Source organism: Coniosporium apollinis (assembly GCF_000281105.1).
Source record: "Coniosporium apollinis CBS 100218 chromosome Unknown supercont1.59, whole genome shotgun sequence".
Lineage (NCBI taxonomy): Eukaryota > Fungi > Ascomycota > Dothideomycetes > Coniosporium > Coniosporium apollinis.
In genome coordinates this window covers 1-123,698 of record NW_006913321.1, presented here as the reverse complement: position 1 = coordinate 123,698, position 123,698 = coordinate 1, and the positions used below count along the sequence as shown (strand labels likewise).

Here is a 123,698-nt window from a genome sequence, read left to right as displayed (position 1 = left end):
GGTTTCCTAGGAAAGATTTCCCAGGAAAGCTCGGTTTCTAGGAAATAACGTTCCTCAAAAAACAGCACGTAATATAATATAGGTGATTCTACTAAAAGGAATTATATTAGGGGAATTATTAGAGGATATAAATAATTCCGCTAAGAGGGTTAGTATTAATAGGATTATAGTATAAGGATATAAGCTAAAGGCTTAAGTATATAGGTAGTACTATCCTTATTTATTAGGATAGTATACTTAACTTAGATAAGAATCTAGTATTCTTTATAACTTAATCTAATCTTACCACGTGATATTAATTCTCACCTTATTAACTATATCTTAGCACTATTCCTAATCTCCTTAATTAGGACTCTAACTATTATAGTAACCTTTATTATCTCGTGATAGTATCTTATTACACTACTATAAAGCTTATAGCTTCTATTTATTATAAGAATAAGAATTTAATATAGTTAATATTTATCTTTAGCTACTTTAATAGTTAGAGTTTAACTAGTTAAAGAACATATAGAAACTTAGTCTAAATAAAATTATAAACCTTTTATAGTCTTATCTTTCCCTTATTATCTTAAATATACTTACTTCTTACTTTTTAAGATTCTAAATAAGCGCTTACTAGTTCTATCTATAAAGTCTATTACTTTTAATAGTATTAACTCTTTAATAATACTCTATAGTAGAAAATACCTTAATCTCTTTATTTAGTATCTTTCTTCTTCTCTAGTCTTAGAAAGCTAAATATAGCTTATTTTTTTTAGTAGTTAGGCTTTTTTACATAAAGGTACTTATAGGTCTTAGTTCTATATTAGTTTAGCTAATAATCTACTTACTCTTTTATATTACTTAACTACTTCTTTATTAATAATACTATCTAATTTTACTATATATTAGATATATTTACTAAACTTAATTTCTTTTATTAGCTCTAATTATTCTACTCTTTTTTTATAAGCTACTACCTTCTATTAAGCTACTTACACTTACGTGTATAATATTATATTAGAAGTAATAAGATTAAGTAGCTTCTATAACTTTAGTAGAGACTTCTTATACTTTATTAACTCTTTATATTTATTTTATATTCTTTAAATAATATACTAGAAGCTTTTATATCATTTTCTTTTAAATACTACTTTATTCTATTAACTTTACAAAGATTTATTAGTTTTAAGTATATAGAGATAGTACTAGTTCTAGTTAGACCTAATCTAAATTAAGGGGTATTATATATATAAGATTATTTATATAGTAATAAAATAATAAGCGCAAAAATAATACTATAATAATATATTTAAAAGCCTTTCTATTATTCTTCCATATCGTTAAAAGAATTAAGTGTGTTTATTCCTTCTTTAAACTAGCTTTATATATATATAATTATATACTCCTCTCTATATATAAAGATATCTATAAGTAGTAGACTAGATAAGCCTATATTTCTATATAGTAGCTTAATAGCTTCACTAGTTCTAGTAATACCTAAAAAGAAGTAATTAGTACTATCTAATAAAAATACTTTATAAGTAGTTTCTAGATTCTTTACTTTTTTTACTACTATATAATATAGACCTATATCTTCTATCTCTATACCTACTCTAAAATATAAGCTACTATTAAGGTTAGACTCTATCTTCTATACTAAAGAGATATTTTTACTAAGTAAAATAATAGATATATTATAATTTAGACTTAGTATTCCTTAGTATTTAGATCTTTAGTTATTCTAGGGTTACATAACTTAGTTATATAATCTACTTATAGAGTTTTCTTCGTATTTTCCTTTCTACACCTTCTAATCTTATATAACGTCTTATATATTACTCTAATAAATTAAGTTCTAGTATTAAGCCTTTCTATATTATAATATTATATTGTATCTACTAATTATCTCTTATTACAGCCTCGCTATAGTCTACTATATATCTCTCCACCTCCTCTAATACACCTATATCTATAGGTAGTACTTCTAATTCGCTATAGGCGCCCGCGAATATTAGTATACCTACTAATCTTACTATAGAAGTTCTAAAGAAACTTAACCTCTAGTATAAATTTATTACTAACCTCTTAAACTAGTTTAATAATATATATAACTATAGTATAACCTTTAAAGAATAACTTAAAGACCTTATATAATAGCGTAATATAAGACCTAAATAGTATAATACTACTATTATTATATATACTAAAGCGACTAAGCGAATTACTTAGCTTACCTTCTAAACAATATATCTAAATACTATCTTAACTAAGAAATTAGAAAAGCTTTCTAACCTAGAACTATTCTCTAGTTCTAACTATACTACCCTCTACTCTTTTATTATAAATATCTATATAAAGCTTAATATTAATACTAACTAATACCCTATTTAAGCTACTTAGACCTTATACCTATATAGTTGCCTAAAGAGTAATATATAAGTACTCTTTCTCCTATATATTCTCGCTAATAGTACGCTTAAGTTTAGCTTTATTAAGAAAATAATTAAATACCTTAAGCTATTCTTTAGTAACCTAAACCTTAAGGCGACTATATAAGCTAAAATTACTAAGCTCTACTAAAAGAACTATAACTTTATCTTCTTTACTACTAAATTCTCACGCTATATTTATAATACTAGGTATAATAATAATAGAAAGAACTTAGCGCTCTTTACTAGCCTATCTAATAAGATTTAGAGCGCTTTAGTAAGCTAAGATATTAAGGAAATAAGTTACTTTAAGTACTTTTACTTATACTAGCATATTAATAGGCGCCTACATGCTACTACTAGTGTAGCTACTAGCTTATTATTCTTCTAAAAGCGCACTTTCCTAACTATACTCCTAGCTATAGGTACTTCCTATATAATAACTACTATAACTACCTTCTTACCTACCGCCTATTCTAAACTAACTACACTATAGTCCGCTTCTATAGCCTATAGCTATAGTAACTCTATAGATCTTATAGTTAGTTATATTTAATAGGGCCTAATTACACCTAAAATTAAATAGTAGTATTTTAATAATAATAAGTATCTATACTATAGCGGCGATTATATAGTCTATAACTACCTAAAAAAGCCTTAAACTATTATACACGTAATTAACTTTAGCTCTACTTCTAGTATCTTAGATTCTATTACCTATCCGGCGACTCTACTTATTTAGAAAATAAGTAGTCCCTACTAAAAGTCGCTTATAGGAATCTATACTTAGAATAGTTAAGATTTTCTTTTCTATAATCTCCTAGTTACTGCGGTAAGACTTTAATAAAAATAAATATTTTATAATTGACTATATTTTAGCTATTAGTTTATATAAATATAAGTCTACTACTCTTATTAATACTAGAGCTTTTAGTACTACTTTTATTAACTAATTTTATATATAAAACCTTAGCTTTTATTTTCTTTCCCTTAGTTCCCCTATTACCCTTAAAGTTATTAATAGGCGTTCTATTACTACTAGTGATATTACCTACTTTATTTAAGTTAAGTTTCTAGTAGAGTTATTTAAATAGATCTTTACCCTCTTTATTACCTACTTTAGTTATTTTCTAGTTATTCTTAGCTACTCTTAGCTTCTAGCCTACCACACTATACTTAATACTAACTAATAACTATTAGTACTTCCTAATAGGAACACTATTCTATATATCTATCTAGACTCTATTATAGTACTATAGAAAAGAGCTAAAGAGCTACTTAATTTTAATTTACTTCTATAAAAGACTCTAGATATTTATGTGATTAGCGTGGCACCTTTCGTCTATCTAGTAAATACTAAGAAGATAGGCTACTAGCTCTTTATAATTATGATAAAAAATATTAAAAAGGCTCTTACCTTTAAGAAAATTATAGATCTAGCTACTATCTTACTCTCTAAGTACTATAAATTCCTAGATATTTTCTTTAAATACCTTTTAGACTAGTTACCTCTACACTATACCTATAACTACTATGTTTAGCTATAGCTAGAAATAGAACCGCCTATTAGGCCCCTATATAGAATATTCTAGAAGAAGCTACTTATTCTAAAAAAGTACCTAGAAGACTATCTTATAAAGGGCTTTATCCACTCTAGTAGTAGCTCTATAGCCTCTCTAGTCCTCTTTATTTAAAAGTTTAAAGGGGGCTTTTATTTCTATATAGACTATTAGGGCCTTAATGTAATTATAATTAAGAATAAGTACTCTATTCTACTTATCTAAGAAACTCTTACTTATCTCTTATCTACTAAGTACTTTACTAAGCTTAATATTATTGCGGCTTTTAATAAACTCTATATTACTAAGAGTAATAAATAGCTTATAGTATTTTAAATCTACTATAGCCTCTATATATTAGGAAAAATTTAGGCGCTTGTGAAATTTATATTAGTCTAAGATATCTATAGCGCTTAGAGCGCGCTTAAAGCGCTTAGAGTACTTATAGGGATACTCTAAGTGCGCTCTAAGTACTTAGAGGATGCTTGTAGTAGATTTAGGTTTACTTTAAGTACTTAGAATCTACTTTAAGTGCTTACAATAAGCTTTAACCTACTATAAGTATCCCCTAAGCACTTAGAACTAGCCCTAAGCGGGTAGTAACTAATAAGTAATATTATAAGCTTACGTGTTACGTAACTAGTAACTATCTATTATGCGTATTACTTTTATATAATAAGCTCTATATAATATAATAACTAACTACCTATTATTATATTACTCTAGTATCTAATTATAGTTAGAGTTACTTGCTTATATATTTACGTATAGTATAAGTATTCTCTCGCTTCTAATATAGTATTAATACTTAGTATATAATAATTAATATCTTAACTATTTCTTAGTACTAAGTATAAGCTTCTTAATTACCACCTAGTGTTCCTTTATAGCTAAAACGTGGTTTAGTGCAACTTATATAATATATAGTAATATAGCAATGGGTTTAGTAATAGGAGTAGTAGAGGTAGTAGATAGAGGTATAGTACTAGAAGTAATAGAAATGGGTTACTAGATTAAAGGGGGTGATAGAGGAGCTTTATTATTAATTATTAGTAGTATTAGTGGAATTATTATTCGCGTAAGGCGTGGTGATAGGGCTATATTATAGTAGAGATAGCGTAGGTAAGCGGATAAAGTTAACTCTAGGTGTTATGTGTCTATAGATATTAAGAGTAGGGTTTCTTTCTACTAGTGCGTAATATACTAGTATACTAGATATATATAGTATTAATAGCCTTTAAGAGAATCGGGCTATTAGGACTTTATAACTTATTATTAGCTTTATATACCTAATACTCTTTAATTTATAGATTGTAGTATCTCCTTTATAAGTAAGGTAATTAGTAAGCTTAGACTCTTTAATACTACTAGTATTATCGCCTAAGGCAGCGCTAATAGTATAATTTATACTACTAGCTTTAAGGTTAAACTTTAACGCGATATTTCCGAATATTATTTAGTCTTTATAGTTAAAGGTTTTACTATTTATTATAATAGTAGTGATGCTATACTTTATATTACTATAGTACTTAATATAGAAGTAGAGGTAGTTATCCTTTCTTAGTAATAAGACTAGTAGTATCTATATTCCCTTTACCTATAACCCTTTAAATATATCTTTAAGAGTGTAGTTAAGAGCTAGCTAGAACCGCTCTATATTTAGACTATACTAGAGAATTATAAAGTTTTAGGGGCCTATTAATAAGATTCTAACACTATACTTTCTAAACTAGTCTAGTAATATATTAAAGGTTACTTTAGAATTTAGATCTTTATCTTTCTAGGGGTTAAGAGTCCTCTTATTTGGCTTAGTGAGAATTATAACCCCCTAGTTAGAAATCTACGCACTAGTCTAAAATACTTTACCTTAGAGGTTCTATAAGGCCTAGGTGTCTATAAAGGGAGAATATAGTATCTTACTTATATATATTAAAGTAGGCGCGCTTAGAATACAGCTATAGACTATAATTATATTCTTATTAACTATAACGCTAAACTTAGCCTATAAGAGTTAGTATTAAAGTAGATAAAGCTTAAGGGCTAGATAGAATATACTAGCTATTATAGATGCGCTCCCTTTATACTAATTAGACTTAGGCTATTAGTGGTAATAGAGATTATATTTTACTTTAGGTTGCGGGCCGCGAATCTAAGTATCTAAGTGGTTTAATTAGGGTTTAGTATCCGCTAGGTAGGCTATCTAGATAAGATTATACTAGCCTCCACACTATCTCTATTCTAACTACTTATCTTAAAGTAATAATATATTTATAGTTATACCTAGAAAGAAATAATATTTCTATATCGCTTCGTACGGGTAATATAATATTTAACTATTATATAACTATAGTTTTTTTACGACTATACTAAAGTTATAAAAAGTTAGCTAGCTTCTTTAGGCGCTTAGTAATAGGGATTAGAAAAATATACTTCTATATTTAAGGTTAATAACGCTTGTATATAATAGTAGGCTATAAGATTAGGTGCTAATATAGTCTTAAAGTAACTTAGGGGTCTTACTCTAGAAATATAAACTAGCCTCTTAGTGAAACTACCTCCTAATTTTACTATATAGTGCTATAGGCTGTTTCGGCAAACTATCTAATTATTTTAATTAGTTCTACGAACCTCTAAATAGTTATAATAATGTAATTAATTAAGTTATAGTCGCGTTAGCTTAACGCGACTAACTATATACCCCTTCTTAGTTAATTCTTACTATCTAGGCCACCTCGCTATAGCCTAGACCGTGATATATACTACCGCGAATAAGTATATACCTCTATTCTTAGAGCTTATAAAGTAAAGTAAAAAGAATAAGCGCTATTCCTCCTAATTAATTCTCTACTTAGTTGGCTAGACTATACCCTCTAGCCCGTTTATATAAGGTGCGTTATTATAAAGAGTAATAAGTAATAAAAGTAAATAAAGGAATAATAAAGAAAATAAGTAACTACTAAAGAAACGAGAGAGGGAGTACTACTATTAAGCGGCTTTATATTAGTAGGTAAGGAAGAGAGATATATATTGCCTTATAATAAGGTTTCGATTTTAAATAATAGATAGTGCGTGCTAACTAACTAGCGCGATATATTAGATAGATAAGAAGGCGGGGTAGTTACTTATAGAATTCGCGGTTAGACTTAATAGAAAGAGTCTTTATAAGGGGTTTATATTACCTAGTTAGGCGGTAGAAGAGCTAGGAGTAGTAGTATAATAGTTATTACTATTATAATTACTAAGGAACTTATTATCGCGAATTAGAGAGTCTAGGATAATATAGCTTTCCTTATATAAGAAACTAGCTATTAGAGTAACTAGTAGGAGGTATAGTATTAAGGTGGAGAGTAATAGTAAGGCGCTTATTATTCTAGACTTTTTAATAATTTTAAAGCTAATAAGGTTTACTAGTAAGGCCTCGTGTTTACTAGGAGTAATAGGTAGATTTATAGGGGCGTTAGCCCTTCTCCTACTACTAGCTACTAGTATAGCTACTTATAGGTTAACTTCCTCGCCTACTAACTTATTTTAGCCTTATAGTATTTAGAAGGTAGCCGCTATCTAGATAGGGGCGGGAGTAGTATAGTGTTTAATTTAGGGCTTTTTAACTAGTAGGGGGGCTATATTACTTAAGGTGAATAGTAGTAGTACTAGCTTTATAACTAGCGGGGGCGGCATATTACCTAAGGGTAATTATAGTAGTATAGCCTTAGTAACCTTATACTTTATTATGTTAAGCCTCTAGATCGTTCAAGGTAGGGGAGTAAAGATTTATTTATTCTTATTAAAGGTTTACCTCTAGAGATTAGAGATATCTATTTATAACTCTAATTAGTAGAGGGCTAGTGCGTTTACTATAGCTAGATTAATATCTTAAAGGAACTCCTCTAGGTCCTCACTTTATTACTATAAGTACTTAGTAACCTACTTATTAAGAATATTTATTAGTGGGGAATCTTTTTAAAGAACCTTTATACTATATAGCGTAAAGTTATAGATAATAGTACGGAAGCTTTTATTTAAGATAATAACGCGATCTAGTATATCGGACGTCTTACAGAGGGTTATTATTTAGTAGTTATAGTATTACTTTAATACTTTTAGTGCTATATTGTATCTTATAATATAATCTCTCTTCTCTTATAGTTTATTCTTTACTTCCGCTAGCTCCTATTAGAGCTTACTAGTAGTTATAGTCTCTCCATTTAAGTTATTACTATATCCTTTATTAAAGGCTTATTTAATATCCTCCGCTATTATTTTAGGCTAGATAGTAGGGTTACCTATAGAATCTAGAGTGGTAATAGTTATAGTATTTAACTACCTTATTTTTTTCTTAATAGGGCTACCTAGCTCTATAGTATTAACTTAGGTCTTTTTAATAGGGTCTACACTTATTAGAGAGGCGGTAGTTATCTTTCTAGAGCTTTAGGCTTTTATTTTTATAGCCTTCTTCTCTTCTAGCTATTTCTAAGTATTAGTATCTAGGTCCGGATTGGAGATTACTACTAGTAGAATAGGTACATCTAAGCCTAAGTTAGGGTTAATATTATAGACTATATAGTATTACTTCTTTAGAGTTCTATCTTTCCGATATATAGAGACTTTAATACCTTTTAGTAGGGTGAGTCTATACTAATTAATTAGGTTTATAAGAGAGGGTAGATTAATTAGTCTATAGAGGCCTAGAAAGTACTTAGGACCGTTTCTCTTAAAATTTAGTTAACTAAGCTTAAGTCCGTCCCTAATAGTAGGTTAATAGAGTAGTAGTTACTCCGCGTCCTTCTAATAGAATATTTATTACTACCCTAAAGTAATATAATTACTATACTATTAGAGGTACTCTCTATTATCGCCTATCTCCTTTTTTATATAGGAATCCGCTACGTTCCGGACTAATCTATAGACTTATTCTTTCTTTATAAAAGTGCTAGGAAACTGTGTTCCTATTTCTCTAACTATAACCTTAGCTTTACCTTCTAGAAAGTTCCCTCCTCTAGTAAGTATACTATAAAGTTCCTTAATAAGAACTAGCTCTAGGTAAATATTCTTTATTAGTACACCCTTATTAAAGAGGGACCTATTATAGACCGGCTACTTATAAAATTAGTACTAGTTTAGTACTAAGGAGAAGGCTACCTACTCTTCTCCCTTCTTGCTATTATATACTTCTAGGGGGCTCTAGTAGATATATCCGAGGTTGGATAGTTTAGATATAATAGGTATATCTATAGCGGTTTAGTTACCTACTAAAGGTTAAGCGTTAATAGTAGGGATTTCTAGCCTTATTAGAATCTTATTAGTTGACTCCTTCTAGTTATCGACACTTCAGAACGTAGTAATATTAATATTTATATTAATTAGTAAGAATACTTTAATCGCAACTCGTAGCTTTATAAGTAGAATATATGTATTTAATTATAGCTAATTAGCCTTTATCTAGATCCGGCTTATTATATTCCTTATAAATTCTAGAATAAGTTAGTTATTATTGTACTCCTTCTTAAAGAGATTCTAGACTTAATTCTTATTCTAGATCTAGTTACCTAAGTGGTTATTATTTACCCCTCTTACTATATAGATTGCGGTAATCGTTGCTTTTATTATATTAGTAAGCTATTATTCTATCGCGTGTATTAGAATAAGAGATTTAAAAAGAAATATTACTATTACTCTATCTTAGAAGCTAATACGCTATTTAAGGTTGCTAAGAAGGTACGCGTTAATATTTACTAAATTAAAATAGTATTATTAGTACGCGCGTAGTAATAAGATTATAATAATCTACTTAATACTTAGGTTCAACGTGTTAATTATAGGTGCTAAGGTCTTTAAGCTATAAGGTTTTTAGTTATTATAACTAATAATCTAAATGTAAAGGTCTATACGTGCGTTATATATATAAAGTGAAGCGTGCTACTAACTATAGGATAATCTAAATATAAGTAATCTAATTAATAATAATAGTTTCTATAATATAGTAGCCACTTGTCTTATTATATCTAATAATCTCTACTTCCTAGAACACTAAACTCCTTAAACCGACTTATTTATAATAATCTATTACCTAGGCTCTTCTACTTATAGGTAATAGGTATTTCCACTTATACTAGGGTATTTAGGCCTAGTTATAATATAGTAATAGGCTTAGAAGCTATAACTAGGGTCTTTAAGGTATATTTTATGGTATTACTACCGCCTTCCTTTAGCTTCTTTATCTACTAGATTCGTCCCTTTCTCTTAGCCTCTAAGCCCTCTCTAGAATACTACTTATTATATATATTAACTAGATCTCTAGCGTTAGTAAGATTCTTCTTATTATACTACACGTTATATAAGAGCCTCTACCCCTTCTATTTAATAAGGTATTAGTAGCGTGTGGGCTTTCTAAAGATATATCTTAATAGAACTTATTCGATCTTAAAGCTGTCTCTATTATTATTCTTAGCCTCTATAGTAATAGAGCCTAGTTCTAGGTTCGGTTTCCTTTAGTAGGGATCTTCCCCTTAGGGTACTAGTTCTAATTGCGCTATAGAGATTATAGGATAGATCTTTATTAGTAGGGGAAGGTCTAACTTGTATATAAGAGTGCTAATAGCTCTTTTAATTATAAATAGGCCTATTTATTAGTGTAAGAGCTTCTAGTTTATATAGCTAGGGATCTTATATCTTTTATATAGCTTTAGGTAGGCTTACTAGCTAGACTATAGCTTTAACGGCTTATACTACTAGTTATAGTAGTAATTTATATTCGCATTTATAAACGTAATTGCTTTTAAAGCTACTTAGTAGAATTCCTAGTATAGCGCCTCTCTATCCTCTTATTATAGCTCTATAAGGGCTAGAAGTAAGTCTTAAGTATTAAATCTATATAGAATTTAGTTAAGTGATAGTTCTATAGAGCTGTTTATTATATTATTTAGGGTTCTTTAGATCTAACTTAAGGGTTCCGTCTATTAGGCCTTAGGGTTAGTTGAGAGGAAGTAGTATAAGGCGATTTCTATAGTCTAATTAGTGCGCTCGCTTTACCTATCTATTTAGGGATAGTAGATAGTACTTATTAGTATTTAAATACTAAGTTTATTAAAGACGCCCTTCTAGAAGGCTAATAGGAATCGTGTATCTCTATTTAAGATAAATCTAGAGGGAATACTCTATCTATATTCTTATAGAGCTATAAGCTATATAGCCGCCTATTTAGTTACTAGCTATACTTCCTCCTCTAGAACTAGTAGGATCCGCTTAGAGAACTTGTCTATTATTATAAGAAGAGTATTAAATAGATAACTAGTAGGTAGTAGCTTTATTATAAAGTTGTAAGCGACTATATAGAAGGGTACTAGCAGGCTATTAATAGGGTTAAGCTAGCTATAAGGTTAGTACCTCTAGGTCTAGTTTAGTAGGCACTCTAGGTAGTATTAGATATAAGCCTTAAGCTTTAATATAAGACCTTTAATTATAAAGTTATTTGTAATCTTCTCCTATAACTAATAGTATTCTATATAAAACTTTTAGTTATAGTAGAGGTCGAAGACCTCCTTTTTTAATACTAGTAGAATATAGAGGCGGTTCTTACTATCTAGATTATAGAAGTAGATGAGTCTATTCTTTTAGAAAAACTATAAGCCTTATAGAGGGGTGCTATCTTTTATTTCTAAATTATTAATTATAAAGATAATCTACTTCTAGTACTTATCCGCCTTATAGCCTATCTTAGCTCTAGCCTTAAAGTTATTACTAACTTATACTAAGATTACGTAAAAGGCGAAGGTAGTATTATTAAGAATATCTAACTTATCTTTATTTACTAGGGCCTTCTAGGCTTTACTAAAGAGGCAACTAAGTGCGTCTAGTATAAGGTATATATATTCTAGATAGTACCTTATATCTAGATTAAATTAGCTTAAATACTAGAAGGCCTATATAAGATATAGATTAAGCTTATTAGTAGATATTAAAGTTAAGAACTATATCTACTTTGTGATAGCTGTAATTGCTAAATAGTTAGTAAAGATATAGGTCTTTAGGGAAGCTTAAATAAAGTTCTTTACCTTCTAGATAATAAAGATAATACTACCTATTTTTAGCTTAGTTAGCTAGTATTACTTTTTAGCTAGGGTAAGGTATCTACTTAAGAAGATAATAGGCTTAATTTATATTCTTAAGAAGTTAGTAGCCTTCTTTAGCTAAGTAGTTAAAGTATTATTCTACTTTATTAAGAGCTTTAAGTCTTCTATAATTAGTTCTAGATCTCCCTTAATGTAGTAGATTATAGCGCTAATTCCTAGTTAGAATATATTAATATTAATATAGAGCGGTCTAGACGCGTTATAATATACTAACTATTCTATTTAGAAGAGCTATTCTTATAGTAGCTTATACGCCTATATAAGCTTCTTTATAGGCTTAATCTTAGTTCTTATAGTAAAAGAGTATCTAGCGTTCCCTACCTTAGAAGTATTCTTTAGAAGATTAGTCTTTAGATTTTAAAGCGGCTTAGTAATCTAGGTATAGTATAGAATATATACTCTATTCTATTCTATAACCCTAAAGTAATACTTAAGTGCCTAGGCATCCTTTAGAAATAGTAGCTACTTAATTGCCTTAATTCATTCCTTCCCTATAGAAAGTCTAAAGGTGTTAACCTTTTATTCTAGTAGGTTTATAGTTAGATAGCTAAGGAAGCTTTTCTTTAGGAATAAGCTAACTTATACTTTATCTAGAAGTGAGAATAAGGCGTCTAAATGTTAGATATAATTATCTAGTAACTTTAAAAAATAAACTATATTATTAATATAAGTCTTAACTAATTCCTATAGGGGATGTAGTATATTATCTAAACTCTATTAGATATACTATATAGAGTTATAGTAGCCTATTAGGGCGACCTTAAGAATCTCTTATTCTCTATAGCTATTAATAGTAAATTTCCACTTATCCGGTTTAGCTACTAGCCACTAATAGAAGAAGCTTACTGTATTAATAGTTAAGATATAGGAGTAACCCTTAAGTGCTAAGATTAGGTCGGCCTATAAGGGTACTAGGTAACTATCTTTAATAGAGATAGTGTTAAGGCCTTAGATATTAATAACTACTCTTAATTTTTATTATATAGTACTATCCTTTATTAGGATCAAGCGCTATACTATAAAGACTAGAAAGCCTATTAAGTTTAATTACTTTAACTATTCTATCTTTCCTTAATAGTAGAGCTTATTAAATATCTTATTAACTACTAGTTGGTCCTTTATAGAAAGCGAGTATAGCTTAGTTAGTAGATTAGCCTTCTACTAACCCTCTATAAGGGGGATTCTTATTCTTTAGTTCTTAGGGATATTAATAGTGGCACTCTTATTAATCTAGAGGTTAGAGTATCTAGTTACTACTTCCGAGAGATATCTAATAGCCTTTATATCTCTATAGATTATAACTCTATTATTTAGGGTTATTTTAGAAGTGCTTTCTTTGACTAGTAGGCGATTTAGTAGTAGTATTATATTCTTTAGATTAATAGTCGCTAGGCTATATTTAGATGCTTCTAATACGTAGTATTCTTTAGGCTTACTATTAGTTAGGAAGCCTAGGCGTATATACTTATATACTATAATAGAGTAGTGCCTATTATTTTAAATTATAATATACGTAAATCTATTATTTATAATATAGGTGTAGATACTTCCCTCTATCTAGAGAAAGGTTTACTAATTACTTAATACCTATAGATTAAAGAGATACTCTACTCTAGAGAGTAGGTTAGTAGTATAAGTGACTTAGATATTTACTCGTAATTTTACTAAAATTATTAACCTCTTAGCGCATCTAACTATCGTATTAACCTTAAGCGTCTTAGGTATTACCTATAAATAGGCCTCCGCGCCCTATACTATACTAAATATAATAGCCCTTTTATAGACGTTAATATTTATCTTCTCTTAGTTAATAATATCTATTCTAATTAGTATTTTAGAAGCGAGATTATCTATAATATAATACTCGCGGTTAGTTTTAATATATATATTCTAGCTATCTAGCTTTACTAGAAACTAGATATTAATAATTACGATTTTATAGTAAGGTATAGTATTACCTCTAACTTCTTAGATTCTAGTAGGATTCTCTAGCTTTATAATTAGAGCGGTTAGAGTAATATTTTATAGATATTTTCTATCTATAACTATAAGCAGGTAGTCTATATTAATATAGTAGTCTTTGTCTACTACTTCTAGCGTGAGGCGGCCTTTAATTATTATATATTTATACTATTAGAACTCTTAGCCTAGCTTAGTAGTAAATAGAGGGGCTATTAATTTAATAACTAGTAGTAATAAGTCTACCTAGACTTAGAATACTAGTATCTCTAGTAGCTAAATAGGGGATTAGTAGTTTTACTTCTTATAGACTAGGCGAATATACTAGTGCAGCTTATTCCTAGAGTTGAAGGTGGAACTATAGGTAAGATATTTATAAATAAGAGGTATCTTAAATATTATTAGCACGGGTAGGATTAGAGTCGGCTTTAGTATAACTACTAGAGGTAGTTAGTAGGATTTAATAAAACCTATAAAGGCTCCTTCCAACTTAAACCTATTATTCCTAGTAATTACGTTAGAGAAAGGGTTATTATTATAGTCCTTTATATTCTAGACTAAGGTTTCTTCCTAATTAGAGGGATACTTTATATCCTTAGCTGGGTTTATATCAATATAGTAGGTCTCTATAAACTTCCCCTAGTTTCTACTAGTGTTCTTATTTAAGTTGTTCCTCGGCTTATTTAACTAGTAGTTACCTTATAGCTTATTAGAATAGCTAGAGGATTAGGTCACTTAGCTATCTTACCTTAGCTTATTTCTTAAGGTAATATATAGACGTTCTATCGTTATTATATACCTCTCGCTTGCGCTTAACTACTATTACTATAGGGGGTTAGGTTTTTAGGAGTAATTATATTAATTAGAAGGGTTAGGGTGTTAATTAAAACTCTTACTCTAGCCTTATTTATTATTCTTATACCTATTTAATTTATTCTTAGTTAAGTTCCTTTCCTTATTGTATCGAGACTACTATTAGTAGATATCTTTCTAGGTCTCTTTTTTTTATTTAAGCTAATCGATTAAGTCTTCTATAGTAGTTAATAGTTCGGGCTATTAGAGAGTAAGCCTAAAGACTAGGTCGATATAATTCTAGACTTAGGCTAGTTATCCTTTAGTAGTCTTAATACCTCTATTCTTTAAATTGTAAATTACTAATAGAATGAATTCGGTAATTAGGCGGCTATTCTAGATATCTTAGAGTGTATAGTATTTATTTTCTAAGGCCTTCTAAGCTGCGGTAGAGTATTTCTTGTACTTATTAGTTAAGTATTTAATCTAGTATTTAATCCTATCACCGTTAGTCGGATACTCGCATTATATTAGAGAGAGTTAATTAATATATTATTATTAGGCGGAGCTATATAAGCACTTATAAAGATTTATATAAATTACCTTAACCGAATAGGAGACGCAAGCGTTCTTCACTATATTAATAAAGGGGTAGATGCTTTAGTAGTAGATCTTTCTATTCTTATCAATAATATCTCCTCCTAGAAACTCCTTAGTATCTAGGTCTAGATTAAAGAAGCCGACGTCTTTAGGGAAGAAATATTAATAAGATTAATAGTCTTCTTTCTCTTCTTCCGTATTAGGTGTTGGGTAGAGTTAATAGTATAGTTCTTCCTAAGTGCGTCTTAGCCTTTTAAAAGCCTAGTCTAGAGGAGTTAGGGCTATTAGTAGTTTAGCTAGAGTACTAAGCCCTATCTTAGCCTCTCTTATACATTAATTCCTTTTAAGCCATTCCTAGTTAATAGATTCTTAAGTAGAGTTAATTACTCACTATAAGAGTAGCTATATCGCCTAGGTCTATTAAGATGTAAAAGCTAATAATAGGTCTTCTACTAGTAGGGTATTATAGTCTAGTCCCTCCTCTCTTAGAATAGACTTAGTAGGAGAGGAATAATAAGGCGGGGCTATCGTCTCTTATATTATTAAAGGTATTATATATTAGTGCGTAGGTCGGTTCTATTCTTTAGTCCTCTATAGGGCTTTACGCGAGGCTTAAGCGACGCTTAGAGCGCTATCCTATACTAATTAGTCCTTTAGTAATAACTTTAATAGAGGAAGAGGTTCCCTTATAGCTTAGAAGGCATCCTTATTAATTAATTAATACTCACGCTTGAAATCTTTCCTAGGTGTAGATAGTTCCTCGAAGGCTCTTAATAATAGAGGGGTAGAGAGTAGGGATAAGTCTATTACTACTAGTATAGTAGTATTAAATAGGATAATAGGTTGTAACGTTTCTAATCTATAATCTAGCTAGGAACTTAGGGGCACTAGCGTGGCTAGAATAACTAGGGTTAGAGCTATAGAAGTACTGTTAGTTTTAACTAGATAGTGTCTTTTTAGTATTCCCCTAGAGGTTAGTCTATTATCTTACTCCCAAGCTAAGTAGAAAGGGAAGTCTTTAATAAATTAGGTATCTCTTTAAAACTAATAGAGGGTAAGATTAATAAAGTATTTACTATTAATACTAATTATCTAGTTAATTAGGTAGCTTAGTCCTCTAGCCTATCCTTAGATAGCTTTATCAAATATTAGGGGGAAGGGAAAGTAATTAATAATAAAGCCTTAGAGCTTATTAATCTTCTCTTTTATAATAATAGACTTATAGTTTAGGATCTCTTCTATAAAGGCTCGGATGTAGTATATAGTCCTAATAGTAGCTATAGATAGATCTAGGAGGATCCCTAATAAGGTAGCTAGCTTAAAGGCTTACTAGGAAGATAGGGTTCCGTTAACTTAAGACGACAATAAGGTAATACCTTAAGCGTAAAAGGAGATAGAAGTAAAAGTAGGAATTAAGAAGAGAAGAGACGAAGAGAAAGAAAAAAAGAAAGAGGAGGAGTATAGGTTAGTAGTAAAGCAGGCGAGTTTAGTGGGTTAGTTAGTTAAAAAGGACCTAGCCCCTATCTTAGTTCCTAATTAGTAGATTAAACTATAGTTGCTTTTTAGATAGAGCCTAGTAAATAAAGTTGGGTTAGAAAGGTCTAGAGCTATTAGTTAATTGGAATCGCGGCAGTAGTATAGTAAACTATATAGTAGCTAATAAGTATCGAATTAAATTAAACCCAGGTTAGTGTTTATTAATACAGCCGTAGAGGGCGCTACTAGGTTAGTGCAACTATAGGAGCACTAGTTTAGTAGAGTTAGTATAACGCTTTAGTCGGCTTACTAAATATAGTGCGGAAGTCTTTTTTAGCGCTATATAGTAATAGCTAGTGGAGTCGATTAAATAGTTAAATCCTATAGTATACCTTTCAGCTACTATATATTACAATTAGTTCTTAGAACCTCTAAATAGTCGTGATAATACAATTAATTAAGTCCTAGTTGCGTTATATTAACGCGACCGACTATATACCTATTAAGCTTAGTTAGCTCTTACTATTTAGGCTACCTCACCGTAGCCTAGACCGTAACACTAAGCCCTATAGTAGAAATTCAATAGATATTAATTCTATTTAATATCTAACGTTATTTATATAGAATACTAAATAAGTTCGCCTTTTCTTCTATAGTATAATTATCTATATAGTGCTGTTCCTATTACTATAATTAATAGTTATAATATAGTCTTTAGAACTTTGTATATACAACTAGGGCTTAATAGCAATAACTATAAATTATAGAAACTTAAGGACTTTATTAGTAGGTTTAAGGCGTTATAGCTTTATACTATATAAGGTAGTAATATATCAACTAAATTGTCTATACTATAGTTTATAGCACCCTCTCTTAGTAGAAGAATAATAGTAGAGCTCTAACTAGAAGGGAAGATATAATCCTTCTAGGCTGACTATAAATAGCTTTAAGTAAGAGGAATCACTCTACTATATATTTTAGAGGGGTAGCTTCTAGCTGCAACTATATCTACTTATATACTACGCAGCCGGTCCTTATTACGAAGCTTATATTACTTCTCTTATAGTCTTTTGGAGTTTTATCTAGCTATCCTTCTTTAGTGTGTCGATTATCTTAGCCGTGCTCTATTTCTATAGTATAAAGCACTAGAGCCTACCTAGTATAATGTATTTCTCTTCTTTATATTCTCGGTGACTCTATATTTACACCCAGCCTATATACTAATACAGCTATACATAAATACGAGAATTAAACTTTAATAATATATTAGGTATACTCCTTTAAGCGTCTACTATCCACTCGTTCTCTCTATAGCTATGCAATTACTAAGTTTAGCTAAAGTGAATTACGTTTTATATTATTTCTAAAGTTAGAGAGGCCGTGTAAAACTTATTCACGCTACCCGCTTCTAGCTTATTTAAAGCTAGCTTCTATTTACCTCTATTAGCTTCTATTACTACTAGCTTAGCTATCTTGTTTTCTATCTAATTATGTACCTATAGGTTTGCAATCTAGCTTATTCTAAGGGCTAGTTTACTTTACAACTAGTAAACCCCGCGTTCTTTAAAAACCCCTTTAGCTCCTTAAACCTTTTTCCTTTAGTAACTAGTTTCCTCTTTATTTATATATTTGCTCCTCTAAACTCTAACTTCCGTTTGCTAGCATACTATTATAAGAGATTCTATTACTAACCTTATAGATTAGTACACCCCGGCGTTCCTCTCTTAGGCCCGTCTATAATACTATTAGTATACTATTATTTCTATCCGTTAAGGACTATAACGCCTTCTACTTAACACTAGAAGCTAGCTATTACGCAGCCTGAAATAAGTATAGTAATTAGCGCGTCTAAAGTAATTTCTAGGTAAATTACCTACTACACCTTACTATCTCGTCGGCCGCTCTTATTACTAACTTAAGAAGCAATCTGGATTGAGTATTGCACCGCACCTCTTCTATATATTACTATATATAAACCTTCTTCTTCCTAGTATAATAGCCTTATAAGATCCCGCTTAGCTAGTAGAGTATCCTTATATCGCTAAATTCGAGTATAAAGATATAAACCCTAGCTACAAAGTTCATCTTAAGCCCTGTGATATAGGAAAAGTAATTAGCTCCTACTACTACGCAGATAGCCGTTATTAGGTAAAGCTTATAATCCCTAGGCGTGATCCGTCATGTGAATAGGTACCGAGAGACTATATAGAGATTAGCACGACTTATAAGTACTTGGAACTAATTATTATCGATATTCTAGATTTACACCTAGATGCTTATATACCTATAAGTTACTGGGGACAACTAATTTATAAGGGCTGTAACAGCTCTTATTTCGGCGCTCTAGAACGGAAACTAAGCTTAGAATATAGATATTATCCCTATATAATTCGCGTATATAGTTAGGAATAGCCCACCTCGTCTAGCTCTAGAGTTACTTTAGAGTATAGGTGTTACTAGTATAAATCACATTAATCTTACCTGACTTCTCGATTAATTAAACTTTATAATTACCTAAATTTAAGATATAAGTAAGTAGATTACTGAAGTATATACAGATATCCACGGGATCTATATAATAATCTACTAGGATTTTAAGGGTAAGCCTAACTGGATTGACTTCTATATTGGATTATCTATATAAACCTAGGTACGCGTTCGTTTTTATAAGACAATAATAGCTAATATAAAGGCTAGTACTAATACCTATAACTTTAGTACACACTACTAGGCCGCTATAAAAGCGCGATAATATAAAGCGGTCTAGCTTTATACTTTTACGCAGCTATATTAATATAATAGTTACTACCGCCTAGTAGTAGAGCAGCTCTTTATACTACTATTTAAGAGTTATAGAAGTCGGTTACTAAGAGAAGAACCTTCCGTTCTAGACCCTAAGGACGAGGGCGACAGTAGAGAGAATAAGAACGTTATAATATTAGCCGTTCGAAGTACTATATATTAGATAATAACCTTTTATCTTATTATAGCTGCGCGGGAGGCCCAATCTAGCAGCGGATAGCTAGGCGGTCTTAAACGGCCGTCTTTTAGGGCTGCAAACGGACTTAATATTTCTAGTCCATTTACTAAGGGAGTAACAGGCTCTAGGAGGATGTTATAAGTTAAGACCATTATTCTAGATTGGGTTGAAATATACTACCGTCCACCAACCCACCTAACTAGGACTTTCCCTATAGGATGTACTTTCTAGATAGAGACTATAGATCACCGATTTACGTTTAGTATATACCTTTTACTAGCGCTAGACCAAGCACACCAGGACGAGCGGCCGGCCTTAGGTGCTAAAGTGCACTTAGTTGTTAAGATCTCACTTACCGGACCCTATTCATACGACTTTGCCAGACTTCTAACCATAGGACCTTAGAGCGACTAGGAAGATGCGAAGAAGCTTATAATACGCCTAGAATGGCGAACTCCGGCAGGCAGATGGGTTACCCGTTATCTTCAACGGCACAGCACCAACCTTGCAGATCCCAACGTTCCCGGTTCAGACGTCAACTATGCATGGTCTATGGCCCTCATCAGGCACCTTCAGCAGTCGTCGCCTGATCAGATCCGCCCTCCTTGGTTGACAAAATTCGACTTCGGCAATGCGCGGGTTAAAGAGGCACGCTTCAACAACCTAACGAGGACATTACATTTCATCAATGCTCCCCGTCAACAGCCTCGCCCTAATCCATACCGCGTGGGGTACGATCATTTGGCTCAACAGCTTCGGGCTAAGGGAGCCACCAACATCCCACCAGAGACTGGCCCAACTTCTTGGCCGCCTTGGTCCCAGAGCTTTTTGACGAGTACGAGGCACGGAGGAAGGATCAGAAAGCAATGTGACTATTGCGCCCTTGGGAAGACGAGATCAGTGAAATGAGAGCGACGAGAAGGGTCAAACAGTTGCGGAGACTGTCACAGACGAGGCATGCCTTGCACCTGGACGGAAATGACAGTCTCAGAACTACATATGACTCCTCTTCGAAACGCTCTTCGCCAAATACTATTCAGTACAGATGCTATCGAGATCGAAGAGCCACGTCAAAACATGACCATAATCCTCTAGTAGCTCGACAGACAGCAGCCAAGCTGGTTGTGGAAGGATACACTGGAAGGCTTACGGAGGAGTTCAATGGGTGCAAAAGACATCCAGGCGATTTACAGCCCCACACATCAATGCGCCTATGGTCGGGCTGCTAGTCGAGCAGAATGTTGGTACCCTGGAACGACCGACAGAATCCAGAATTACTTTCCTTTGGTATGAGTTCATTTCGGTTTGCATCAAAAGCAGGTTTTACGGGAATGTTGCGGGAGGGCGGCAGCGGAGGACACAAATTGCATGATACGAGAGCAAAATCAAGGAAAAGGCATGGTGGCTCTTCTTGCTTTCTTACAGCATGTTTCCTATGCGGTTCTCAAAAGCGTTCTGGTTTTACGATTTAGAAAAAAAAGGCAGCAGTTGTGTGTCTCAACGATACATATGCCTTGCTGTTTTGTGAACCACAGGCTCTTCTAAAACGTCGGCTACACATAGAAGATACCACTCCCATCTTGAGAATGACGATAGTGATGACACGGATCGCCCTTCCCGTCTATGAGCATGGGCTGCAGCCAGCTAACGAGTGATAACATTGTATCACCCATCGTACGCTATTCCACTGCTCTACGCGTCTTGAAAGATTGGTTACCCTCAAGTTCAACAGGCGACGTAGATGCCCCGATCTCATGCCTTGTATCTTGAACATACAGCTCTGCCTTCGGTTCATCCTTCTCGACGGTGTAACTGTGGTGGTAGACTCGCTCTGTGCTTCGTCGACGTTTCCGGTGCCGTAATGCAAAGAAGACGGCTGCACACACAAGTGAAACGCCTCCCACACCCCCTAAGACGATGCCTGTGATGGTGCCACCTGATAGGCTGTTTCCGTCGTTGTGACCCAAGTCTGAACTAGGTGTATCGATTGTACTCGTCGTATGCGGTGTACTGGTGATATTGGTGGAGGATACCTGCATCCATAGCCTATAAGCACATTCCCTTAACTGGCTATAGATTGACTGACCTGGCTTGTTGACACAACACGAGCTGCAACACCATCGATGGGATGCGCGTAAGCCTGATCCAGTGAAGTACTCGCCACCCAGCTCACGATAGCCGTGGCCTGGAAGCTGTCGTACGCCGTTACCGAAGTCACTCTGCCAACTTCGAAGTTGCTGTAGCAGGTACCACCATAGCCCGGTCTGTCGGTGTCTACAGTGATCGTCGGGTCGGCAAGTAGAAAGCCACTGCAGATCGCATCGTTAGCATAATGGAGCAAAGGCTGGGAAGACCATGCTTGAGCATTTGCTGTTGTATTGCTATTAAGTGTTCCGGTCCTGAAATCCCCTCACAACTAGAGTCTAGGTCCACTTGCAGAGAAAAGCAAGGAGAGGACTCATGGGAGACTGTAGCAGTATCGTACGATGGGCTGAGGGAAGAGACTTACGAAGGACAGCAGACAATATAGCTCTCCCGTGCCGTCTTCACAGTTACATAGTTTTGAGGACAGATGAGGGGGCTGAGAAGTGGTGCTATTGATGATGAAGCAATAGAGGTGTATGCATTGATAAATTCGCTAGGGTAACATGCCCGAAAAGTGCTACCTGGCACGGGGACAGGCTCATTAAGCCATATCTGGTAACCTGGAGAGGGAAGCTGCGTCAAATGTTGATTCCAACAGGACGCCGGCGGTGTGAAGGTGGTCGTTAGCGCGATGGCAGCTGAGGGGGTTCCTGTTGTCGTAACAACGTTCGAAACGGTGAACGACATTCTCCGATTGGTTTACTGTCTGGTCGCGAAATTTTGAATCTGGTCGGCAGGGACCGTTTCGCACATTATTTAGTGCCGCTTTGAAGGTAGGACGCGTATTTCGAAATCGCTATTCAGCGGACTCTCTATGGGATTCTTGGTAGTAGAGATGACAGCAGTTTTGGTCCCAAACGAACGTCGACCCGGGGTCCTTCTTGTAGGGTTGTAGTGTTGTGTGTGTGCGTAATTGCCGTGCGCTAGTCTGCTGTACATAAGTCTATAATTGGCGTTGTAAGCTGGGTATGCAGGTTACAAGGACTTGCCGCCGGAAGAGGTCCTCTTAATTGGCCGCCTTCTTGGCAGGCGCGTCGCGGCTGGAGTTGGGGGCTGTAAGACGCAGGCTAAGAGCATGACTGGAAGCCGTCCAGCAGGCATAACTAGATCCACCGCTATTAGTGCTCCGTCTGCCGCGCCGTCAGCCACAACGGCACGGGACCGCAGGCACCTTCCGGACCTCTTGCTGCGCTCCCCTTTGATACGTGCGGCTCCTAGCCCGTGGATGACAACAGTGATATTATGGGAACGCTACTACGCTGGTCGCCCTTTGGTCAATAAGCCAGACACAGCTAAGTAGAGTGTATGGAACCAAACATGTCATTGATGGGATTTGGGCCTGGAAGTCTGACGGCCGCGACATGCTTACATGGACAGCACATAGGTGCCACTAGTCCTCCGAGATCTACTCCAACGGCGTACACTAGGTAGTCTCTGCTTCGCTGCTAAGTAGGTAACTCAGAACAACGATGACCATTGGTGAGGAACTTGTTCCCAGCTGAATGATCTGACATACGGAGGAAGCTACCAAAATAAACTAGAATACGCTAAGAGCGCCACGCTGGACGCCTTTATGCGCTAGACCTATCAAGTGATGAGTTTAAGCAGGGGTTTAGTAAGGGCCCAAATCACAATCGCCGCTATCTTAGACTCTACTCCTCGTTTCTATATACAATTTGGGGGCCAAACTATCTGCATCAGCGTTTTGTTTCGCAGCTCGACCAGCTCTGAGCTGTACGCAGCCAAATCTGATGCGTCAGATCTGCCTCTAAGGCGTTAGATCCGGCTCCGAGCTGCACGCCGGCAAATCTGATCCATCAGATTCAGCTCTGAATGCTCGGCTTGCTCGAGCTTCTCGTGCTTATTAGGATACTCTGGATACTCAGAGCTGCCGAGCTGCCGAGCTGCCGAGCTGCCGAGCTGCTGAGCTGCTCGAGCTGCCCAAGATACCCGAGCTGCTAAGCCGCTTAGTAAGCAGAATCTTTGGAGTTCCGTTCTCGCTTGATTTTCACCCCCTAGCTAGCAGAGGTAGAATATCCACGTTTTCAGAAATTAGGCGGTTTAAACTCATTTGTTTTCAAAAGTTTCACGGGCGTATATTACAGCCGGTTCTATACGCGGTGGTGGTTGATATCTGGATAGACGGAGCTAGATGGACTTGAAGCTGGACGGAACTGGATAGACGGAGCTTTGTGCAGTAGCTTGGCAGCTTGGCAGCACGGGCAGCACGGGCAGCTCTGAGGATCTTGAGTATCCTGATAAGCTTGATAAGCCCGAGAAGCTCGAGTAAGCCGAGCACATACAGGGTGTTTATAGTTCGGCGCCCCCACTCAGTCTCTTGTCAATTCAAAAGATTGCATGCCGCACAGGAATTATTCTCTTACTAATATAGAGAAGAAGCTATTACGTGGTTGTTCTCGCATTACGATCCTTTAAATATTATAATATAAATATTTTAAACTTAAGCAGAGTATATAAAGATACAATAGTGATAATCTTAGCCTGTTAATAGTATATTATACGGAACTAATGGTATAGAAAGATAGTAGAGATAAAGGTATTAAAGTTCGCGCGTAAGCTTTTAAAGTTTGCGCGCAATCTTTTGCAATTAATAAGAGAGAGAATAGGAGCGCCGAACCGTAGATACTCTATAGGCCTTCTTGCGAGCGGCTCGCAAGATGGATATAGGCTCGGCATTTCTGAGGTGATAAAGATTTTCGCCGATGTGAGTAGAGGACCGAATCCGTAGCTAGCTTTTCTAATACTAAATATCACAGAGAGACGGCTTAGACATCTTAAAAGCTGTGACTAGACCCCTACCTACCACTTACCAGAATAGGCTAGATAGCGATAATGCCCGCCGTGGCTGTATTAGCGTATTCCAGTTTATTTTGGTAGCTTCCTCCGTACTGCGAGTACCCAACACGTTGTGGAACCAGGCCGAAGCATGGCTCCTGCATGGATCCGAACTTAACAAAGCATAGCTTATGACGATGGGAAGCAAGTGATGCTATGCTACTCAAGTGTCACTGAGGCGAGTTCTGGAGGCTCTGGTCGCCTCGCCGTCTGTTTGGGATGTCTCTTGATTAGGCTAGTATGTCCGATATATATGTCCGCTAACTCATCGAAACGTCGCCAGCGCCTCTCAAGCCGACGTTGGAATGTCAAAACGTAGTCCAGTGACATAATAAACTGATCGGGGCTTTGCTATCAGCCACTTGCAGCTATACATGGCTTCTCAAGTCACAAAGAGCCCTTCTGCACGATTCTATTGAGCAACCATCGTTTGTTCCAAGTGGCGAGGACTTTGACACTGACGAATCCGGCTTAGGACCAGTCTTCGTTGGCTAGTGAAGCTCTTGATTCTCCATGGAAGATACCGCTAAGGAACGGATTACTTGAAATGGCGACTCACGTCTAGCAAAAACTGGCTCTAGCTGTTTCCATCTTCGAGCGAAGAGTGGCATGTTCCGGCGAAATTGTGAAAGGCTTCTTTCACAGGCACCGCAAAGGAAACCTCGACTTACAGTGATTAGGTACGGACGCCTCCAAGCTTTGAGACTCGGTGCGCAGCGTGCCCTTTGGAGTGACGGGTATATGCTCTGTTGCATTGTTCCAGTGTCTCTTCAGACCTATCTTGATGCTAAGACACTGGAAAGCGTCGGTCTCGCCGCGATGAAGATCACATGGTACTATAGATCTCTCCATTGCCTTGACCGTACAGCTTGTAACACCTGCTCGTAGTTAGACGCTGCTGGTGCTGTAGTGCGGTTCGGAAGATTTGCGGCGGATGTGAGGAAGGGCTTGGCGGTGGCTTGCCGTAGATCATCAACACAGTAACAAGCAATCGTCCAGAGGCTCAATCGTGAACAATGCTGATTAGTTAGGAATCTCACCCAGTCCTGGTCGGAAACTAACATCTCAGCAAGTAGACAGAGCCCATATCGGCGGAACTAACACGGACGACGCGTAAGTTAGCAGCCGACAAGCTCTTGGGGCTACGTAGCTCATGCGTGCTTAGCAGACACAGCTCTAGGATTCCCAACCCTCCATCATGGCTCTTCGAGCCGCTCCATTGACTCCAAATGCCCAAGCGACCCAGACCGTACAGACTCCTCACATTAGCACGCCTACCGGAACATGGAGACATCCGCGAATGGATGAGATCAATCAACGACAGCACGCAGCAACTTTCAACGACCAGAATATCCGCATGATACTGTGGAACATCTCAATTCTCGCGGTTACCTTTATCTCGACCGCGTTTCTACCGGAATTATCCAGCTACTAGTACATCCCCAAGCCCTTCTTCGACTCTATCTTACTGACCTACACCCTAGCTTTACTAAACTCTCGCCCTACTCCGACTACATCCTCCTAGCGCTCCGTCTCATCCTACTCTTCAACGCAGTCACCGCCCTATACCCCCTCTTCCGCCGCAAAGATGACTTCTCCGATATACCCCTTACACCCTCGCAGCGCAAACTGCTCGGTCTAGAGCCGAGTAGTACACCCGCGACGCCAGGCTCGCAGTACATCACACCACCACGCTATGCGCGCTCCTCAACACCCAGACGCGGCAGCGGAAGCGGCAGTCGACCGCGTCCAGCATCCGACCCACCTCTTTCCGGGCGCGGAAGTCCTGCAGGGGGAATGAGCAACGGGTCGCCGTTCACGTCGACAGTGAGTCCGCTATTGCAAAAAGCGATGGGAGAGGGGTCGACAAGGAGGTTGAGCTACGGACGGGATTCTCCATTGGGCGCCAGCAGTTTCGGAGCGAGTAGTTTTGGCGCGAGTGGATATGGAGGACCGGAGAGTTTGGGGAATATACCGGGCACGCCGACCCCGATGGGTGGTGGGAAGGGGGCGAGCGTGGGGTTGAACAATAAGTGGCTGTATGAACGGGGCAGGGGAAGTCCGGGGGGAAGGAGCATTTACTCTTGACTGAACCGGGAGGATGGGACAGTCGATGCACTACCTGACACTGCACGCGGCTCTGAATGGAGCCAGGGGCTATCCGGTTTTTTGGAGCCGTGGGCCGCTTTAGGCATGGAGCAGCTTCGAGCGGAAGAAGTTGGCATTGAAGAAAGTGGAGTGACTGCGGCGGCTGTGAGCTATGGCCGGGCCGATAGACATGATACCCATCAAGACTTGTGTAGCATATTTTTAAATATAAGCAGTCTGAGCTATTGCCCTGTTCAACGTGCCTGTGTCCAGCGTCTCAAGGGAGTCGAAGATCGCGGATACTTCCGTCAACCACGCGATGATGCTCCCGCCAAGCTGCAACCTTCACGCAACCTCCGCAGCTATCGCAACAGCTGTGACTTAGTGTCCTGAGCGGCAGCAGTTCGGTCCTCTAAAGCTTGCCCGACCTTTTCTTTGCACAAGCTATCACCATGAACACAGTATGCACCCGCATCCTCAACCGTTATTAAAATACCGCTGACATCATTCCGCAGATCCGCTCTGTCTGGTGAAGCTCTACGCCCCATCCTTGCGCTGAACTCGACTCACACAAGCACCAAACAGGTACGGCTGGGGCGTCCTAATAGTCGCCGGCGGTGGGGCCTACTACTTCGCCAAAAAGTCCATCAACGCGGACCGCGCCGAGCGCGCCGCCGCCGACCGCCAACGCAAAGCCTATCTCCAGCGGCTGGAGAATGATGCGCATATCACCTCCCCAAGATCATCCTCCTCCCGTCCCAAACAGTCCAATACCTCCCAAGCCCCGGCGACAGGCAGTATAGCGGCGACCGCAGCGGATGGCTGGAGAAAGGGCGATGTGGAGGGCAGCGGAGGGGGCAATCCGAGTATTGAGGCGAGCGAGGATCCGGCGCCGACGAGACATGCGCCGTTAAGTGAGGGGCAGAGGACGCAGGAGAAGAGTAAGTATGAGGCGAGCGAGCCGTTTAGGAGTAAGAAGGGGGATCGATTTAGTGGGATTTGAGGGGCGGTATTTCGACAAGCATCTAATATGCGGCGAGGAGGAACATGATTGCGCACGTGTACAAAAGCCAGGGGGGTGTGGTTTACTGGAACAAGTCTGACCGCGAGATGCCCTGCTCGGGTTGGCGGAGGCAATCGGGGCTGTGTCCTCCCTGTAGGGGATTTCGCTCATTTCTCATATTAATGCGTCGAAGCGCGTGTGTTTTCCGATTTCAGGTCTGCTCATACTATCAATCAATCGCGCTGGGTAATCCATTCCATATGTTGCTTCCACAGAACCCCATCAATGCATATCTTCATGAGTCCCAAGAGCAATGCAGAACGCAGCAACGCATCACGAGAGTGTAGCGCTATACCACTCAAACTCTCAGTTCGATGAAGCCTCATCCACGCATCGTCCCGGAAAGGATCTCACTTCCTAATCAAAGGACTCGGGCAAAACGCTAACGGCTTCCTGGATACAGTTCAGCACATGTTGCGAAGCCCCTAACAGACAGCTCACTCGATTTGTACGTACTTGGTAAGATAGCTCCCATCAGCCCTACTCCGCCTGGTCTCCAACAGCGGCGGCACAAATGGCAGCGTAAAGGCGGCAACGCAGTAGCCCATTACCGCATATGCTTTGAGCCTGTACTTGGGGTCTTGAGGGACGCGCTGGGAGTAGCGGCGGATTTGGTGGCTGAGGTGGAGCGTGAGGGTCATGGTGCAAGTGGGCGATGTGTATTGTAAAGCGAGTAGTGAGATGATGGTGCCTTGGTAGAGACAGCTATGTTGTGTTAGTCTTCTGGTGTATACACCCCATGTCGAATGCGTATTTTGGGCGGAGGACTATATATAGGCGGCGCGGTAGAGAAGATTGCTATAGACGAACCTGAAGTGGATTTAAGGCTGAGCTTAAAGCCGGGACAAGCCGTCGAGGTGAGGGCAAGGAAGTGTGTACAGTATCTAGATTCGAAAGCGTTCTGCAACACAAGGGATGCACTGTATGAGTGCGCAGTGAGGTTGTGGGAAGGGTTGGAATTGTCGCTAAAGAACAGTGCAGGTGACCCAGAGGAAGATGAGGGGAAGGAAAGGGAAAGCGCAAGGGGAGAGTTCACGACTAAAGTACCTAGGTCGATGGAAAGCGTAGGTAGGCAATGACTGTTGGGCAGGATCACGGCGGTGGAGCCATACATCAAGCCTGTCACGCCATGCTGGTGTGAGTTTGTGTCTGCCTGAGAAAACTGCCTAATGCAAGTACCGAGTTGAAACGCAGTTGCAGCCTTTGAGCTTTCTCAATCTGATCCGTGTTTACCCGGTTTGGCAATCTGATGCCAGTGCCCATGGTGCCCAGATGGTGTTGAAAGCTCCGGAGGCGGAAAGCGGCGGAGAAAGGCACAACCGCAGGATGCAGGCATGCTTTGTTTACACGGTTCAGGAAAGTAGCTATGCATACAGGCAATGGATATCGGACCTGGTCAGCCTTAGACATGTTTGAGCCACCGTACAGTCCCAGTGCACCTTCAATTCCATACGGCGGGAGGGCGAGAGGTGGTAAATGCCGAGCATCGCGGTACTTAACGTAAATCACCACCGGCTCGGCCGCACCACCAGCTCGGCCACGTTTTTATATGAGCGCCTTAGTAAATTAAAAAATTAATATCTTTATAGCCTCCTAATATAATTACGTAAGATGTTAATAGTAGATAGTATATATCTAGAAGTATAAAGTTAATAGTCTATAATCTAAAAATAGTAACTACTAGTCTTATTATTTAAGATTAAAGAGAGTTCTATAGTAAATACTAGAAAGATTAAAAAATTAATATCTTAATAGCTATTAGCTAATTAGAGGGTCTCTAAGTGTGTATCTAGAGTAAATAGCTTATTAGTACTAGAGTTAAAATCTTATAGCTATAGCCTTACTAATTAAAAAGTTATTAAAGAAACTAAGTACTTACTAAGAAATACTAGAGAAGTCTTTATAGAGTAATTCTAATTTTAGCTTTAACTTTTTAGTTAGATAAGCTATAGCTATAAGATTTTATATACTATAGCACTAGTCTATACTCTTTAGGCTTAAGTAGTAAAAACTATAATAAAGCTTATACTTTTTAAGAAATAAGCTTTTCTTAATTTCTTAGTATTTTACTAGTAAACTTAGAAAAGTTAGTTTAACTCTAATTGGTTAGGCTATTAAAGGCTATTTTTAGTATCTCTCTATCTACTCTTACTCTTCTATATATATAGCTTAATCTGTTAAACTCTTAGGTGATTATAGTAGCTAGTTATTAAGATATTAATTTTTAAAGTTCGTGGTTTTCTTAGGGAAACGCGGCCGAGCTGGTGGTGAAAGACGTTATCGCGGTCTTCCTTCCGCTGAGATGCCCCGCGTCACTCTGCACGCAGACCCTCGAGCTTAGCACAAGTCGAGTGCACCTCAGGCTTCAAAACTCGCTGTTTCCTGGACAGCGAACATGGCCGGGCTGATCGACCAGCTTGACGCCAAGATAGCAGAAATCCTCTCAGGATGGAGCATCTACACCACGCTCATTGCGCTGTTGATCACAGCCTTCCTGGTTGGAGCTATCGTCTACGCAGAGGAGCCTGATGTACATCCAATGCTTTTAGCTAGGGGCTCCTCGGCGTCCATGGTCAGGCAGCCAGGAGAATCCGCCATATATCGGTCTCACGATGCGCCGCATGGTTATCCATTACGGGCTGGTCTTCAGGTATTCTCCGGAGCCCGGAGGGGAGCGTTCGAGCAGCCGCTTACTGGGTAATCAGGTCAAGTACCCGGGGGCACCCCCTTATTCCGGCGGCAAGAACGGCGACCTACGAGACATCTGGAGACGAGTGACAGGGGAACTACCCCTCGAACAAGGTGCAAGCGCTGGGCAGCCGGGCAAGATATTCACCATCTTGGGAAAAGAACAGATTGTCGACAACAAGATCAGCGATGTCACGCAAGAGATCATTGTCATTGGAAGCCACTTCGTGGGCCGTGGCAGCAGGCGTGTTGTGGTTTACCTACCCAACAGCATTGAGCTTCTTTCAACAATCTTCGGTGCGAGCCTCATACCCACAGACCTTCTAATGCCATGCTGATGATGCGATGGTAGCTGGTGCATTCTACGGCTTCACTACGATACTCCTCCCTTACAACCAACCGCATGCAAGAGTCGTGGAGCTGCTGCGGCAGACCAACGCCGATGCTCTGGTTGCACAGGCAGGGTCCTTGCCTCTGGACGAGCTCATAAAGGCAGGCGCGAGTGTAACGGAAGTGATCTGGGTCGCCGAGAGAGCAAGCAGGCATGTGGGCTGGGGCGATGTTCCCGAGAGTATAGGCAGGAAGATCGGCGTCTCTGTATGGCACGAGCTCGTTAAGGAGAACCGCAACTCGGCCGCGGAGCTACCGACAGTCGAATCTGGTCAGAAGCCTGGAAACATCGTCGCCGTCTGGCAAGGTAGGACTGGTGCAGAAAATCAGGTCGTGGAATTCACTCAGGGGGTGAGTACCAGCAACCCCGACCTCACATAAATCTCCTGACGACCAGATTCGCAGAACATGGTAGCAGCAGTAGCGGCGCTCATATACGCTCTACCCTCCACCCAACGCATGAATCCCTCCGACCTCTTCCTTCCCGTCGACTCACTCACACACACCTACACCCTCGCCCTCACACTAGCCGCGCTATTCTGCCGCGCCACCGTAGCCATCAATTCCGTAGCGGGACCCGGCGTCCAGATCTCTCTAGCAGCCCGAACAATTGCCCCAACCATCATCGCCGCATCCGCCGAGACAGCCGCAAAACTCCACAGCGACACCTCCACCTCAGTCGTAGGCAGCATGAAGAAACTCGCGCACGCCCTGCAAACCAAAGCCTTGGATGCCGGTCGGATGCCGGTCGACAGCATCCTCACACGCCTGAACGCGCCCACGAAAGCAAACGTAGGCGCCACGCCTGGCAAGCTGCGGCTGTTGTTTGTGTCGGAGAGGGCTGGTGCCGATACGCCGCCGCTGAGCTCGGAGGCGTTGTCGGATTTGCGGGTGTTTACGGGCGCGAGGGTTATTTATGCGCTTACGGCTGCTAGGGTTTGCGGCGCTGTTGCTCAGACGGATGTCTATGATTATCGGAGGGAGCTGGGGACGAAGCACTGCCATTTTGGAGTGCCGTTAAGTAGTGTGGAGGTCAAGTTGAAGGATACAGGTTCTCATCGGACGACGGATGAGAAGATTGAGGGCTCAGTGAGTAGCATGCTCGAAGCTTTGTCGGGAAATGAACTCTGACTCAATACAGATTGTCGTCTCTGGGCCAGCGGTTGCCGGACAGGAGGCGGAGCTGGGTATTGTTGCGAAATTTAGGGATGACAACACGCTGGCCTATGTATGAGCAGGGCCGCTCAACTGAAATCTGTGGATTGCCTTGACCATGCCTAGCGATGTGCACATTTATGGAGTTTGGCCAATGCGGATCGGCCGGCAAACGAGTTACGATGAATGAATCCAGGGTCCATGACTCTACTTCCCTGTATCATCGATTCTTAAAGATGCTTGTGAATCACCTTGTAGCCTTGCTAGCTCAAATACAACGAGGTAGTCAGTGCCATGTGCCTCCCGGTGGCTTAGTTCTGCGTTGACGCTTTGTAGATAGCGCACCCAGATAGCACACCATAGCAGAAAGTACAGAATCAGCAGCCTTCTCTGAGGTGTAGTGGGAAGTGAAAGCGCTGGCTTAGAGATAGCTAGATTATCACAGACATCTGAGTAACGTCCGCAAGGGGCGCAAGTGGGCTGCTGCGATAGCCATTAGTACATTAAATTCAATGGAAATCACCTATGAACTTGTATAGCTGCGCATGAATGCGAGAATACCAACAGAAGCAGCTCGCGCCTTGCACGCCCATCTCAACCTATAGCATCCTATCCGCCCAAGCCTTGAAGCCTTTCTTCTCCCCTACGTTATCCTCATCTCCCATTTCCACCTCAATACCCACCCCTTCGATCTCCTCATGCCTCTCGTAAACCTCATCCGGCAACACCGCCCTTTCGATGAACGTTTCCCGCGGTGGAAATATCTTCTCCAGTCCCACGTAAAATATCGTCGTGATCGTGAATCCTAGCAACCATCCGAACTGATACGGTCTGACTCCCACCCCCACATCAACACTGGGGTTGACTCCGTTGATGAAGCCAGGCATATTGGGCGCCACTCCGGCAAGGAAGGCGACAATGGCCCGCCAGTTGAAGCCGTGATAGTACTTGTAGATGCCGTTGTAGTTGTAGAGGGCCAGGGTGTCGTACTTGCGGTTATGCACAACCCAGAAGTCGAAAAGCATGATTGCGGCGATCGGGCCTAAGAAGACGGCGTATGCGGCCATGAAGTTAAGGAAGGATCCCGCCGACGCCAGAATCTTCCAGGGGACGAGCGCCCAGGCTATTACTGCGCACAGCAGCTGTCCTCTCCTGATGTTGATGAACTGGGGAAATAGCGCAGTGAGGTCGTTGGCGGCTGACAAACTGTTCGCGGAGATGTTGACACCCAACGCGGCGAGGGCGAAGGAAAAGGCTGCGAAGAAGCGGCAGGCGCGCGAGGACCAATTTGAGATCAAGGCCATGGGATCCCACAGCACTTCGCCGTAGCGGACAGCCCCCGCAGATGTGGCGGCGATGCCGATGAAGGCGATGAAGGTGAAGACGATGGGGAGCATGGGTACGTAGAGGCATTGCCACTTGACGCTTACGCGGGAGTACCGGGAGAAGTCCGCTTGATTGTTTAAACCAGAAGATCAGAACTCAGTGGATTGATGCTTTTCTCATATAGAGGGAGCTCTGCTACTCACCTTGATTGACCGAGAGTGTGGCGTAGTTGCCTATGACAGAGGTCAGCGACGCCAGAAACGCCCAGCTGTAGGCGCTGCCGGAGATGGTGGCTGTTTGGTTCCACATGGAGTTCTCGCTGTCGTTGGTGGAGACGAAGGCCCAGATGAGAATGGCTATCCACGCCGGGGGTACGATCACCGACTTGGCCATGAAGAGCCAGCGCAGGTTGTTGGGATGCATGTAAAGGAAAGGGACCTGGATGAGCCAGAAGACGAAGAAGGAGATCATAGTGTTGGTCGTTATGCCCTGGTCTTTAGGGATGTGATTTGGCAGAGTCAGGAAGGACGGCCAGATCGCGCCTATCATGACCCGTACGGTGTTCGCTCCGTTCATAGTCTGTATCGCGAACCAGAAAATGGCCAGAATGGCACGAGATACAATGGCGATGTATGACCCCCAGAAACCCCAGCTTGCTCGGGCAATGACTGGGAAGGGTGCATGATGAACTACAAGCACATGTATCAGCACAGATAGAGTGAGGCTAATCGAGGCGCGATATACTAACACCGGTAGCCCCATTGAAAGCGATCACGAAGCTGATGATGAAGAACGCCAAAGCAGTGATGCCTATGGCTTCCCGGTACGTAAGGCCGATAGCAATGATACTGCTGGCGAACTGCCAAGTCGCGGCATTGAAGGCATCAGATATCCAATACGCAATAAAGCTGGTGACGCCCCATTTCCGTGCGTTCTTCGGGACGGGGTCTAAGTCTTTGTTTGTCCTGCTCGGCCTGTTAGATAATTTTCCAAGATGAGCACGGCCGCAAGGATGGATTACCATCTTGCATTGCCGTCCGCGAATACGCTCTTTGGCTGCTCCACATAGAGTGTCTGCCTCTCAAAGCCTGGTATCGACTTCATTGCAGCGCGAGTCAGTACAGTATACTATGCCTGAGTCTTGACAGACGGTAGAGGTAATGCAAAAGATTACTCACTGCCACACGCGAGACGTGGAGCACACAGTGCTTAAATAGTCCTTCGACTTTTCGGATATCCAGCTCTGGTTCTGTACCTATCAGTTGGTCTGGTTATGTTGTTTGTATGATAACGATAAGCAAGTGGCTGCAGGGGACCTGCTGTGCTGGTCTTGGAGAGCGGCGGCCCTCGCCTCAGTAGCCGACTTCGCTTTTTGATAGCTATAGCGAGCACCGCACTACTCCTAGAGAGCCCGCTGATGGTTTCCATTAATCATGTACTCGATTGTAGCGGTTTATCGAAACTCGGTGTGGCTCCGATACGTAAGATCACTGGCGAGGTTGTTGCAGACAAGCACCTTGGCCCTTTCTGAGCTATGGGTTGGTTGCAAGGCGATCGTTTCCTAAAGGCATCGAGCCAATGAGCCGCTCCTGCCGGCCATCTCTTAGACAGATGCGAACCGCCCCGAGCCGTTCTGGCCTTGGTGTTCCCGCGTTGATGCTTGGCGCAAGGACATTGTCTTTACCCTGGCTATATCTTGGTATCTCAAGGTCATTGAAGTTTTTCCACAGCGAGTAGATGTTGGGGGTCTGCAACACCTTGAAGAGACTCGTGGAGCTTGATTCTGTTTTCTCTACCTTCTAGTCATTTCTCTTCATCTCTAGAGTACAATCGCGCAACGTTCCCTTAATGTCATGACCTAACTCGGGTTTCATGATCTTGGGAGTCTAGCGAACTTGCCTTTCAAAGCTCTCCAGGCACCATCCGCTGGCGTGCAAGCGATGAACGCAGAGCGACGGGATACATCTAGCTTTTCTCTGCCACTGGGATGATCCATTCTTCTCAGTAGGGCGGTATCCATGGCGGCAGTATGCTGGATGATGTAGCATTTCCCAGGATCATAAGATGAACAAGATAAGTCGGGACCTTTGCCAACCGTATCGTTGTGATCAAGATCCGTTCCACAGGAGCTAGAAATCCACCGCGTCCCTTACTGATGTCAAACACTTCACTCAGTTCTCCGCCACTTTGTTTCCTCTCCTTCTTCGTCCATTACCGCTTCCGGCCCCTCATCCTCCTCATCCCTTCCCCTAACTGTCCCCGCGCCGCCCCCAAGAGTCCCTCCACCAACGAATTGCCCATCCTCGTCAAAGAATTCGTGCATGTTCTCTGATGTTATCCACCCACCCGCGCCAGGCATCGCTGTTTGCGGATCCCCTTCCTCATCTGAACCAGTTGCCGGATCTGGATGTAGGTCTGCGCAGGCGGATACGGCGGCAAAGAGGGCGCGGATAGGCGATGTAGATTCTGTTGCTCTAAGTTCTCGCACCAGCGGAGGCGTGGCTTCAGATGTTGCCGACGCTGTGGGATTTGGGACAGATGTTATGGCAGCTTCTTCGACTGTGGACGTGGTGGTAGGGATGAGCGTGATCTCCACGGTTTCGATGTCTTCTTCCGAGTTGATAGTCTCGGTGTCGTTGAGAGTAAGCTGCATGTATAAGCCCTGCTGGTCTGCAACAGGTGCAGTAGAGACCGGTGCGGAGAGCCGTTGTATAGCGTGGAGTGAGATGTTTGGGTATGGAATGGACACGCCGGATCTTGTGTGGGTAGAGAAGAGAATAAGCCGCCTGTTATAGAGTTAGCCACAGCAGCCAATGTCAGGTTTGGGATGGCAGAACGCACTCAGAGGTTACCCAGACATCGATGTGAGGGACTGTGACCGTCTCCGAGTGGCGGTGCCCATTTGCACCGCCATTGATAGCAGATACAGTGGCTGGATCGGCGCCTGGTTTGCGAAGTACCGCGAATGCGGGCTGTGCGTCAAGCTGAGTTTCCCCAATGAGTAGCTGGGCGTTTGATGTGTAGTGGTGCAGGACGGGCTTCCCGCCGTAGAACTGGCCTGGGGTTTGCGACTGATGCTCCTCGAGGCTGGTGAAGGAGTCAAGGGTGGGTTCCTCGCGGACGATCTCAAGGGCCATCGTGTTGTTCGGTCTGGGTGGATATGCCGGGCTGTTAATTAGGTTTGGCTCAGCGCTGCTGTAATATATTGATGATGCTCATACGAGTAGTTCGCAATCGAAATCATTCAAAACAGATCGGCTTTACTGCGGAGTATGTTTCTGCCTGACAAGACTAACTCCGCTAACTCCGAAGGATAAGCCCTTGGGGTACGAGTATTGTCGCCGCAACTATACGCAGTCTGCGAGGTGATTGAAACCTCAAGCCGTCATCCTCACTGCCAAGCAGCGTGCATCCGTGATTGCATGCCCCGATCTTACAACGCCAGAATTCCCAGAAAATGCCACTCACTTTGTCGGCGCTCATCTCAATCCTAGACCACCAAACGCGCGATCCAGCTCTTCGCCTTCCCTATTCTCCTTACTTGCATCATGCCTAATGCCAGCCATGTCTTCATCCCCCATCATCAAATCCTTAACCTGGGACCCAGCCCCACCACCCTCTGCGCCATCCCGCCTCGTCCTCTCAGGCACAAGCATCCGTTCTCCCTCCTGCACATCCAACCAACCGGGCGCGACCCTCCGCTTCTCCTGCAGATCCCGCTCCCTGATATCGCTCTGCCATTTCTGCACAAGTGTCCGGGCTTCAGACTCCATGCGAGTCAGGTGCTCTTGCAGCTTGCGGCAGGACTCTATGATGTCGTCTGGGTGCGCCGCATGGCCTGATTCGGACACGACATACTGAGGCTTCCGAAGGGTTCGAGATACGGGATCGGTGGTGGAGCTTGTGGAGGGTGCGTCAATGGAAGATGGAGGTAGGGTCGAGGGGAGGGATTTGTAGGTATACGGTAGGGTAGTGGCGGTTGGTAGGGAAAGAAATGGAGAGACGGTGAGGGGGATTTGTTGAAGAAGGTGGTGGGGGTCTGTATAGAGAGGTTAGCATGTTGGAGTTTCTGCTTCGGCGAACTACACGAACGTTCGTCAGGCATTATATTTCATGGACAGAGTCATTGGGGTTGATGCGCAATAAGAGCCCCAGGGGAGAAGATCGAGGGCGGAAGATAAGATAAGATCGAGGAGCTATGAGCTTTGTGAACTCTCGTCCAAGGTCCCAGAAGGATTTCGCTTCTCTGTAATTTCCGAACTAAGAATCACTTTCTTTGGGAATGCTAATATAAAGCGGTCGCGTACTTATCGAAGGAGACGCTAATGCCTCGGATGTTCAACGGCTACAACTACTCCCGGCCTCACATCTTCTCAAGATGATAGTCCGCGTAGCGGCTCACATTGGGGACTGTCTATCTTCTGCCGTGTCTTCGCAGTTCATTCACTTGATATCGTAGTCAATCACTCAAGAACTACTGCTTTCAACTGATTCTCTCGAGTTTTCACCTCTACCTTCAAGATTCGCTAGATACAAGTCCCCAGTTTCATGTAGATTTTCATACAACCATCGATATTGAACGAGTAGCGTCACTTTTCTCACCTTTGACGACGCCGTTATCAAACTAGGGGAGGCAGTAACCACCATCTTAAGCGCGACACGGGGTCATCAGCATCACGTACAGTGGGTAGGGAAAGGTAGGAGTGTAGGGAGTAAACTTACCGACGATGAGATCGGCACCCGTGGTGTAAGTGGAAGCATCTGAGGCGAAGTACAAGAAAGCACCCTTGAGCTCCACCGTCTCACCCTCGCGGCCCATGGGGATCTTGCTCTTCCAGATATCTTTGGTCTCCTGGGGGATGAAGTCGGAGATCTCGGTGGCCATGTAGCCAGGAGAGATAGAGTTGGCGCGGGCGTACTTGACCCACTCAACGGCGAGGGAGCGGCCTGTTGACATGTCAGCTATGGACTCACAACAAGTTCTGGCAACGTCAGTGCCGCTTACAAAGGTGGATCACACCAGCCTTGGCAGCGTTGTACGCAGCCTGTAGCTGAGGGATGTTCACGATGTGGCCTGACATGGAGGCCGTAGCGATGAAACTACCGTAGCTGAAGTTCTCGAGCTTGTTCCCCTTGCTGTCCTTACCCTCCTTCCACTGGCGCCTCCAGACGTCGGCGGCGGCACGAGCGCAGAAGAACGTGCCGTCAAGGTCAGTCGAAACAACTTTGTGGTAGTGGGAGATCTCGCCGTCAGTGGCAGGACCCTGGGTCCAAGGGATTCCGGAGTTGGCGACAAAGACGTCGAGGCGGCCGTTGAACTCGTCGACAATTTCGTTGACGGCCTTCTTGACGGAGGCCTCGTCGGTGACGTTGACCTGGTAAGCCTTGCCTGGGCAAAAGTCAGCTGCTAACTCACAGATGAGAGGCAGAGTATCTACGTACATTTCACGCCATACTCCTTCTCGATATCAGAGGCACGGTCAATGGCCTTCTTGTTGCTGTTGTACCAGATGGCGACGTCAGCACCGGCCTCAGCGAAGCCCTGAGCAACGGCAAGACCGATACCGGCTCCAGCGCCGGAAACGATGGCGGTCTTCCCCTTCAAAGAGAAGAGGGGAAGGATTCGCCCATCCTAGAGGGTAGTCAGTCAATTGAGTCATCATATGACGATGACATTAAGCTGCCACTCACCTTGGGAGCCTGGGTGTTGTTCTTGGTGAAGACACCCTTCTCGATTGCGCCGTCAGACATTGTGCAAGATTTATGGTGTAGAAGTAGGTGATATGTGTGTTTTCGGTAATATATTCACAGATGGATTGAGAACATATGAGAGGAAGACGAAGAGGGGTCGAAGAAACTGCGGAACGAGTTGCTTATGTGCGTCAGGGTCGTGGCGTTGAGGGGCAGATTTCGCTCATCGAACCAGGGCTATCAGGGCTAGTTAAGGCAAGTGGGGTGCTGCAGCTGGCTCTGTTCCAGAGAAGCTGGCGCTTCTCGCACTCATCAGTTCTTCGCACTGTTGAAAAGGCCTGCCGAGCTGAATACGTTTCATCCACCGATCCAATTGGCAGCATTGGTGCCTTGAATTTCTCCAGCACAACCAGCTGTTCTGTAGATATCTACGGTCACCGAGCGGGACCCTTGGTGGGGTTGAGCTACAGAGAGCTCGAGCTGCTTCCCGCGTCCCAAAACGTCATGGTCCAAGGGCTCGGGAGAAAGTATGTGGCGGATTGAAGCGCGACCGAGATGCCCACATACCCGCCACGTGTTCATCTACGGTTCCTCGACCGTTCGCTTGCCTGCAGCTCCCGACCGGACCTCATCCCGTCAAGATACTGCTGCCTCTCCATGTAACTCATCGCCGCATCACCGATTCACCACTCAACCGCTGAGTAGAGTCCGCGGCGGCGAGGGCCACGCGCCCAAAGCTGTCAAGCCGATGTTCCAGCTTGTTATGGTCCTGATCCGCCATAGTGGCAAACTGTTACGTGATTGAAGATGCTCGCTCGCGCTTACCTGCTACCTATCTCCGTGTATGCAATGAGCATCGTCTAACTATTTTAAGTCCTCGTATGTGCTGGCAGCACATCTGCAGCTTGTGTATGCGTACCTTAGTTGTCGACATAAAGCATTGAGGCATGATGAAGATCCAGATCTGGGTCCAACTCTGATACGGTACATGGCGAGGCCCTCCATCTGACTGAGAGGAGCGCCAAAATGACCGGTTCGTAAGCGCCTACGAAATACTGAGAAAGAATAGCCAAGATTTCTTATCTGCATCCCTTGCTTCCGTCTGTATTTCATGGTTCGTGGTATGCTCCACCTTCTGTCACATTCCTCCGCGCTTGTTTTGATCGAGTCCCAAAACAATCCTCATCTTCGACCTAAATTTTCAAGTTTTCTTACCTGCCACAAAGCGTTGTAAGGTCAATCTTCGCCATCCAGTGGCATAGTTTTCCGGTCCTTAGCGGTATACAGCCATTGATTGTCTAGGACCCCCCGGTGCGTCCCGTATGGAAAGGCGTTCAACAGTATCCTCAGCAATACCTCTGGATAGCTGCCAGCTCGGTGCTGTCCGTACAGCTTTGAGTCGGGCGTCCCCCAAACCTGTTTAACGAAAGGGCGCCGAAGCCACCAACATCCCCAACCGCTGGTGATACCGCTGCCTTGTCGCCTTGGCGCGAAGATGGAGCCAACGGACGGAATCACTTCTTCGTCTCAACTCAGCACTGAAGCCTTGATCGCTATACCAGTCGCCGTTGCGGTGGTTTTCATCGCCTTGCTATGTATCGTATTCCTTCTGATACGCGCTGTCAAAAATCATCGGCGGTTACTCGCGGACCTCGAGCAGAGGGGCTTAGTATACAGGCAACACAACACACAGAACGCTAATGACGCAAACCAACCGATGGTTTCTAGACCACACACTGTTTTGAGACGAAGCACTTTCATGCCCTACAACACTGTATTAGGCTGGGGCCACCTGCCGTCTCATGAGAATGTGGCACAACCTGGGCATGGATCTCATACGGGTCACACGCCTCTAGTTGACGACCACACAGGCCAATCCGGCTTTGCGTTCTTCTTACGGCCATTTTCTAAGCGACCAGCATCTGCGACAACTACACGACTGAAGAAAGTCAGGGCACCTCGCCTGTCCGCAATAATCGAGAGCCCCAGGTCGCCAATGTTTCCGGTCTCATCTCAGACGCCTATGGCAGAAGGATGCCAGGTTGGCCTTTCAGCATCTCCTGGGCCATCAGAACGGGACCCAACAGCAGAACGCAAGACTGAGAGCGGCGTACAGCCGTCATCAGCTGCTGATCCTCCCACAGCTAAGCTCGTCTCGACCGAGGAGTCTCCGTTGATCTTGTTGGATACTGACGTTCCAGAGGTAAAGGATAGTCTACCGATCAGATGTCCTAGGCCCCACAGGGCCAAGTCGATCGCATCAGTCACGGGTCCTATCCCGCCTAATGCTATTCTCACTCAAGCCTCGCGGATTCCTCGACTACCAATGCATTCCAGATCGATAAGTCTGTGTAGTCAAGGACCCGGAGAAGCCCCTGACACGCCCGTCCCGCCTGTACCGCTGCGGGTAACGCGGGCGGACAGAGACAAAGATGCCAACAAGAAAGAAGATCTAAGCTGCCGTTGTTCCACATCCAGCTCAGAGTCGGCGCACAGCTCCATACTCGCCGCCACTTCCAGTCCCACGCATTCAAAGGGCTCAACGTTCCAGCACAAGAAGGGCGCAAATCTAGAATGGGGAAATGCTCTGCTGAGCGGACAGCGGCCATTCCGTGATACAGTCACAATGCGTGGCAGAATACAACATCGACCGACCCAGGAATCGATGAATGCGAACATCACATGCTATAGAGCAGATAGTACATTCAGTGGGATTTCCCGTGACAGTAGCGTAGACTCAGCAAGCAGCAGCAATAGCCTATCCATCTGCAAGCTCAAGGCTGCCGCCAGCCTACATCTATCGCGCTTGCCGTCTCCAGCATCAACTCGGCGTGGGCGGGCTATGAGCACTCCGCAGAGACGCAGACGGTCGCACGTCACTGTATCCGGATCGCCGGCAGAGCGACGAATGTCCAGCGCCCTTCGTGATATTTCTGGCAACCAGTTGTTTCCCTCTCGCCAGACATCACAGGCTTCGTCCAGGCCTTCTTCGACAAGTAGTAGTAACGGTAATCCATTCCAGTGGGATCCATCGCCGCTGCAGTCCGGCAAGCCTTCGGCTCTAAAGGGAAGTCCTAGTGCACGGAAGGGACACCGCCGCCAGAACTGCGTTCGAATATCTTTAGCGCCGACAATCCTTGGTCCGCCCAGCAGGTCCGGTACGCCATCCACTATGCACGAGATTGAAGAAGAATCACCTGATCAGACTTCACCAAAGAAGACAGGCCCCGGCCTTTCCGGCACACGAGCCCTGCCTCGTCCGCCCAGTGCCTCCATCTTCGCTCCAGACGTCAAATTAAATCCCACGTCCCTTCGCGCCGCTCTTACCCTGACTTCCCCCACTTTGTCCCTTGCGAGTTACAAGCAAGGCAGCAACGATTCCTACTTCAGTTCTGCCTCGCCGAACAGGCGAGCATCGGTCCGCTTTAGCGCAACCTCATCCATCTTCAGCATTCCAGCCTTTCCGAGCCCAGCCAAGACCAATCCATCACTACAGGTGCCGCCGCCGCCAGTTCTAGAGCTCACTCGGCCATCCACGGATACCGATCGATCAGAGGGACAGGAGTACTCGTTATCCCCGCAACCCTCTCCGTTGGACCCAGAGAAGATCAGGAGTGAGCAGGACGAGTCGCCAATAGACCCAATCTTGCAGTACCCGAAGCTCGACGTGAGCCCGTTACGCTTGCAACCCAAAGAAGAGCAATCAGACGATTTCACCACGGAGACTCCCGCAGAATCGCCTCCCTGCTCACCGAAAACCCTCCGGCCGCCGTCCTTCATCGCCGCAGCGACAGACCTTCCGAAAACACCCAGCCTTTCACCAAGAAACAACCCATTCGACGAGCTAGTCATGCCGCCAGCCACAAGAATACCAACACCGCCAGCCATAGCAATAGGGATCCCCAAAGGCCCGCGCGAGCAACCGCCCAGAGACCTGCGAAGGGCAGTACTCCAGCTTCGTCGCATGAACTCGGAAGCAACGATTGAGTCTCGTGCCGACAGACGCTACCTCTACATGGGCCGCGCAGCTAGCCCATCGCTGCCTGAGCTAGACAGCTGTGCGAGCTTAACAGCTGCGTTTGAGCCGGTCCCGGAGGCGGCGGATGAGGGCGAAACTTTTCCAAAGGGGGGTGATGAGGAGGGGAGGAGCAAGAGGAATAGCGTTTGGGAAAACGGAGAGATGGCATGGAAGCAGGCAGATGTGGGGATGAAGGAAAAGCGGAGGAGTGATTCGGCCTCGCCGGTTAAGATGGCGGGTGCATTGGGGACGGAGGTGGTGACGCCGAAGGTTAGGGTCGTGCCGGCTAGTGTGCAGGGGACGCCGGGGAGTTTGTATGATCAAAATGGGTTCTTGAAGACTTAGGTGATGATTCAGTAGCAGTACCTTTTTCCAGCCTTAAGTTGGCGGTTCTTGATTGTGTCTCGTGGGTTTCTGTAGAGTATTGCCACTCGTAGTGCGTAATGTCTGTTTTGAGACATTTAATGCTTTTTAAGTAAAACGGTTATAGACATCACCGCCGCAAAAGTTCACATGTAGTCTGTACAGTTCTGAGCTATCGACAAAGAGTATACTGTACATACCGATCTGGGATGCGCTCTATCGGGAACGCCAGCTTCCGGTGATCTATTACTTCTTGTACAGCCCACAAAACAGGGATTCGCCTCTTCATGCCCATTACAGGCCCAAGGGCCGTAATATCGTGTCCCGCACCGTCTTGATTGCAACTTCTCCGCCCTTTTCCAGTGCAATCGCTCCAACTACCGCGTAGATGGTATTGGCCATCACGGTGTCGACTCCAGAGCCCTGTAGGTTATCCGACTACGCCATCCACAAGTCAGTAACGCCCTACAGTAATAAAGGCTGATCGACCCGGCGTGCACACACCTTCTTCGGCTTCCATCTTACAACACCGCCAAGCCCATAAGTCTGCGCCAAGTTGGCCAGTCGCCGTTTGTCCAACGTCTCTCTTTTTGCATGCTCTGTGAGATTCGGTAGCCCATCCAACGCCGGATGCTGAAACGGTTTCCGCCCGTACTCATCGCTCCAGGACGGCTGCGGGCTTTTCGGCGCCGCTAGAAGCGCCAGAGATGTTTGCAGCTCTACTATCCGCTTGCCTGTCCGATTGTATCGTCAGCCAATCCTCCAAGCCCGATGCTTTCCTGTTTCAACCCGGACTCGTAAACGTACCGAGCAACGCTAACCGGTCGTTGAACCCCCTCCGGCCATGATCAAAGCTCTTGTGCGTAACCGCCAACCACTTGACCTCCTCGCTCAGCATCTTGTCGCCGCCCTTCCCCAGCATCTTATTGTACGCCTCGTCAAGCTTCCGCGGATCGCTGTTCACCTTGTAGAAGTTGTCGCGTGGTACGGGGCGTGAGCGCACGGGGGCAACCATAGCGCGCGGAGTCTGCTGCCATCGCGGGCGGTCGACGGGCTCGACGTCAATCTCTTGTCGCTGGAATGGGGCGGTGGTGAAGGGGCGCTGGGCGCGGCAGGAGATGCAGGATGTGGACACGGGGGTTGCGGAGGTGGATGGGCGGAGGGAGCGGCGGAGAGTGCTGGGGCGGGCGGCGGCGAGGAGCGAGCGGGTTGGCGACGGTGAAGGCATCGGATTTGTGTCCGAGTGTACAGTTTGAACAGGTTAAAAGAAAGAAAGGACGATGGTGGTAAAAGCGTGCGGTGTGTATGGTTGCGGCGCTCTCCTCCGCTGGGAAACTCGAGTGTCGAATTTCAAGCTCCGGAGAGAAGTTCCGCGCTTGGACAGGAGCTACAGTACTTAAGTATTTAAATTCGACGCGTTCTCGTCCACAAACACCACCACCACCACCACCACCACCACCACATCCCGAGCTGACATGTTGACTTCTGAGAAGTCGCTCACGGACAGGTTAGCCCAAGTGCTTCCAGAAGACGTTGCATTCACATTCCACCACCTCTCAACGCCGCCGACGAAGTGTACACCCATACTCGCTGCTCCACCTGGCGCAAAGCCGGAGCGGACGTACTGCGAACATCAATTCCTGACCGTTTCGATCCCGTCCAAGGAGAGTCACAATGAAAGCAATGTCTTCATTCTCGCCATCGAGGTCTTCGTGTACTCAACAGAAATTCTCACCACGATATTTGTCTCCAAAGCGGACTCTACGGGCTACCTCTCTGACCTCACCTTGCCGCGGACGCAAGCCTCACCGTTAAAAGCAATAATTTCGACCTTCGTCTCCTACCTCGTACAATACCGACAAAGACCCAACAAGAGGCTCGTCGTGTCCTTGTTCGCAAGAGCCCAGGACCAATACCTCTTCCCGGGGAGCATCGAGAATAGTAACAAGCATGTCCTGGACGATAGAGGGCTTGTCAAGTGGTGGTGCAAAGTCCTAGACCCAGTCCTGCGCGAGTACGCACCTGAGTACGGAGTGCCGGATACCGCTTGGGAGGAACAGGAACCCCGCGTGAAAATCACAGCCCAGGGTTACCTCGTCGTACCCGGATCTGATGAGCACGATACCACACGCTTCTTCCCACCGACCGTTCGATCAGATCCACCTTCCCAGAAGAGATGGAAGCATGGACATCCCCTCGAGCAAATCTCCATGTCGCCAGCCGCACCGCCAAGAAGCCTAATACCTCACTTTCCGGATGATCCCAAGGCTAGATTCCTAGATGAGTTGGACGACGAGATACCCGATGCGAATACCCTGTCAGCGAGCACACCAAGCCGCGGTAACGGACAATGGAAGAGCGTCAAGACTCTGGAGCAATTCTGGGAGATGATGTCATTCAGGCAAGAATGCTCGTCAGGCCGGCTGGTCGGGTTCATCTGGGTAGTCTTCACACCTCCTGGGGTAGCAGATGCATCTCAGGGGACAGCAACGGACAGAGAGCCTTCCCTGGCACCCAATTCGCCTCTACTTGAAGCTGTGCCTCTTCGGGAAGCTCGATCTTTGTCGAAGACAAGGAAGCTCACAGGACCCATCCTTCCACGACTCCCCCGCATTAAATCCGGCTCCTCGAATCTCTCCGCAATGTCGGTATCGGAGGAGAGCAAGTACTACATCTGGCCTGAAGTAAGCCGTGGGGAGATAGTTCTGGACGAGAAAGATTACAAGCGCGCCCATGACATATTGCTCCGTCTAGATTTTGCGGATTCAGCGGTTGCCGCAAGCAGCACTCAGAGGTGGATTGACGAAGTTGCAGTGCTGGCAGACCGCACGAGTAACTGGGGCAGGTCGGTTGTCGGTCGAAAGTTAGTCGGTCGGGAGACAACTGTCAGAGGCCGCGAAGTCAATACCATCGACTTATCATCAATGCGGAAGAAGCGGAAGGCCGATGTGTCGGACGCGCAGCACGAAGCTGATCACGCTGCCGCAGCTCTGGCCGCCGGTGTTCTCCTAAAGCAACAGGCGCTCGACAACTCGTTGGAAGCAACAGAGAGAGAACAGGCAGGCTTCACCTTACTTGAGAATAAGCACGTCAAGGAGAAGCCGAAGCCTAGCACGGACACTCCATTGGCAATGATGGCGGCCTCCATGGGTGCTGTCAGTGGGGACCTGCTGCAAAATCCGAAGCTCAATCTACCAGCTCAGAGTCACCCAGCGTAGACCGGCCACCATCTCTCGTGGAAGCGCATCTACGGCGACTGAAGATATCGCATCCCACAAAAGGGCACTAGAGCAACAAGCAACACCGCTGTCACCTTCGCCGGCTCCCTTCGCCTGAGCAATTATCTGGGACGTTCCGACCACCACCCAGCGTCTGCTAAGGCCTGACCTTGTACGAGTGGTATGCGGCATTTCTTGTAGATTGGTCTTTGCAGCGCTGTGCGCAAAGTTCAGGAACGAGCGTTGAAGCCGTCAGAACTACCGCTGAGTAGCAAAGTGGCTCGCTGGCGTCATGTCCGGAACTCGCGAGACTCTGCAGCAGAGTGCCGAGAAGTGCTTTGATGGCTATCGGACGATCACCTCGTATGCGCTTCAGAGGAACACACTCTGTGGCAGGAGATTGGCTGCCTTCGCAAATTGTATATCATATCAGCCTCGAGCTCCCACGAATACAATGCACGCGACATTCCCGCCACGAGGGCGTATATGTACTCCATGCAGACGATCGAAGCCACAGCTCTTGCGCTGAACAATTGTTGAAGGTGGCAGAACTGCAAGGGTACAGCGGTGGGCGAATCGCAGGCGGGCCGATCTCCGGAGAAAGCGCCGAGGACCACAATGCTCACGCCCGCTTTGCACCAGCATCAGCATCATCGTCAATAATCACCGTCGGCTCCAGCTCCTTCGCCCCTCCATCTTTTCTGCACTCTCAGCCTCATCTCGTGCATCTCCCGTCATCACACATTCCTCTGTCATTCTCGCCACCAAGCCTGCTCGTAATATCGACGCTTTCTTCCAACGAGACAGACTTCGACGGCAGCTCCACCTACTAGTAGCATGGTGGTTCTTGACAATATAAGAGCTTCAAACGCCCAATGCGGACGTCTCTCCGGGCTCGTGGGCGTATACGGTACGTCAGCCCCATCACACACTGCGGATACCCGCTTCTTGGTTTGACACTAGAGGTGCAGTCGGCGCGTCGAGCGGCATAGGGGAGTCCACGGCGAAGGAGCTCTTCAAGAGCACTAACCGTCCCCGTCTATACGTTATTGGAAGGCACGTCGGCCATCCCTGCACCCTATCACGTGTTTTCTTATCTGATTAATAGGACTCGAGAGAAATGCGAACGCGTTGTGGCTGAATTGCTCAAGTCGAATCCTGAAGGCGAGGCTTTTTACATTCATAAGGACCTCACCCTGATAAGAAATGTGGATGAAGTATGTGCCGAGATTATGCGTAGGGAGACAAAGATCAACAGTCTTTTCCTCACAGCGGGCTTCATGACTCTGAAGGGCAGACAAGGTATGGCATCTATATTATTGTTATAACGTGATCCCGCTCTTTACCGAGTGTGCCTTTGTGAATACCAAAACAATATTGCACACACGCAAGACTACTTTGTCTCCTCTGACTCATGATGTGCTCACTCCATCTCCAGAAACCGTGGAAGGCCTCGACACAAAGATGGCCATGAACTACTACTCCCGCATCCGCTTCGCCCAACAACTGATGCCCCTCCTCGAAGCCGCTGCGTCTGCGGGCGAACTCGCCCGCGTCACGAGCGTGCTAGCCGCTGGCAGCGAGCACGAGATCCACACCGACGACCTCGACCTCAAGCACAACTACTCGCTGCACTGCTCGCTGGCGCACTGCGTGGTGATGACCGACTTCGCGCTCGAGGAGCTCAGCAAACGGCATCCAGCCGTCACCTTCATGCACTGCTGCAAGTGGCCCCCATCATCATCATCCTCGGCCAAGGGTTATGAGCAACAGCTAACCGCTACCCCGCAGACCCCGGAACGATGAAGACCGGCATAGTGAACCAACTCACCGGCCCGATCCGCCTCGCCGCAAAAATCTTCTACAGCCTCATGACGCCCTGGATCCTGGACGTCAGCGAGAGCGGCGAGCGACACCTCTTCCAGGTAACCAGCTGCGCGTACCGCTCGCCCTTGAACGGGGCCGGCGTGCCGCTGGCCGATGGGCTGGAGGTCATGATGGCTTCGACGGGGGAACGGGGCGGGGGTGTGTATTTGCTGGACTGGGATAGCGATCCCTTGGACCAGAAAGGGATTATGGAACGCTATCGGGAAGAGGGGCTACCGCAGAAGGTCTGGGAGCATACGATGGAGACGTTTGGGAGGGCGAGTAAGAAAAGGACGCTTGCGGTTGCCGAGATGTTGTCGTGATTTTTGCGGGGGCGCTTGCATTTCTAAGTTTGTTGAAGGGAGTGTTGCCTGCTCGCATTGTATTTGTGCGACGAATCGGTTGGTGCGTGGCTCTTGATCAGGTTGGGCCTCAAATGGGCAGATCATTTCGGGTTGGGGAGCACACATTGGAGGTGACGGGCGCAGCACGGTTGAGGGGTAGTCGGGGCGAAAGTACTGTTACTAATGCCGTTTAATGGGTGCGGTTCTGGAGAACGTTCTTGGAGAATGCCAACTGTCTCCTCTCTCTCTTCGTCTCACTTGCTTATTACCAACCTCGCTGTTCGTTTCACACGCTGTAAACTCCTGATCTCAATCGGAAGTCGGATTGCTCGGTTCTGCACTCGATAGCAGCGGGCACCGGCAGACACTGAGGCAGGTACGCTATCAAGCCATTGTTGCTTGGCAGCTCAAGGTAGAGCGACCTGTAGTGTTACAATAATCAGATCAGAGGAGTGGTAGAGAGCGTATAAAATCGAGTCTTTTACATGTGTGTCGATAGAGGGTCGACGAGCCTGGGGCTACACACCGAGTTCACACTTCAGATTGTTTTGTGAAGACTTGACAGATCATCTACTTTGGGAAGGCCGTAATTTGGCAGGGCGTGTCAGCATGTTTGACTATTTGACGTAAGGAGGATATTGTGCTGGCTTGGGTTTGAGATAACCCTGATGTTTTACTGCTACTGCCATACATCCAGTGCGGTATTCATAGACACGACAACGCCCAGCTAGGAAGCACCACCCTATTTCAATCCAACCCCATCCACTCGTCTTCGCCACTTGTATAATCCCCCATCTCCTCCACCCCTGCCACCGCTTCCCCGTCCCCACTCCCTGAGTCCGCGGCGGCAAACTCAATCGCCTTCTGATCCTTCTTCTCGGCCACACCCTGACTCAACAAATAATCCACCAAGAAGCAATTCCGGTCCGCCAGCCTCCCCAACTCCCTCTGAATCCTGCCCACCGCCCTCTGCACCAGCCTAACATCCGCCTCAAACTCCCCCCTCCTCTCCTTTAGCAACCGTCCATGGCAGCTCAACAACGCCTCAATCCACAGCAAGTTAAACTCCAGATGCGGGCTCTCGTCCGCCTGGGCCGCCACAAACCTCAACAGCCGCGCCAAATACACGACCGGCACCCCTCGGCTCACGAGCGCGATGTCCGCCACGGGCACTCCCTCGTACACGCGTCGGATGAGCGGGGTGGAGTTAAGGCGGAACGCCATGACCAGCGCGCGCAGGAAGTCGCGCGCCGAGAGCGCCGCGAGCGTTGACGCCGGCGTGACACTAACGTCGAGATCGAAGGGATCGAACTGCAGCGTGTTGTCCAGGCTGTAGATCAGCAGTCCCTCCGTGCTCGCTGCGCAGAACGCGCGGCCGGTCGGTGAGAACGCCACCGCGGGCACGCGGACTTCCGGCCTTGTTCTCCTCATCGCGTTGTCACCTCTCTGGGCACCTGGCAGCGCGCGGTCAAGACGATCTTCGAGATCTTCGGCCTCGCCTGTCTCGTCGATGAGGCCGCGTGGCCCGGCTTCGGTGAGCAGGCGGCTGTTGAGGAATTCCTGCGTCCCGTCGAGCGAGAGGTTGATGCTGACGGTCCATTTCTTGGCCAGCACGCCGGATTGCACGTCGTACAGGCAGATGTACTTGCTGTTGCCGCCGGCGAGGACGGCGGTGCCGTCTGCGGAGTAGGTCACGCAGGTGAAGCTCTTGGTGCCGGCTGCATTGGCTGCGGTGCGGCGGTCGGTGAGTTTGCGCCCGCCAGAGATGTCGCGGGAGCCTGCGAGGCCTTGCTCTTGTGTTCCGGAGGCGACATACCAGAAGGTTAGTTGGCCGTCGAGGGTCGAGACGGCGATTTGCTTCGAATCAGGGCGGAAGGCGAGGGAGAGGACGTCGGATTGGAGTTGGAGGGGCTCGGAGGTCTGGGTGCGTGCGAAGATGTTCCAGATGCGGACCGTGTGGTCCCAGCTGCCTGAGACAAGGGTGCCGCCGTCTGGGGCGAAGGCGAGGGAAGACACGGGCCCTTCGTGGCCGGAGAGCTGGTCGAGCAGCTGTCCGGTTTGGACGGACCAGGTGTGGATGTCGAAGGCACCGAGGGAGCCGGCGCAGACGACTTCGCCAGAGGGATCGACAGCAAGAGAGGAGAAGGAGAGGCGGGTGGGTGCAGTGAAGGTGCGGAAATTTCGGTAACGGATGAGATCCCAGGCGCGTACTGAGCCGTCTAGCGACGCGGTAAACAGGACGTTACCACGTTTCGCAAACTCGCAGGCGGTGACACCTGATGTATGCTCTGTGAAAGTTACGATGCAGAAGCCAGAATTTACATCCCAGACTTTGATCTTGCCGTCGTCTGCGGTGGTGACAATTCGCTGGCCGTCGGGTGAATAGACAATCGAGTTCATCGAGTCGAAGTGGCCCTGTTGTTTTAGGATGTAGGACTCGGACTGCCATTCCCAGACGAGCAGCTGGCCAAATTTTGATGCGCCGAAGGCTAGCCACTCGCCTGTCTTGTTGATGGTGACATAGTCGATGTCGTTTTGAGAGATGCTGAGAACAGTCAGCAGTAGGACATCAAGGCAACTGGGGCTGGCTTACTTTAGTTTCTGTATTTCGTTGAAGTCTGGAAGCTCGTGTATGCAAAAGATGCCATTGGAGAAGCCAGTGACTAGCAGATTGGATTGCGCATGATATGCTGCACACGTGAGATTTGCGTTGTTCTGCATGAAGTAGTGCCTCTCGACAATCCTCCACTGCATGTTTTCATCGTCCATCTCATCATCTTCGCCATCAGCACCCGGTCGCTGCATGTAGGCCCACTGGAAGAGGGCGCCATCCTTGCTCACGGTATATATCTGCGCGTTTGGGTCAGCTCTAATCAATGGAGCATCATGGTGCAGAACCCATACCCACCGTCTCTTGATCTTTCGAGAACCACGCCCCTTGCACCGCCTGCCGGTGGCCTGCAAGTGTTGTCGGCACGAAGCCCTCTTCTGGACCCAAGCTCCATATCCTCGCCGACAAGTCCTTTGACGCGCTCAGGGAGAACCTGGAGTCGCTCGACCACTCTATGCTTTGAACCACGTCGAAGTGGCCGGCGTACTCCCTATGCTTCACGAAAGGCGCAAACTCTAGCTCGCCATCCGCGCCTGCATCCGGCGTCGAAGGTGTGTGCCACACTTCAATCTTTCTGCCTACGCCTGCCGCAAAGTGTCGGCCGGATGGCGAGAAAACAAGAGCGGAGACGGCGGACCGGAACGAAAAGTGGTATAGGGCAATTCGCCGAGGCAGGTTCGTAAGGATTGCGCGACCGTCTTCGTCGACGGATAGTAGGAGGTTCCCACGAGGATTTAGGGCTAGGCGAGCGATGTTGCGGCGATGGGCGAAGGGGAGCGTCCAGGACTTGTTGCTGGCGGCATGTGTGAGCTATGGATGTTCGGATGCAGCGGGCTCGACGGAGCGGGCCATACTTGACAAGATCGAAGACTGAAACTCGGTTGCCTACTGGCGATAGAAGGCAGGTCCCGTCCGGCGCAAAGAGTAGGTTGCCTCTGCTATATACGGTGCCGAGCAGGTTAGAAAACTGAACGGGTTAGCTGAGCGTTTCTCTCTGGTCGAGGCAGATCAAGCCTACCTTGAAATCTGTCTTCATAATGTAAGAGGCAGACCAGCTGTTATCGAGTCATAGCAGCACTTGCTCGTCGATGTCGTCGATGTCGTCGATGTCGCCCGCAGCCTTTGCGTCTCGAAACTTTTCTGATCCAAGCTCGTTGCTATCTTGTCTAATCTTATCTTATTCGATTCAGATCTATCTTATCTTATCTAATCTTTTGATCCAGGATGATTTTCAGGGTCCAATGCTCCGACTCGGCAGGGGAAGTCGAAAGGGGAGGGAAACACCCGCGGACGGCCAATTTACTGCGCGCCTTCTCCACGCTTTCCAACTCCAACACTCTGATAAACACACTCACACACACAATCAACAACACCACCCTCTTTGCTCTGCAGCCGCACTGTATGGTGAATACTCTCCTCGCCTTGCCATCTGCGTTCTAGAGTAATAACCCTTGAGAAAGGAGAACTCCGCCCTTCGTTTCTGGAAGCCCGCAACCGCCGCAGCTCCTTCAGCACCACCACCTGCACCACCGACGGACAGCACCCCTAGGATGGCCGAGTCAGCGTCCCCAATTGGCATTGCCAACCTCCCCAACCAGCGGCACAAGATTGTCGCCAAGCGCGGTGCCGCCTTCACCATCATGGTGGCCGGAGAGTCTGGCCTGGGCAAGACCACCTTCATCAACACGCTCTTCTCCACCACCATCAAGAATTACGCCGACCACAAGCGCCGCCACAACAAGCAGGTCGACAAGACTGTCGAGATTGAGATCACCAAGGCTGAGCTCGAGGAGAAGTTCTTCAAGGGTGAGCTAGTGCCATGGGACTGCCAGGTACAACGTTGCTAACAGTAGCTCCGACAGTCCGTCTCACCGTAATCGATACACCCGGCTTCGGCGACTACGTCAACAACCGTGACTCCTGGCAACCCATCATCGAGTTCCTCGACGACCAGCACGAGTCGTACATGCTCCAGGAGCAGCAGCCTCGCCGCACAGAGAAGATTGACCTCCGTGTCCATGCCTGCCTCTACTTCATCCGGCCCACCGGCCACACGCTCAAGCCGCTGGACATTGAAGTGATGAAGAGGCTCTGCACTCGCGTCAACCTCATTCCGGTCGTCGCCAAAGCTGACACCTTGAGCCCGACGGACCTTGCTCGCTTCAAGCAGAGGGTAAGCACGCAGCGCCGCCTCGATCCTGCTTAACTCGTGCTGACTCTCGTAGATACGCGCGGTAATCGAAGCCCAAGGCATAAAGATCTATCAGCCCCCTCTCGAGGAAGACGACGAAGCCGGCCTGCAGCACGCCCGCAGCCTCATCTCCGCCATGCCCTTCTCCGTCATCGGCTCCGAGAAAGACGTCCAGACCAACGACGGCCGCACCGTCAAGGGCCGCCAATACGCCTGGGGCGTCGCCGAAGTCGAGAACGAAGACCACTGCGACTTCAAGAAACTCCGCGCCATTCTCATCCGCACCCACATGCTCGACCTGATCCACACGACCGAGGAGACGCACTACGAAGTCTACCGCGCCCAGCAGATGGAGACGCGCAAGTTCGGGGAGGCGAGGCCACGGAAGTTGGACAATCCCAAGTTCAAGGAGGAGGAGGAGGCGCTGCGGAAGAGGTTTACCGAGCAGGTCAAGGTTGAGGAGCAGCGGTTTAGGCAGTGGGAGCAGAAGCTTATTTCGGAGCGGGATCGGCTGAATAAGGACTTGGAGCAGAGCCATGCGGTTATCAAGCAGCTGGAGGTTGAGGTTGAGGGGCTGCAGGGGAGCGTTACTAGGTCGCATGGTCGTCGCTAGGCGGGATTCGGACTTCCCTTCTTGTGATCCTCTTTAGATACCTCTTTGTTTTGCTTCTGTAATGGCGCGCGGTTGTAGTGGAGGGACATCGGCACCAATGTGGCATGTTCTTGTCCTGTGGAGCTAGGTCTGGGCACATTGCGGTCGAGGTTGCGGTTACTTTGGGAGGTCTATGGCGAAAAATCAGTTTCATGTGTAGCACATTGCTCTTTTAGTGCGAGCAGCTTTTATCAAATACGAGTTCTTAATTCCATCGACACTGGTACACATTGTCTGATTGTATATGATTGCAATTAGGACATGACCAAGTCAGATCTGCCGTTTCGCTTCAATGGAGCAACGAGTCTCTCACAGAATAACCCGAAAGTTGTGGAAGAAACATTTCTACATGTCAGATGCCGACGACTGCGTGATCTAAGACGCAACCTACAAGCCATCCATATGGACTCATCCGTCATCAATAGGCGTAAACACGAGAACCCTCCCACATGCTCCATATACGAGGGAGCTCCGACCAGGCAGCGAATGAAGCCATATATGCAAAGATGATCCCAATCCAAGCGGGGGCCCGGACAGCGAGAAGTCGTTCCGTCAGTAGCCCGCAACCGTAAAGGCCGAAAGTAGGACCTGCTATGTCCCCTATGGCTAGGCACCGATATGCCCTCTTTGAGGACCGTGTAAGCCACACACCCCTTTTTCCTTTTCACTCCCATTGGCGTGGTTCCCGTGCAGTCATAACCTGTCCATTGTCTTTCGTAATCTTGGTTCATTGGTGGAGACTCTACTCAATCGCCCAACTCATGAACCCCATTATCCACCCCCCTCAGCGCCCACATCGCCCTCTCGATCTCCTCTTCCGCCACCATGACCGTCCCCGCCCTCGCCGTCGAAAGATAGCTCATCTCGACCGGCCCCTCCAAACCCGCCGTCGTGCCGCCAACTAGCCTGCTCGCAACCCCACACACAATGCCCGTGCTCTCGAGCGGCAGGCCCCTCAGGTCCAGCGTAATCGGGATCAAGATGTCGTCTTTGCTGCCCAGCAGCACATCGTCATCTCCAGGAAAGTTGGCCAGGAGCCGCTTCTCGAGGAGCAGGGACGCAGGTTCCGTGTCCGTGAGGGTTAGGGAGAGGAAGCGCGGGGTGCAGATGAGGCATTTGACCAGTCCGAGCTGGAGCTTGTCTTCCGCGGTGCGGTTGGCGCTGGGGCGAGAGCCGTTCGCAAGGTCCGTGTCGCGGCGGCCGGCGCAGTGCACGAGGCGGATGGCGGGATCGACGGTGGGGACGATGTTGCGGCGTTTGAGGGTTGCGAAGGTGCGCGTTTGGAGCTCGGAGATTGAGGCGGGGGGAGGCGTGCCGGGCGGGGGTGTCTCGTTGGAGGATGAGGAGTGGTTGCGGCTGTGGGATGCGTTGGTGTAGGTCGAGGTCGACATGTCGAAGGCGAAGCCGCGGGCTTCGAGGGCTTTGATGACGGGGGTGCGGCTGCGGTGCGGGACGAGGATGTAGTCGGCGAAATAGGTCGTGATGAAAAAGATCGAACTTTTGTCAAGTCAGCGTATATTCACGGCAACATCTTTGAGAGAATATGGCCGAGAAGCGAGGTTCTTACATTCCGGCCATGGCAAGCGGACTCGTAAGGTCCAGAACGCGTTGGCCTGCATCAAGCCCTTCGCCGTCTACTTGCATCACTACAAAGTCCTCATTGGTGATGGAGACTTGGTCCCTCAAGGCTGGATCAAGACTGTTTCTTGCAGGAACGAAGAGCTCATCAGCAGAAGACCTTGAGCACGCTATCGAGCACTCGATGTTCGTAACGGAAACGTTGAGAAAGGGGGGCTCGGCATCTTGAATGCTGGGCGTGCGTGAATGGGCTTCTCGGTTGCTGCTTTCTGAGTCACTGGAAGCCTCGTTGCGGAGTAGTAGCTGCAGGATAGCCTGGAGGAAATGCGAGTATAGATCCAGTGGGATATGTATGAGGGCCAACCGCGTCTCCTGTCAGATGAGGACTGCTGTTAGCGAGCGGATTTGATGATATGAAATTGATGGAGAGAGGGTAACATCAATAGCTGAAGAGTACCGGAAACACCCTCACGGAAGTCGCAGAAGGCCACTTCATAGTCATCCTAAGGGACGGTGAAGTGAAAACATTGTAGGGATGTTAAGCAACACGCTCAGCAATACTCGGCTACTTACAAGAAATTGAATGTGCGCACTGAGCAAAGTCAGAGACGACTCCATCACATCAAAAGGTTCGGGCAGGACAACAGATTTTCCGACGATGAGAGACAATGGTGTGCTTCGCAAGGTGTGCCTTGCAGTAGAGCAGTAGAGACTCGCGGCTATGCAGCTACGCAGCCTCCACAAACCGTCCGCAACAAGTCGAGGGAAAACGCCGTATCGCGTGGGAACGACGTGCTTGTTGACTGTATACTGCGCACTGATGGAAGGCTTTGGGCAGAGCTTGTATGCTGGTGGCTTCCTCCTCTTGCTCAGCGATTGACGTCCTCTTGTCCAACGGGCCAGTGAGAAATGTCGTTCTTAAAGTTCATACCCAAGGCCTCCCCTCGTGTGGGTTCCCAGCAACAAGAATGCCTTTGCAAAGCAGGCCGCAGCGCGTTCACCGGTTCTTTCTTAATGCCTTGCGGGAAACTATACACCTCCTTGGTAATTCAGACTAAAATGCAGGTAATGTCGCACTACCAGTTCTCCGGACCCTGAGGGTTTCAGAGCAAGATCCGTTGGATAGATGCGTCTTCGTTTGGCAAGCGGGCCCAGAATAATATGCTGTGTTTTGAGGGAAATCTCCAGCTTTTTTTTTTATAGGCGACGTCTGGAAATAACTGCTATGCTGTATTGATAGCGTAACCTGGAGCAAAGCCGCAGCGTGGGGAATAAGCTGCAGACGAAATAGCACTGGGCAATTGGTCCGACTGCGAGGGCGTGCTGGATGCCAGTGCTTGACTCGATCGGCCGCTCCTGCATTGGCGCTCTCCCGGGAGCGAACAGGGTGCAGCGGGGGCTAGATACTTGAAAGTGGTGACTTTGGCTGTCACTCAGGTGAAGTCTCGTTTCGGACAACAGACTGCGACGCAGAGGGCAGGTGGGAAAGATGAATTGAACAGTATGAAGAACTCTGCGCGCCGAAGACGGCCGCGGTGGAGACAGCCACTCCAGTGCTTGTTGCAGACAAAGCGAGGCTCCGACAATGGGCCGTATGCCGTGTAAAGGCACCAATCTGGCGGCCGTAGTTCGCAGCGGCCATGGCAGAGTACGAGGGGGACAAAGGACTTTGAAGAGTTCTGGCCAGGGTCATAAGGTACCCTGCGGTATCGCGAAGTACCGGCGGCCTCAGCACAAAGGGCCTCAAGCGGGGAAAGGGTCAAGCAGGCTTTGTTGGCGGAGCGCGCGTCAAGCTCAAGCTGAACCCACGGTTCGTCGATGAGGCACAGAGCACCTGATTGCCTCGCAACCGATGGTTTGGTCAGATGCGTGAAGGCGTATTCAGCCATTTTCCAGCCGTTTCCCAGGCACTGCCTCGCATTTTCGAACTGTAGAGCCAATTATATTGATTCTCAAACCCAGGCATGCCTGAGGCTGCACAACCCACCCCTGAAGCTCGAAGGCCGATCCACCTGACAGACAACCTCGTTGCGTGCAGCCGACCCAATCTGTCGGCTTCTCCTAGCTCCCGCCAGTCAAAGATCACCTCATCCACCTGTAGCAAGTCCGCTTTCAGCTTTTGAAGCCGCGAATCGGGGAGATTGTATGGATCCGCAGCACGGGGAGAAGATGAGAGGACTGAGAAGTACTCATTCCTACAACCTGTGCTGGTCCAGGACACGGCGCGACAACGGTAAAACCGGCACACAATCACCACGCAAGCTAAGTAGAGCTTTAGGAAAGGCTCGCATGAAGGGCCATTTCATGCTACAGCATCCATGATACGGCCGATCAAGGTAACCTCGAGAACTTCCAGTATGTTGGCTCACTGCCGGGCTCTGCTCCGTCCGGAATGAGGCTACTTCTACATATCGATGTTTACAAGAACGGGAAAGATAATGAGCCGGATCACCCAGCCGTCCATAAGATTCAATTCACGGTAAAACCAGCAGGGATGACGCTGGCAGCTCAATGAGCAGGTTTTCGTCGGTTTAGGACCTCAGTTCTGCAGCATGCATGGTGATGAACCACTGCATGCAGTCAGCGACACCCCCAAGTCTACTGCTTTCCGCGGGACGTTGCGTGGGGGTTCCGTCGGCTTTCGCGCAAGCGTGTTTATTCTAATTGCATGGGGGCTCAGCTGCACTTAAATATGCATCATCACCTGAGCAAAGCACTCGATGCAGGAGCAGGAGCAGAAGCAGGAGCAGGTTGCTGGCATAAATTCTGGCCTCCGGCAACAGAATGATGGTTCGGTGGTGAGACCACGGCACGGCTCTCGGCCTATATTTCACTCGTTTCTGCTCATTTTGCTGCCTCTACACTGTCTCTCGAGCTCTTCAGATGGCGTCTCGATATGCTTTAAAATCAGCGGACGAGGCCATGCAAAGGGACATACTGATGGCACTACCTAGAACGAATCTACCCTACAGAGATGAACTCCACGATAAGCAAGCTTCAGAGCGCCGAACAGCACGAAGTGACAAAGCCTACAAAAGGCTACAATGTGACGACGAGTATCACTAAATACCACCGAAGAAAACCACTCGCACGTCAAGGAGATATCGTAGCCGTCTACATGACCAAGCACGTCAGCCTAAAGTACTACAACGATCAAGCTGCGGTACGCGGTGGATCTACTAGCTGTTTTACTTTCTATGGATCTGTATTTCTCTTCTCCTTCATCGCTCTGTATGCTATCAGCAGTGACAGCTTATTATCAGTATCTCTGAGCCGGTACGGTCGAATTGGCAGGCCTCTCATGTGCGACAGGCGGATTGTAGGCCAACATCTGATGTGGTGTGCTGCTGAGATCCGTATGTTGCTTTCTCTCTATCGTTTCGAACCGGGGGTTATTCATTGGATTCGTAAAACAGATGGAGCACCCGCTTAGAATTATGTTTTGTACAGACTTTGACTTTTCAGAGCTTCGAAGACAACCATATCTCGCATCACACGTTACCGAACCAGCTGGAAGACACTTCGGAATGGGTATGACTAGGCCGCTGCTAAGCCTGGACGTGAAAGTTTAGACATGAGAATAGGATCTCACTTGCCACTGGAGCATGGTTGACCCTCAAAGACGGCGAGGAGGACCTTGTTTCTCGCCAATGACGTCCATGGAATCCTTCGTTAACTACTCGTTGATTCCAAGCAAATCAGCCGCTCATTCTGAGCATAAGTTCGTCGAGACTCGGGAGCGGACTCAACGCTCACATTGTGCAGATGGACTCGGTTCGCATGGCTCAGGACAGATTGTTGAGCTGAAAGAACCCTCTGAGTATTCTGGAAGCTCATCGCAAACCTCACTCCACCGTCCCCCAAACGACTACATTCCCATCGCCTCCTGCACTACACCACTCCTTTCGCGCCTGACAGAATGCCACGGCACTGACGACGTCCCTCTTCCCACTCTTCGCATCCTCACTCCTCGCCTCTCCATGCCAGAGCCTCTTTACTACGTCCCCAGACAGCAGGTCCCAGACAAAGACCCTCCCATCCTCGCTCCCACTCACAACGACACTGTCGTTCAAGCCAAGCGTCGAGCGAACACGGTAGTTGTCATTGACAAACTCACCCGGCGCCTTGTAAGCCTTGAGCAGCTTCCCATCTGCCCGATCCATCAGTCGAACCACCGAATCCAAGCAGCCAACCAGCAGGCTATCCGCTGATTTCGTTGCCGTGACCGACGTGACCGGATGCCCCAAAACATCCACAAAGCACTGCCCCATCCTGAGGTCATACACCCTTACTCTCCCATCCACGCTCCCGGCAAAAATTTCGTGCCCAGCGACCGCGACAGCGCTGATACTATCCTTCGCCTCGCTCAACACCATCAGCGGCTTGTGGCTCCCGCTCTTGGTATCCCACAGCCGGACCGTCGCGTCAAAGCTGCCTGACACGATCACGCTGTCGTCGGTCCCCCCAAACGCACACGCATTGATACGCCCAGCGTGTCCGCTGAACCGGGTCAGCGTCCGCGCGGTCGCGACGTCCCAGAGGAAGACGGTCTTGTCGCCGCCCACGCTCACGAAGCGCGCGTTGTCGGCTGCGACGGCGAGGTCGAGGACTTCGTAGCCGTGTGCGGTGTAGGATTGGATTAGGCGCGTGGTGGCTGGATTGAAGAGGCGGATCGTGCGGTCGGTGGAGCCGGTGAGGATCTGTGGGCGGAGCCGGGTTAGACGTGGATGCTAGAGCGGAGCTGGGGCCGTATCGAAGCGGGAGCTGCGTAAGAAGTTGGTGAAGAGGATGGACGTACGTATTGGCCGGCGCCGGCACTGTAGGACACTGCGTGGACAGCTCCTAGAGGGGTGTTAGGGAGCCATTGCTCTGTCTAATCTGCGGGAAATCCGGTTTAATACCATTATGGCCCGTAAGCGTTGCAACCTTACGGGAGGGAACCTGAGAGCTCATCCCATTGTAGGTGTAGGACCTAATAGTACAGTTGCTAAATAAAGCCTTCAGATGAGAGGTACATGAGCTTGATAAGCTTGTATATTATCTTATCTCATCTTATCTGATCCGGATCTCGACCCCATATCAGAGCTCACATCGTGACTTTTCAGCATCACCATCAGCACCACCACCACAATCCCCCATTCAGTACCAGCCGTCTGTCGAGGCAGCTCGGGGGGCGGCTAGGAAGCTCTTAGGCTGTTACGTGCCCAGAAATTTCTGTTATCATCTCACAACGAGAGATAAGTCCGCATCCCAACAAGGATTTTAGTACCAGTTCGCTTGTTGAGTCATTTCGCAGACGACTGGGAAACCCATCGGCTATCACGGGCCGGAATACCTCTCAACCTCGAGCATGGCATACCCATTTCAGTCATGCTCGGCATATGAGGCCTTTGCGACGAACGATGGAGGACTACCTTACGGGCCCCGGAGCCTCAACTTAGATAGCATCAAATATAGTACTATCGGCCATAATGCCGATAGTGGTGTTGATTTAAGGGATTTCAAAAGTGAAGAAAGCCCAATGCGCCCTTCCATACGACTCGCACTGGGAAGCAATCCCAACGCAACTGGACTTATGAATCTTGGGTCTATATTCCACACTGATCCAGTTTGGCCCGTTCATCGTGAGAGTCCCTTTATTGTCTAGCCTTCTCATGTTTATCGGAGTAATCTTCGTGCCTGCCAATCTGACATGTAGCGCATCGAACTCTCCGCCTATTCGTGTGTCTAGCGACTCCCACGGTCGCTTCGAGCCCGGTGCTCGTCTAGGAACGCGAAAGTCTCCTCTAGGAAGGCCCAAATAATAAACCGTACAATCTCTTACGCTTTACCGGGCATAGCAGGTCTCTCCGCAGCAGAGCCATTGACAAACCAGCATACGGCGAAGATAGAAGGCTGGATGAACCTCCCGCATGTGTCATTGCGGCCTCTGGCGAAGCAAACCACGCGTCCAAGGCTTGATCCTGACTCGTCGTAACTCTCTCCGGCTGGGTGGCTTTACGACATGGATATTTCTCCATACTGTAGGTTCAACTACAAATTTTCTGCCATCCAAGGATCACGTGATGCATTTAACTGATAAATACGATTTTGTATCGTTTTTTACTGACTTCAGGTCACAGCTCACCCACGAAGCTTTGAGTACACTCCATTGGAAAGCCCTGATGCTATTCGAGTCTTATATGTTGACAATGCTCCTCTAAACACTCCGACACTCAAGGCGACGATCTACCACATCTATAGACACGGTGTTGCCGCAGACACTCCATGGACCGCCATTTCGTACAGATGGGGCGATCCAAGCGACCTTGTGCCGATAAGCCTCAGATTTGCAGCAAAGAAGTCTACAGAGGATTCTTGTTCGGAAGACTATACAGAGTATCAAGAACTTCAAGTCCCAAGGAGCTCGCTTACAACACTGCGGGCCCTCCATCACCAAGGCAGCATTGTCGGGAAGAAGGTATGGATGGATGCCATCTCCATCAATCAGGCGGATCTCGTGGAGAAAGGCGTACAGGTCCGTTCCATGGGTGAGATTTACCAGCTAGCAGCAAACACTGTTGTATATGTTGGGCCCAGCATCCCGTCCACAGAAAGAGCCATTCAGTTCATGTCAAAGCTGGAAGCATATTTTGATTCCCTACAAACTTCCGACAACAGTACAAAATTGAAAGAATTCTCTTTGGAGCATCTCTTCCAGACGACTTCAACCTCAAGACAGTCTGAAGACTGGTTAGCACTTCGAGACCATCTTGCCCGCCCGTGGTTCACCAGGACCTGGATTATTCAAGAAGCGGTGTTGTCCGATGAACTCGATTTCATCTGGGGCGAACTTTCGCTGCCATGGGAGCGCCTAGAGAAGTTTTGTGGTTACGAGCGCCAGTTCAGGTTTGGAATACTACTCTACGAGGTTGATCCGATAGGACGAAAAGTGGTTTCGGCGATGAAGAACATCGACAAGCTCAAGCAGAATCGAGCCGGGTTCTCTCGGGGCTGGAGATGCACTATATCATTTGCCCTGTACTGTTGCGATGAGAGTGGTGCGTCAGATTCCAGAGACAAAGTCTACGGCCTGCTAGGTCTGCTGCACGATCCTCGTTCCGCGTCAGGTAGTAGGATAGTTCCGGATTACTCCAAGACGCCAAGCACGATATACACGGAGATTACACAGGAGTTCACCGCTGCGAAAGATAGTTTCGATCTGGTTTACGCCGCAGGGATTGGTCACATAAGAGGCATCGAAGGACTCCCCTCATGGGTGCCTGATCTCTCTGGGCCACTAGCAATGTACCCTGCGCAGAGCCACGGTGCAGGCAAGGGCCACACTTTCGGTCTTTTGCCGATCCGGTTTGAACAGAACGACATGGTGATACAGGCATTCCTGGTCGACAGAGTCGAATCGGTCGCCAGCTTTCCTCCCGCTATATGGTCTGCAGTGGATATCGAGGACGACCCATTGCCTATCGGTCACATTCAAGGCGCTATCGACCTCATGAAGGAATTCCACAGCGGGTTCTGGTCCGACTCGGTTTTTGACATGTTCTCCAGAACGCTGGTAGCGGATACGGACATATTTCTTGAGCACGAGCCGAGCAGATACGCCGCTGTTTGTGAGAGCCTCGATGTCGTCCGTCGTAACGGTATCCGTGGCTCTCCGATGGCAACGAGCAACATGTCAAAGCATGATCGGCACAAATATCTGACAGCTGTTGCCGCGCATCCGGGCTCAGGTAACATCCTATGTATGGCAGCGAAGAACTCCCTAGGGATCGTTCCACGTTTCACGGCAAAGGGGGATCTCGTCTGTGTCTGTCCAGGGTCTAAAGTACCCTTCATTGTCAGAGCAACGGGTCTGTCGTCGGCTGGGAAAGAAATCTTTCGCCTTGTAGGGGGTGCGTTCTTCCTCAGCTTGAACAATGGCGAAGGGCTTGGGGTCGGCCCGCTTCAGGAGATCATTTTCCGGTAGAGGCGAGTGTGAATGCACGACCGGATTGATGAGACACCACTGGCGCTTTCTGGTCTTCAAGAACGGCCACATTAAGAGAGCGTCACGTTCTAACTCTCTCGTACTGATCCGAGCTGGCCACATGCCTGCCCGACTCATAAGGCTCCGCCTCACCGTCCTTATCAGAACTGCTCCAGACGAAGTATCCCGGATGCTCTTCCTTATTCTCGACGGTCTCGATGTCTTCATTGTGGTCATGGTCTGGATACACCATCCAGTTGACTTCCAGTTCTCCTGCATAACTCATCAGCAGTGTTTGAAATCGCCCGACCGTTGGACGAACGAGGGTCCACTCGTCCGACTCGCCCGACAAGCCGTTTTAATAATTTAGACGATCACATGACCGGCTAACCGGTTTTAGTAGCTAGCTAGCCGTTTATAGAAAAACATCACGAGTCTTAGCAGGTGTTAAACCTAGTTTTCTCATCTAAACGTGTCTATCCAAAACAATTTAACCAGTAACCGCGCCATCAACGCTCTACCTTCTAAACTACTCCCCTAAACCTCACCGCCACCCTTATATACTCCTACTAACCTTCCTCTAGTCTCTCCGCTAAAGCTGCTGCTACTACCGCTACTACTACCACTATGCTAATACCGTAATACTCCTACAATCGGATATACTAAGTAGCTTAAATAATATTAGAATTAAGCTAATTACGCTAGTCGGTTACTATTAAACTAGCTAAGCTAAAGATACGCTCTAGCTCCAAGCTTATTACTAGTATTAAAAAGAGATTAAGCGCTATTCTTATAAGTTTTAGGTAGTTATTTAAGCGCTAGACCTAATACGTAATAGAATCCTTATAATTAACCTATTTAACCTCTATCTAAGCGGTATATTTATTAAGAACTATAGTATAACTACTAGTAGCGGTAGCGGTAAGCCTCTTAGCTATGTTAGCTTCGAATTTATTTATCTCTTATATTAGAGATTAAATAACTAGTTTAGCTTGTCTTAAGCTATATTTATTAGTCTAAAGCTAATAAACTCTCTCTCTACTAGCCTTAATCTAGTTACTATAACTCTACCAGCGATTCTTAATATATTACTACTTATACTTTAGATAAAGAATAAGTATAGTAAGATAGGCTAGACTCCTATTAAATAGCATATAGTACTAATTTATCTTTTACTAAGTAAACTTAATATCTATATAAAAGTAGTCCTCTAGATAGTATTTATATAATTCTTTTATATATTTAAGCTTCTTTAGTAGGTGTTTAAAAGCCGCAATTATAGATTAGAAGCTACTACTACTAGGTCTAGAATACTCTTTAAGACTCTTAGTAATACACTCTATTAGATAAAGTAGCTCGTAATACTATACTAATACCTTCTAGTCGTCTACTAAGAGCTAGTCTATAAAGATTAATATTGTAGGCCTATTTATATTCTTTAGTTTATAGCTATTCTATATCTATCTTATGTATTGCTATACTTCTATATTAATAAACTTATTAATAGCATTATAGAGCTAAATACCGCGCTTAATTATATTATAGATAGAGTTTCACCTTATTCTATTATCTTGAAATAAGTTAAAAGGCGCTATTGACTAGCTAGTAGTATTCTTATTTAGTAGGTTTTTATTAACTCGAGATTAGGCTTTATAGAACTACTTCTTTTACTATAGCGAGTAGTAGATCTAAACAATAAGATTATATAGCTTACTAACTAGCCTCTTAGTCTACTAGAGTACTAATTAGTTAAGTAGCTCTGTTAATATTACTATCTTAATCTTAAAGCCATTAATATCCTTACTAAATAATATCTCTCTTATAATAAGATTAATAATATAGTCTATATAACGTAACTAGTAGTAGATAGGGTTGAAATTAAACTAGTTAGTAAGTTTCTTTATATAAATATTGTTATTTAAAGCGTTATCTAGTATAAAAGAGCCTATTTTACCTTTAATCTAGTACTCAATAATATATACTACTACTCCCGCAATATTTATCTCTATATAGCTATTATTTAGCTTTAGTAGTATAAGGAGATATATTTTAGCAGTATACTTAGCGCTAATATAATAGATAATAATACTATTAAGACTAAGAAGATTCCTTAATATTTAGAGATTAAAGGATAGGTAAATAGAGCCTAGTACTACTTAAAGCTCCGTAATTACACTATCTCTTAGTAAGTAGTAGTTCTCTATAATCTAATTATAAACTAATTTAGTATAAGGAATTAATGCTTCCACGCACAGCTGAAAGTAATAGAGTAGCTTATTAAATTGCTTACTCTCTACCTAGTAAAAAGCTATATTATTAAACGCAAGCTACTAAATAAGAAGCTACTAGAAGGTATTATAATTATATATAATAGTAAGCTTATTAATTATAGCTTAATTGCAAGGGTTATTAGTATTAAGCCCGAGTCTATTAATAAGGATAAGATCTATCTACTATCTCTTAGACTTAATCTTAATCTTACCAATCTTAGTAATCTAATATAGCTTAAGTAGATACTAAATTACACTACTCCTCCCTTAATTAGCCTAATAGATATACTATAGTAAAGTATAACTACTATTATCTCTAGCGCTCTAAAGATAATACTACTTATAGAGCTAGTACCGCTTGCGCGATTCAAAATCCTTAATAGCACTTCTATAAATCTACTACTAACCACTTAGTTTATAATTAGACTATGAGAGAGGTAGATAATAGCTAGCTAGATATAGTTACTTAAAGCTAATCTAGGGCTACTTATTAATAGTGGCGCTCTACCTATTACTAAGCTAGATATTACAGCTAAAAGTAGAGGCGCACTAAAGCTCTATTAGTGCAGAAGAATTAGATAATATAGTAGTTAGCCGGCTTAATATAGTAGCTTAAACTAAGATAGGGTTTTAGGAGTCGCTAGCTTACACTTATTAAGAATTAGTAAGCTGAGTCTCTTATAAGTTAGTTAGCCGAGTCTCTTGCAAGTCTTAGTTATCTTAAGTTTTAAAAGATAAATATATAGTGTATTAGCTAGCCGAGGGAGCCGCCATCACGATATAATAAGTAATTTAGTAAGAGAGAGTATAATAGAGCTTTAATTAAGGCATTTAGCAGCTAATATTATATAAGAGAGTAGTATTCGACTCCCGCAGACTCCTTTTATCCCTTCCACCCCTTCTAACCAACCACCACGCGCATAACTCTCTACCGACTAACTACTACGCCTTAATTTAAGATCTCCGCTCTCCAACGGAGCTCCACTTATACTAAGACCCTCACCACTAGGGTTTAGCAGCCTTATCCGGTTTAGCGGGTCGTCTAAAGCATCACGACGATAAACGGACGATAAACGGGCGAGGGTAGACGAACGTCGTCTCAACGATTTAGGCGCGGACGATTTCGAACACTGCTCATCAGCACGGATCTAATCTCTTCTGCAATTGCTGCTGACACGTACCCTCATGCCGCTCGCAAGCATCCGGCTCGTTGAACGTCACGTCAAATTCCTTGTTAAAATGCTTGCAAATCTCTTATCGTGGCCGCGGTCTTTTCTTCTGCATGCTGTTGTTCTTCTTTCCCGCACCGTCAGCCTTCTATTCCCTGCTCTCGCCGGCAATGCCATCGGAGACTTCATGTTTCTCTCCCTCAGTAGCTTCATCCTCACTGCATGTCGTGTGGTCCGTACTGGCGGCTTCATCGAGCAGGAGCTTCGAGCTCACAAGCTCGCGGGTGATGGGTTATTTCATGCAGATAGCTACAAGCACCTTGTGCAAACGCTCGTGTGTAGCTGTGTCGATAGTAGAGCGGAGCATTGGATCCATCGTAGCGCTGCGACGGGCCTGTTAGTGCCCAGTTGTTCGGGCTCTGCGACCTCGCTCGAAGCGTCTGCAGACATGTCGCATTGAACCATTTGGCATTTCGACGAGGAATCGCGGTACATGGATTTTCCTTCTTGGCAGCCTTTCAAGGCCCTTTGAGCACAGCCTCAAGCACATATATCCCTTATTGTCCGGCTGCGCCGTGCTTTTTTGTTCGCATCTGGTTTCACCTTGTGCCTTCCAACGTTACATCCTTCAGTCGTGCCATCCTGTTGTGGTCTGCAGGACAATTTAGAATGCGGAGGTGAGCGTAAGTAGCGAGGCAACCCCGTCTTGCCTGCTACTCTTTCTCGTTTGAACTTCACTCCTCCGACAGCCTGTAGGACTTGCTACTCACTCATCGCCGCTCCGCAGTTCACTGTATTTGTATATTCAGCCATTGACTTGAGCATCAGTCTGCAGTCCCTTGGGCAGTGGACTATAGGAGCGACTCGTGCCCTTCGTTCGATAAGTCTTTGAGTCTCTATTACAGCACTGCTACAGCCCTCAAAATAAGTTGAAAGGCCTTCGATATGGGCGGGCCTGGGGCCGTTGCAGAAGGCAGTCATATCGGCGCTGTCAGCCGTAGACCGGACACAATGGACATCTTCTTCATCGCGCCTAACGGATCCGTGCGCAATTGACATCGCTTCCCGCCAAACCCTTGGGTTGAATACGAGCTTGCTCCACCAGGAAGCGCCGTTCCGGGAGGCGTGGTCTCCATCTCAATGGATGCCGGTCACCGTGAAGTGTTCTGGGTCGGCCCTTCTGGCTCTATCGAAGATGCTTTCTGGTACGAAAGGGAGAACAAACCCTTCCAGAGGTTTCAGCTTTCTCCACCACAGAGCGCAGCCTTGGGCGCGGCCATTTGTGCGCATTCGCGGAAGCCTGGCTTCATGAATATGTGGTGGATTGGTCCGAGAGGTTCGGTGGAGGCAGCCTTTGACCGCGGTTTTCGGAGTTCAGGTTGGAAGCTCAGGCGTCGATCGTCAATGAGTGGTGGTCGGGTGCCAAGACTGGGACGAAGAAAGATGAAAACAGCCCGTATCACATCTACATCGTCCACAACATCCGTCAGGGCTACCTTGGATGAAAGTGGGCTTTGGGTACCAGAGTCGCATTAAAGAAAGGATGGCAACTGACCGCGGTATCGTGCAGTTGCGGCTGATACGCAAGAATTTCATCTCCCTCTACTATTCGTATGGTTGGAAGCTACTCGTGGACATCGAGGTGGACAGCCCAGACACAGTTTACAGACTGATGATATTCTGAGTGATTGATGCACTAAAGCGTTAAGGTACTGAACGTCGTCCACTTTATATTGCGTGAACCCGGTCTTCTCTTTATTCCCTGACATTATTTCAAGCCTAGCTCAGTCATAAATTTGATATTAAGCAAGCTAGAAGCCAAGATGCTGCAACGCACTTTTTGGATGGCCCCTTGGTAGGGCTATGTCCGCACCCTCATGCAAGATGCCGCTCTCCCACCCGACAGTCCGGTGCAACTCGCTCCCGTCCTGCCGGGCCGTGCGGGCCTCACCATCTCATGTCTGCCGTCCCCTGTCGCCTCATCCTGCATTCCTTCTTCGCCAACGCGGGGCTCAATATGCAGATATCGGGCTCGCTTGCCTTGTAGTGTAGCCCGACCTACAAGTGGTTGCCTGCAGTGAATGTGCTGGCTCTCACATGCTTAACATGGCTTAACATCATGTGCGCTTCCTGTTTCGAGCCCTACAACACCTGCCGTCCCCTCCCACAACAGCTAGCCAGAGTTCGAACTCGTCTTCGCGCTGCTCTCGCACTTGAAGAAGCTACAACACCATGGAGGTTACCAGACCGCTTAAGGCTGCAATTGCAGTATTATCCGCTAACCCCCTTCACGTTTTACTCGTCTATCTAGCTGTTGCAATTGTCATCTTCGTACGTTGTCTCTCTGCTCCAGAGTCGTATCGGGAGGTATTTCAAAGCCTTATTGACTTTGCTGTAGTCTGTGCTGCTATCTCTGTACCGTGTCACGCTTCATCCTTTGGCGAAATACCCAGGCCCTCTGCGCTACAAACTTTCCAATTGGCCCTTGATATTCCAATGCATTGGCGGCAACCGGCACATCTACCACTTACAAGATCATGAGAAATATGGTAGGTTCAAAGGTATCCACCCTGCCGTCCTCCCGCTGCTGACGTATGACCGGAGGTCCCATTGTCCGCATCGGCCCGAACGCTCTCTCATATAATACGGAAACGGCTCTCAACACCATATACGGCCCGCAAAAGACCAACGTCCGGAAATCGGAGTGGTATAGAACCGTTGATGGGGCCTCTGGCGCCTTCTCGGTTTTTTCTGAGATTGACAAGCAAAAGCACGCTGTGAGGCGCCGCTTTATCGCCCACGCCTTCTCTTCGAACGCGCTTAGAGCTTCGGAGCCGTTCATCTCGGAGAATGTGATCAAGTTCTGCGACCTGCTGGCACCATCAGCGGGCAGTGAGTGGAGCGAGAAGAGAAATATGAGCGCATGGACTATGTACCTAGGTTTCGATGTCATGGGCGACCTAGCTTTTGGCAAGCCGCTCAACTGCCTCGGAAGTGAAGAGCACCGGAATTTTTCGAGGTCTCTCATAAATGCTAACAAATACATGTACTGGGTGAGTTGCAAATGTCCTATCAAAGCTAAAGCTTGTTGGATTCCTTACGCCGCTCAGTTCCCATTTCTACCTGGGGCATGGCTACTGGCTCCCATAATGAACAGCAAACTCATGGAATACATCGGCGGTGACGCGGTGACAGATAACATCCGTCTCGTCAACTACGGGCTTGAAAGCCTCCAATCCAAGATCGCAGCCGAAAAAGCCGCCAAAGCCGAGGGCAAAGAGATACGCAAAGATATGATGCACCACCTTCTCGCAGCGCAGGATCCCAAATCCGGATTGAAGCTCTCCTCATCTGAGCTCACTGCAGAAAGCGTCCTCTTCATTGTCGCCGGATCCGACACCGTGGCCACCGCAATGGCAGCCTCGTTCTTCTACCTCACCCACAACCCCTCTGCGCTGGAGAAAGCCACCGCCGAAGTCCGGCGTGTCTTTTCCTCTATCGAGGACATCCACAGTGGCCCTGCGCTCGACTCTTGCGCCTACCTCCAAGCCGTCATGGAAGAGTCCTTACGGCGCACGCCCCCTAAACCGAGCCATGTTCCCCGCGAGGTGCTGCCCGGCGGCATCATCATTGACGGCCACCACATCCCCGCTGGCTACGTAGTGGGCGTCCCCGCGTATTCTATTCACCACAGCGAGGACTATTATCCTGACCCGTGGTCCTTCCGCCCCGAGCGCTGGATAGTTGACGAGAAGGCTGGCATCAGCGCTGAATCAGTCGCGCTGGCTACCCGTGCCTTCTGCCCCTTCAGCCTCGGGATCAGGGGCTGTATTGGCAAGAATCTGGCCTATTTGGAGTACAAGCTCACGCTGGCGCACGTATTGTGGAGATACGATTTCCGTCAGGCGCCCGGTGAGACGCTGGGGGAAGGGAGCCCGGATCTGGAGGAGGGTAGAAAGAGAGTAGATGAGTTCCAGATGGTCGATTGGATTGGCGTCGCGAGAGATGGTCCAATGGTGGAGTTTAGGCTTGCAAAGCGTTGAGGTGGCGCGTGTTGCGGAAAATTGATGAGACCATATTTTACGAACTTGATGACTTTCGGATTTGCTGTTTTTGCTAGTCAGGCTGGATTTCGTAACAACATATCCACAGGCAGTTGCGAACAAGCGCTTGCAAAGCTCATTTAGGGCTCAACCCCTCATGATGTGACAGTATAAGTAAGCCAATAGCAGGTGATTACGTCTTGCCATGAGCGGTCCACACGCCGATCACAGAAGACCAGATGCAAAAACATGAAACATTGATTCAGAATCCGCGAGGTGGACAGAATTGCCGACGTCGGGAGTGCATGAAAGTAATACAAGAGATACCCTTGTTGCGGCTTATCGCCGAAGCATCTCATTCTCCGCTCAATCATCATTCGGATTGGTCGGAACCCGAAATCGCTTGTGCCCAGAAATGAACCAAGCCGCCAGCACGAATACTATAATCGCACCCATGATCGGACCAGAGCAGTTAAGCGTATCGACCGTGACAGGCACCATAACGGGGAACAGCAGCCAGGTGCAGACAAATACGCACCAGCAGACCGCATAGATGTTGATGGGGATGCCGAAACGGCCGAACTTGAAAGGGCCGTAGGGTGTATGCTGCCCTTGCAGTTTGCGGAGCAAGACTAGGAGAATGGGGATAAGGTACGAGATGTAGAGGGCTAGCGCGTTGAGCGAGATGATGGCGAAGAAGGCAGCAGTGCTGCCGGCCGTGATGAGGCTGATTAGCACGCAGATGACGCCGACCAAGCAGAGAGCTCGCGTAGGAATGCGAAGAGTTGGATGCACCTGCATGTGGTCAGTAGCCGCAAAGCCTAATGTAAGGGGTACGCGGACCTACATAGCTAAAGAGGTTTGAGAACGGCAGCCCACTGTCGCTTGCGAATGCCCAGACCAAGCGGATAACAGATGCGAACAGGTTGAATTGACACGCTTCAGCCGGGATGATAACGAAGCAAGTCAGCACCGTGGCGCCCGCTTTTGAGCCGGTAGCCTGATAGTACAGCTCTATGACTGGGTATCCGGTGGTCGTCGTACCAACTCTCTCAACGTCGCCGATAAAGAATAGGAGGGTCAGGACGAAGCCAAACGCGATAACGGTGTTAATGACGACGCCGAGCACCATGCTTATCGGCACTTTCTTTGGGGCGTTCTTCATCTCTTGGCTTGGATGAAGCACTCCGTCAAAGCCTGTTGTTATTAGCAACAACCGGGAGGTTGGAGTCATAGGCACAAGCCCACCAGTGAGAAGCGAGGTGCTCGTGAGCAGACCGAGACACCACTGAACACCCTTGTTCTCCCAGCCGCTCAGACCAAAGAACGATGTCGTGAAGACGAACCGGAGAGCTTGGTGTACCCATGATTGCGAGAGTCACGACCGTGGCAACGAAGAAAGCGAAGTGGATGATGCCCCCAGAGATCTCGATAACCACTAGCACCCCCCTAGCGTAGACGTTGAGGAAGATGCAGATGCCCAGGTATCCCCAATGACGGGCGGGACGGGCTGCTGCAGGGTCTACACGATCAGTTGAAAAAGTGAGAAAGGCAACCCCGGAAAGAGCAAGGTTGTACTGTCCAACCAACAAGCGTGTAAAGGCTTTTGTTTCAGGGGGTTCTTGTGGTCTAGACTGGCGTTGAAGTTGCAGGTGTACGGAGAGCCAGTGCTATCTGTCTGTGAGCGCTATACCCTTCCACCAGCGGACCACGTTATGCCGTATTTTTGGGTCATCTTGGTTTCCGCTCCGTAACGCAGGCCTTGCACGGACTGTCTCTGTCCTCTGTTGGAGTCGTACGCTTCGCCGTGAGCTACTGCGAATGTGTATTGTATCATCTTTGAGAGTTGATCGCGTTAGGTCGGTCGAGCTGTTCCAACTTTCCTTAACTACATGCGCATCGAAGACTGCCCCATGTGTATCCTCGTCGGCAGAAAAACATATATCAGCTCTGTCGGAGCCTCACAATGATATAGGTTATGATGTAATCTAGTTTCATATCTGTGTCTCAAGCTGGAGAACTTGGTTAGCTCTAGAATAACAGCTTTTTCGACTTAAGGAAATTGAACTCTTGGAGCGACAGAAGAAACGGTGGTAAGACTTCTCAATAGAGAGGATATGTGAATAGTGCGCTCTGAAATAGACAAGTTCAACTGCCGTGAGCAGTAGAACAAAATACACCGGGATGCCTTCAGATCAGAGACGGAGATTGACCAGTGTCCAGTGCTGATCGATTCATAGAGTCGAAGTTCAGATTGTGTTGCGAAGTCCATATGGTTCTGGGAACGTCTGCGCCGCGAAACACGGAGGTCAACTTTGCCGAAGCCGAAATTCACCGAGGCTTGGCGAAGACGTCAACTTCTTGAACTTACTATGGACTGCCATTGCGGATCCAAAATCATGCCTAAGCGGATCCTATAGCTGCCTTCGACATGTCGCGACAACACATCGCTCGGCAATGGATGACTGGGGCGATCCGTGGACAGATGACGCAGAAAAGTCCAACACTGCTACGAAGCAAGAGCTAGGGACAGATACGAAGCAAGAGCTTGGGGCAAGCGCGGGAACTGCTCTAGGGATACTAGGTGGGTTCCAGGATGAAGCTAGGTGGGGAGATGGCGAGGAGGAGGATGGGTTTGGAGGCTGGGCAGATGCTCTGCCAGAAGCAGGCGACGATACGCCAACAGCTATGGAAGAACAAGCGACGCATTATAGGGACACATCAGAGGTCGAGGATGAACTACGAAAAGAGTCGGATTTGAGTATTGGCTCTTCCACTGCGTCGACGTCGCCCTCTGATATCGCCCATCTGGATGGCAGTCGCGAAACACCACGGACATCTTTCGAAGACGAGGCCGCGATATCATTGAAATCCTGCGCAGAGATCAAAGCGGATGCCGAGAATTCGCCAAGCCATACAAGCCACACTGGGAGCAACAACGGTGACTTAGGCAATTTCAACAGCTTCAAAGATGTCGTCACTGGTGGTGACCAGTTGAGCAAGCCTCCGGCGGCTGAATCACAGTCCAGAAACCACAATGAGGAAGAGCCGGACCATCGTTCAGAAAACACGGAAGCTTTACAAGTCGAGAAGGCTGATGCCCAAAGCCAAAGTGTCAACGGGAGCTCTTGTGAGCCACCAGGGTTTGAGCCGGATCTTTCACTTTTGGACCAGCTCCGTCCTCTCCCAGATCTTAGGGATGATCTGCCTGAGGTGGACGACTCCCTTCTTTCTGCCACCTCCGTACGCAAGGCGTGGTACCGCATCACACGCAAGGAAACGATGCGAGAATTCAACAGCGGCCATGACAACGATACTCACGTTCGTGTCACCTGGGCTAGTTCTGCAGTCAAAGCTGAAGTGAACAAGGTGGTGGGTCGGTGGGCGCTAGAGGACCGCATACATGGAAAAGCGACCCTGAGTGAGGGAACAGGTGCCACTTTTCGATGGGAAGAGACTATCGCAAGAGCGCCTTTGCACTCGCAAGCCGGCATTGACAGAAGCGGGAACCGCTTATCTGGACCTTCAACGAGTGGAGTATCGCCCTCCGTGATGGCAGCAAAGCAGCGCCCAAAGTCCATCGCCATATCCAGTATGGGGCGGTCGTCCCTGGTTGATGACGCGCCAATTGTGAAATTCGGCTGGAGTTCTTCTCCGACCACTGTCGATGGAGTCAGCGAGGCCGTTACACCAGTGCAAAAACCGCTGCCTACCAAAAATAACGCCTCAGCTACCGTGGAATACGAATGGACTCGTGAACAGCATGCTTCAATCTCTACCTTACAGCCGCATCCACTTCCATCGCAGCTGTTGCCTGCGCAGCCTCGTTCAATGGATTCGCTGAGGCCCGGTGTAGACAAGCCAAGCTACGAGATGGTGGACCTCGATATCATTTCAGGCCTGTCTGGAGCGGTATCTGAACCAGCCGACTGTCCTAAGATGGGCGTGATCTCATCTCATGGCTCTTCAGTCTACCTCGATCCCGTGACCAGCCCATCCGACCTAGGAGCGGAAGCACTGTCTTCCTCAGCAGTAGCAGACGCGTTCAGAGGTCACAGTATGGACGACCCATGGGCGAGTCCCATACAGGCAGATACTGCCGCGCCATTTCCATCAACGCTAGAGGTTATCGCTGACACTGAAGATGACTGGGGAGAAATGATCCAATCACCTCCGACTCCACAACAACAGCAGTATTCTACCAGCTACACTAGCCACGGATCGAAATTTCTCCTGTCTACGACCCTTGACCTGTCTCTTGCAGTACCCAGCGCAGATATCGAGTATCCCATAGCGCTGCAAACAACGTCGGCAGCAGCGTCTTTGTCTCCCGTCCAGCAGCAACCTACCCCAAATCCGCTATATATGACCGACCTTTCAATCTTCGATTCCTCGCCTCAGAATCCGCCGGGAGAGTCCCGCGCAGTCGCGGCACAGCCGAAGCATCAGCGTGCATCGTCCGCAACAGTAAACTATCCCCATTCTGCGGGTAGTCCTAGCCGTCCGGTATCGCTCCCTCCAACCCGAAACGCAACAATGTCTAGTACCCAGAAGAGCCAAGAGGCTGGGCGGAACGAAGAACCGGATGCTGCTGTGCGGGAGATCCTAGACGGATTACCTGATTTGAGGTATATGCTTCGCTAAAGTAGGAGCGTGAGGGCTATATTTGCACTGCAGGCATTTAGATCACTCTATGGTATCTGTACCAATCAGCGGTGCACTGTGTTCTTGAGTATGAACGGCGCAGCAGCGCTATGAGCTACACAGAATGTGTTGTATCGTCAAAGCTGAATATATATACACTATATTTACATGTTCGAGTTAGTGGAACGAGAGTGTCCATAACCGTAATTAAACAACTTATATAAGTAGATGGGTCAATTACGGTCGAACGACTGTAAGCACTAGCCCTATTTAAGACTACAGCTTGGTAGAATCCTCGTTAACTACGCTTGACTACACTCAGGATTCTATCTCTATTATCACATACTTCGAGTGACCTAGATGCTGAACTGTGTAACATTATGGTCTACCCTAGCAAGCCGCTAGCCAGCGGCGTACGAGATATCCGTCTTGCAACTATTCTACCCGGCCACGGCGACGAAACAGTCTGCTGCCGCTTAAACACTACTAGTGTAGACGCCGAAAACATCACGTACACTGCGCTCTCTTATGTCTGGGGTGATGTTAAGAACTCACCTGAGATATTCCTGCAAGGCGAAGATGAAGACGGTGAAGCATGGAAGGTGACGCCCAACCTGCATGCCGCTTTGTTGCACCTTCGGTCAACCAGGCAGGAGCGGACATTCTGGATTGACGCGCTGTGCATAAATCAGGACAACTTCGAGGAGCGGGCCTCTCAGGTCCGCCTGATGCGTCACATATACGAATCTGCGCAGGAAGTCATTGTTTGGCTCGGGCCTGGCGACGTTCGCGACGTGGCCATCGCCGTGGATTACATGCGGTCATTCGAGGAGGCCAGCAAGTGGCGGGTGTATAATCCACATAAAAATTCATTCTTCGGGCATCCTCGGACCAAGGCGGCTGTACCGATCTTCAGTCATGATATCATGGACCGTCCGTGGTGGTCACGGATCTGGGTGATACAGGAGGTGGTTGTGTCGCGCAAGACAACGCTCCAGATCGGTGACTCGTGCTTCTCCTGGTCCAGCTTAATTTCCACCATGAAATACCTGGCAGCGACGATGGAGGGCCGCATCAGAGCCCTGCAGGGGTCGCCGGGAGCAATAGAGCAAACACGGCTCGATTGGCGGGCGGCCGACCCCCAGGCCCGCCAGACGCTATTCAGCCTCCTGCTCGCCTTCCGCGACTTCGACTCAAGCGAACCCCGGGACAAAGTCTTCGCCCTATTGGGCCTCGTCCGCGATCCCGGGCTCTCGCCACTACCACTGCCGGACTACGAGGTCTCCGTCGCCGCTGTCTACGAGGACATCGTTCATTACCAGCTTGCGGCTTTCGGCAGTCTGGACATCATATGTGCTGGCGGTACAAATAAGTTCTCGCGAGACTACCTTCCATCGTGGGTCCCGGACTGGCGGAAAAACCACTTCGCGGGGGTGAGACACCGCTCATATTATAGCTATGGGCGCCCTCTCGCCCTTCACAGGACCCTCGCATCGCCGTCGGCGACGCCTTTCCGAGCGTGTGGCTACTCGCGCCCCTCTGTGCGCTTCATTCCTCGTGTAGAAGGCACAACAGTTCTCTCTGCGACCGGGCTCTGCGTTGACGTGATTGAAACAGCTGACGAGTCTGAACGGTACCCGCTCGAAATGCTCGCCCAATTCGAGGCAGCCCTCCGTGCCAAGTTCGGGGTGTGTGCGGCCATCGCGTGCGTCTATGACGATTGGTACAACAGGTTTGGCGCCATCTCCTATGGGGTGGATTTAAGTAATAGTTACAGCGCGGAATATTGGAAGGGCTTCGACTGGGTCGTAGACGGGCATGCGACGAATGAACAGATTGATCCTAGGGATTGTCGCAGGTCGGAGATAAGGAGCGGGAAGAGGATGACTGAGAAGGAGGAGACACTGGGGAAGGAAGAGAAGAAGACGACTGAGGAAGAGGAAAAGCAAAAGACAAACGAGACGAAGAGGCAGAAGAAGAATAGAAAGAGAAGGGAGATGGCCCTTAGGGAGAAGATGCAGGTGAAGAATGAGAAGGAGGAGGGAGTGAAAAAGAAGGGGTTGGAGAAGGAGGAGTTCGAGAAGGAAGAGTGGGATCATCCTGACAGTGACGATATTCAGAAACTGTATGTCGCCGGCGGGAGCCTCGTAGAGGCCTATTACCGCACGCTACTTGTCGACCGGACATCTTCTGGAAAGAGAGTGGACAAGGGCTACCTCGCCCGCGCTATGCAGCCCCCAGACCCCTATCCCATGACCTCGGGGAGCTGCATAAACCGTGCAACCGACCTCTCCGGTTTTAGCGGTGAACTCCTAACGTCATTCCAGTCAGCCGTGCAGTGGCGGACGCTGCTGATTACGAGGAAAGGCTACATTGGCCTTGGGCCCTTGAGCATGCTGTCGGGGGATGAGGTTTGCGTGCTGTGTGGTTGTAGTGTTCCGGTCGTGTTGAGGAGGCAGGGTCCGTGTTATGTGCTTGTCGGTGTGAGTTTAGGTTAGCATGTCGCGCAACCTACGTTACTAACCTTCTATACTTTCTGATAGGAATGTTATGTCCATGGCCTAATGGACGGTGAGGCTATGACGTCGATTTGGCAAGCCGATAAAGGGTTGACGAGGTTCTACATTGTTTGATTCAAATCTCCCGTCGACTTCGCATATGGCCTCGTACAATTGACCGCAATTGACGCATTGGCAAGTGCTGCGCTTCAGCTCAGGACTCTTGGGCTGTCACCTGTTTCAACACAGGTGAACGACTTAGCAGATGTTGGTAATTGATATTGGACTGCAGGAAGAAGGCGTGTGGGCTCAAACGGTCACCTGAACTTCTACAAGTAGCACGAGTAAGCTCAACTGTGCGCTTAGTATATCCCGGATGCACGTTTGCATGCAAAAGGGCTGGCGCGGTATCCACACATGTACTCAGGCGCCATTCAGTGGATGAGTCCAACCGCAATCCTAGAACAGCCTGGTTATAGAAGTTTCAGGTTTTTGTTGGGAGAATACCTTAATCGCTTCTAGCTTTCACTCCATGAACCACCACGTGCCCATTCATGTCCTGTTCTTCCTCTGTATTTCGGAGCTTCACCTCATGAACCCTCATGTCCGTACCAACCCAGAACCTCCTTCCCCTCCAGGTAACCGTAACACCTCCGAATACCGCCCAAGCCCATATCGGAAACGCCATCATTTCTCTGCCTAGCCACGCGACTAGCCACTCCTTGAACGGCCTTCTAGTCCTGCGGGTGGGCGGCCGGGCGAACGAAGGCGTGTCCTCATCCACCTCGATCGAAGCTGCCGAGTGAAGTTTCCTGTAAAGCGTCCAGTCGACCGCCGCCCATATACTCACAAACAGCAGCCACACCAGCCACAAAGCCGTCCACGTCTGCGGCACGCCCAGTGTCCGATGAAACCACGGCAGCGTTGTGACTGCAAACGCACCATGGGCCGAGCACAGAAAACTCTCCGTCCCTGCCTCCACGAGTGTCGCCAGCGTGACAGTAAACTTCCTCACCCTCAGCCACCTGATGCGCCGGGCAGCGTACTCCCCCACGCTCATCTCCGCCATCGGCTGTACGGCGAGGTCTCCAAATACCATGGCGTGCTTGCCCCATATCTCGCCCTGCTTCTCTTCAGGTACCTGCTGCTTCCACAGCAAGTCGCCGATGAGGTGGTCCTCGCAGATGTTGTGGCTGAAGAAGTCTATGCCCTGGCCTTTGGTCAGGCTATCGAGGTGGGAGCGTCGGAACATGGTCGATTTGCCCACGATGCAGGGGGCGAGGAGGACGGTGTTGATGGCGGTGTAAAACTTGGCGTGGGAGGAGGACATGAAGAGCTCTTCGAGGCGGCCGCCGCCTATGTGCCATATTTGGGGTAGGCCGGTTGATGCGTGATGGGTGGTGTGGAGGGCGTGGGATGCGGTGCTGGTCGAACTGACGCGCACATCCTCATTTCCGTCGTTGTTCAGTAGGCTTTGAATCTCTGCTCCAGCCGGGCTGCCGACGGTGTCTACAACGAGCGGTAGCTGGTGTACGAATTTGTTCTTCATCCTGCTGCTGCCGTAGCCGCATAGTGCGCCCACCATTCTTCCGCACACGCCTTTAGCGACCCAGACATTGCAGTCGATGATCCACACAATGTCTCCCTTGGCTTCTCTGTACGCTCGACTCATGTTGCGGATCTTCGGATTAGGACCCAAACTCTCGTCTCCGCCATCCTCATGTTGAAGCGCAGGGTCGTCGGCCTCAACGAGGAGCTTTGCATCGAAGGTCGGGAAGTCGGCGAGCACGCGCTCGAGGATCGGGAAGGCGGGATCGTCGCGAGAGGAGATGCAGAAGCAGACCATCAGCTTGGCTCGAGGGTAAGTTTGACGGAAAGTCGAGGCCAGGCATTCGTAGAGGGAGGGCTCTAAGCCCTTGACTGGGCGGATGACGGTAACTTGCGGGACTTCTTCATCGGGGAGGCTGGTCTCGCAGACTGCCCGGGCGGGTGGAGCGGAGTACCATCGTCGCCTGTGAGACGCGTCAGCCGAGTAGAGAGGGGGGCCCTGTGGTATGGAGCCGTACAGTTGAGTGTATCCGATGGCACAGACGAGTGTCACCGCGATGAACCATACGAGGCATATTGTAGCAGCAACCTCGGCGAACATTGGCGATTCATTATCCCTAGCGGTTGCGACACGAGCGGCAAGCTCAGTCACAAAAGGTCGCCAGCTTGGCATGCGCCCGAGAAGCGTGCAGTGCTGTTGCGCTGTGTCAATGTTTGAGGTGAAAAGTTTGGGAGATTTCGCACTTCAGGGGCCAAGAGCGCGATGTCACGGGAGAATCCAACACATACGGCCACATGGATTCGAAGATATGCGTGAGATTGCTCAGCCATGTATTTTCTATGAAGACCACGCTACCGACGCCAAATCGATGTCCTGCTACTGGCCTCCTTCGTTGGGGGCGCATCAAATTTCTCCATCTCAAATCCTGCTTCCAGCATCTTCGCCTTCCCATGGCTCGCCTCAATCTGCTTCATCAGCTTCTCTGACGCTCGTCGTCTCCTCCACCACACAAACATAGTTGCCGTTAATGCTACAAGCGCAAGTCCACCAATCACACCTCCAATGACTGCCCCGATCAGGCCTTCTCTCCCGAAAGTTGATTGCTTTGGCTTCACATATGGTGCGGGAATAGTTTTCGGACACCATGTCTTCGGCATGACAGCCTTGTTTTCTGCTACGGCTTGCGCGAGGTGGAACTGGTATGCATCGTAATCGATCATGAGGTACACCTGGCTCAACCACGACAGGCCAAGATAGAAAGGTGCGTTGGAGTCCTCGTCCCGCTCGGCGACGGGCGAGATGCCAGAACTATTGTACATGATTTCGCTTGGAATAGTGACGGAAAAGCCATCAGAGAGCACGAAGGTCATGGTGCCGTTGAATGGTTTGCTGAGGGCGAGCGAGCCGTCTGGGTTGCCTGATGGCTTGGCTGCAAGACGGGAGATGTAGTTTTGCGTCAGTTGGTAAGGCAAGGACATAGGATATTGGTCCGTAGTAATCTTTGCGTCGAATGCAAGAGGCTTGGCTTGGTTGTCTGGAAACTCCTGCGGATCGAACAGCGAGACGTTTCGCATGGACCCGGAAGGTTCGTCCAAGATGATGTCGGTGACTCTAACGTTCAGTGGTTCCTCTTCAGAAGCCCGTATGCCGTATGTATGAACACCACCCGTAAACCGTCCGGCGTCGTATCCGCCAAGGACGTTACTGCCGTTAATCTTGCCGCCAGCCCTGTCGGTACCTGACCCGACATAGAGGGAGTACGTGCGGCCCGCAATGAAACCGTTCTCGAACAGCTCCTGCAGAAGAGTGGAATCCTGCCCTAGACCAACGATGCCAGGGCTAACGCTGCCATTGGTGGCCACTTCGACGGGGAAATTATGGAGCAGAGTTTGGAATGCTGGCTCCGTCTCGAAGAAGTGCGTGTAAATGTGAATGTCATCTTGGCCATGGATGCTCTCGTTGGATACAGATGCTCTGTCCGTCGAGACGTAGGTATCCTGCTGATTCCATCTGATGTATTGTCAGCTCGCTGGTCTCGTTGCCTAGTCCAGGGGCGTACTCACGTTCGTGACTCTGAAGGATTAAAGTTGCCGCGCGTCGCATCGAGACAATTTGGCAACGAGCTGCCATCACAAAAGTCTGCATGAGCGACTGAGGTCTCGTTCTGGCGTAGTGAAGGAAAGAGACTCTGGTTTTGCGCAGGACTGCCGAAGCCTATGAACGAACCATACTGGAAGACATTGGTGCCATGTACTGCGCGCTTGTGCATGTCGACATAAATGGGAGGTGTAGAGCAGTTGAAGGCATGGGATAGCTCGGCAAAAAGGATCAAGGCGACAGTGGATAACATGGTACCGGCCATGGTTGTGTATAGGAAGCGAAGGAGAAAATATGAGTGCCAAAGGCGGAGAAAAGTTCAAGTCTTGGGTGTAGCATGCAGACCGCGAAGGCCGAAACGTATTCTGGAGGCCAGTTCTGGAAGACCTGCCTCGATATAAGTCTGACCCATTTCCTAGAGCTACCATCCACCATGTGTGCAATTACAGGCCTCCGAGCGGCCGCCATGCTACATCCGGTCGTCTCCAGAAGCCTGAGGGAGGCAGCTTCGTCTCTGATTAGTTCTTACCTGCATCTCTGCCATGCACGGATAGAGAGCACTCGACTCGGCTGGGGTGGAGCTTGCTGAAACCGGTGGCCGGGCGGCTGCTGACGGGAGCTTGAGCAAGACCCGAAGATGGTGGCACCCAACGGGTCATCTGTTTGGCCAACGGGCACAGATGAAGAATCCTGATCCGCAGATTCCCAGGTTTTTCCAGCGGCGGGCGTCTTCTGCGATGGTTTGATAGGTTGACGATGGCCGGTGGAATGGTGGTGCAAAAGATGAGGCCCAAGCTCTGCATGGATAAAAATAGGCTGGCGGCTAAGTGCATTCAGGCCGTAAGGAATCGACACGTCTAGGTAGACATGCAAGTAATCCTAGAGCACACCTTCACGTAAGAATGCGGTGAAATGCTGAAAGAATCACGCGATGTAGATAGCAGTATATTTGGCATTGCCAGCAGCTTCGGAGCGCGAGCGATTGGCAGCCAAGAATAATCCATGGACAGGCGAGAGCCAGAAAGCTAGTATATACATCAAGCGATCAAAATCCCATGCTTCATCGGCCTAACCATGTTACTACATCTTCAAGCACATAGCAAGAGTGCCTCCAACAGGCCGAGTATATCAGCAAACTCTTGGCAAGAGGGCCTTGGCTAGAGTAAGTAGCCAAGCTGCGTGCGCACAGCAAACTTACTTTTGAGGCGCTGACAGGGACAGTAAACAAGCCGTACACCCAGACAGGCCCTGTAGAAGGCAAGCGTCGAGTGGAAGGTGGCCACTCATTTTCCGGGGACGATGACCCATCGTTTCTCTGCCTCTTTCGCTCCGATGCGTGCAGCCACTGTGCTTAGCGTGTAGTTTATAGCATCTTTCGGTATCTTCGGAAACCTGATTTGGGCGTCAGCAAAATTTCTATTTCACGAACTTGACGTGTTCCTGCAGCAATACCTCTTTTTGAGCATCTCTACTAGGGCGATCTTGGTGAGGTCACTGCCTTGCACCGCCAGCTTGAACTCTTCCATATCCTCTGGTGGCACGGAACGTTTCGGCGGTTTCGGTACAGCAGGAGCACCATTTGGTGAATCTTTTAGCGGTCTGCCTCGTGGGCGAGCATTAGCTCCATTGAGAATTCCGTCAGGACGTTCAAGCAAAGGTTGGCGGAGTGAATTTGTATGTCCGTTGACCGAAACATCGCTCCGACCACTCAGGACTAGATTGAGAGCGGAAGAGGGAGCCACAGGCTCAGGCACCCAGTACACTGTTGAGAAGGGATCGATCATCCTAGGTGAAGGTTCTATGTAACATTAGCATATCGAAACTTGCAGTGCTCACTGCTCACCAAGAACGGCCATGTTCTTACCAAGTAAGGCTTCCATCCTAAATTCCGCGAAATTGACAGAGGCTGCGGATGGATCTGCCGGTTTCAGAACACCTTCTGCATCCTCCCATTGCAAGCCGCTGCAGATTGGCTCCAAGCTGCCAGCTATGTGACCTCGTCGACTTCTCGCCACTTCCGCTGCATCCTCATCATCGAGGAAGCCTTGCATGTCCTCCGCGCTACCAACGCTCTCGATGTCCTCGTCGTCTTCGGAGTCGAGGTCTTCCCCCTCCTCGGGCTCTTCCCATTCAGCCTCAGAGTCATAGCTGTAGTCCGCCTCTGGAAGTGTGCGACTGAACGGATTCCGGGCTAACCTTCGAGCTTCATGTCGTGATTGGATCTTGGTGTAGGTGCCATAATACGGCGGTCGAACGTCTTCGCCAAAGTGGAGGTATTTCATCGGAATGCAAAGGAGCTCATCCATAGGAGTTCGGGTTCGGTTCGCGGAGGCGTCCTCAGTAAGATCGATTGGGTTGGCAGACGTACCGTGAAGGCACTCCATAATTTGCCGAACAGGACGCGTCCCCTCACCCCGCAATTGTCGCTGCTCTTGAGGTACGCGGAGTCTTATTGAGAGGCTACATTCCTCCAGCGGCTCCTCCACATGATGATCTAGTTTCCTCCGTTTCGTTTGGATCTCCTCGTCGTCTTGAACAAAAGCGTTGACAGGGGCGCAGGTTGCGTTTGACGGGAGTTCGAAAGGTAAGAAGAATTGTTCATACGCAGACGAGACCTTCTTCCGCGGGGACACAATACGAGGCGGAGACCCTTGTATGCTGTCGATCGCGACGAACGAGACAGGCTTCGGTTTAGTTTCCAACGCACTTTGCTCCGGCTTTGAAGGGGTAGTTCGAGACGACTGCGGCACGGCTGGTCTCATGAAGAAAGACCCTAGCTTCATCTGGGACTACTGTCTGTGAGCAAAGGGAAGCGTTTGCAGACGGAACCAAGACTTACCCTCTCTTTCTTCCTTAGCGCCTCCTCTTTCTGCTGCTTCTCAAGATCTTTCTGTCGCTGCTTCTCCTCTTTCTCCTCGTTCTTCTTCCGTCGCTCTTCATTCTTCAGCTGCTTTTCTTCGTCGCGCTTCGCTCTCTGTTCCGCCCGTTGTCTCTCCTTCTCTTCTTTTTCCTTCTTCTTTTCCTCCTTCTCTTGGACGGTTAGCTTACGTCTCTTGGTGGGCACTGCGTCTGCATTCGTTGCTCCAGCACTATCGTGACGCTCTCCGCTGCTGAGGTCGTGAGAACTTTGCTGCGAAGTAGGATTGCGAGGTACCGATGGACTTTGATCAAGAGACAGTACACTCTGCGGAGTTGACAATGTACATGTTGAGGAGGGTGAAGTCTGTGAGCTTCTTATGGGCGTCGACGGGATAAGCTGGTCCTCTTCTGGCAAGGACCGTTTTCTTGAGTTTGGCGAGGCATTGCCTGTTTGTGGTTCTGACATTGCGTGCGAAGCTGGTCAAGAATGGGACAACAACTGAAATACCCAGGTAGGAACCACAAAAGCACTGTACATAGAGTCGAGTTGTTCGTAACGTCGCGGATGGCTGAAAGTGGTCCCAAAACGCGTGAGCTGACAAGTGACGCGTTTTCCCGCTAAGCGGATCGAGTCTAGCGCGACTGCTTGTCAAAGTGGAAGACCTCACCTCACCCGCAACATCTGTTCTGTTCTTCACCATCACTTTCTAGACTTCGAGAATGGACAGTGATGGACCTGATGATATGCTTCTCGAAGCACCGTCAACAACGTGCTCGTCACAGCACTCACTGGCGGAGTCGAAGCAGAATCTCTGGATCGCATCCGAAGGTTCTGGCTGGAGCACGGCCCTTACATCGCCGACCTATCCACCAAGCCCACTGAATATGAATAAAGCTTCCACAGAAGACGGTTTGAGCGCTAACGAGGGTTGTCACGTTGCTATTTCAGAACCTCAAAGTGGTGCTAAAGCTTCCCATGGAGTTATCGAAAAGCGCAGTTCTCTCATCCTATCTGGAGCTGTCAAACAGACCGCTGCATTCACCCCAGTCGTATGTGCTGTATCGGTTGTGCGGAATGTTCATGACGTTCCATTAAGCACAATGCGAACCTCGCCGGACAAAGCAGAGGCCATTAGAAAAATAGAGCTCATGTTCGAAAACATCACTGACACCTTGCTCTCTGACAAGGGTAAGGTCACGATCGCGTTGAGGTCGCGAGCAGTGCCGCCAGGATCAGGCTCTGACCACGGGCATGCTTTCACGACGAATGATTCCAAGGATCGAGCTCGTGAGATCTGTTTTCCGGGGAGCACGCCACAGGAGGCTTGGAGATTCAGTCAGACTCGAAGTCCTTACCGGCATGTTTGCCGCAGCGCTGCTAACATATCCGGCAGCTGTGCTTGTGCGCATCCTGGAACTTGTGCACGAAGCACTGTCGGCGGATGTCGTTATCACTAAGAGGTACATATATGGCATTGGCAAATCACCGTCTTTCATCACATTCTTCTCTTTTCCTGAGCCATTTCTTATCCTTTCTTATTCTTCTCTGCAGAGATATCTACTACAGACACCCGGCCTTATTCGCCAAGCAAGCAGTCGTCGACCGGTATGTCGATGACATCGCTTGCACTTTCGGCGTGTCGAGGCTAGCTCTTAATGTAGTGAGTCTCGAAAGTCAAAGCAAAATACATCGCGCCTATTGACAGTCGACCCACAAGGCTGCTGCAGCGAAGGGGCTCGTTGTCGGATGTTTCATCTGCCGTCGCGGGGATGGGACCGTTCTAGAGGGGCTATCTGATCGAGAGGTTCGTTCTGCAGTGCCGGAAAGCTCAAGCAGAGACTGAGTTTCTCAGGGTCTCCTCATTCCCAGCATCAACTCAACTGACAAGTTCCGGCTGAGCCATGTCTCGTGGATCCTTGTGGTTGAGAAAGAAGCAACTTTCCGATCACTCACTTCGTCCAACTTCCGGAAGACACTATGCTCCTCTGGCATCATGATTACTGCCAAGGGCTATCCGGACATCGCAACGCGGGCTTTCCTTCGCGCCATCAGCACGTCTTTGCCTCAGAATGGGTTTCGTTGCCCTCCGGTGTATGCGCTGATGGACTACGATCCAGACGGCATTGCCATCATGTCTACATATAAGCATGGTTCCGTCGCCCTTGCGCACGACAATGCCAAGCTCGTTGTGCCGCAGATACGATGGCTGGGCATACAAAGCTCTGCTCTTGCTACCTCCGCCGCAGGCCTTACCGAAAGCAGCGACCATGGCAACGAAGATGCAAATGGCGAAAGTAACGTGCATCAGGTGCAGGGTCTTCTGCGGCTGACAACGCGCGACCGGCGGAAAGCACTCAAGATGCTCGATTGGGATGTCTTTGATGAGAACGGATCAGAGCCTCAATGGAGAAGGGAAGTCCAGGTCATGTTGATGCTAAATGTCAAGGCGGAGATCCAGATCATGGAAGCTCAGATGGGCGGGCTGGCAGGATGGTTGCAGGCAGAACTGAAAGGCCTGTAGATGGATGTCAATCGACGCTAGGCGTCGTGTGATTGTTCAGCTGGCTCGCTAGTGTGGAGAAAAGACTGAATTAGGATCGGGTGCTACGTATTCGCTTCGCTAGCAGACTTAAGAGTCCCATACCAGTACATGCTCATCGCTTCCATACTTAAACTCTCAGTTCTCAATCTACCGGTGCACTCTAGACATTGAATGGATCACAAGACCATGCTCACGACTCATGCAGCGCTCTCGATAATTTACGACTTCAGCTGCAGGTACTAAAGCGATGTGACTTCCTAAGTTTAGATTGTATAGGCATGAGCCACCACCATCTGGGTAGGGCTGAGGCTGCGAGGTACCCAAGGCCGCAGTTTCCTGCCTTGATCCAAGCCACACGAGATCCGCGCCTCCGCAGCGTTCAGTTCGACTCGAAACTCCCGTATGTTCAGCTTTAGTAGAGACAATAATATGGCGCAGCACCGACTTCAGCTACTGAAAATACATGAGGCTAGTATGAGATATCCGATGGAGCGATCAGAGGAAAACATAAGGTTGAAGAAGTGCCTCAGTCATCTCCTACATCAACATCAGAACACTTTGCACTCGCTACAGCCAAGAGCAGTCACTCATTCCTAGCCCGCCATCATGGTATCCAAGATCTGGCTTCCCGTGCTTTCCTCCTTCCTTCCCCTCCTCGCATCAGCCCGAAACCTTACTGCAACCGCCTTCCCCCTCAACACAGTCGAGATCCCCGTGACAGCCGACCCAGTCCTCTACTTCACGATCCAAAACGACACAAACACGACCCAAGAGACCGCAACCAGGCGGGTCTCCTACTTCGTGTACGACGGCCAGGCCATCATCGACGGCGACGTCCGTTTCGGCACCGAGGAGGAGATCCTCCAAGCCGCTGTAGATCCACTGACCAAGCGGTCAGCCTCCACCAAGCACAGCAAACGTGCCCTCTCCCAGAGTACACCCAACCGCTGGCCCGGCGGCCGGATCGAGTACCGCTACGAGTCCGAACTCACGCGCGCGTCCCGCCACCTGAATTTCGAAGTCGCGATCAAGCGCTGGGAAGACACGCTGCCCTTCCTCCAATTCGTCGAAGTCTCGCCCCCAGCCGACGTGCCCTGGGCCCCCTCAGGCCCACGCACGATCCGCGCGATCGAGGGCACAGTCTCCTGGTCTGACATTGGCGGGGCTGGCGGCGAGATCCGGCTCGGCGACCACGGCCCCGACAGCATCGGCGTCTATACGCACGAGATCGGGCATACGCTTGGTTTGTACCATGAGCACAAGCGGCCGGATCGCGACGACTATGTCGAGGTTGTCTGCGAGAACATGTGGCAGCCCTCCGACTGTGCGACCGGGAGCGGCTGGGCGGCGCAGTTCTCGAAGGAGCAGCCTGAGTGGGTCAACTGGGCGGGCAAGTACGACGTCAACAGCGTCATGCACTACGATCCCTGGGCGTTCTCGAACGGACTCGGTCCGGTGCTCAAGTCCAAGACCGTGACGGAGCTGTGCTCGAGGTGCAGAGAGTCTCCCACCAAGACCGACGCGCAAAGGGTCTGTGAGATCTACTGGGAGGACTGCCACAGCGTCTGCGGCGACGGCATCCTGAGCTCGCAGTACGAGGAGTGCGACGACGGGAACAACCTCAACGGCGACAGCTGCTCGAGCGACTGCAAGAAAGGCCCAGGATCACTCTGCGGTAACGGCGTCGTCGACACCGGCGAGGAGTGCGACCATGGCCCGTCGGGCAGCTGGACATGCGATGTCACATGTAAGGAGATTGTGTATCCGTACTGCGGCGATGGGAAGGTGAACCAGATCTCCGAGGAATGTGATGACGGCCCCAGTGGCAGCGCGACATGCACGCCTCTTTGCAAGACGATCACGACGCCGCCGCCGACGAATGGCACTTGCTTCGACTTCTGCGATCCGCTGCCGCCCGTGCCGGACAGGAATATGTGCGATATTACTACCAGCTGCACGACTATCGACTGGCCGGGTGCTAGGAGCTACGGAGAGCACTATTGCGCCTGTCGCGCGGGTTACAGGGCCAATGGCGTCGATGTCGCTGATATGAAGCAGCAGTATCGCATGCCTTGGCCGGGCCAGGTGAGGGTGTTCGTAAAGCCGGGACTGGTCTGTGATACGCCTTGCACGGAGCACTGGTGCGCGGAGGTGTCGGAGAAGGCCGAGTGCTTCTAGAGTAGGACGTACTAGTTTGCTTTTGCTTTTGCTTCAAGCATAGCGCGCGGTGCTTCGGTGTAAAGGACGGCGCATGGTTCAGCGATTGTGTCTTCTGTTTTACGCTGGTAAATTTGGTTGCATAGATAAACATGTTAGATGATCATGAGTAGGAAGAAGAGATAGATGATGAGAATTGTAAATGGATTGTTACTTGTGATTCGCTCGATCGTACGAGGTTTGTCGTTGTGACAGGTCACTTGGCCCGTATTGCGGGTTGATAGTCAGTAAATGCAGGGGCAGTGTATCCTGGCTGTACTACAAGGATTTAATATGTCTCCATATCTGAGCTATGTCGCTCGAAGGCGGCTCTCAAAACACAGGCTCGGTTAGATTTAAGGCCATGACCGAGTACGTCTCGGGTCGACCGGCTGGCGGCTCCCGAGTACTGTTACAGTAGAAAATGAGTATGTGTTTGAAGAAATTACAGACATAGAACTCATGCCCGTAATCGATCCGAAACACATACAACACACAGGAAAATAGTGCGGGTGAAAGCCTGCGAGCCTCCGCTGAAAAGCAGTACTACAGAGAGCAAAGCCTGAGGCCGATTTGAGCTCATCCGCTAGAACATCTCTCATCTCGGCAGCTTTCATAATATACTTTGAGCATACATCATCCTGATGTTCTGGCAAGCTTTAAAGGCTTGCCCACTCCGCACGTTGGTGGCGTGTACCGGAGTTATACGGCCCGTGGCACGGAAACGTAGAGCTCCGTTCCGGACGACGTTCTACGAAGCTGCATGAATTTTCCAGATGGATCAACGAGATAATCCGGTGGAAAGTGATCGGAGCCTTGGTAGTTCCGGTTGTAGCTCCAGGCACACGGTCCGCAGATACTCGGGAGAAGGACACATGACGACTTGACTTGATCCCAATGGCACAACGAAGGCCACCTCAGTGCAGTGTCGGCCAGGGTGCTGTTTCGTGGAGCTTTATGTCTTTGATCCTGGCGCCCTGGCTTCTCATTGGCGGTTTGTTGGCAGGAGTGCAAAAGTGTGATATGAAACTCTGAGCAATGCCAATGACGTTTGCTCTCGCGTGAGGTGCAGGGTTATCCAGATCGCGTTGCTGCCGACAGGCTGACGGATTAGGTCTTCCAGCAGATCGTTGAGGTAGGAAGTTGGAACAAAAGAAGCAAGAAGCTTTCAGCCGGTGCCAGTGACAGCTTTGTTTCTCGCAAGTGAAGTTGGTTGTAGCAGGCCCTTCAGCTTCATTGCGGCATGCGAGTCTCCCAGTGCAGAAATCTGTGGGCTAGACTGGCGCTTTCCCCATGGCAACCAAGAGACGATTGGGCTAGACCGTGAACGTTGCACGATAAGACCATTGTCTTTACGGTTGGTAGTCGACGCAGCAGCATCGTTGGTGGGTGGCCCACGGATATTGGCGGTACTGTCCATCGAAACCAAGGGAGAGGCTGCTCCACCAGGTGCCAGCGCAATGGCAGGATGCTGCGCACTCAGGAAGGCCCAACTGGCAGCACGCTGATGGGCATGCGAGTGAGCCCTTGGCTCTGCTGCTGGAGCGCTCATCCCCTCGCCGCCGACGAGACCGAGCAGTGGCAGGCTCTTGAACCTCAGGTCTTTGGCCATGTTGGATCCCTCCGCAAGTTCGTCTTTGGCTGGCCCAGCTATGATGTTCTTTAGCGAGCCGTATGCGGTTCCCTTGCCCTTCCCAGACACGGTCGATGCTTTGGAACTACCAGCCAAGCGCTCGCTGCTCGACGATGCCTCGGGAAGCGCAGGAAGTGAATGATCAGCTGTTGCAGCTCTGTGGCCTCTTGCGGTGTGGTTTGCTCGTCCATCCGTGATTTCGCCCTGCGGAGGAAGATGGGCTCCGTATTCGTCCGCCAAACTCATCCTGCTCTTGGCGCATATCTCAGCGATAGCATCGATAGCAGTCCGTACATCTGCGTCGACGGCTCGGAGAATATTCTGAAACGCAAAGTCTTCGACCTTCGGTAAAGAAGGGTTCGCAGTCCTGCGATCTGCGGCCATGGCGGGCTGTGAGCGGACTTCTGAGGACTGACGGGACCGGCTGCCAGAGTAAGTGCGAACGATCACGGGCATTGAGGACAGCGACGTGCGAGTACCGGTCGATTTAGCGGATCGATGTCTCAGGCGTGACCTGAATGCGCCGGCGCCGTTCGGTACTTGGAGCGCTTGTGGGTTCTGTGTTGCGCCGCTATCGTCCCTCACGACAGCCCCGTCTGGTACCGGTGCTGTATCTTCGCTGCCCCGTGGACTCGACAGCAAGGTCGGGGAAGGCGCACGACCGTTACTGCGCGTGGCCGGTGTTGGGAGCGCTGTATGCGATGCGGAGCCACCATGCTCTGCGGGTACTTGCACCTCGCTCTTCGCGGCCGTCAGAGTCGCATGGGCAGATGCAGCCATGTCGCCGCCTTATGTAGTCGCTGTCATAGTCCAGCCACTTGCAGGGCTACGGTACTACTGCAGAGATGTGAGTGTGGTGGTGTGCTGGCGTGCTGGCGTGCAGTCTCGAGGTGCATGAAGGTTGCTTGCTCGCAACAGAGTGTTTCAGGCCCAACCCGCTTCCCCGGCGGGACGGCCCGAACATCCTCATGTTTACTGACTGAGATGTTCAAAGTTACGGATTTTGGTACCACAAAGGGATGCTTAGCAGACCGCACTGCAGAGGTTGTAGGTATCATTCTCATAATCATCATGTCGTTAAGTATGTACTCGTAGCCAGGCCGCAATGAGCCCCAAGCCGCCAATTCGGGTAACATTAAGGCAATCCCTAAACGCCCGAGATCTCATACTTGTAGTCGAAGTACACCAGGCCGTCCTTGCATTAAAGTCCTAAAGGAAAGGACCAAGGATGGCAGCATATGGTCAACAGTCTGGTAACCCATCAAGTCGCCTTCCAAGTTGGAGATGTTCGTAGCAGCTATGATCTTCAATCGGACCAGCTTTCTTAGTAGACGATACGCTCACCCTCGCCTACTTCGTCCTTCTCAGGACCAGCAGAGACCATGTGGTACTTGCCGCCCAGGAGCGCTTCATCTGCCCCACCAGAGTGAGGTGTTTTGTCTCCGGACGCGTCCGCCTCAGGCGCATCTGCCATGCTGGGTTTTCCGAGCCGAGCAATCGAGAACGACCCGAGAGGTCGTTTTGCAAAGAGATCTTCGTTGAATCCCTTGAATGACGTGTAGTCGATGTCCAGTTCCTCAATCGGCATCCTAACAGAGCCTTCTCGTCCATCAACCGTCTTCCAGGAAACACAGCTAAAGAGTTTACCCGACGATTCTGCCGGAACCGACATGTTGCACTGAGCTGACGCGGCTTTCTCTCGTGCAGACATTTCTTCTGCGAAAGCCTGGAGCTGAGCTCGAAATCGCACTGCAGATGGATCGTTGTCGTGGCCGTGGCATTCTATGGCCCCATCGAGTCTCTTCAGCAAACGCCAGTAGTCCCGGATCGTGTCGTCGTAGAAGCGTGCGCCTTCGGCCCGCATATATTCGATTTGCTCATCGGTTGTTTGAAAGGCGTGTGCCGAGCCCAGGTTTGAGGTGTCGGAATACAACCCTGGGGCAGAAGTCTCCAGTGGCAGGCGGGACCACGTGGCCACCCCCTTGCCTTCTTGGATCTGGCTTGAGACGCCCGTGTTGCGTAGAGTTCTGGCCGCCTGTAAGCACGCTGTCCGCACGACGCGAAGACTCAACAACACAGCTTCCTCGCTCAAGGGCGGATCTATCCAAGCGGTTTCCCTGCTGTTCAGCTGACGCATGCTGTACCTGCGGATCTCCTCCTGGAGTCGGAACAGCTCGTCCTTGCTCCACTGTTTGCAATCCATATCCGAATCCTGTAGTGGGTGGCATATCTGTAGGCGGTCATATGGGCTTGTATGTGCCCAGTTGCCCAGCGGCCGGTGGAAGGTGACAATGATCTTGCCGGAGCCCAAGATCCAGATGGTGTTGGCTTCCGCTGCATCTTCGGGGAACTGCGTGGCCTCGTTATGAAGACGTCGGTCGGGCCTTTGACGGAGTGTTCGCCAGCGACCGGATGGAATAGTGGGTTTCCAGAACGGGTAAAGTGGCTTCATTTGCTTCTGGTCGGTGTCTTGGTTGTCGTGGCCCATGCGTGCGGCCAGAAGACGACGGAGGACAGGAGCGAAGGCGCCATAGAGGCCGTACAAGAAGAAACCCGGTACACCGGCCTGAACGAAGTCGATGAAGTGGAGGATGAAGGGCTCATTGACGAGGTGGTAACGGTTGATGTACCACAGATAGAGGACGATGTTGAGAGCGAGCAGGGCGAGCAGGGGACGCTCCGGTTGTAGAACTAGAGTGTGATCCATCGTGGTCCTTCTGCAGCAGAGCAGTTAGTGTATTCCAGGAGGACAGTCCCGCTGTTGCTTACTGATAGAATTCTCTTAAAAGTCTGGTAGTCTGCTAGACCGTGTGAGGCTCACTATCCGAGGATGTCACTCTTCCAGGAACTTCAAGCTGACAAAGATCAGGATAGCCGGAGCAACCACCAAGAGGATGAAGAACAGAGATGACGAGACGTCGGTGAGGCAGTTCGGGTCGGCAGCGGATGTACACAGTGCCCAGTCAGCGGCGAGGAACAGGAGGTAGCTCAAGAACAGCGCGAGTGTCCAGAGACTGATGACGATTAGGCAGAACTGCTCAAGGCGAGGGTATGTTATAAAGACCACCGTGGTGGAGAGGAAGAAGAGCGAGGATAAATAGGCTGGCGGAAGGTAGCATTGCTCGAGTACCGCGTCATAGTTTGGAATTGCCTCAACGCCGTGAATCCGCTTCGGCGATAAGCTGCGTTTCAGTCACAAGCTGGTGGTCCGGCCGGAGACAGTGACTTCACGGGGTGGGTCGTCACAAGAAGCGCTACGTGGGACTCGCTGGCAGGCCGGAAGCCAGTTTTGAGGTGAGAATAGGCCTGATTCTGCTCTGGCGGGCGTGTTCTTTGGTGAAGGAGGACGACAAACAAGGGAGCATAGAGATCCCGAAGTGGGGCTGTTGGTTGGCGGCTCTTGGTGAAGTCGTAAGATACTGAAGGGTAAATGTGAAGAACTCGGAGCTAGTCCGCAGCTTGCCTAGAGCGTGAAGCATTTGCTAAAGAGGCATCGATAGCAAGCCATGCGGCGCACAACGTTTAGAACTATAGCAGACCAAGCACTCACTAAGTCTTCCGCCCAAATCGCCTCTCCACCGCCTCTACCTGGGCCTTGGTACCCGCGTCCTTCTCGCTCTCGATCCTCGCTCTGATATCCCTCACTAAAGCCTTCGCGTCCTCGACCTCGACACCGTCCTGACAGAGCTCATTCGCAAGCTCCATACTCCTCTGATAGCCACCGCGCATGAACTCCCACCTGGCAAGCCACATGCGTGCCTTACTCGTCGTTGGGGTGACACCAACGCCCATCTGCTCTCCCTGGCTCCCATCATATTCGTCCGGGTCTGGACCCTCTTCTTGTGCAATCGTCAACTCCATGTATGCGGCGCACTCTTCCCTGTCGTTGAGCCGCTCATAGAGCAACGCGATCTGATACAGCACCTCCGGATCCAGCACTCCACCGCCCAGCTGGCCTTCTCCGCCAAAGCTGCTTCCGCCGCCAGCATCGTAGTACGCGCCAGCCACGAGGGCACGTTTGTACGCTCTGATGCCGTTCTCGAGCTTGCCGATCTTGCCGAAGCAGCTAGCGACCGCCTGCCACATCTTCGGGTCGAACGGCCTGAGCATCGCGGCTCGCTGAAAGTAGAACAGGGCATATGAGTGCATCTCCAGCACCTCGTACGTTTGTCCGAGACCGTACCAAGCGCGGTAGTCTTTCCTGTTGACATCGACTGCCCGTCGATATGACTCGATGGCAGCGTGGGTGTTCTTCATCTCCACATACTCGTGGCCCATCAATGTCCAGGCTGACAGGGAATTGCGATCCAGAGTCAATGCGCGACGGAAGTAGATGACCGCTTTCTCGTGTTCCGACTTTAGTGAATAGTAATTCCCGACAACGCAGCACGTCTCAGGACGGAACTTGTCCGTCTGTGTGGCCACTTGTGCTAGGAACGCGAGTTTCGGCCGCGCGGACATAACGTACAGAATGTTGCTGTAATGGTCAAGACTGTCAATGCGATGAGGGTCGGAGACTAGAAGGTCGGAAAAGATGCGCTCGGCTTCTTCGAAATCTTTCGTGTGGTAGAAGAGGAGAGCACGTTGAGTTTTGAGAAAGGAGCTGGTAGGAAAGAGAGACTGGACCTGAGTGAGAGTGTTGTGGACCTTCTCGGTGGACTGATAGAGCTCTTGAGATGTGTAAATGTAGAAGATTAGGGACATGATGTTCTGTGGGAGGCGTTGCTGTTCGGCGAGCATTTCTACCTGCTCACGCAATCAGCAAGCTGGTTGTATTGTCCTCTCTTAAGAAGAGGTACCTCATCATAGGTTCCGAGAAGCATGGATAGCTCTTGCCATGCGCCCCAGTTGTACGGGTAGAGATTCACGCTTTTGATCAGCCACTCTTTGGCTAACGTCTCATTCTTCCCTTTGGCGAGAACGATGCCGTAGAGGTACTCGAGCCAGCCCTGACCTTGAATACCTTTCGAATCTCGCTCGGCGAGATACTCTTCGAGCATTCTTGAGATACCGCTGAGTTCTTTATTGACCGTCATGCCTCCATCTTGCGGACCCAGGATCATCTCGCTATCTTCATCTCTCCGCTTCTCACCCGCCATATACTTGGCATACAGGCTTAGAAACAGTGCTTTCTGGCTGAGATGTGATACCGACTGACTGGCCACAGCAGGAGTCGTAGGGGTCGACAACCTTGCCTTGCCCTTCGCGGCTGTTGCTCCCCTGGCCGACTCCGGTGAGGCGGGATCGAGAGGTCCTTTGGGAAGCAACTGAGGCAGGAACACAGTTGCGCAACGGTCAAACTCTCTGCAATCGAAGTAGGTCTTGGCGAGCAGGTATTTGTGCAATTCCCGTGCTTCTAAAGCAGCTTCGGCTGCGTCCTGAGTAGGAGGCTTCCTGGGCGCAGCTTTGGGAGGGGTATCGGACATAGGTGAGTCGACATCGGTGTCTGAGCCATGTGTTAGGTCGGATGTTGGCAAGGCATTGAGGAGCTCAGCGGCCCTGAAGCATAGCGCGTCAGGCACAGTCCGCTTGAGGCGAAGAAAACGTGCTCACCACTTGGCCGATTGATACAGGCAACGCTCGGTACAGGAAGTTACAGCATGCTGCAAGTGGCCCTGCAATTCTAGCAATTGATCATCCGAGAGGGCAGCCATAGCTCCGGCGGTCCTGGCGAACGCTCCCAGGTCAATCAGATGGTCCGCATGTGTGGATCCGAGTTTGCGTTATGCCGACTTTTGGTTGATTTGAGCCGTTAGCTGGCTCTCAGCACACCGTTGCCAATAGCACTCTTGGAAGTGTAGACTGTGGTCTTGTGGGTGTAGCAAGAGGATGGAGGTCACGATGGTGATGGTAATGGTGGTGGTGGTGGTGCGGCGCGTCAACATGAGTGCCGCGTCTGATCGCGCAAGGGCAGAACGTCCCGCCGGGTCCCTGCATGAGGCTCTCCCGCAAACTTCTGCCCGCCAAAACAACAATTCAACAACCCAGCCAAATTGCGACAACGTGCAATTGTAGAGACACTGTAACTTTCCGTTGTACTTCGGCAAGATGCCGACCACCCTGAAAGAGTTCGAGAGCGTCTTCCCGCAATTGGTCGAGTATCTGACCGAGCACTGCCGACACTACAACCTCCCTAAGAATGCGCTTGACTGGTATCGAAAGGCAAGTAATTGCTCTGCATAAGAGCTCACGAGGGCTACAGGTCGCGAATTACAGCTGACCATATGCAGTCACTGTTTCACAACACCGTAGGCGGAAAATGCAACCGCGGCATGTCCGTCGTCGACACGTCCTCCCTCCTCCTCGGCCGCTCCCTCTCCAAGGACGAGTATTTCCGGTCCGCAACCCTAGGCTGGATGATCGAGCTGCTACAAGCCTTCTTCCTCGTCTCAGACGACATAATGGACTCGTCCAAAACGCGCCGTGGCAGTCCCTGCTGGTATCGCATGCCCGAGGTAGGCATGATCGCCATCAACGACGCCTTCATGCTCGAGTCCTCCATATTCCTGCTGCTGAAGAAGTACTTTCGGCAAGAGAAGAGCTACGTCGACCTCATGGAGCTCTTCCACGAAGTCACCTTCCAGACTGAGCTCGGACAGGCCTGCGATCTGCTGACCGCGCCGGAGGACAAGGTGGACCTCGACAACTTCAGTCTGGAGAAATACACATTCATCGTCATCTTCAAGACTGCGTACTATAGCTTCTATCTGCCGGTAGCGCTGGCCTTACACTTCTGCGGTATGGCCACTGAAAAGAATTTGCAGCAGGCGAAGGACATCTTGATACCCATGGGCGAGTACTTCCAGGTGCAAGACGACTACCTAGACAACTTTGCGGATCCGGAGACGCTCGGAAAGATCGGCACGGATATTCAGGACAACAAGTGCTCGTGGCTGGTGAACCAGGCGCTGAAGCGTGCATCGGCGGAGCAGAGGAAGGTGCTGGACGAGAACTATGGGCGGAAGGATAAGGAGTGCGAAGCGAGGGTCAAGGTTGTTTTCAGTGACTTGAAGCTAGATCAGGTGTACCGAGAGTACGAGGAGGAGCGCGTAGGCGAGATCCGGAAAATGATCTCACAGGTCGACGAGACAGAGGGCTTGAAGAAAGAGGTGTTTGAGGAGTTTTTGAGGAAAATATACCAGCGCAGCAAATAGGTACTATGTGAACTGTGCTCGGGAGGGTCGGTGGGACACTCCCTTGGCTCAGATTCCTGCTGCAGCGGTTGGCGCCCGACCAGCACATGTTTGTTTTGACCCTGTATATCCTCGAATGCTCCGCTTGTTATAGATGTATATTAGAGGGTATTTAGCGTTCCATTCGGTCTTGTAGCTTGCTAGAGATGCATTAAATAAAATAAATGCATCGGATAAATAGCAGCTGGGAGTCTGGTGAGCTGCGGATACGATATGTAGTTGGTCCTCAGCGTGGCACTTTCATTTCGAGGGAAGCCCTCAAACAGCCGAAGGCCGTCGTGCCTCTAAGTCCTTGAAACTGGGTAACCTTCACAGATTACGAAAGTGAGGGTGGTTAGCCTCAATGCGGGTTCAAAATAAGGTGGACGGCGGAGGGTTTATTTTCCTTTACAAGGCAAGTAATACTACTCACAAGCGCAGCCTCGTCAATTGGTTAATAAGTCCGTCAATGTCGAACGCGCTACAGAGAAGCTTCTTGCTCATCAAGCCGTTCGGTGCGAATACCGTGTCGCTGTGCTGAAGGCGTACGTAGTTTAGCACCTAGAATGAGAGTGTTAACGTGCGCCATAGAGTAATGCACGGTAGGGGATAATGCACCATCCGGGTCTTCCTCCACTAAGTTGTGGGAGAGCGGATTGCTGCCGGAATCTGGGTAAGTTATATAGTACTGCTTCGTGCATTGCTCCGGCCCGTGCATAACTCTGCCAAATACGTTGCCTATCCGATCAAAACCGGCTCGCAGCTGCAACTTGGGATAGAAGATCAGCCCATCCCTGCCTCGTTAAGTGGCAGATGTGCGTATAACGCCCTTGGCTAACTTCTCGCCCTACGCTAAGCTATTTCCGAGATAGCGTGCGCGATGCGCCCTCTCTGGTGCCAAAATCCGCTCGTACAAAACCCTCTCGTCCAAACCCCTCTCGGCCAAAACCCTCCCAGCCAAAACCCTCTTGTCCAAAACCGCCCCCAGGATCTTTATAAGAATGTTTACGCCTCCTGTCGCGAATCTCCCAGGCAAAGCTCGGCTGACCGATGACCCATTTTCTCACTGGAGCATTCTGCCTTGCTCGACGAGCCTTCATAAAGATGTACAACCAGAGGTCGCTGGCCCAAGAATACCCCTAGATGCAAATCTTAGTTTTCTACTACAGACTTGGGATGTGGATTGCCCCTCAGCCAAAGTTGTTGATGATTCTCAAGATTCAGTCGAAAGAACGCTTTGGGTACCAGGGAATTGTCTGTCGATTGAAATCGAAGTCAACAACCAAAACTTACGACGGTGTTTTGTCACAGAACATGAGCAAGTCAGTATCGTTTACTTATCGGCTTCCATGCCAATTTGCGACTTCGCGCGCTGTTGCTGTATTTGGAGTTTTCAAATTGACTGGACACGTGTGTCAGCTTGATGGCCCCATGACAGAATCTGTACAGGACACGACTACTGGTCATGTTCTGAATAGATTCTCCCCTTCGCCTTCGCAGAACATGAACATCAAGGCAGCTCAGCGATAGTAAGTCACTTGTTAGTTATAAATTGTTACATCAAGGCGACCATCGCTAAAAGCGTGTCTTAAGCGATGCTCCAATTCAGCGCAAGAAGTTCCACTGTTCGGAGATCGGATGTCTCAACAGAAGTGGTCAAATACCCGCCTTTAATCGTCGTTCGGATTTACTGAGACACATAGCCACCTCTCATAATGATCCTGTGATCTATGCTTGCATCGTATCTGGTTGCGATGCGCGAACCCGGAGATTTGACAAACTGAAGGAGCATCTCTGGAGGAAGCACGGCGACTTGGGGTTCCAGCCCCAGTACCATCGTCGTCCATTCCACAGATTGGACGCGATGGCAGTGGATTGAGGCTGGTCATCTTGCGTAGATTGTGTGAATGCGATCTGCTTGGGATCTGATGTCAAAGCTTGGATCAGTAAATGGGTTAGACCTTATCGAAGCTGATCCTTGAAACTACTCTCATGCTTCAAACCAATCGGGGATTTTGAATGGTCTATTCAGGACCTTAAAACTCTGGAATTGTAATCGAACTCACATGATTACTTCGTATGAATCCGTAGATTGTAATTGCCTCTTGTTCCCCCCTTCGTTCGGAGCTCCAAATCGGGTTACAGACCAGCATAAATAGCTGCTTGGATAAACCAGCAGGAACCTGTTTCCATAGTGAAGAATGGTTTCGAGAGATAGATTCATCATCGATGTTGGTAATGCTTGACTAGTTTAACCACAGTGTCATGGCCATTTCTCTCCGCTGAGTGTACTGCTTCTGAGAGTGGTATATCCGTGTTACCACTAACCGCTGCCCCCACGTTGCAGAGCAATTGCACCATGTCGATGCGGCCATTTTCTGCTGCTCCTACGAGGGAAGTCTTCCAACAAGCAGTAGCGATTCCGGTCCTGAGGGCTGCATCGAATCTGAGTATTTCAAGAGCAATTCCCATTTGACCTCGAGATGCAGCCGCTTGGAGCGCAGCTCCTCCTGCTTCGTGGATTAGGGCGCCATTCGTGTCTGCTGCGGCCTCTAGAAAAAGCCGAACAATTTCGAGATTCCCACATTCTACAGCTACTTGAAGTGCTGTCCTGCCTGAATCGTGTGCTGGAGGGTGGTTGACATCTGCTCCAGCATCTAATAGCAGCCGAACAATTTCGAGATTCCCACATTCTAGAGCTGCTTGAAGGGCCGTCCTGCCTAAATTACGTGCTGGAGGGTGGTTAACATCTGCTCCAGCACTTAACAGTAGCCGAACAAGTTCGAGGTTCCCACTCTTTGACGCTGCTTGAAGTGCTGTATTGCCTGAGTTATATGCTGGAGGGTGGTTGACATTTGCTCCAGCCCTTAAAAGCAGCTGGACGAGTTCGAGATCCCCACTCTCTGACGCTGCTTGAAGTGCCGTATTGCCTGAATTATATGCTGGAGGGCGGTTGACATCTGCTCCAGCCCTTAAAAGCAGCTGGACAAGTTCGAAATTTCCAGTCTCTACTGCTGTCTGGAGCGGGGGTTTTTCGCAGTCTTTTACAGGGTGGACTGCGACAGCCTCTTCCATCTTCACAAGTGCTCCCGTTCCCTGATTCTTCCTCGGAGGGGCTTCTGTCGTGTTCTTGCTTTCACTAATAGGTGTAAAAGCGTTCGGGTCTGCCCCGGCATCCAGCAAAATCCGGACCAGCTCAAAGTTACCCTTCGTTGCCATGAGCTGAAGTGGTCGCAGTCGCGATGAGGGCAGCGGTGAGTCTGGATCGACACCTCCGAGTAGACCAAGTCGGACGCTCTGTGGATCCTCTGCGTCTAAGGAATAACGAAAGATATTCTCAGCAAATGCTTCGACTGTTGGAGTCCTGATAGACAACACATCTACAAGGAGATGATGAAGATTATTGACAGTAGCCCATCTCACAACTTGATATGTCTGTTGGTTTGATATGAGCTTGTTTGACGAGAGATAGGCGATCAAGCAAAGAAACCAGAATACTCCATCGTCGTTGGCGGATCCGAAAATCTTCTGGATGATTACCAAATGCTCCTCAGGATATCTTTCAACCATCACTGCTTGAAGATACGAATGGATCACTTGATTTCTTTCAGAATCGTCTTCAGGGCTTTTGTCAGACCCCAAGCGCAACAGGAGCGCCTGCGCTTCCGATAACACGTTGGCGCCGGCAAGGTCAGTCGTGTCTAGTGAGGTACCAATTCCCGAAGCATCTGTAGCCGGAAGAACTCCAGTGGTTGGCTTTTCAGCTATTAAGCTACCACGGGTGATTCCTATCACCAAGTTAGAAGGTCCGATATAGCTGCCAGTATGTAAAGGCATAAATACCTCTGGAATCGATAATTTCTTGATATCTGAACCAAGGAAGATTGTGAGTCTCTATGGAATAAGTTTCAACCAATGACGGTGTTCTGCAGGAAATAGCTGACGGAGTACGGTAGGGAGATGTTGGTGGGGTGATCACAGCCAATCCTTCCGGAGTTTGCGGACTGGTGTCTAAAGAAAACTTAGTAATTGAGGAATGCGCTGCGGCTGTCGTTAGCTTACATGGTGCGTACCTATCCTCCAATGAAGTATAACAACGTGATATCTCCCTTCTGACCTTCTTCTCTGGGATAGATATGCCGTGGATGTAGACCGCACTCTTTTTGCCCTCCTGTTTGCGTTCATTGATCCTGTGCCCAATGTACTTCCATTCAGAACGCTTCGTGTTCTTTCTAAAGCCCCATTTTTTGAACTGACGTTCATATTGCGCTTTGCTATCGAGATGGTTAACTTATCTCCTCATTGGCAGACACAGAAAAACTCTTAATCGGGCTGTTTACCTAGCCTGAAAATTAAAACGTTCCCTCATGGACTGCATGACTTCACGGAGGTTTCTGCCTTGAGTTACAAAGAGGTGTTCGATCTCCTGCTTTTGCCGTTCCCAATTCGATTCAGAATGTTGCCGTTCCCCTCTTTTTTTTGGTGCCAACTTATTATTGCCCCATGTCTCATTCTCATCGTTCTTCGTCTGCGAGGTATCCATGCTCGTTGATTGTGCGCTAACATCGTTGCTTCCATCAAATTCAAGCTCCTCATCCTGACGGCCTGAAGTAGTCGCTCGCGGTGTGTTGACATGGCTTGCGCTTGGCGAACTCGAGCTCTGTCCCTGCCAAGCGGCCGCATCGTCCCCTCGAGAGAATCTTCCCTGCAACATTACCCCTCGGTCATCTCTTTCATCCAAATTTGCGTCGGTTGATTCTTCCGAGTACCTTTGTGGTCCACGGTCATGCAGAACCTTGCTGCTCTTGTGCCCCAGCCACTGTGTACCATGTTCACCCAGTATCTTGGATCCTGCTGTCTTAGTCTTAGCTGGAAATGCCTCGGGGGTCGGCCCCGTGTCTCGACCGTGTTGCATATTGCTAGCCCTTTGTCGAATGTGCGCGTCCTATATGCCGAAGGAGATTATCGCTCCTGATAAAGGTACTCGTACAATGAGGTTCGGGGTAGCGGAATATCGTGGCCATGGAGTGCACAAACAGCTCATGTCTGTGAAAGGCACTCTACAGGCAAAGGCCGCTTCCCAATCTAGCTGGCACTTGTAGACAGATTGTAAGCTCTGAGATGACAACTGATGATAGTCAGCCTGCCTGAGAACTCGCGCGAATGTAACATAAGGGGCTCGGGGTAAGCTAATGCCTTGGGCAGATGATAGGCGACGGTGTTAGGAGAAATAAAGGATATGTGACATACTGTAGTCCCTGGGTCCAACAAAACTTTCTCGAATGATGTGTACACTGTAGTGACGCCACTTTATCCGAGTAGCGTCCTGTGATTCTTGCCGTTGTGGTCTTGATGTCTGACTACGTATACGATCTACAATCCCCGTAGTATTGAAGCTAGAAGGCGAAGCGGCGCACAAGCGGATGGCGCCGGATATGTAGCAGTCAGTAACAGGAGGGAAGCAGAGGCCGAGGCGAGGAAGATGAGAGAAGGCGCAGGCTCATGAGTGTGTGGGGATGGTCAAGGTCTCGGAGTTCCTAGAGAGCCACATGAGAGCTTGGACCACTGGCAACCCAAGCTAACCATCTACAGACTAACAAATCCGGCTACGTGTACCTCTGTACGTACCTAAAGGTTATTCAACACGAATGCAAGCTCTACTGTTGCGACTTCAGTGACGCCGTCTTGGAGAATTGTCGCACTATACTATAGTACTATTTTGAGCAGCCTGTTCTACATTGCTATTAAGCGTTAACCCTACTTGTTATATTGATAACCTACTAAAGAATCACGCCTGTACTAGTAGGAACATAGCAGCGCCAGCGGTCCCTTGCACTGGGGCTGCAGTAGAGCTCGTACTGGTGTTGTCCATGCTAAGATGACTCCTCATTGATACCATGGGTAAAGAAACGCGAACTTTGTGATAAGCTTCTTCGAGCTGTCGTAGTAAACCCATAAACATACGAAATGTCGTCCTGTCGAGAGCATTCCAGTCAAAATTGTCTGTTATAAGGTGAAACATTGGGGGAGTCACGTGCATAAGTTGGCTCGGTGGTGCGAGAGCTTCGCTACCTCTTGCTTCTGCACAGCTCTAACAACGTGCTGGGTAAAACCCCTTCAGAGACATGTTGCGTCTGAGCTCGCGGTTGTAATGTTTTGCGGGATTCAGGGTGCGGATCTCATCTCAACAAAGATATACGCATGGACGATTGCATTGAATTGAAGGTTACAGGAGCATGTTTGCAGACCAGTGTTACGTATTCATGAAGCCGTCCGAATCTAGACAGCTCCAGAACCAACCCGATCGTGTTATCGATGAGGCCATGAGCTAGTGGAATGTCAGGCCTAGTAGATGAAGGGAAGTATCTGGTACGGCGTCTTCTTCTTGAACTCGGTCCAAGCATCGCCATACTACATCCGTCAGTATGTCTCGCTCTCGAGAGTCTGCCTTGAAGGTCAGGCTTACCCTTTTGCTGCAGTAGTCGTCAAGCACCGGGATGGCCCTATTCGTGAAGTCATACAAGAAGAAGCCGAGCACGATCGCTCCCCATGTCCACCCAGCAGCAGCGAGCGCAAATCCTCCCCTCCAAAGCGAGTATCCGCCATAGTTGATGTGTCTTGCCCAGCTCCAGAGGCCGCCCGTATATGCCTTGCCCTTATTCTTCGGGTCTTTCTTGAAGTTGCTCCGCTGAATCTCACTGATCAGTTCCAGCGCAATGCCAACAACGTACATAGTGCTGCCAACGATAAGAGACGCTTGGGGGAACGTGGAGCCGGAGTTGAGAGACGCGGACGTCGCGGCGCAAATGAAGCCGAGGGTATTCAGGGAGTTGGCGACAGTGTTGAAGATCGCAATAAGTACAGCCGAGGAGGGAGGCATCTCTTCGGCGCTTATAGCCAGCAGCCAGTAGTTCTGTTTCAGCATGCTGCCCACGGCCATGGACAACAGTATGAGCCTGTAAGGCGAGAGGCCGAGCGCATCGATGGGAGTGCCAGTTTGCGTCGGCAGGCCCTGAGGCAGCACGTTGAGGCCCAGCTTCTGCAGGAGGCCTGATCCAAGGCCACGCGCCAGAATGCCGTACTGGAGGATTGGATCGAGGGCGCGAAGACCGACAAAGACAGCTTTGCCCAAGGGAGTGGGATTGTAGCTTCCGCGCTTGATCATGTCTACCTTCTTCTTCCCGCGCTTCTCGCCGGCTGCTTCGGGGGAGCTCATCGCTGCGGTGGAGTCTCTCTATCTATGGAGTAGCCCGATGGTCGATGGTCCAAGATAGAACCGCGCTTGAAAGAAGGATGGCGAGGACTTCTAGCTCTAATTGTATCTTCGCAGAAGCAGGGATGGTGGACTATCTCGCTGAGCAAGCAAAGGTGGTGCTTTCTAATCGGTTGCAAGACGATGCTCCCGTCGGGTAGCAGCTTGGGTGGAGGCCGAAAGGCGCGAGATGCCCGAGGGAGCTTCGCTAGGGCAGATTGACGTAGGGGCTATGTAGATCCACCCCCGGCTGCACACCCTACCTGGGTAGTGTACTATGCTTTTGAAAATGGTATATAGAGATCTCAGCCATTCAGATAGCTGGACTCCACAGAGCTCTGCGAAATTCTCTTAGAGCTGGTGTCTTCAATGTGTTCAAAGATCTCTCTGCCACCGATGCGGGCGGCACGGAAGGGAGCCGGGGGTGCTGGATCTCACCCAGAGCACCCTTGTGTGTGGTCGGAGCTCTCGTCTCGAGGCGCAACTCATACTTTACGACCAGCAGTGCTCTATGCCTTGGAGCATCCTCGGTCTGCTACCAGCGAGCTTCAAACCTGGCACCAAACCCCTCCTCACAGCCTCTGGCTGGAACAGGGTGTGGTAACTAGGTACTGCCGACCATGAGTGGACAATGGAACGCTACACCCGCTCACATGACGGCGCGTACCCCTAGCGCGCTGTCCATTGTGGAGTAGATCGGGGCAAACAAAGAACTCACGTCTGGCCGACGCCAGCACATCACCTTCACCTCCGGCGATGAGAGATGCCATTGCCTTGTGCACAGGCGACATCTGTCGCACTCACTGCCTTCCGTGCAACATGGAGTCAGGGTTCCACTTTCGTGTCCTTCCTTCTCACCACCTCTTGATACAGTCAACATCACCGAGCTAGCTCCATCTTACCGCTCAGCATCCGCTACCGCATCCGATAATGCCATTCAGATTCAGCCATCTTTGTCAGCTTTTAGAGTCCCTCGAGGAGATCGAGCGGCACGATCCACCCCTGCTTCGAGATGCACGACGAGACAGAGTACAGAAGACCGTTGTGGCATGGTTTAGGGTCCATCGAAGGTCCATCGACGCGCCAGACACCGACCGGGTTGCTTTGCTATCATCGCTGTTCCCGGAGCGACGAACTGACCGAGTATATCTGCTACAGGCACCGCGCTTGTTGCAAGCAATTGCCCGCGGCCTCGAGCTACGGTCTGAGAAGCTTGCGACGCTCAACAGATTCAAGAGTCCTGGAAATGGCGACCTTGGGGATTGTCTGGCGCGCGTGCTTAAAGTGCACGATGCAGAGCCACGGCTGGGATACGTCAGTGTTGAGGAGGTTGATGCAGTACTACAGGACATCGCCTCCAAGGTCAGATTCTCCAGCCCGGCGGTTCGCACGAGGAAGTCGCTGTCAAACGACTCCCCCGGCCATCTCCTCGCGGCCATCGTCCGAAGGCTCAAGTCTTTCGAGGCCAAGTGGCTCGTCCGCATGATACTGAAGGACTACGCGCCAGTCGTTTTGGATCAGCAGCATGTTCTACGATGCTTCCACTTTTTACTCCCCGCTCTGCTCAAGTTTCAAGACACATTCGAAGCGGCAATGCACTTAATTCAGGGACCTCTAGGGGAGTTTCCATCCAGCCCGGATCCCAGGTCTCAAGTCGTATTTCGCAAGCAGGCTGCTGAACTTCTTCGACCGCAGATTGGAGTCAAAGTCGGACGGCCGTCCTTCCATAAGGCGCGTTCCCTGAAAGACTGCCTTCGCACAGTGGGCAGCAGAAAGTGGGCTATCGAGCGCAAGTACGACGGAGAATACTGTGAGATCCACATCGATCTTTCAAAAGGCCCCGACTGCATCCAAATTCTCAGCAAGTCCGGGAAAGATTCGACCCAAGACCGTCAGGGCGTGCATGGGTGGATTCGAGAGGCCCTTCGCTTAGGGACATCTGAATGCAGGTTCAAGCGCACCTGTATATTGCTTGGTGAGCTGGTTGTGTACTGTGACAAGGAGCGCCAAATCCAAGCATTCCATAAGATACGAAAACATGTTTCCCGGTCAGGATCTTTCTTGGGCAACGATGCCGACTCTCAAGCCCATGAGCACGAACATCTCATGATAGTTTATTTTGACGTGCTCATGGTCGACGAGGAGATAACCATGAGGCTGCCTCACAGACAACGGAGAGATCGTCTGAGGGATCTCATCGTCAAGAAACGGGGCAGTGCTGTGACTGCTGAATGGAAAGAGATAGACTTTGCTCAGGTGACGGCTGAACGTACCCTCGTCGAGCAATTTGCGTGCGCCCTTTACGACCGCTGCGAGGGTCTGATACTCAAGCCATCAGATGCGCCATATTTCCCTCTGGACAACGCCGGCGACTGGCGAGGCTTCGTCAAGCTCAAAGCGGACTACATGATCGACATGGGCAGTGATCGCGACGTTGCTGATTTCGCTGTGGTGGGTGGAAGTTACGATGCTCAGCAGGCGTTGAAATCCGGCCTCCAGAATATCTCCTGGACGACATTCCACATTGGGTGTCTCATCAACAAAGAAGCAGTCCTCCGCTTCCAAGCAAGGCCTTCCTTCCGAGTGGTCGAGGTAATCCATCAAGAGCATTGTATACCGAAGCCGGATCTCGAGGCCTTAAACCGTCTTGGGAAGTTCCGGCAGGAGACTGACAGTCTGCATCGAAAGTTCGACCTGTGCCCAGTACGCTACCCCATACCGCCCATGGACGTTGTGTTCCGGAAGCCGTTCGTAATAGAGGTGCTTGGTTCCGGTTACGTTAAGCCTCCAAATCAAGACTTCTTTATGCTGCGGCACCCAAGAGTGATCAAGCTGCATCTCGATCGTGATTTTACCGAAACAACTTGTATAGACGAGCTGAGCAGCTTGGCCGAGAAAGCGCGCAACATACCAGAGGGCTCTGAGTCGCAAGAAACGGGTCGGTTGGTCAAGAAAATCATGGCAAACCGGAGGGAGAGAGACGAGCGCTCGAGTATGCGTACAACACCACAGTCAACGGCTTCAACGAGCCCATCGCTGAGGCGGCGGACGCCGGTCTCGCACCGCGCAGAGTCTACTCAGCTGCCGAAAGTATGGATCGATACTACCAAGACTCTCAGTTCTCACGAGTGCGTTGTGGAGGTGAGTAGGGGCGCGGTGTCCCCTCTACAAGTATCAGCGACGCAGGGCGAACGCGCATTTCATCCGCCGCCGCTTTCGTCATCGACTCGTGAGAACAGCATCGAGCACAGGAACACCAAAGAGAGCCAACCTACGACAAGACCACAGAAGCGAACGATTGATGTAGCAGCGGACCAGTGTCTCGCTCTGTCGGCTCGAAAGAAAGTGCAGAAGACAGCATCTAACGCGGATCTTCCGCCCCTGTCCCCGCGCACAATCCTTAGGAACAGCGCATCACGGCTTACAGGGATTTGGGCATTGGGGAATGGGTGAGGTTTGTATGATTGGTTTCCGTTGAGAGAGCTCGGGCTCATTGAAGAGGATGAGCTTACTGAAGAACAGCTTGAACAAGTGTCTTTGGATGAAGAGCGAAGGTGTTGGTTTAAGCACTGCAAAGGGCTTACTAGGTGGAACGACGAGAGAAGGGAGGTAGTGTTTATCTCAACAACATGGTAGACACTTGAAGATGCTGGAAAGGCCTATTCAAGTATTTGTATCACGTGGCTCAACCGTTGTCAAACGATTCGGCTCTCTGCGCATAGCAACAAACTGATTATCAAACAGAGCAAAGCCAATGGCTGACTTTATACTTTCCTAGAACCTCTACCAGTGTGATGAAGTGCCATTCAAGCAGCCCGTCAAGTAGGCTCGTGAGCATCGTCAGGGCAGTGAAGCCTCCTGGCGGTAGAATCAAGACAAGCCCATCAGTTCCAGAGATGGGTTGGAGGCGTAGGGGGCAAGGGCACTTGTGCGGAAGCGCAGCATTGTGGAGCGACTAAAGCCATACAGAAACGCCAGGTGAGAGGTACAGTACTCTTTACGATGCACACAGAGGTCCTTAGATCTGCAGAGCTGGCGCTGTAGGCTGTCGTCGCGGTGTCATCAGGATGGTTTGTAAGATTGGTAACTTTGGTTGCCCAGTCTCGCCCATGTGATGAACTTCCCGTTTTCGGACCACGCTCTCAAGTGCGGACCGTTTCGATATGATACCTCCCACACCCGCCACCGTTCTCGCGCAGACATACGTCAGCTAGCTGATCTCGACAATCTTCCAACTGGTGCAGGGGTTTCGGAAGCGGCGCTCAACGTATCACCGCCGGAGCAAGTCGCGAAGTGCATAGCAAGCGGAACAGGCATGGAGAAGGCGGGCTTGTTTCCAGATGATACGCTTGAGCAAATGGAGCGGACGCTGGAAAAGCACAAAGAAGAAAGCAGACGCTTCGCGGAGACACTGAGTGAAATCAAAGCAGAAGATCCGCCGAAAGAGGTCAAAGAGAAAGAGGGGGAGGCTGCAGTCGACACTCAATCCGAACAGAGCTCCAGGATGCCCTTCATCAACAAGCCATTAACAGGTGGCCAGAGTGAAGTATCTTGTGGCTCCCCGATCGAAGACACATGGTCACGGCATACATTTCTCTCATCGCAGCGGCCCGTGAACGAAGAAGACACAGTCCAAGCCAAACCAAAGGACAAGATCGAGTCGCAGAACAACGATGCTAGTCGTGCCTCCACCTCGCAACCCCAGACAAAACCAGGCCCTCTACTCAAAGTCAGCCGACTAAGCGCTCTGATCCTGCAGCGCTCTCGCGGCGTAATCCCTGATGACCACCCCGAACTTGTCAATCTCGCCAAAAAGTTCGCAGCGAAATGCATTGAAGCAAGTCCCGAGTGGATCCACGAAATCGTCAGGACGGAAGCCGGTCGGCAAAACAAGATTCTGGACCTCATGAACGTCATGGGTTTGTGTGTAGCGGACAATGACACGGAAGAGTGGGAGCGCCTCCACAGGCATCTCACGATCTCGTTCGAGTGGGGCAAGACAAGGAACGAACTGATGAGAAAGTACGGGGCGCCCACTGAAGAGCTGAACGTGAAGATCAGGGAGGCCTTTGCGGGGATGACCGACGAAGAAATGCAGAACAAGTATCCGGGCATCAGATCGATCCCTTTTTTGGGGGAGTCGGCAGCAGATGAGGCACTGGAAGGCTTGGTGGGGCTGGGGGGTGACCTCAAGGCCGCAGCCGTGTTGTTCAATGCGCAGATCGCTGCAAAAAGTGCATCGAAGACTCCTAAGGTGGCAGAGGGCACGCAACGAGGTCCAGCTGCCGGCGCTGCACCGACCGACCTCCAGCGTCGAGTTAGGCGAGCAGTCAAAGCGGTCATGAAGTCGGAAGCTGGGGGATCACGAGCAACATCCAGCAAAGCAGAGGCCAGCCAAACCAAGACTGCAACGGCTCAGCCGGCTGTGAAGTACGTGGCGGGGACACCAGAGCATTTACAGGCTGTTGAGGAAGAGCTCTGGCGCGCAGCAACGGAAAGACCACTTTTGAGCCCATCCGAATTCAGCCTTGTTTTTAAACAGGCGTCAACGTGGGGGTTGTCGGCGGCAACGCTTCGGGAAGCAGAGGAGACCTATCAGGATAGCCTTTCGGGAATGATGGACACAGTCATCCAACGACTGACTCCCAGCCAGCAAGCCGAGATGGTAAAGTTTGGGAACGGGGAGCCTGGTGCCGTGAGCAAGAGCACACTGGAGGCAGTTCGGGCTATTATAAAAGATGTAGCACCAATGGAAACGGAAGGAACCCAAGCAGCGACAAAGGCCGAGCCGCCCACGCCGGTTCAAGACACGGCTCCTCAGCTAGGGATTTCCAGGATGGTACCCCGAGACTTCTTCAGATCGGTTCCACTCCACGACCAATTTTTCTTGGATGCGCGATCATATTACACCTTGCCCTTTTCAAGATGGGATGCGGAGTCGTTGGACTTGAAGTTTTTTGATACAATGCGGTATCTGAAGTTGAAAGAGCACGTCAACCACGCTCGATGGGAGCTGGAAATGGATGCAACTAGGCGGATTGCAATGGCGAAGAACAGGATGACGTCTGCAGGCGTGCCAGGAGGATGGTAGGTCTCAGCTGTCTTGGACGTGGTGCATGAAGATTTGGAAAGCTCGTTTGCGGCATGGACTGAGAGTTTGGAGAACTTTGGAAATACCCAGGATTGCAGCAGCATGGCGTTAGGATGAGTGCGGCTATCGTAAGGTGTTTCTACTATACAGTCCGGTTTGTGGAAAGGCTGGGCAAGTGGAAAGGCACTGCGACCTCGCACTTCTCTTGGCACTGAGGAGCCGCGAGGATGCCGGTATAACCTGGAATCATAGATTGTAAGATGGAAGATGATTTGTGACCGTCTGGCCGAGTTGGAGGTACTGGAGTGGGAGCAAACAAGTTCAACCACAAGATCGTCCTTGAACTAGATCCAGTATGTAAAGCGCGGCGCAAAAGAACCATCGTATATCACACCACGAACTTCCTTCCAAGTAGCTGTTTTAAACGAAAGCCAGGCCCAGCGAGCTAGCAACGCTCGCCGCCACGGTAGCCCACCCAGTCTGCATAACCGCCTTGTTCGAAAATCCGTACCCCAGATCCCACGCCAGATGCCTGACGCCGTTCAAGCTGTGGTACGTGAACGGGAACGCCAACAGCATCTTCGTGCCAACCTTCACCGACTTGGGCAGTGACCCGAATGACTTGGCCAGCCTCTGGGAGCTGAGGTCCCAGCCGAAGAGCGGCGCAATGAGGTAGGAGAAGCCGAAGATGTAGAAACCGCCAGAGAGGATCGAGGCGGTGATACGATTGAGCGCGGAGCCATACCACGTTATCTGTGGCCGGTAGATGCCGAGGTGGGGAGAGACGGGGCGGTTGAGGCGCTGCTTGACAAGCATGTCGCGTGCGGCATTGTCGGGCATGTTCTGTGTGGCTGCAGTTCTGTGGGAGGGGGTTAGAACTGGTCGAATGGATGGTTTGACGCTGGCCGTGGGGTGGTTGCGGTATGACGCTGGGGACTCACCTCCGTGGTGCCACCTGGGCTACGGGGGACCTGAAGACAGCGCGGGCTGCGCCACCTCGCATTGTGTTCCTGAGGGCAAACATGACGGTATATGAGTGAGTAGTTGCGGGCTGAATGCGCAGGTGGTGGTGTAGATGTCGTCGTCAATGAAGCTTCATGAGCTCGCGGGATTGATTGCAGCCAGTGCCGAGGGCTGTCCGCAATTGGCTGGACGACCAGCGAGCAGCCAGTCACGGAGCTCCGATATAATCCGCCGCCAAGACTGCGAAAACGCTTTACTTCAAGGCTCGCGACGTCGTTTCCCTTTCTTTACATGAATTTCATGGGGCCTCGACACCACTCTTCTGATCCCCCCTGAGGACATGGTGGACTATTATGTCGGCATTCTGTCGGCATCCATGAGGCCCCCAGACCGAACCACCCGTCGTTAATCGCGCATTTTAATCCAGTCTATGATTCGGTGCGTTTCATATCAGGGTAACATATCTCCATGGGGCAGAAATCGTCTCAGAGAGACTTGTTGCTTCTTCATTGAGGTGCTCTCTCCATAGCATTCGGCACAAGCCTTGCGGATAATGGCATTGTGAACCAACTCAATTTGAAATCCGGTCTTGGATCTGGGGCGGGATGCCCAGAATTCTGGCTTGCCGTGTGGCCTCTATGCCCCAAGTAGACCGCTGTCAGTTTATCGCAAGTGTATACCTGTGCAGAAGGCAGCACCTTCTATGGCGTGGTGCTGAGATCTAAGACGTGCCTTCCCTCATCCCCGTCCCCTCTCCGTTCATACCTACCAGGGCGTGAAAACCACGATACACCTCACAACCCATCACATCAGAGATCCAGGTGACAGACCACATAACATACAGAGCATACCAGTACCGTCCAGATCGACAAAACAAGCCATCCTTAGTTGAGAACTCCACCTCAAGCTATGGTACGCGTAGCGAGGTATCAACAAGAAGTTGCTTCCACGGATCTTTCGCTTCCGCGGAATACCTACATCTACAGCTTGATCACCTGTGCACCACGAGCCACGCCCTATACTTTTGCACCTGGTGGGCCACTAGCCGCAATCTCCTCCGATGACAGCCTTCGCTTCATCGACATAACAACACTGACGCCACAATTCGGTTTCGTTGACGAGGCTCACAGAAGCGTAACTTGCCTTTCACGCTTTGACGACGAGGGCAACGTTGTTGTTACGAGCGGTCGGGATGGATATGTGCGGTTCTGGGATAGGAGGATATGTAGAAGAGCTACGCAAATCGTGACCCGTGAGTGGCTTTTCCCCTCCTTTATCCCGTCGTCCCATTGTGGCATATGTGATATGGGCTAGACGTTCGCCCTCACGAGTCTCTACACATGAATACGGTGGAATTATCCAACCCGAAGCATAGACTTTGTGGAACCTTCGTGCGGCTTTACTAATACTGAGTTACTGTGCACCATACCTATGCTCAAGTATTAATAACTATCCACCGAATTGTAGTTAACAGTATGTTACCCAGTCGATCAGAAGGAAAGAACAAACGCTGACAGGGGGCTTTTCTTCTAGGAAACCCACCACTGCCCTTCTCCACGGTAGTAGCCAGCCATTCCGCCAATATCGTAGCAGCCGGCGTAGAACTGCAAAGTGATGGGCCGGGTGAAGCAGACATCCTTATTTGGTAGGTTCACCACTCGTCATGTCTTGTATCTCACGGTCATTTGTATATATCACCCGCTTCATCCTCATCTTTACAAGCCGTCGTCGTCAGTACCATGACTCCCGCTGCGTCCAGCAAGGGAGGACAGGGTATCCCTCTCATAAACATGAATATTGCGCTAGTATCTTCAGGGCTCCGCCGGGAACCTTCTTCATTTCTGTATCAGCCACAAAGGCCCACATCATAATTTCTAACAGCTCTCCAGGGACCCTCGATATATCCACCAAGACCACCCAAGAGCGGTGGCACCCCCACTCCGAAAATTCACAGACAGCCACACGGACACAATCACATCGCTGGTGCTAGATCCCCTCAGGCCCAACATTCTGATCTCGGGCAGCACAGACGGCCTAGTAAACGTCTTCGACGTCAGCATTGCTGAAGAAGAAGACGCACTCTTCCAAGTCGTCAACCACGGGAGCGCCGTCCACCGCACCGGCCTCACTCCTGGCCCGCTCGACCGCAAGGACATCTATGTGCTCGGCACCGACGAGACGGCCTCGTTCCACGCGCTGGACGGCGAGGAAGTGGTCGAGATGGCACCGTCGTCGGTGGTGATGGGGGATTTCCGATCGGCTTTGGGATGCGAGTACGCAGTCGATATCGTTGCTGGGTACATCGCGGTGGGAAGCCATCGGTACGTTGACAGCTCCCTTCTCGATGCTACCGGACAGGGCCGGCTTGAGCCCTTGTCGGCTTGATCTACCTATTCGTCGCTGTGCCCAGCTGACAGCTCGGATCCGAACAACAGGGACGCCCAGCACCTCGATCTAATCCCTCTCTCGAGGGAGCTCCCCGACATGCCTAATGTGAACGCCGTGACTAGGCTCCCGGGTGCTCATGGAGAGGATATAGTGCGGGATATCTACATTGAGGGCGATACGACTTTCACATGCGGTGAGGATGGCATAGTGCGGGCTTGGCGGCCGGCGGAAGAGGTAGCGGTGAAGGAGGAGAGGGATGCAGAGTTCAGAAGTAGAAGGGAGAGAAAGAAGGGAGGAGATGTCAAGATCAAGAAGGAGGGGGAGAGGTTCAAGCCGTATTGAGACTATGGACTTGGGGGAGCTTCCTGGCATCTGAAGGGTCGTGGACCAAGGCATGTGAAGGTAGAGCGAGCATAGAATAACATCGATCACTTAACTTGTAACCAGCTTCAACTGATTTGCAGCATTGGTCATGAACTCGCGAAAGCCTGGGCAGACTGAAATCGAACTTCGAAGTCTTTCTTAGTGAACGGGGTATTCTTTTCACATAACCAATACATCAACCACACAACCGGACCGACAGCCAAGCTATCAAACATATCTTCCTTCTTACTCCTAGACCGCGCTCCCTGATTGCGCTTCCTGACCACGTCTCCTGGTCGAAGCCAAATCATTCACCTACGCACCCTTCCCCAGCCCCGCCAAATACTCCTCATGCAATTTCCTCTGCCTCTCCCACTCCTTCCTCAGCTTCTTACTCTTGCTTTTGGCAACCTCCTTGCCCTCAGCGTCTTTGACCGGCAACCCCTCCTCATCCCAGGCCGAATACTCCTGCGTGCGAAACATATCCAGATGGCTCAGCTTCGCCTGCTCCGCCCTCTTGGCTGCCTTCTCCGACTCCTCCCTTTCTCGCTTCTCCTTCGCTGCAGCTTTCGCGGACGCTTGTGCCTCTTTCTCGGCACGCGCGGCGACGAGCTCACGGTCTACGGGCCGGATCATCGCGGGCTGGGCCTCCCGGTCTTCGAGGTAGATCCCCAGATCCCAGAGGCGGACGTCGCGGAGTGCGTCGCACAGGGAGAGGTAGTCGCGCGCGGGGGCTTCTTTGGCCGCTAGAGCTGAGACGTCCTCCTGGAACTGGGACAGGGCTTCGGCGTAGGGAACAGCGGCCGCGTCTTGCACCGTGTCTGCGTGCGGTTGTTGCGCTAGCGTTTCGGAGAGCTCGGCGGATGGTATAGTGGCAGAAGAGCCGGCCGCGATGGCGCGCTTGCGGACGCTGTCACGCAGCCTGCTGAGCGGGATGACGAAGGGTTTCGCTTCTTCGGGTATGTCGACGCCGGCCCAGCCGATGGCTGTGGGGGTTGGTGAGGCGCTGGGATCGATGCCGGGCGCGTTGAGACCCCAGATGGTGATTATGTGTGTGATCCATTTTGCTGCGTCAAGGACGGTTGAGCCCGAGAGTAGGGACTTGTTGGAGGAGTTGTAGTCGGAGATCAGGGATGAGAGGGCGCGCATTGCTGTTGGGGTATCGAAGGAGTTGCAGAGGGCGGCATTGACTTCCTGTTTGGCTTTTTCTAGGGAGGTGCGGAGGGCGGTGTCTGCATCGGAGGAGCCATTCGTGGCGGGAGCGTCGGAAGCAACGGAGCTGGGGTGGGTCGGGTTTGAGAGGAGATCTCGCGCTTTGAGGAAGAAATTGTTAACGTGAGACTCCCAGGCCAGGCCCTCTTTGATCTTGTCATCAGTGATCTCGATGCCCTTTTCCCAGTTGCCGAGTAGAAACGCTATGCGTAGCCCTCGGGGTGTCCAGGTGCCACGACTTAGCGCTTCTCGGATGGTTGTGAAGTTTTTGAGCGATTTTGACATCTTGGAGCCGGCGATGGAGAGATGACCCATGTGCAGGAAGTAGTTGACCCACTGAGCGTTCTCGTGCGAATGTCCTCCGCAACCAGTGTCCGCCCAGTATGCCTCGCTCTGTGCCAGCTCATTATCGTGATGCGGGAACTTGAGGTCCACACCACCTGAGTGTATGTCCATGGTCTTGCCCAGTATATCCGACGCCATGGCCGAGCATTCAATATGCCACCCGGGCCGGCCCTGACCCCATGGGCTGGGCCAGCTCGGTTCACCAGGTTTCGAAGCCTTCCACAGCGCAAAGTCGGCATCGGAGCGCTTTTCCGACGTCTTCTGGGTTAACGCTCCCTCGCCGTCTGCTTGGAGCGCCTTGTCACCTCGGTTCTCTGGCTCTAGCCGTGCGTATGGTAGCCCTCTCTTCTCATGAGCGGTTATGTCGAAGTATATGGACCCATCTGATGTGGGGTAGGCGGAGCCCTTATTGACGATCGTCTCGTTCATGGATATAATCTTGTCGATGTATTCGGTGGCACGCGTTACGACGTCCGGCGGCAGGACATTTAGCGCTTGCATGTCTTCCGTGAACCGGTCTTCGTATCTCTGCGTCAGCTTGGTAAAGATGCTGTAGTCGCTGGCGTCGATTTCGGAGCCATGCAGGGAGTCGAGGTAGGGAAGGAAGACATCTGTTGTCTCTGTGTAGAAGTCTGTTATGGAGAGTGAAGAGGGGTCGGAGCTGGCTTGGACGAGAGCTTCGGCGGCCGTTGCGGAGGTCTTGAGGTGCATTTTGATCTTTGCTTCTGCGTCGCCAGGAGGGGTGCCATCGTCTGCTAGCGATCGGCCTTCTAATACCGCCTTGTATGCTTTCTTTGCCTCCGAATCGTATCGTGTAAGCTGTACACCGGGCGGCAAGAGGGTGAGGTTCTTCTTGATGTATGCCTCGAATGCTTGTTTCGCGGTTGATATGACCGTCTCGTCCAAGTTGGGGTGTCTCGAGGTGAAATCTGCGAGCAGATGCTGCTGTCGGCCACGCAATATGATCTTGTCATCGACATCCGTAACGTTCATGACAAAGGTGAGGTCGAAGTTGAAGTAGTACTTCAGGGTCCGCCGTATTATATCGGTGCTCACATAGTTTCTTGCGTGACCGAGGTGCGCATCGTCGTAGACCGTTGGACCGCAGGCGTACCAGGTGACTCTTCTGCCATTGACGGGCGCGAATGCATTCTTCGTCCGCGTAAGAGAGTTGTATACAACGAGGTCAGGGAGCTCGACGCCCTCGGCCGGAGCTGGGGCTCGCCAGGGTGGTTGCCGTTGCGCCATGGCGGTAATTGTGAAGGAAAAGCTTCGCGACAATGTCAGTACCCGTATGGAACGCGAGGAGAGTATCCAGCCGAAGCGGCGCATCAGCAGATTCAAGGGCGACTGGTGTTGATGTTGTCCATCGGGTTGTCCATCGTATTGCCCAGGCCTGAGTCAGACGGAAACTCAGTGACACGGAAACAAAAACTGCGTGGGTTCAGCACGAGTCATTGGAGGCCACCCCCGGCCCTGGTACCTGAATTTCTGTAAGTTTATGTAGGTGCAATAGAACCGCTATACACAAGAGAATCGGCATGCGCATAGACAGACAAATCGTATCCCGTACCAGATCGCAACAGCAGCTCCAATGGCATCTACAGTACCTTCTCCGTTTCTCGATCCTGGTCCCACAGCCTCTCCGGGCTCACTAGCCCTCCTCTCCCTCCGCCGCGACCTCCACACGCCATTGATCCTCCAAAGCGCGGACAGCGCCGACAGCGAGGAGCAGCAAGTCGTTAATACCCGATTCGGCACCTTCCCGCACAGTACGCTCGTCGGCCTGCCATGGGGCACGCAAGTGCTCGCCTCGAAAGAGGACTCCGGCCGAAATCGCAAGTCCGGCAAGAAGAGGAGGCGCGAAGAGAATGACGCTGGCGCGAGAGACGGCGAAGATGAACAGGATGTAGGGGGGCCAGTGGCAGCATCCAGCGGGTTTGCGCACCTGGTGCCGCCTACACCAGAGTCATGGACCATGTCGCTACCCCACCGGACGCAGGTCGTCTACACGCCAGACTACAGCTACATCCTGCAGAGGCTGCGCGTCAGGCCCGGCGACATCGTAATCGAGGCCGGGGCAGGCAGCGGCTCCTTCACGCACGCCGCCGCAAGGGCAGTATTCAGCGGCTATCCCGACCCCTCACCCACCAGCACGTCAAACAGCGCGCCTCCAGCGCCGAAAAAGCGCAAACTCGGCAAAGTCTATAGCTACGAATACCACCTCCCGCGCGCCGAGAAGCTGCGCGAAGAGATCGCAGCCCACGGCCTCGACCCCGTCGTCACAATCACCCACCGCGACGTGTACCAGGACGGCTTCAGCCTCCGTGCGCGCAAAACTGCCGCCCAGAAGCAGCCCCCAGAACCCCTCGCCAACGCCGTTTTCCTCGATCTCCCTGCCCCATGGCTAGCGCTCAAGCACCTGACCCGCGAACGACTCTCTCCCCAGACGCTGAGCGCCATCGACCCCAGCGCACCCTCGCCCTCACCTGTCCCCCCCGCCTCATCCTCCCCCTTCCCCTTCCCCTTTCCCACCCCCCTCGACCCCGTAACCCCCTTCCGCCTCTGCACCTTTAGCCCCTGCATCGAACAGGTGCAAAGGACAGCCTCCGTGCTCCGCCAGCTCGGCTGGGTCGAGATCGACATGGTCGAGGTGGCGCATAAGCGGCTTGAGGTGCGGAGGGAGCGGATCGGACTGGCTGAGGATGAGCAAGGGAGGGGTGCGAAGGCTGGGCCGGCGAGTGTTGCCGAGGCGGTGGGGAGGCTGAGGGAGATGGAGGGGAAAGGGAAGGTGTGGAGGGAGATGATGAGGGAGGAAGGCGGCGGAGGCGGCAGTGCGACTGGAAGTGATGGTGTCTTAGCCGAAGGGGTTAAGAAGGAAGCGAAGGGGGGGAAGAAGGGGCAAGCGAAGCAAGGGAAACAGGAGAAACAGAATGACGGCAAGGAAGAGAAGAAGCCATGGAGGACGGGCCGGCTGGTGCATAGGACGGAGCCGGAAATCAAAACCCACACCAGTTATCTCCTTTTTGCAGTCTTGCCCAGGCTGTGGACCAATGAGGATGAGGAGAGGTGTAGGAGGCGATGGGGCAAGGTGGCTGTTGAGGAACCCACGGTTGACGAAGTGGAAGAAGGGCCGCCGATCGTGGATGAGGAAGCGGGCAAGAAGCGCAAAGCAGAAGGCGATATCGATGGCAGCGCAAAGAGACAGAAAGCTGATGGAGAGGAATGATGTCTCGCTCGTAGATACAGCGCGACCTTGCTAAGCTGGAACGCTTGTAGTGTAAATGCCTGTGTACAAACCGTACATCGCCAATGCAACGACTACTCTACAAAGTCTGGAGGTGATAGATGGCTACTGTACACGCATATGCCCATCTATAGCTACATTCTCACACAATCCCCACTACAACCCAATGCTCTTCATCTCCTAGTCCGCTTCGGTTCGTTGGTCGACTTTGCTTTCCTCGTCTTCTTCCCCCCGTTCCGCTCCCCCATCATCATCCTCCTCTCCTCCTCTTCCACCGATTTCTCCTCCTCAATCTCCATCATCCTCCTCCTCTCATACTCCTCAGCCTGCCTCAAAAAATGCTTACTCTTGCTACCCGCGACCTCCTTCCTCGCCTGCCCCGTTGTCGCCGCAATGCGCGCCCTGCCCTGTTCCATGAGGTCATTCACGCTCGTCTTCGCAGTGCCCATCGCGCGGCCCAGGATACCCTCCTGCTTCGGCTGGGGTGCAGCCTCCAGCGGCTCCCTGCCGGAGCCCGCAATTGACGAGGCAACGGTAGGCGCTTCGTAGGAGTAACCCTGCGCCGTGGCGCTCGACCTCGAGGTAGCGTTGACGGCGATGACGCGCGAGTTTGCTGTTTCTGCTGGCTTGATAGGGACGATGGGCGTCAGGCCGAACGCGCTGCGGAATGCGGCCCACTGGAAGAGGCGCGACTGGATGGCGCCCAGGAGGGTTGTGCAGACGAAGTAGAACTGCAGTGCGGCGGGCATCCATGACACGAAGAAGATTGAGATGGCGGGGAGGAAGTACAGCATCATTTTGTATTGCGCGGGGGTTAGGGATGATACGCTGCCGGATTCGCCGCCCAACTGGAAGGGGTTTTGTTAGATTAGCAGATGCACATCACCAGTACATTGGATTATAGAGCGGAGTAATGTGATGGGAGTATGGTTGGGAAGGAGAAGTTGGAGAAGTCTGGAAGTCACGTACCTTGCCCAAGAGAAAGAACATGCCGCCGCACGCCACAGGAAGGACGAAATACGGATCGCTGATGGTAAGATCCTTGATCCAAAGCAATCCACCGCTCTCCAACCCCGGCACCGGCAGGCTCGCCATGTTCCTCAGCAGCCTGAACATGCCGAACCCGACGAACATCTGCAACAGCGGGCCCACCATCATCGCCCACGGACGGATGCCCGCAGCTTTGTACACCTGCGACAGCTCCCTCTGTACCTGCAGCGCGCCCTGTCCATCCCCCGCGTTCGACCGCCTCTTCATCTCTGCGGTGAGCGGGTCTGTAATCTCTTTCATGGCGCCACGGCGAGCCGCTGCGTCAGAAACGGTCATGTAGGGCCGGAACATGGCAGCGCGGATGAGAAAGGCGGTCAGAGCGATGGAGCCCCACCAGGGGAGACTGGTATAGACGTGGACGTGCTCGAGGATCCACTCCATCATCGCCGTCGTGCCCCAGCCGAAGTCAAGACCGAGCGATTTGAGGTAGCCAATCTGTTCGGTGATCATGGGCGCGGAGGTGAGGCTGTCGGTGATGTTGTCTGTGATGTGGTCCAGAGAATTAGGGAGGATGCCTTCGGAGGCAATACTGGCGCTTGAGACGGGCGCGGGAGTGGACGCGGCGGCGGATGGTGGTACGGATGTGGAGAGAGGCCCTAAGGGACCTTCTAATGCGTCGGCGGCGGAGGACGGGGCAGTCGATTTGAAGCGAGCTGCTGACGGGATGGCGACGACGAGCGGTATGATGGATCTGCTGTCCCTCCATATTGACTGTCGAGCAAGAAGCGGACTTGTGCGTGGTGTTCGACAGCGCGAGGAGAATAATGAGCTTGAAGAAGTGGTGGAGAGCTAATGAATCTCGAATCAGTAAGAGAACAGGAGCGCGAGGGGGCCTCATCATACGTGTCGTGGGGCATTCAACGGGCGCGTTGAGATGATGCGACCTGAATTACAGGCATTACACATAGGCCGAAGCCCTCTGCTGGGAATCATGGTAGCTGTTGCTGCTGCCTCGAGAAAATGTATCGAGCATCACCGGGACCACCGCGCCAAGACTCTCGCTTTCAAAAGGGTTGTCGCAAGCCAAGCCATTAGCGTCCCCCGCGATATTCTATGGCAGTTTCATAGAAATCAATGGAGAATTATTATAACTCATTAAAAAGCTAGCATAAAGCCTAAAATATAGCCGAGATAGCTATTCTATAGATCTAGCAGGTGTTTATTCTCTACTCTAACCTTCTATTCTAATTCTCTACTCTAATTCTTAAGAGTATACCTAGTCTTAGTAATATAGTTAGCGTATACTTCTAGTGGTAACATTTAGCTAATTATATACTATAGAAACATCCCGAAGTTAATAAAACCTTTAATAAGTATATATAATCGCTAGAACTAAGCTTTAAGCTCTAAGAAACTAAATTCAATTACTTTATATTCTAATAAGTGTAGTAATAAATACTAGATTATAGAGCTACAAGTAGTAAAGAGCTTCTAAAGCTAAAGACTTTTATAGATAGATATATTATCTATAATAAAGATTATTACTAGTAAATACTATAGTAGTATAGTATATTTTAATTATATAGTAAAAAGCTTCGCGGTAATTATATCTTAGTATATTATAATATCTTTAAAATACCTATTAATACTTATTACTAGTAGAATACTCTATATTTCTAATTAATAAGAGAATAGCTTATTTATAGTTTTAAGTCTCTTAAATTTAATCTAAGCTAATAATACTATATATACTTATATATATTACTTTTATTATATTAGTATTTTATTTTATTACTTCTAGGAGCTTGAAGCTATCTTTATAATTTTAGAGATACTAAGCTTATATTTATCTTATAGATCGCTTATAAGAAAGCCTATATACTTAGTTTACTTACGTTTTTCAAACTTATTAAACTTTATTAGTAAAAATATTTACTACCTCTAAGATCTTAGAGCTACCTCTAAGACCTTAGAGGTGCTAAGCCTATATTCTTTTTATAAGCTACTCGCAAGCTACTTATAAGAAGGCTTATATACTTAGCTAAATTAAGCTTCT

At 49.2% G+C, this 123,698-nt stretch overlaps 38 protein-coding genes across 38 annotated transcripts; 18 read left to right on the top strand and 20 right to left on the bottom strand.

Moving 5' to 3' along the window:
* Positions 1 to 21,971: 21,971 nt before the first annotated feature.
* Positions 21,972 to 22,218, bottom strand: W97_08644 (uncharacterized protein; the record flags this gene model as incomplete). The annotated part of the gene is made up of 1 exon (XM_007786511.1): positions 21,972 to 22,218. A coding segment is annotated over one exon (247 nt), but the record flags the coding sequence as incomplete, so codon positions are not given.
* A 3,890-nt stretch (positions 22,219 to 26,108) lies between these two features.
* Positions 26,109 to 26,998, top strand: W97_08643 (uncharacterized protein; the record flags this gene model as incomplete). Its single annotated transcript, XM_007786510.1, has 2 exons — positions 26,109 to 26,344; positions 26,395 to 26,998. 2 exons carry the CDS (start codon positions 26,109 to 26,111, stop codon positions 26,996 to 26,998), a joined length of 840 nt encoding a protein of 279 aa, XP_007784700.1.
* Positions 26,999 to 27,450: 452 nt separating this feature from the next.
* On the top strand, positions 27,451 to 28,001 carry W97_08642 (uncharacterized protein; the record flags this gene model as incomplete). The annotated part of the gene is made up of 3 exons (XM_007786509.1): positions 27,451 to 27,459; positions 27,514 to 27,527; positions 27,584 to 28,001. The coding sequence occupies 3 exons, from the start codon at positions 27,451 to 27,453 to the stop codon at positions 27,999 to 28,001; spliced, it is 441 nt and encodes a 146-aa protein (XP_007784699.1).
* Positions 28,002 to 28,411: 410 nt separating this feature from the next.
* Positions 28,412 to 28,702, bottom strand: W97_08641 (uncharacterized protein; the record flags this gene model as incomplete). The annotated part of the gene is made up of 2 exons (XM_007786508.1): positions 28,412 to 28,454; positions 28,518 to 28,702. 2 exons carry the CDS (start codon positions 28,700 to 28,702, stop codon positions 28,412 to 28,414), a joined length of 228 nt encoding a protein of 75 aa, XP_007784698.1.
* A 1,754-nt stretch (positions 28,703 to 30,456) lies between these two features.
* W97_08640 (uncharacterized protein) lies at positions 30,457 to 32,373 on the top strand (the record flags this gene model as incomplete). Its single annotated transcript, XM_007786507.1, has 5 exons — positions 30,457 to 30,711; positions 30,767 to 31,046; positions 31,102 to 31,490; positions 31,545 to 32,228; positions 32,281 to 32,373. 5 exons carry the CDS (start codon positions 30,457 to 30,459, stop codon positions 32,371 to 32,373), a joined length of 1,701 nt encoding a protein of 566 aa, XP_007784697.1.
* A 520-nt stretch (positions 32,374 to 32,893) lies between these two features.
* Positions 32,894 to 34,724, bottom strand: W97_08639 (uncharacterized protein; the record flags this gene model as incomplete). The annotated part of the gene is made up of 4 exons (XM_007786506.1): positions 32,894 to 33,747; positions 33,824 to 34,309; positions 34,365 to 34,585; positions 34,642 to 34,724. 4 exons carry the CDS (start codon positions 34,722 to 34,724, stop codon positions 32,894 to 32,896), a joined length of 1,644 nt encoding a protein of 547 aa, XP_007784696.1.
* A 1,063-nt stretch (positions 34,725 to 35,787) lies between these two features.
* W97_08638 (uncharacterized protein) lies at positions 35,788 to 36,757 on the bottom strand (the record flags this gene model as incomplete). The annotated part of the gene is made up of 2 exons (XM_007786505.1): positions 35,788 to 36,406; positions 36,462 to 36,757. The coding sequence occupies 2 exons, from the start codon at positions 36,755 to 36,757 to the stop codon at positions 35,788 to 35,790; spliced, it is 915 nt and encodes a 304-aa protein (XP_007784695.1).
* A 342-nt stretch (positions 36,758 to 37,099) lies between these two features.
* W97_08637 (uncharacterized protein) lies at positions 37,100 to 39,371 on the bottom strand (the record flags this gene model as incomplete). The annotated part of the gene is made up of 5 exons (XM_007786504.1): positions 37,100 to 37,659; positions 38,343 to 38,567; positions 38,626 to 39,009; positions 39,063 to 39,252; positions 39,312 to 39,371. The coding sequence occupies 5 exons, from the start codon at positions 39,369 to 39,371 to the stop codon at positions 37,100 to 37,102; spliced, it is 1,419 nt and encodes a 472-aa protein (XP_007784694.1).
* A 3,112-nt stretch (positions 39,372 to 42,483) lies between these two features.
* W97_08636 (uncharacterized protein) lies at positions 42,484 to 43,674 on the top strand (the record flags this gene model as incomplete). Its single annotated transcript, XM_007786503.1, has 1 exon — positions 42,484 to 43,674. The coding sequence occupies one exon, from the start codon at positions 42,484 to 42,486 to the stop codon at positions 43,672 to 43,674; it is 1,191 nt and encodes a 396-aa protein (XP_007784693.1).
* A 312-nt stretch (positions 43,675 to 43,986) lies between these two features.
* On the bottom strand, positions 43,987 to 44,920 carry W97_08635 (uncharacterized protein; the record flags this gene model as incomplete). Its single annotated transcript, XM_007786502.1, has 3 exons — positions 43,987 to 44,130; positions 44,197 to 44,426; positions 44,500 to 44,920. 3 exons carry the CDS (start codon positions 44,918 to 44,920, stop codon positions 43,987 to 43,989), a joined length of 795 nt encoding a protein of 264 aa, XP_007784692.1.
* Positions 44,921 to 45,167: 247 nt separating this feature from the next.
* Positions 45,168 to 46,910, top strand: W97_08634 (uncharacterized protein; the record flags this gene model as incomplete). The annotated part of the gene is made up of 1 exon (XM_007786501.1): positions 45,168 to 46,910. The coding sequence occupies one exon, from the start codon at positions 45,168 to 45,170 to the stop codon at positions 46,908 to 46,910; it is 1,743 nt and encodes a 580-aa protein (XP_007784691.1).
* A 1,464-nt stretch (positions 46,911 to 48,374) lies between these two features.
* Positions 48,375 to 49,099, top strand: W97_08633 (uncharacterized protein; the record flags this gene model as incomplete). Its single annotated transcript, XM_007786500.1, has 2 exons — positions 48,375 to 48,669; positions 48,729 to 49,099. 2 exons carry the CDS (start codon positions 48,375 to 48,377, stop codon positions 49,097 to 49,099), a joined length of 666 nt encoding a protein of 221 aa, XP_007784690.1.
* A 768-nt stretch (positions 49,100 to 49,867) lies between these two features.
* On the bottom strand, positions 49,868 to 52,767 carry W97_08632 (periodic tryptophan protein 2; the record flags this gene model as incomplete). Its single annotated transcript, XM_007786499.1, has 5 exons — positions 49,868 to 51,665; positions 51,714 to 51,970; positions 52,029 to 52,524; positions 52,586 to 52,698; positions 52,750 to 52,767. The coding sequence occupies 5 exons, from the start codon at positions 52,765 to 52,767 to the stop codon at positions 49,868 to 49,870; spliced, it is 2,682 nt and encodes an 893-aa protein (XP_007784689.1).
* A 514-nt stretch (positions 52,768 to 53,281) lies between these two features.
* W97_08631 (uncharacterized protein) lies at positions 53,282 to 54,535 on the top strand (the record flags this gene model as incomplete). Its single annotated transcript, XM_007786498.1, has 3 exons — positions 53,282 to 53,537; positions 53,594 to 53,904; positions 53,957 to 54,535. 3 exons carry the CDS (start codon positions 53,282 to 53,284, stop codon positions 54,533 to 54,535), a joined length of 1,146 nt encoding a protein of 381 aa, XP_007784688.1.
* Positions 54,536 to 55,320: 785 nt separating this feature from the next.
* On the bottom strand, positions 55,321 to 56,152 carry W97_08630 (uncharacterized protein; the record flags this gene model as incomplete). The annotated part of the gene is made up of 2 exons (XM_007786497.1): positions 55,321 to 56,071; positions 56,142 to 56,152. The coding sequence occupies 2 exons, from the start codon at positions 56,150 to 56,152 to the stop codon at positions 55,321 to 55,323; spliced, it is 762 nt and encodes a 253-aa protein (XP_007784687.1).
* Positions 56,153 to 59,997: 3,845 nt separating this feature from the next.
* W97_08629 (uncharacterized protein) lies at positions 59,998 to 61,105 on the bottom strand (the record flags this gene model as incomplete). The annotated part of the gene is made up of 3 exons (XM_007786496.1): positions 59,998 to 60,852; positions 60,951 to 60,994; positions 61,054 to 61,105. 3 exons carry the CDS (start codon positions 61,103 to 61,105, stop codon positions 59,998 to 60,000), a joined length of 951 nt encoding a protein of 316 aa, XP_007784686.1.
* Positions 61,106 to 62,678: 1,573 nt separating this feature from the next.
* On the top strand, positions 62,679 to 64,118 carry W97_08628 (uncharacterized protein; the record flags this gene model as incomplete). Its single annotated transcript, XM_007786495.1, has 1 exon — positions 62,679 to 64,118. One exon carries the CDS (start codon positions 62,679 to 62,681, stop codon positions 64,116 to 64,118), a length of 1,440 nt encoding a protein of 479 aa, XP_007784685.1.
* A 5,671-nt stretch (positions 64,119 to 69,789) lies between these two features.
* Positions 69,790 to 71,600, top strand: W97_08627 (uncharacterized protein; the record flags this gene model as incomplete). The annotated part of the gene is made up of 4 exons (XM_007786494.1): positions 69,790 to 69,888; positions 69,956 to 70,106; positions 70,162 to 70,610; positions 70,668 to 71,600. The coding sequence occupies 4 exons, from the start codon at positions 69,790 to 69,792 to the stop codon at positions 71,598 to 71,600; spliced, it is 1,632 nt and encodes a 543-aa protein (XP_007784684.1).
* A 366-nt stretch (positions 71,601 to 71,966) lies between these two features.
* W97_08626 (uncharacterized protein) lies at positions 71,967 to 73,437 on the bottom strand (the record flags this gene model as incomplete). Its single annotated transcript, XM_007786493.1, has 4 exons — positions 71,967 to 72,395; positions 72,448 to 72,797; positions 72,964 to 73,234; positions 73,294 to 73,437. 4 exons carry the CDS (start codon positions 73,435 to 73,437, stop codon positions 71,967 to 71,969), a joined length of 1,194 nt encoding a protein of 397 aa, XP_007784683.1.
* Positions 73,438 to 74,057: 620 nt separating this feature from the next.
* On the top strand, positions 74,058 to 75,234 carry W97_08625 (uncharacterized protein; the record flags this gene model as incomplete). The annotated part of the gene is made up of 2 exons (XM_007786492.1): positions 74,058 to 75,021; positions 75,194 to 75,234. 2 exons carry the CDS (start codon positions 74,058 to 74,060, stop codon positions 75,232 to 75,234), a joined length of 1,005 nt encoding a protein of 334 aa, XP_007784682.1.
* A 1,390-nt stretch (positions 75,235 to 76,624) lies between these two features.
* Positions 76,625 to 78,742, top strand: W97_08624 (uncharacterized protein; the record flags this gene model as incomplete). The annotated part of the gene is made up of 1 exon (XM_007786491.1): positions 76,625 to 78,742. The coding sequence occupies one exon, from the start codon at positions 76,625 to 76,627 to the stop codon at positions 78,740 to 78,742; it is 2,118 nt and encodes a 705-aa protein (XP_007784681.1).
* A 508-nt stretch (positions 78,743 to 79,250) lies between these two features.
* On the bottom strand, positions 79,251 to 80,891 carry W97_08623 (uncharacterized protein; the record flags this gene model as incomplete). The annotated part of the gene is made up of 2 exons (XM_007786490.1): positions 79,251 to 80,754; positions 80,809 to 80,891. The coding sequence occupies 2 exons, from the start codon at positions 80,889 to 80,891 to the stop codon at positions 79,251 to 79,253; spliced, it is 1,587 nt and encodes a 528-aa protein (XP_007784680.1).
* Positions 80,892 to 81,142: 251 nt separating this feature from the next.
* W97_08622 (uncharacterized protein) lies at positions 81,143 to 82,641 on the bottom strand (the record flags this gene model as incomplete). The annotated part of the gene is made up of 2 exons (XM_007786489.1): positions 81,143 to 82,301; positions 82,355 to 82,641. The coding sequence occupies 2 exons, from the start codon at positions 82,639 to 82,641 to the stop codon at positions 81,143 to 81,145; spliced, it is 1,446 nt and encodes a 481-aa protein (XP_007784679.1).
* A 1,030-nt stretch (positions 82,642 to 83,671) lies between these two features.
* Positions 83,672 to 85,713, bottom strand: W97_08621 (uncharacterized protein; the record flags this gene model as incomplete). The annotated part of the gene is made up of 4 exons (XM_007786488.1): positions 83,672 to 83,780; positions 83,841 to 84,186; positions 84,253 to 85,177; positions 85,228 to 85,713. 4 exons carry the CDS (start codon positions 85,711 to 85,713, stop codon positions 83,672 to 83,674), a joined length of 1,866 nt encoding a protein of 621 aa, XP_007784678.1.
* A 635-nt stretch (positions 85,714 to 86,348) lies between these two features.
* W97_08620 (uncharacterized protein) lies at positions 86,349 to 87,769 on the top strand (the record flags this gene model as incomplete). The annotated part of the gene is made up of 5 exons (XM_007786487.1): positions 86,349 to 86,583; positions 86,642 to 86,708; positions 86,800 to 86,908; positions 86,966 to 87,025; positions 87,101 to 87,769. 5 exons carry the CDS (start codon positions 86,349 to 86,351, stop codon positions 87,767 to 87,769), a joined length of 1,140 nt encoding a protein of 379 aa, XP_007784677.1.
* A 627-nt stretch (positions 87,770 to 88,396) lies between these two features.
* On the top strand, positions 88,397 to 89,968 carry W97_08619 (uncharacterized protein; the record flags this gene model as incomplete). Its single annotated transcript, XM_007786486.1, has 1 exon — positions 88,397 to 89,968. One exon carries the CDS (start codon positions 88,397 to 88,399, stop codon positions 89,966 to 89,968), a length of 1,572 nt encoding a protein of 523 aa, XP_007784676.1.
* Positions 89,969 to 91,154: 1,186 nt separating this feature from the next.
* On the bottom strand, positions 91,155 to 92,003 carry W97_08618 (uncharacterized protein; the record flags this gene model as incomplete). Its single annotated transcript, XM_007786485.1, has 1 exon — positions 91,155 to 92,003. The coding sequence occupies one exon, from the start codon at positions 92,001 to 92,003 to the stop codon at positions 91,155 to 91,157; it is 849 nt and encodes a 282-aa protein (XP_007784675.1).
* A 940-nt stretch (positions 92,004 to 92,943) lies between these two features.
* On the bottom strand, positions 92,944 to 94,326 carry W97_08617 (uncharacterized protein; the record flags this gene model as incomplete). The annotated part of the gene is made up of 1 exon (XM_007786484.1): positions 92,944 to 94,326. One exon carries the CDS (start codon positions 94,324 to 94,326, stop codon positions 92,944 to 92,946), a length of 1,383 nt encoding a protein of 460 aa, XP_007784674.1.
* A 126-nt stretch (positions 94,327 to 94,452) lies between these two features.
* W97_08616 (uncharacterized protein) lies at positions 94,453 to 97,273 on the bottom strand (the record flags this gene model as incomplete). Its single annotated transcript, XM_007786483.1, has 4 exons — positions 94,453 to 94,801; positions 95,170 to 96,365; positions 96,419 to 97,118; positions 97,173 to 97,273. The coding sequence occupies 4 exons, from the start codon at positions 97,271 to 97,273 to the stop codon at positions 94,453 to 94,455; spliced, it is 2,346 nt and encodes a 781-aa protein (XP_007784673.1).
* Positions 97,274 to 97,667: 394 nt separating this feature from the next.
* On the top strand, positions 97,668 to 98,773 carry W97_08615 (farnesyl pyrophosphate synthase; the record flags this gene model as incomplete). The annotated part of the gene is made up of 2 exons (XM_007786482.1): positions 97,668 to 97,785; positions 97,836 to 98,773. 2 exons carry the CDS (start codon positions 97,668 to 97,670, stop codon positions 98,771 to 98,773), a joined length of 1,056 nt encoding a protein of 351 aa, XP_007784672.1.
* Positions 98,774 to 105,136: 6,363 nt separating this feature from the next.
* W97_08614 (uncharacterized protein) lies at positions 105,137 to 106,007 on the bottom strand (the record flags this gene model as incomplete). Its single annotated transcript, XM_007786481.1, has 2 exons — positions 105,137 to 105,202; positions 105,258 to 106,007. 2 exons carry the CDS (start codon positions 106,005 to 106,007, stop codon positions 105,137 to 105,139), a joined length of 816 nt encoding a protein of 271 aa, XP_007784671.1.
* A 966-nt stretch (positions 106,008 to 106,973) lies between these two features.
* W97_08613 (uncharacterized protein) lies at positions 106,974 to 109,496 on the top strand (the record flags this gene model as incomplete). Its single annotated transcript, XM_007786480.1, has 1 exon — positions 106,974 to 109,496. One exon carries the CDS (start codon positions 106,974 to 106,976, stop codon positions 109,494 to 109,496), a length of 2,523 nt encoding a protein of 840 aa, XP_007784670.1.
* Positions 109,497 to 110,157: 661 nt separating this feature from the next.
* Positions 110,158 to 112,134, top strand: W97_08612 (uncharacterized protein; the record flags this gene model as incomplete). The annotated part of the gene is made up of 1 exon (XM_007786479.1): positions 110,158 to 112,134. The coding sequence occupies one exon, from the start codon at positions 110,158 to 110,160 to the stop codon at positions 112,132 to 112,134; it is 1,977 nt and encodes a 658-aa protein (XP_007784669.1).
* Positions 112,135 to 112,554: 420 nt separating this feature from the next.
* W97_08611 (uncharacterized protein) lies at positions 112,555 to 113,137 on the bottom strand (the record flags this gene model as incomplete). The annotated part of the gene is made up of 2 exons (XM_007786478.1): positions 112,555 to 112,993; positions 113,076 to 113,137. 2 exons carry the CDS (start codon positions 113,135 to 113,137, stop codon positions 112,555 to 112,557), a joined length of 501 nt encoding a protein of 166 aa, XP_007784668.1.
* A 1,699-nt stretch (positions 113,138 to 114,836) lies between these two features.
* On the top strand, positions 114,837 to 115,827 carry W97_08610 (uncharacterized protein; the record flags this gene model as incomplete). The annotated part of the gene is made up of 3 exons (XM_007786477.1): positions 114,837 to 114,902; positions 114,979 to 115,418; positions 115,533 to 115,827. The coding sequence occupies 3 exons, from the start codon at positions 114,837 to 114,839 to the stop codon at positions 115,825 to 115,827; spliced, it is 801 nt and encodes a 266-aa protein (XP_007784667.1).
* A 336-nt stretch (positions 115,828 to 116,163) lies between these two features.
* On the bottom strand, positions 116,164 to 118,653 carry W97_08609 (uncharacterized protein; the record flags this gene model as incomplete). The annotated part of the gene is made up of 1 exon (XM_007786476.1): positions 116,164 to 118,653. One exon carries the CDS (start codon positions 118,651 to 118,653, stop codon positions 116,164 to 116,166), a length of 2,490 nt encoding a protein of 829 aa, XP_007784666.1.
* A 346-nt stretch (positions 118,654 to 118,999) lies between these two features.
* On the top strand, positions 119,000 to 120,634 carry W97_08608 (uncharacterized protein; the record flags this gene model as incomplete). The annotated part of the gene is made up of 1 exon (XM_007786475.1): positions 119,000 to 120,634. The coding sequence occupies one exon, from the start codon at positions 119,000 to 119,002 to the stop codon at positions 120,632 to 120,634; it is 1,635 nt and encodes a 544-aa protein (XP_007784665.1).
* A 191-nt stretch (positions 120,635 to 120,825) lies between these two features.
* W97_08607 (uncharacterized protein) lies at positions 120,826 to 122,152 on the bottom strand (the record flags this gene model as incomplete). The annotated part of the gene is made up of 2 exons (XM_007786474.1): positions 120,826 to 121,500; positions 121,622 to 122,152. 2 exons carry the CDS (start codon positions 122,150 to 122,152, stop codon positions 120,826 to 120,828), a joined length of 1,206 nt encoding a protein of 401 aa, XP_007784664.1.
* Between the last annotated feature and the right edge of the window lie 1,546 nt (positions 122,153 to 123,698).